Source organism: Sus scrofa, chromosome 11 (assembly GCF_054392235.1).
Source record: "Sus scrofa isolate SSC_HxYL_T2T_F1_AM1 chromosome 11, Sscrofa_HxYL_maternal_Yorkshire_Landrace_v2.0, whole genome shotgun sequence".
Classification (NCBI taxonomy): Eukaryota; Metazoa; Chordata; class Mammalia; order Artiodactyla; family Suidae; genus Sus; species Sus scrofa.
This window is the reverse complement of record NC_139393.1, coordinates 58,352,647-58,496,825: the sequence shown is the minus strand read 5'-3', so window position 1 is coordinate 58,496,825 and position 144,179 is coordinate 58,352,647. Positions and strand designations below refer to the sequence as shown.

Sequence of the window (144,179 nt, the reverse complement as noted above, 5' to 3'; positions counted from 1 at the left end):
TTTATCCTGGAGGCAAGTGGAAGTCAGTTAAGGACTCCAACTAGGAATGTGACAAGATAAAATGTGAGTCTACAACAATTCATCTGAGGATGGGTGGAAGGAAGCATGTTCAGGAGATTAGACGCATGTAGGGCAACTGACAGAGAGGAGGCGTAATCCTATCAGGAGTTATACTTGCCTGGACCTAGGCAGGGACAGTGGGCTCTCAGAGGCAGAGATAGACTCCAGAGATATTGAGGAGCTAGAATCGGCTAAACATGGTGAGGATTCCACCCTCATACACTGCTTAGTCTGGAAAGGGAGCTTGAGGCAGATAATTTATGTATGTATGTATTTGCTTTTTAGGGGCACACCTGCAGCATATGGAAGTTCCCAGGCTAGGAGTCGAATCAGAGCTACAGCTACCGGCTTACACCACAGCCCCTGCAACACAGGATCCAAGTCGAGTCTGCGACCTAAACCACAGCTCACGGCAATGCCGGATCCTTAGCCCACTGAGCAAGGCCTGGGACTGAACCCACATCCTCATGGACACTAGTCCGGTTTGTTTCCGCTGAGCCACCACAGGAACTGCTTTGAGGCAGAGGATTTAATATGTCCCTGGTAATGCTCTTGCTCAGTCAGGTGTGAATCCCTCCAGCACAGATTGCTTCTCAAAGAGCTTGAGTGTCAAAGAAGAAAGGAGAGAGAGGATGGCAGTTAGAGGGCAAAAGGGAGCCTTTGGTTAAAGATCAAAGAGCTATGACTATTCACCTGTCAAAGAAAGAGAACCAGCTGGGAGGGAGGAGCTGGAGGAGCCAAGATCAGAGAATTCATCTTTCAGGGAAATGACTTTCAGTGGGAGCAGGATCTCGGTTCTGAGACAGGAACAAAAGAACAAAATATAGAAACAAAGACTTAGTTGTGGAGGGAGGGATGAGGACAAGTTTGAGAAGATTCTACCTCTCACCCTCCTGCCACCACTGCCACTTCCCACCCCTTCCACCCCAAGCAGATGCTGAGACATGGCTCCTGAGAGAAAGATAAAGAAAGATAAAGACCCCTATCTAGGAAGGAAACTGTGTGTTTGTACTGGCATCAATGGGCACACTGTGTTATTTTCTTCCTGTACGGCTGCCAGGCTTAGCAAATAAAGATGCCCAGCTAAAGTTGAATTTCAGATAAACAATGGATACCTTTCCGTATGTCTCATGCAATATTTGGGACATATTTTTTTTTTTTTTTTTTGTCTTTTGTCTTTTTTTTTTGTCTGTTGTTGTTGCTGTTGTTGCTATTTCTTGGGCCGCTCCCGCGGCATATGGAGGTTCCCAGGCTAGGGGTTGAATCAGAGCTGTAGCCACCGGCCTACGCCAGAGCCACAGCAACGCGGGATCCGAGCCGCGTCTGCGACCTACACCACAGCTCACGGCAATGCCGGATCGTCAACCCACTGAGAAAGGGCAGGGACCGAACCCGCGACCTCATGGTTCCTAGTCGGATTCGCTAACCACTGCGCCACGACGGGAACTCCAGGACATATTTTAAGTTTATGCTCAAAATTACAGACAAACAATGGATACCTTTTTGTATACCTCATGCAATATTTGTGACATGCTGAAGTTTATGCTCAACATTAAGTTTATACATACTTTTAATAAAATTATTCATTTTTTATGAAATTCAAATTCAATCGGGCATCCTATATATTACCTGGCAACCCTATATGAGAACTTGAAAAATCGGCTGTGGAGTTTATGACCTAATACTTAAAGCTAAGGTTGATGTTTACTGTGAAAATCCTCTTCATTTATTAATACTTATTTTATTTGCAAGCACGACTCACTGTCAGCAGCAGACAGGGCCACAAACACATGCTCATTACACGGCAGCAACCACAAGCAAGACTAATTAGCTTGTGACTGCTGAGCTGTTTCTTTCCTACCTGCTCTGGTCTGAATTCCAGAAACATCCCCTCTCACCCCTGACTCTGGGAATCAGTGTTTCCTAACCATGAATCATCTGTTAGGCTTTGGCAATCCAAATTTGAAAAAATGTACACTGCCCTAAACTACCTACTCTGATAACAGCTAAACATAAGGTAACCAACTATCTCAGTTTGCCCAGAACTGAAGGTTCCCAGGATTTTCAGTTTTAATTATGGGAATGTCCGTGCAAAGAAAGATGGTTGGTCATCTGCCTGGATCATGGTAGATTTTTTTATTTTATTTTATTTTTATTTTTTCACTTTTTATGGAGGTTCCCAGGTTAGGGGTCGAATCAGAGCTGCAGCCCCTGGCCTACACCACAGCCACAGCAACACAAGATCTGAGCCACATCTGCAACCTACACCACAGTTCACGGCAATGCCAGATCCTTAATTCACTGAGCACGGCCAGGGATTGAACCTGAGTCCTCATGGATGCTAGTCAGATTCACTAACCACTGAGCCATGACAGGAACTCCATGGTAGATTCTTTTTATACCGGTGATTCTTTGTGTTGATTATTAAGCTTTGATTCTCACAGAATTATAATTTTTTTCCTCAAAAAACCCCTTATCTTCATTACTTAAATTCTCTTCTCTGAATAAAAGATAAGAATTTATAAAGGAAAAGTACATTTTTCATGTATTATGCCATATTATGTCCTGTTACAAGTTACTTCTTAGGACATTTTTACTGGAGAAGTATGTTAATTATAAGATCACATTTTTTTCTAGGCTAATTAGTGATGCCATTTTTATGTATTTATTTATTTTACATTTTCCTTTTTTTTTTTTTTCTTTTGTCTTTTTAGGGCAGCACCAGTGGCATATGGAGGTTCCCAGGCTAGGGGTCTAATCAGAGCTACAGCTGCCGGCCTACGCCACAGCCATAGCAACTTGGGATCTGAGCTGCGTCTGTGACCTACACCTACACAGGATCCTTAACCCACTGAGCGAGGCCAGGGATTGAACCTGAAACCTCATGGTTCCTAGTTGGATTCGTTTCTGCTGCACCACAACGGGAACTTCTACATTTTCTTTTATTAAAGTATAGTTGATTTACAATGTTGTGCTAATTTCTGCTGTACACCAAAGTGACCCAGTAATATATATACACACACACACACAAACACAGACTCTCACATTCCCTTTTTTAATATTATCTTCCAAGTGATGCCATTTTTAAAGGATTTTTCAAGGAAAGAGTTGATCCTTATATACAGATTGACTTCATCCCTTATATACCAATTTGGAGCTAACCTATGATTCCTGAATAATATAGAATAACAAAATACATACATACATATATATATATTTGTACACTAAATGCAAAATATAAATGACTGGCAACCTTTAGGATTCAAAAATCTTAGTTTTGTACCTTGAAGTAAATTATCCTCATGAAAATTTCAAGACAATTTGCATTCTGCTGGCTCAAGCACATCTTTAATACAGGGCAAAACAAACACAACATAATGTTGGAGTCATGCTTAGATCAATTAAAACCTTCATTATGATGGGAATGTTAGGGTCCTGATTTACAGTTGTGGAAAAAGCTTGCGGCCAAACCAATACTGATTCTCTTCCTAATAACAAAACTTGGATATTATTCCAAGTAGCAATATGACCAGCTAAAGAAGTCCTTTCACAGCCCCCATTGTAGCTAGACATGGAATTCAGAAAGGCTCCTTGATAGAGGGATGGCCAACTTGCATGAACCCCCTCTTAATTTCTCTCTTTCTTTTGCTTCTTTCCTGGAACTCAAACATGGTTGCTGGAGCTTCAGCAGCCTTCTTGGACCGTGAGAAAACCTTGAAGACAGAAGCCATGGCAACAAAAGACACAATAGGAATGTAGGAATAGGCTGGGTGACTATGGCATTGCCCTATGAGATCTAGACTATCCATCCCTAAACTTCTTTTACCTGAGAGAAAAGCACTTAAAGAATCGGCTATGATTGTTGTTTGTTACTAGCTGCCAAATGTCAATCTTAATGACAATTGAGAATATGAATAAAGATGATGTATTGTTCAGATTAGTAATAACAGTAAAACATTGAGTGCTTACTCTGTGCCAATTTCTGAAATACTTTCTAGACATTATCTCATTTAACCCTCATAAAAACAGTATGAAGTAGGTATTGCATATACTACATTTCTCACATAAAGAAACTGAGCTCAGGTATGTTAAGTAACTTGCTCAAGGTCACAAACTAGGAGGTGGTGCTCTTGGGACTCAATCCTGGGCAGGCTGACATGAGACCTCAAGCACTAAACTTCTCAAAAGGGAAAGGAAGGCAAACCTAGTGATAGAAAGTGAAGAAGATTGTATAATTTTTAATAGATTGGTCATCTGTGAAATCATCATTGTTTAGTTTTAACTTTGCTCTTTAATAGAAGCTGGTAATGGGGAAATGAATAAGACACATATCCCATCTTTACAGCTCCTGATTTGGGGAAAGGGATCTATCAAATACTCTGACAAACCTGTTTAACAATCTTAACGAAACTACGAAATAAGGAAGGTTTTCCTTCAGAGCCCTCACAGTCCTCATCCATATTTTCCTTTCCTCTAGTAATAGGTAGGGTTGTCGGATTCTGCAATGCAGGATCCCAGAGTGCTCTGTTCACATCCATAGTCATCACTGATTTGTGTATGTATCACCATGATTTCCTGACATATGGCAATAAATGTCTCAAGAAAGTGTCCTTTTATAACTTGCACATGGTCACTAATTGATCTGGTGGCAAAGCTAGTTATGTGCCTCTGCTTCTCTATTCCAAGCACCCTGGCTTATGATCTCCTGCCCAAAGCACCCCCAATAGCACCACAACAGCCCTAGCTCCAGTCATAAACTGACTCTAAACCAACAAGCTATGTCCCCAAGAGCTTCTAGCTTCTTAGAATCAACCTCATCTCCATTCAAGGTCTTTCAGCTATCAAGGCAAAAAGTCCATAACCTAAGGTATGATAAAAGTGGAAGTTAGCATTTGTTCTTGGTTTTCTCTCTTGTAAAGATACTCGTGGACACTCAAAGTCTTAATTCATAGACATTTGTGTATGTATGTCTGTGTGAGAGAGAAAGAGGAAAGAAAAGGAAGGGAGGAAGAAGGGACAGGGAGAAGGAGAAGGAGAGAGAGAGAGAGAGAAATCTTGGTAAAGTAATAGCCAATTAAAAATACAGTCTCTGGAGTTCCCATTGTGGCTCAGCGGTAACAAACCCAACTAGTATCCATGAGGACTTGGGTTTGATCCTTGGCCATGCTCAGTGGGTTAAGGATCCAGTATTGCCATGAGCTTTGGTGTAGGTTGCAGATGTCGTCTGGATTCTGCGTTGCTTGTGGCTGTGGTGTAGGCCAGCAGCTGTAGCTCCAATTGGACCCCTAGCCTGGGAACCTCCATATGCCATGGATGCAGCCCTAAAAAGACAAACAAACAAATGAACAAACAAGACAACAACAAAAATGCAGTCTCTTACTATAATCCCCTATCCAATTCCATTTCATTCCCCAGATTAAATTCCTTTTAATGCTTATGTTTTCTTTTTTCTGTTATTTCCTCCATATTTCTTTTTTTTTTCTTTTTTTTTTCTTTTCCCACTGTACAGCAAGGGGATCAAGTTATCCTTATATGTATACATTACAATTACATTTTTTTCCCCACCCTTTGTTCTGCTGCAACATGAGTATCTAGACATAGTTCTCAATGCTACTCAGCAGGATCTCCTTGTAAATCTATTCTAAGTTGTGTCTGATATCCTCCATATTTCTAAATCATCTACTTATACTGATTATTTATCAATTGGTATGTCTTATTTATCAATTTCAGATTTATTTATTAATATTCTGTTACGGTAAATAACAATTTATATTTCTTATACCATCAATCCCACTTTCCTAACATTTGCCACTCGCCCTAGGGAGTTATACCACAAGTTAAATCCATATTTAGTGTTTATATTTTCAGGACCATGTAAATGTTGTCACTTTATTTTTTAAATTTTTATTTATTTATTTATTTATTTATTTATTTTTGCTTTTTAGGGCCACACCCATGGCATATGGAGGTTCCCAGGCTAGGGGTCCAATCGGAGCTACAGCTGCCAGCCTACACCACAGCCACAGCAACTCGGGATCTGAGCACGTCTGTGACATACACCACAGCTCACAGCAATGCCAGATCCTTAACCCACTGAGCGAGGCCAGGGATCAAATCCGCAACCTCATGGTTCCTTGTCGGGTTCATTTACGCTGTGCCACAAAGGGAACTGCTGCCACTTTTTTTTATTTCATCCTGTCTTTTTTACTTCTTAGGGATGCTATATTTTGGGGGAGGTTAAAGATGTACTGGGATGTTTGTATTTGGGCATCAGGTCAGGAAAAGATGGTTGGTAGGCTTCTTTGGAGAAATATGAGGAACTAATAAACTAACATACTTCCTCTTTTTTTTTTTTTCCATCTTTTTGCATTTTCTTGAGTTGCTCCTGAGGCAAATGGAGGTTCCCAGGCTAGAGATCTAACAGGAGCTGTAGCCACTGGCCTATGCCAGAGCCACAGTAACTCAGGATCCGAGCCGCATCTGTGACCCACACCACAGCTCACGGCAACGCCAGATCCTTAACCCACTGAGCAAGGGCAGGGACCGAACCCGCAACCTCATGGTTCCTAGTCGGATTCGTTAACCACTGTGCCACGACGGGAACTCCCTAACATACTTCTTAAGGTCACCAGGAATGTTGTAGGATCAGACTTTTTACTTCTTAAAGTGGCTTCAGGACTGTCTTTATTTAGTCTGTGGAACAACATTTTTTTGGAATTCAGATACAACTCACATGTGTGCAATAGGTTACAGTAAGCATTAGGTAATCTAATGGACAAAAAAATGATTTCTAACAAAATAAGACTATTTCCTTATTTTAAGCTTATTATACTGGGCTCGCACCAATACTGAAAGATCAATGTAAACTTTATTTTGTCTTCTAATTTTCTGGATACAGGATTGTTTAGGTTCAGAAGTAACTCAGCCTGCTTCAGAAATAATAGGCATTTGCTCAGCTTTCTATTTTGATATTATGCACAACAATAACTGAGGTCCACAAACTGCAACACACAGAATGGTTTCCCTCAGCTTCTGTCTGTTTATGACCCTTTCTCTTAACTGGGCTAAGCTTACATTTGGTAGTTCTCTCAGTTTTGTTTTGTTTTTTAATTTTTGAGCCTTTCCTAAAAAACAAATCCAGTAGCCAAAGTCTATGCTCCTTATCTAGCTCTCAAATCAGCTTTAGATTTCTCTCTTTCTCCTTGGTTCCCCCCTAAAGGATCCAGCTGTATTAACTTCCCTTTACAACAGTTTGGTCAGGGGTAAACGTCACAGACTTAGCCTTCCAGCTGGCTAGCCAACATTTTAATATGGAATTGCATTTAATATGAAAGCAGGGGCAACTGGTATGCTGTTTGATAAGAATAAGTGAGGAGAGTTCCCGTTGTGGCTCAGTGGATTAAGGACCTGACACTGTCTCTGTGAGGACGCAGCTTTGATCCCAGCTTCCTTCAGTGGGTTAAGGATCTGGCATTGCCATAAGCTGTGGTGTAGCCATAGCTTGCAGACATGGCTCAGATCTGGGTGTTGCCCTGGCTGTGGCCTAGGCTTGCAGGTACATCTCTGATTTGGCTGAGCCTGCAGGTGTGGCTGTAAAAAGGAAAAGAAGAAGGAGAAGGAGAATAAGAAGAACAAGAAGGAGGAGGAGAGGAAGAAGGAGGGAGAAACAGTTTGACCTTTTCTTTTGGAGGCAATGGAGGCTGACATGTATTGATTATTGAGATACGGATTTCAGGCCTGTCTCTAGCAGTGGCTGAGCCATTTCCTCTCTCTCAGAAAGTCACGGCTCTGAGTCATCGCCTTGCTGTTGCTAGGTGCTTGTTTGCTAAGCATTAACACACCCTGCCACCACCTCCCCACACACAGAGTTCTGGGGAATTGCCCCAATTTTCAGCTCTGCTGAGGTGGTTTGTGACGCATGCTCTTTTCTCTTTAACGACTTTTTAAAGCACTAGGAATAACCCCTATTTTAATTTAATTTTATTTGGCATTTTCCTTGTAGGCCTCATCTTTATTTGAACACAAGCTATGATGAAATCTCGAATCAATAACTATTTCGCATACCATTTATATAAAATTGGCTTTCTTTTCTGCTTCCCCGTTAAAATATTTTCTTTCCACGGGAGGAAAAAAGGGCAGGAGGATCCTATTTACTATGGGACAGTGGACTACATTTCCCATTAAATGCTATCAGATTGTCCAAAATAAGGTACAGAACTGCAATCCTAGGCGTTCTATTTAGGATCTGTTTATTCATAGCTTGACATGCAATATCTCTCCTAGGATGACACAGATTGCCAGTGCAAGCAAAATTGCAGCCTCTGATCTTTGTATTATATTGCAATGTCAAGTGATTTTTCAAAAAGTCTTAAATCTAGTGTATGTTTTACTTTATTGTTATCGTTTAAAGCTGTTATCATAACTTAATATCCACCTTTTAGAGTTGAAAAACTCTTACCAATATTTCATGTGAAAGTTCTTGACATGCTTATTAGCAATTTAACCTCCCATAAAGTGGAGAAAGCCTTGTGGATGGACTATGGAAGCTGTCTTTGTGTATGGACTTAACTCTCATCACTAGCCTGGGAGCCAACAGGATTAGAGAATTTTAGAGAAGCCTGATTTTGTTGGAACATAAGGTGTGAAGGTGGGAATGGCAGGAGATGATGTAGGAGAGACAGTGTTGAAGAGCTTAAATTTTGTTATTTTAGAGTTTGTTGTAGGTTCTGGAAAGAAAGGCTGGGCATAGTCTAATTTTAAGAAGTCAAAAATTTAATTTAGAATCTTCTCCTTAATTTAAGAAACTATATTTCAAAGAATTCAAAGAAATAACGCACAAGGCTCCTACATAGTTCAAGAGGTTTGTTAAACTCCAGAAATAAATTTCTCACTATATAGTTCTTTTTTTTTTTTTTTTTTCGCTTTTTAGGACATATGGAGATTCCCAGGCTAGGGGTTAAACCAGGGCTATAGCCACCAGCCACAGCCACAGCCACAGCCACAGCAATGCCAGATCTGAGCCGTGTCTTCGACCTACACTACCACAGCTCACAGCCACGCCGGATCCTTAACCCACTGAGCAAGGCCAGGGATCGAACCTGCATCCTCATGGATGCTAGTCAGATTTGTTTCCACTGAGCCACAATGGGAACTCCGTCACTATGTAATTCAAATGGCATAATCACACTAAACTGAGTAGGTGCTCTACACAGTAGTGTTATTGGTTTAGTATAGGCATGAGTAAGCGAATGGGCAGATATCAAAAGAAATAATGTGATTCATGCTGAATTTTTTGGTAATCTCACACTGAAATTTCTGTATATTATTTAATTTTTTTTTTAATTTTTTTTTGGTCTTTTTTTTTTTTTTTTTTTGCTATTTTTTGGGCCACTCCCGCGGCATATGGAGGTTCCCAGGCTAGGGGTCTAATTGGAGCCGTAGCCACCGGCCTACGCCAGAGCCACAGCAACGCGGGATCCGAGCCGCGTCTGCGACCTACACCACAGCTCACGGCAACGCCGGATCGTTAACCCACTGAGCAAGGGCAGGGACTCAACCCGCAACCTCATGGTTCCCAGTCGGATTCGTTAACCACTGCGCCATGACGGGAACTCCTATTTATTTATTTTTGTATATAAAAATTTGTGCATAAATTTATGTAAATATATGTGATATTATACACATACACAAACATGTATGTGTGTATGTTTATGTGGTGGAAATAAAAAGTATATAGCTACGGAGCAATGGTCAAAGAGTAAATTGAGATTACTTTTTAAATACCATGCAGAGCAAGCTATTTCTTTTTTTCATTTCTGCTTGCTTCCCTTCCTCCCTCTCTTTTCCCTTCTTTCCTTCCTTTTCTGTCACATTTGAGAATGAAGGAAAGAAGAAAGAAAGAGAAAAAGAGAAAGAGAGAAAGAAAGGAAGAAAGGAAGGAAGGAAGAAAGGAAAGAAAGAAAGAGAAAGAAAGAAAGAAAGAGAGAGAGAGAGAAAGAAAGAAAGAAAGAAAGAAAGAAAGAAAGAAAGAAAGAAAGAAAGAAAGAAAGAAAGAAAGAAAGAAAGATAGAAAGAAAGAAAGAGAGGGAGAAAGAAAAAGAAATAAGGAGGGAGGAAGGAGGGAAGAGAAAGAAGAGAGAAGACCAAGTTCCAGCTCCAGGAGCTGGCACCTGCCTGAGGTGGATCCTGGCCAGGCCTGCCAGGCCTCCTGCATATTTACAGACTGGTCACTGTTGCATCATGCCAATGAGACATGATCGCAGTGCCACTATACATGCAGAAGCCCTAGTCATTTTTATATAACCTGTGGACCAAATAGCCCTAGTCATTTTTATATAACCTGTGGACCTGTATCTCTGACATTGTAAAAACTGTACCTAGAACCTGAATAAGACGAACATAATGCAGTTTGCTTAAGACAGTTTTAGAAACAATATAATTTAATTACCTGGAGTTTCAGGTAAACATGATTTAAGTATGAAGAGCAGCAGCAAATATAGGTTTGTAAGGTCTAAAATGTATCCAGTTTGGGAGAAAAGCCCTATTTAAGACAAAATAAAAACCGACAAAGTCAAAATTTCTGTGGTATCTCCCAAGGCCTTGAGAAAGAGTTATGCAAGCAAGGGACCCTGGAGGTTAAAATTTAATCTGCCTTTACTCCAGTGGGGCCTTTGTCTGATGTGGCAGGACCTTATCCTGGACTATCACAAAACAATTTCCACCACCCAAACACATGTACCACATTCTCTACCCACCTGAGACAAAGAACATGGAAGAATGATTTGAGTGTCAATTTTCTCAGTACTCCCAAGATGGTTACGTAACTAATACCACTCTAGATGTCTAGGAGAGAAGTTAATTCATTGCATACAGTGGACTCCTTAGTGTAATATGGCCTAATCCTCTCACAGAACTAGTTGAGAAAGATGAAGCTAGCTTTACATCATTCTGTTATTCTTTGCTGAAAATGTATCACTGGAAGTTACACAATAGAATGTATAAGATACATGCCACTCTTTGAAACTGATTTTTACAAGATTGAGTCATCACTTTAGAATATGATCCCAGAAGCAGGAGTTCCCGTCGTGGCGCAGTGGTTAACGAATCTGACTAGGAACCATGAGGTTGCAGGTTCGATCCTTGCCCTTACTCAGTGGGTTAACGATCCGGCGTTGCCGTGAGCTGTGGTGTAGGTCGCAGACGCGGCTCGGATCCTGTGTTGCTGTGGTTCTGGCGTAGGCTGGCAGCTACAGCTCCGATTCGACCCCTAGCCTGGGAACCTCCATATGCCGCAGGAGCGGCCCAAGAAATGGCAAAAAGACAAAAAAAAAAAAAAAAAAAAAAAAAAAAAAGAAGCAGTGCTTACACAGAGTAGACACATATGGGCCGATACAATCCTCTGGTTATCTCAGAGGAGTAATAGAAAGCATTAGGCTCAAGAGGCAAAGATGAGGAGTTCCCGTCATGGCACAGCAGAAACAAATCTGACTAGGAACCATGAGGTTGTGGGTTCGATTCCTGGCCTCACTCAGTGGGTTAAGGATCTGGCATTGCTAGGAGCTGTGGTGTAGGTTTCAGACGTGGTTCTGATCCTGCATTGCTGTGGCTGTGGCATAGGCTGGCAGCTGTAGCTCCGACTGGACCCCTAGCCTGGGAAACTCCATATGCTGCAGGTGGGGCCCTAAAAAGCAAAAAAACCAACCAACCAAACAAACAAAAAACCCCAATACATTGCAAAGAATGGGCCAATAATCTACATGAGATGAAAGTTTCCTACCTTGGGTAAGTTCCATGTCAGTGACATGTTCGCTATGCCTATGGGGAGAATGCACATAGGAAGAACTCAGAAAAGGCAGTGTTTGAGATGAATCTCGGAGATGAATAGATATTGCAAGTGGCTAAGGCAGGGTAAGCAAGGCAAAGTAATGTGAACAGAACTTGCATGGGTATCAGTGATGCTTGAGTGGCTGTGAGGATGGATTCAGAGCAGGAGTAATATAAAGATTATATAACATTCAGAAGATATAAGAAGATTATGCTACACATTTCTAAAATGGTTGATCCCAAGGAGGTTTTTATTTATTTATTTATTTATTTATTTATTTATTTATTGTCGTTTGTCCTTCTAGGGCTGTACCTGTGGCATATGGAAGTTCCCAGGTCAGGAGTCTAATTGGAGCAGTTGCTGCCAGCCTACACCACAGCCACAGCAACACCAGATCTGAGCCGCATCTGCAATCTACACCACAGCTCATGGCAATGCCAGATCCTTAAACCACTGAGTGAGGCTAGGGGTCGAACCCACAACCTCATGGTTCCTAGTCGGATTCGTTTCTGCTGTGCCATGATGGGAACCCCCCAAGGAGGTTTTTTAATTGGATCATTAAAGAATGCTACATGTCCTTCTGGTTTCATGGAGTAACTTGAAAAGATCAACACACCCTAAATTCATCTCTCCAAATCCCCCACACACCATTTATTACTTGAGGTAGAGGAGTGTGTCTGTGTGTTTAAACAATGGGGAGGGGATACAGGAGAAAAGGACCTTGTCTGAGGGGCTGCAATGAAAGTTAGTATAGCATGACTCTGGGGATCAAAGCAGGTAATAGGAAGCTATGGCAATAGAAGTTAAGGCCAGATGACTAAAGAAAGAAAAAGAAAAGAAAATGTGCCAAGTTTCAAAAATGTTAGAAAGAGAGTTATAGGACTTAAAGGCAGAATATGGTACCAAAAATATGAATCTCAGGATAATAATAACAAGTGCGACCATTTGGGATTAAATAGGAGCAAAGGGAGAGAAACAGAAGACGAGGAAAGTAGGTCCCTAAGTGTGAAGCACCAGATGAGCATCACATGAAAATCTGTTAGAAATGCAGACTCCCCGGCCCTGCCTCAAGCTGGAAACTCTGATTGGGATCCAGCAATCTGTATTTTAACAAGCCCACCAGGTGATTCTGGCACAACTGAAGTTTCAGAACCACTTCCCTAGAATATCAGCTAGGGTTTGCAGCTTGCTTTAATGGGAGTAAGGAACCCATCTAACTCCTAGGGCCAGTTTCTGTCTTGATTGTTATGTGTTAAAAGGTTGGGGGTTTTTTTTTTGTTTTTTTAATTAAAAAAGCTACCTCAACTTTTTGTGCTGTGTTTAGAGTTTAGGGGTCAGTCAGAAATCATTTGGATAAAAAGATATGCTGCAGAGAAGAATGTCATTTTTTTTTCTAACATCTGAGCCTTACAATGAACTTTTATAGCTCTGAAAACAAAAGACCTAAAAAGAGAAAACTTAGTGAACTTGCTGCTGATTCATTTGTATCAACTGATTAAATTTATGAACCATCATCAGTTTGCACTCTAGCTATTATACCATGATTTAGGCAATTATTTACAGCAATGCTTCACAAAACTTTAACACTTACTCAAGCACAAAGGTTCCCATTGTGTATTTCATAATAGATAAAATTAGGTTCCATAGTACATCCTCTTCTTTTTGGGGACAAGAGCTTAGAGAACAGAAAGTACAACGTAAAACAAAATGTAATCTGTTTTAGGACATTTATTCCTATCCTAGTAGATCCAATGAGCAAAAGGCAATTTCCTTGATGAAAAAATAAATGGTTTTCTTCTGAAAGGGTTTATGAGTCAGGGTCCAGTCAGAAGACAGAGACTATATCAGCTCTGGGAACAGGAAAAGTTCAATATAAAGAATTGAGATACTAGAAGGTGGTCAACTACCAAAACTAGTAAAAGGAGTCCAGAAATGTCAGGGGTGAAAAAACAGCCACGATCTGTAGGCTGTGGAAACAGACAATAAAGGAACTCAGTGCCAAGAGAAGGTTTCCCCAGCCCCTGGCTAAGATCTGGACCTCTCAGAGAAGCAGCCACTACCATAGTAACACTGGGCCTGCTGGGAGCCCAAGAGATTGACGAGTATAGACTGGCACTGGTCTGTGGAAAAAGCCCATACTGCTGGAGGTTGTGAGTGGGCTGGAAGTGATACACCATTGCCAGAAGGTGTAGGCAGGCCAGAACTGCTCAGGCATCTGGGAGGGAGATCAAAGCCTCAGGGTATACGTGACTGGAGCTCCTCCGTACATAAGCTGCTAATCTCCTGCTCTTAATAATCACGTGTGTCTAAGGACTGGAATCTCGAAGGGAAGTGTCTTACTGGGGTTATTGCCTAGAGGGTCACACCAGTGCCCCCTACTGGCAAAGTCTAATATTCCCTTAATGTGTGAAGGAGAAATACTGAGAGGTCAGCTGCAGTATCACAAAGCAGGGCAAAGAATGATGGATTTGGAGTTGAGAGACAGTAAACTGAAAATTGTAAAGTCCATCATTTGGCTACTCAGCTACCATGTACGCTTTTCTATGCACATTTAGACTTCCAGTCAGCAACAAAACAACTCAAGTTTTCCACCGACCAAGATGCCGCTATCCTTCACGTACATTAAGAAATCTCAAGCTTTTTCCAAAATGCGGAGACACACAGTTCCAAGAGTTATCGTAATTCTTGTATTGCAATACAATCATATCCCATTGAATATTCAGTTATACAAAGGCTAAATTGTAATTTATTTATTTATTTAATTTTTTTTTTTTTTTTTTTTTTTTGCTTTTTAGGGCCATACCCGTGGCACATGGAGGCTCCCAGGCTAGGGGTTGAATTGGAGCTGTAGCTGCCAGCCTACACCACAGCCACAGCAACGTAGGATCTGAGCTGCGTCTGTGACTTATACCATAGCTCACTGCAACGCCAGATCTTTGACCCACTGAGCGAGGCCAAGGATCGAACTCATAGCCTTATGATTCCTAGTCAAATTCATTTCTGCTGCACCATGATAGGAACCCCTAAATTATAAATTTTAACCTTTAAAACATGTATATAAAATAATAACAGAGAGAAGACAATTACTATTACAAAGAAATAAATGCATTCACAGAGCAAGCAAATAGAAAATATGCAAAGCTACTAAAGCCCTTGCTTCCACAGTTGGCCATGAGGCTGTGGCTGGCATCTACAATTTCTTTCTTCTACTATCCTTTCCATATTTCACTTGCTCTCAGGAAAAATATCAGCATACTGGGATTCTTTACCTGGTGGAATGATCCAAAACTTAATTCCCAAAGAGTCTGTATTCTGAATATTTATTTATTTATTTAGTTTTGGTTGTTGAGTTTTCCATTAACCTTAGAACATGGAAGTCCTAAGAGGTAGCTCAGAGAATTTCCTGGGTTCCAGACATAGAACTTTTCACCTTTATGTTTGATAGCAACCCAATTTCCCCTTGGTACTTGGGATCAGTTATACCAGCCAGTAAAGTTACTTTCGTTTTCTTCCTATTGATTTAGTGGCACATGAGCTGCAAATGACAAGGTGACAATCTTATCTTCCATTTCAATAGAACTATTATTTTGTCTTCTGATAGAAGCGTTCCCTCCTGGGAACTAAGACCTCCAAACCAGTAGAGCTCAAAACTGCTGGGGCAGGAAGCAAAGATTCTGCAAGTGAGTCGTTATGCATAGTAGTAAAAAAGCTGCTCCTACTTCCACCTCCTTGACTCTGACTATCATGTGTTGGGGGGAAAGTACCACACAAACCTCTGATTCAAAGTATATAACGTGTTCTGTAAGACAGACCCCGTATCTTTAGGGTAGCTTTTCCCCCCAAACCTGGAAGTGTATTCAAGTTTTTTGTAAGGCATTTACTAGTCAATTAGGCCAACTGCTTCTAGGTCTCCGGCTTCATACATTGTCGCGAGCCATGTTTCTACAGCATTTTCTTAGCCTCTTTGCTGAAAACTCCATCTTGTCCTGTTTTACTTTACCCCATCTTCCTGCTTGAAAAACAGTCGCAGTGCTGGTAAATGACTTAAGCTTAAGAACAAAGACCTAAAGGCTTAAGTTATTCATATGATCAGCTGAATGAGGACATAATGCCTTGGTCTAGGCACGCAGGACCTGTGCAGATTGGCACGCCGTTTGCACAGCATGATACGTCCTCTAAAAAATAAGAGAAAGAGGAGACTTGTGGCCCCAAAGGGTTTATGAGGGGTCGTTGGCAGGATGTGCATTAGCAAGGAGAACTGAGGTGCAAACCTAGGCACACCGTCTGCAGAAGCACAATAGTGATTCTCTAGAATGCTATGCATAGATAGCTGATGCCAAGCTTCCTCAAATGCTGATGATTGTTAAATGCCTCAAGGTCAGAATAAAAGCTTAATCAGCAACCAGCTATGTGACTTTTAAAATAACTTAAAAAAACCTATATCCTGCACCTACAACCCCCTCCTCACTTGACATAATCCTCAAGAGCACAACAAAAGCAGTGTGGTTTCTTGAGGCCACACTCTTGGTCCCCGAGACCTTGAGTCCCCAGGTTCCCACCTTTACTTAGGATAAATGTCTCTGTGTCTTGTTTTATGTTAACTTTTTTCCTTAAGTTTCACAGCACCTGTTCTTCAGCCCCATCCTGCTGAGCTGGTCTCGGCAATATGTTTTTCTGAGAGGACTTACATGTTTGTTTTTAGAGCAGATAGTGAAAATGGCTTAGAGCAAGTGTGGCTTGAACCACAGTGGACACGAACCTGACAAAAGGATCATGATGTACTTATGAACCACTTGGGGAAATATGGGTTGAACGGATGGCTTGGACTAGAAAATAGTTGAACACCCATTCACTAAAGATTCACAGGTCAATGTCACCCAAAATAAACATGTCTAGTGTATTAATGCAGAAGAGAATCACTGGCCCACTAATGTGTCACAATCTGATAAATGTTGAGAGCATATGCCTCAGATCTTTGATGATGTAAAATTGGAAGGGATAGAGAATAAATTGAATGAGTTAGGATATCAAAATATTTAGACCGTAAATCTGGGACTTAATTTAACCAGATTAAATTTATTTTTATTTTTTTATCTGTCTGTCTGTTTATTTATTTTATTTTATTTTATTTTTACAGCCATACCTGCAGCACATGGAAGTACCTGCACTAGGGGTTGAATTGGAGCTGCAGCTGGGATCTACGCCACAGCCACAGCAACCCTAGATCTGAGCTGCATCTACTTCCTATGCCACAGCTTGCAGCAACGCTGGATCCTTAACCCACTGAGCTAGGTCAGGGATCCAACCTGCAACCTCACGGTCATTATGTTGGGTTCTTAATTGGCTGAGGCACAACAGGAACTCCTAACCAGATTAAATTTAACATAAAATCAATACAAATACTAATAAGGTCTGATGGAGTGATACAAGTTGATACTAAAGATCACTAGAAAAACAAACAGGCACGAATAGCCAGGAAAACACTGAAAAAGGAAACACTACCAGGGAATAGCCCTACCTGATATTAAACCATAGTATACACAAATCCTCCAAAATTAAAACTGTAGAGTGCTGACTGGTGCAAGAACAGACCAACAGGCCAGTAGAATCTAATAAAATAGCCATAGTTAGGTCCAAATATTTATGGAAAGTTAGTACATCAGAAAAGTGACTATACAAATAACTGGGTTAAAGGTGGACCTTTTTTTTTTTTGCTTTTTAGAGCCACACTCACAGCATATGGAGGTTCCCAGGCTAGAGGTCTAATCGGAGCTACAGCCATAAGCCTACACCACAGCCACAGCAACTTGGGATCTGAGCCATGTCTTCAACCTACACCACAGCTCACGGCAACGCCAGATCCTTAACCCGCTGATGGAGGCCAGGGATCAAACCTGCATCCTCATGGATACTAGTCAGATTCATTTCCACTAAGCCACAACAGGAACTCCAAAGATAGACTTTTCAGTACATGGTGCTGGAACAACTGGGTAGCCATTTGTAGAAAGATAAAATTGGATTATTAAATCACACCATACACAAAAATAAACTCCAAATTGATTAGGAAGGAATCTATATGTACATTTAAAAAATCATGTAAGTACTAAAAGAATAACAGATGAATTCCTTTTCAACCTCCATGCAATGAAAATCTTTCTAATCATGACTGAAGATCCAGAAGCAATAAGAAAATAATAAATTTTATTACATAAAAAACATAAAAATTTCACATGACAAGAAAACCATAGCCAAAATCAAAATATAATTGACAATTGGGAGAAATATTGATTATACATAAGACAGACAAAGGGCTAATAATCTTAATATACAACCAATCTTAAAATTGAGGGACAGTAGATAAAGCAGTGCTTACTAGGATAGTTACAGCATTAAACATTTGTATTAGAAAGGAAGCAAAATCTCAAATCCATAGCATATGTTTTGAATTTAGTAACAAAAGAAGGCAAAAAATAGAACCAAAGTAAGAATAATATAGGAAATAATAAATATTAGAGCAGAAACAATCAAATTGAAAACAGGAAAAAATACAGAAAGTCAATAAAACACAAAGCTAGTTCTGTTTTAAAAATAAGTAAAATTGATAAACATACAGCAAGACTGACAAAAAGACAGCAAGTGGCACAAAATACTAGCATCAGGACTAAAAGAATGGATATCACCACAGACCCCACAGACAATAAAGGAAAATAAAGGAATATGATAAACAACTCTCTCTAAATAAATTTAATCTCTTATGCATATAAGATGAAAAGACCCAATTCCTTGAAAATCATGAACTACTTAAACATATCTAAGCTTAAGTACATAACCTGAATAGTCCTATTAATATTCAAAAAATTGAATTCATAGCTTAAAGCCTTCTGAAGAATAAATATCCAGCTCAGATTGTTTCACTGAAGAATTCTGCTAAATATTTTCGGAAGAAATAAAAGTAATTTTATAAAATAAAAGTAATCTTCTCCACTAAATAAAAGAGAGAACACTTCCTAATTCATTTTGTGAAGCCCGCTTTATACTTATACAAAATCCAGATGGAGACTCTATTGAAAACAAAAACAAAAACACCCTTATGGATTCATACCTTCAAGAATATAGACAATAAAATCTCCAACAAAATATTAGCAATGATCCAATAGTATATAAACAGAACATTACATCACAACCAAGTGGGGTTTATCCCAGTACTGCAGGGCTGGTTGGTTCAATATCAGAAATTCAGTTGTTATAATTCACCATATTAGCAGTCGAAAGAAAATACCACATGACCATTATCCACTGGCGTAGAAAAAGCATTTGACAAAATTCAACATCTATTCATGATAAAAATTCTCTCTTTTTTTTTTTTAGCTGCACCCACAGCATATGGAAGTTCACCAGCCAGGGATCAAACCCACGCCAGAGCAGCAACACAAGCCACTGAAGTGACAACACTAGATCCTTAACCTGCTGTGCCACAAGAGAACTCCCATGATAAAAATTCTTGACAGACTAGAATAAATAGGAACTTCCTCAACTTGATAATGGGTATTTACAAAAAAACCTATAGCTAGTCTCCAAGTTAAACAGCCTCAGCTCAGTATCACATTTTATATATATCTTCTAGTGAGCCCAACCTAATTTGGTTAAAAAAAAAGCCAGAATTCCAAAGTGTGGTTTATTCTAACTTTTAATTTTTTACAAGGTAGAAATTTCTCATATAAATAAATTTGCTTTAATTACAATTAGAACAAAGAAAAGTAGTCCTGCTGAAAAACACACCCAGGTTTTTCCTCACTTAAGTTACACTCAAAGTAATATTATAATTTAGTTTGTATAGTGAAGGGCAATATAATTATCTTACTTGTTGATGAAACACAATACATGATAATGTATTGCAATTCTAAATTCCTGCCTCAAACATTGTTAAATGTTCTCTTTATAAAAAAGGTTATCAGTGGAGTTCCCGTCGTGGTGCAGAGGAAATGAATCTGACTAGGAACCATGAGGTTGCAGGTTTGATCCCTGGCTTCACTCCGTGGGTTAAGGATCCAGCATTGCCGTGAGCTGTGGTGTAGGTCGCAGACACAGCTTGGATCCTGCGTTGCTGTGGCTGTGGTGTAGGCTGGCAGCTGTGGCTCTGATTAGACCTGTAGCCTGGGAACCTCCATATGCTGTGGGTGTAGCCCTAAAAAGCAAAAAAATAAAATAAAATAAAGTAAAATAAAAAAGGGGATCAATGAAAAGGCCCATATTTTTTCTGATCAGCGAGTTCTCTATTCTATTTCTCTGGAGAATCTGGGAAACAGAAACTTAATTTATCTTAATTTCATTAATATTTGCTCCTACTCAGATGGAATGTTAACATAGCTTATGACAACTACAAAACTTTAATGAGTACACATACTTTTCCAAACAAATGGCTAGAAAAAGAGTGATTCTATAATCCCTGACTCCTATTTAAAAATAATTTACAAACTTAGTTCTGTTTTCTTTCAGTATATACACTAGTTATAAATTTATAAGACCAATATAAAGGCGTGTTATGGGCTGAATCGTATCCCCCATTCCCACTCAAATTCTTGTGTTAAAAGTCCTAACCTCCAGTACCTCAGAATATTTAGAGACAGTGTCTTTAAAGAGGTCATTGAGAAACAATGAGGTGGGCACTGATCCAATCCGACTAGTGGGTGTCCTTATAAGAAGAGATTAGGACCTAGACATAGGAACAGAGCTAAGACCATGAGAGGACACGACAGGAAAGTAGATAATCTGCCAGCCAAAGAGAGAGGCCTCAGAAGAAACCAAAATTGCTGACAATGTGGTCTTGGACTTCTAGCCTCCAGACTATGAGAAATAAATTTCTGTGGTTTAAACCACCCAGTCGGCTTAGCTTTGTATGACAGCCCTAGCAAATGAATACAAACATTTTCAATATGTTTTTTCAAGATGTTGAAAACTGCCTGCTGTATGTAAGGCTCTGTAAAGAGCACAGACTTTTGTTTTTGGCCATGGCCATGATGTGTGGAAGTTCCTGGGCCAGAGGTCAAACCCAAGCCACAGCACCAACAACCCCAGATCCTTAACTGTTAGGCCACCAGGGAACTCCCACTACAAACATTTTAAGAAATGGTTGTTTCACTCAAGAAGTTTAGAATAGTCAGACTTATACCAGGTTGAGGACCACTGTGGTAAATCTTATATTTTTTAATAGGCAGAAATACACACATGACACACATATTCTCTTATAGTCTTTAATAAACAAAAGAGAAAATTGATTTTTCTCTTATGATGACTGAAATAAATCCTGTGGGTTTTTTTTTTTTTTTGCACTATAATAGATCAAGCCCCACAATAACATGTAAATGTAGTTTAATCATGGACAAATCATTGATGAAAAATATTTTTTCTTCTCAACTACACTTTCACAAGAAGAACAAAAACAAAAGTAGTAAACCTTATACCACATTTAAGGGAGAATGTCTTTAAGATCTCCAAACAGGTGCTCATTAACAGCTGAATACAGAGTTCCCATCGTGGCACAGTGGTTAACGATTCTGACTAGGAACCATGAGGTTTTGGGTTCGATCCCTGGCATCGCTTAGTGGGTTAAGGATCCAGCGTTGCCATGAGTGTTTCCATGAGTATGTCACAGATGTGGCTTGGATCCCATGTTGCTGTGGCTGTGGTATAGGCTGGCAGCTACAGCTCCGATTAGACCCCTAGCCTGGGAACCTCCATATGCCGCGGGACTGGCCCTAGAAAAGACAAAAAACAAAAACAAAACAAAAAAACAAAAACAGCTGAATACCTATGGGAAGATAATAATTTGAGTCCAGGGAACTGACCACTAGAGCTGAGTAGACACATGGTCCATGCACCAATGACCTAGAATGCAATTTGGTGGCATCCAGAATTTTAATCTTTGTGCAAAACAGGAGTGGCTCTTTTATTTGTGATTGTTCTGAGGAGCAATTACAGGAAATTTCTCTCCAGTAAAAAGTTTCAAAACTTACACAATGCTTTTTTCACTTAAAAAAAGTGTTATTAGTTAAAAGAAGCTATGTTGATAAATGAGAGTGTTGTCTGTTCTCTGCGGTTTGGTACAAGATGTATAATCCATTCCCATCCCACATGTCTACATTACTCAACTCTATCACTGAATAATTGAAAGTTAGCCTCACATTTAGGCACTTACTGCATTGTCTTTCTCATACATTCTTAATACTGTGTTGCTGATAAGTTGATAATGTCTCCCCTTGGATTAGAAATAAATAATCAAAGGTGCTGAACTCTGGGAACATGAGCTGTCAGCTTTCCTTTCCTCCCTAATATTGAGTTCATTACTTTGTTCACTTGGGCCAATGCTTAGGGTTAAGGATTGTCCATTCTTTGCTGAATATTGAATAAGCATTTGGAGAAATTCCTTCCAGAAATGAATTAATTTTATCAGAAAGGGATAGGGGCAAATTTATAGACATGTTCATAGTACTTACTAGGAAAGATTCCCAACACGTACTTGCAAAAAAACCATATGAAGCATCCTTAGGCAAGGTCTATGACTTTTATGATTCATATTAAACAAATTAATTACATGCATTCAGTCAGTCCACAAAGATTTGCTGAATGTCCACTATAAGATGCTACCTTGTGTTAAGTTCCCTAGAAGCAAAACCTAAGATGGAGATTCTTGATGAAATGATTAGTTGAGAGAGTGATCTCAGGAGCAGGAGGCTGTGAGAAGCAGATTAGTACAGGAAAAAGCTTAGTAGGGATGGAGTCTAATTGAGACACTAGCTCCTGTCCAGTCCCACAGGAAATTCTGGCCTGATTCTAAGTTAAGTGGGCCAAATTTTGTGCATCATGTCAGTCAATAACTGGATGAAGGCTATGCCCCTCAGGGTGTTACTGCTCCAGCATCCTGTTCTACTGAAAGAAAGAGAGAATTTCTCTTGGATTGGGGGCAGCTGTGAATTGCCAACAAGAGATTCTCATAGGAGTTCCTGTTGTGGCTCAGCGGTAATGAGCCCAACTAGTATCCATAAGGATGTGGGTTCGATCCCTGGCCCTGCACAGTGGGTTAAGGATCCAGTGTTGCTGTGAGCTGTGGTGTAGGCTGCAGACACATTTTGGGTCCCACAATGCTGTGGCAGTGGCTAGGCCGGCAGCTGCAGCTCCAATTTGACCTCTAGCCTAGGAACTTTCATGTGCCACAAGTGCAGCCCTAAAAAGCAGGAAAAAAAATGGAGAGAGGCAGAGAGATACTCATAATAGGTAGGGGATGGACAAACCAGGCAGGCCAGGCAGGTGAGCACCAATATGGTCCAGGAGATGACTATGTCAGATACAGTCCTGACTTATTAAATTCTTAGAGGTAGGAAGGACCTTAGAGATTACATAGCAAATTACCACTCATTTTCCACAAAAGGAGACCTGAGTCTCAAAGCCAGTCTTAGAAACGCCCTACTTGGCATAATATGGATTAAAGCACAAAGCTAACTTCCAGCAGTATAATTTTGTTATATCCCAATTTCTAATTTCAGAAATTTTTCTTTTGATTTATATATGGGTGGCAGAACCCTTACCTCTAATGCTTTTTCTTTCAACGGAAGGAAAGAACCAGATAACACATTTGGGAACAAAATGAATTTTGTAATAGGAAAGAATTAACTGCTCAAGAACAACTAACTGGATTTCTCCTGCTTGCAATGAGTTTAAGAAGAAGAATTCAGCATCTAAATTTAGATGAGAATGGACAAGATAAAAAGGCAGCCCCAAACTGGAGATAAAGATAAGACACAAAAGATCAATTTCTTCCTATCATAAGTGATGAGGCAGAAAAAGCTCAGGCTGGAATAATGCCTAGAAACAAAAGCAGAAAGAGATGCCTCATCCTTGGATTTTTTTTTTTTAAACAGTATTTTGACCACATTTTTATAGGGAGAATCTTGAAAGAAACCGAGAGTTAGGATTCTATTTTTGAGACTTTAGACTTGACATAGACAAAAACAGGAATTTTTTCCTTTTCTCCTAAAACATCCTGGCTATATAGATATATTTATGCTGTCTTTAGGCGTTATGTAACTGTACTAAGCAGCCAAAATGTGAGGATTAGAAATTCTGTTTAATTTGTCTATTTGTTTATATCAGGAGTTCTTAACCTGGAGTCCTCAGATGCTCAAACTGTCCATGGATAGAATTAAGAGGGTAATTGAAATTAATGGGTAAAAAAAAAAGCTGCATCTTCATTTTCAGTAATATTTAACTTAAATTTAGAAAGTTCTCCAAGTTTGAATGATGGCAAAAATCCTAGGCCTTGTGAACTTATCACAAGTGGAAATCACAGAGACTTTCCACTCACAGTGAAGTTGCTGCAGATACATCAAAATACCATTTATGCCCATCACTCCCTGAGACACACTGCAGTATTTGCTTTCAGCCTCTGTGTCCACAGACGCCTTTGCAGTGGAGCTGCCAACAGCAGAGCAACTCTGGGCTTCCGTATGGTGAAGCTGTATAACCGCATAATACAAATTTAACTCAAACAACTTTAGAGATTTTTGGTATGGAGAGAACCTATGCATTTCTTGTTAAGAAAGATAAGGAAACTTTAACTTTATGAGGACAGATTTTTTTTTTTTTTTTTTTAGAATCTGGACTGTCAACAGTTGAAGCCAAAAACCTAAAACTGGAAGTCAACCAGATGTCATGCAACATGTACATTGCTTTGTCAAAGAAAGTTTATCATTTTTATTTATGTTAACAACAGCCTTCACACTAAGTATTGTAAAAAAAAAAAATTTTAGCTTTAAGTTGCCTGTATTTTAAATATGTTGTTATGCAGCATATTTTTAAAGCTCATATACTGTTACATTACAAAAATATTAAAAATTTTTTTCAATATAGTTGATGTTCTTTGTAATCCTATATATTCAAAACTTTTTTTTCGTTTAATAAAAAAATATATTTATTGGGAGTTCCCGTCGTGGCGCAGTGGTTAACGAATCCGACTAGGAACCATGAGGTTGCGGGTTCGGTCCCTGCCCTTGATCAGTGGGTTCACGATCCGGCGTTGCCATGAGCTGTGGTGTAGACTGCAGACGCGGCTCAGATCCCGCGTTGCTGTGGCTCTGGCGTAGGCCGGTGGCTACAGCTCCGATTCAACCCCTAGCCTGGGAACCTCCATATGCTGCAGGAGCGGCCCAAGAAATAGCAACAACAACAAAAGACAAAAAGACAAAAAGACAAAAAAAAATATATATATATATATTTATTGAAATTTACCATGAGTCAGCCATTGCTAGGGACAAAATGATGAGCATCTCTATTTCATAGACAGCAACAAATATTTAACATGCATGAGTTATTTGGCATTAATACAAATGCCACATAACCATGAAGATGAGAAACCACTGATGAACATTTTTTTTTTTTTACAAACCCTGTTGTCCCTTGAATTGCTGTTAAACTCACCTAGGGTCAGAGCAGTGTCAATGGTGTCACTTATCCATGCCCAGTTACACACAAAGTAACATTTCAGATTAAAGAGAAATGGATTCTACAACTTTAAAATGCAAACTGTATAAGAAGTGCTGACTACAGTTGAATATCAAAGCATTTTCTTAATAGGGATCTATAGACTTTATCAGACTGCCAATGGAGCCATGCTATAAAAGAAAGTTAGAAACCTTGATTTAAATGTAAGTTGTTATTTAGGTAAATCATGACATTGAATAGTTGCACTCACTAGCCTTTGCTTCTGTGTTCTGATTTAAAACATTTTTTAGGAGTTCCCATAGTGGCTCAGCGGAAACAAATCTGACTAGCATCCATGAGGATGCAGGTTTGATCCCTGGCCTCGCTCAGTGGGTGAAGGATCTGGTGTTGCCATGACCGGTAGTGTAGGTTACAGATTTGGCTTGGATCCTGCGTTGCTGTGGCTGTGGCATAGGCCAGAAGTTACAGCTCCAATTCGACCCCTAGCCTGGGAACTTCCATATGCCTTGGGTGCGGCTCTAAAAAGACACAAAATAGAACAAAAAAACCAATTTTTAAATTATTTCCTTAACTCATATTTTTCCTATTTTTCCATCTTTCATGATATATATTTTACATACCATAATATTGCTCATTTCAGGTATACAATTCAATTATGCAATTAGTAGCTTTATTGAGTCAGTTTTAGAGCGTCTTCATCCCCCTAATAAGTCTTCATACTATTGACGGTCCTTAGATCATTATTAGGCATATTGAAATTGTATCTTGGAGTTCCCATTGTGGCTCAGTGGTTAACAAATCTGACTAGGAACCATGAGGACGCAGATTCTATCCCTGGCCTCGCTCAGGATGCGGTGTTGCCGTGAGCTGTAGTGTATGTAAGTCGCAGACGCGGCTCCGATCTGGCTTGCTGTGTCTCTGGTGTAGGCTGGTGGCTACAGCTCCGATTCAACCCCTAGCCTGGGAACCTCCATATGCCGTAGCTGCTGCCCTAGAAAAGACAAAAAAAAAAAAAAAAAAAAAAAAAGAAAGAGAGAAATTGTATCTCACCTCCTCCTCATTGATTATAATGTGTTTTTTTGTTTGTTTTTGCTTTTTAGGACTGCACCTGTGGCATATGGAGGGTCCCAGGCTAGGGGTCCAATTGGAGCTACAGCTGCCGGCCTACACCACAGCCACAGCAACTCGGGATCCGAACTGTGTCTTCGACCTACACCAAAGCTCAAGGCAATGACGGATCCTTCACCCACCGAGCGAGGCCAGGCACTGAACCCGCAACCTCATGGTTCCTAGTCGGATTCGTTTCTGCTGCACCACGACCAGAGCTCCAATTATAATATTTTTTAAGTTTTAAGAATTCACCCATAATGAAAGTACTATCACTATGCTAACACTTAGCATGGCATGACTGGTGTATATTTTAGAAACAGGATTAATTGAAAGAAATTCCTCCTAATTAATTCAGGCAGCAGTCATCAATAGTTGCTAAAACTAGTGCGTAAATTTTTGAGGTATAACAAGATAGTTACATAATCTCAAAGTATGTTTCCACAAAGTATTTATTAATTATGAGATAATACCATAAAGCTAAGTGGAGAAACAATACAGATACCACCTTAGTCAAATGATCAAGGATAACTTCCAAATAAGGGGACAAATCAGCAGCATCTACCTCCTAATGTGGTGCACTGAGAAGAACAGAGCATTGTTTGTTTCTATGTTATTCCTTTCACAAGTACATGACTTGAATCTAATGAGAAAACATTAGACAAACCCTAACTGAGGAACACTCTACAAAATCCTTGTCCTGTACTTTACAAAAATATCAGCTTCATAAAACACAAAGATTGTCTTAGGACTTCGATATTGAAGGAAAGTAGAGATATGGCAATTGACTATTATACATAGTCTTCGGCTATAATTGACATTACCGGACAATTAGTGAAATCTAACAAGGGCCGTAGAGTAAATAATAATGTTGTATCAGTGTTAATTTCCCAATTTTGAAAATTGTACTATGGTTATATACAAGGTGTTCTTGCTTTTAGGAAATTCATACTTAAGTATATAGCAGGAAAGAAGTATTTTCTGTCTGAAACTTACTCTTTTTTTTTTTTTTTTTGGCCACATCCATATCATGTGGAAACTTCCAGGCCAGGGACTAAATTTAAACCACAGCTGTGACCTAAACCACAGCTGTGGCAACGCCAGAGCCCTAACCCACTGTGCCACAGCGAAAACTCTGAAACTTACTCTTAAGTGATTCCTGGAGCTCCCACTGCAGCATAATGGGATCAGAGGTGTCTTGGGAGCTCTGGGACTCAGGTTTGATCCCAGCCCAGCACAGTGGGTTAAGGATCCAGCGTTGTGGCAGCTATGGCTTAGGTCTCAACTGCAGCTTGGATCTGACCCCTTGCCTGGGAACTCCATATGCTCCGGGGCAGCCAAAAATGAAAAAAAAAAAAAAAATTTTTTTTTTCCTAAGTGTGTATGTTGAGGGGCTGGACATGGGGTGGGTCCAAGCATGCGTGTGCACACATGTGAAAGAGAGGGGGAGGAAGAATGAAGGAGGTTTTGAGTACAATAAAACGTAACATTTGAGGAATCTGGGTGGAGATTATTCTAGAATTCTATCTACTGTTTTTGAAACTTTTCTATAAGTATTATGTTAAAAGAAAACAAAATCAAAGACCTAAGTTTACTCACTGTCATACTAAATACTGAAAATTCTGATATCTCAATTTATACTCCACTCTTGGTTATTTTTAGCTACGGGCAAATTTTATCCTTTTTTTGTGCTATGCCCCATTTGCTTCTTTCCTTTGAGTATTTGTGCTCTCCTCTCTTGTCTAGTATTTCCCTAGGGCAGGTGATGCTGAGTTTCAAGCATATGGTCATTTTCTTTCTCTGCCAATCACTTACCAAAAATGCCCCCAAAGACCAATAGTTGTGATAAACTAAAATAAGTTATGGAAATATGGAGCAGAATGAGTCATATATTTTTGGAGTCAGCAGCTTTGGTTGTCTGCTGATTCAATTCGTGACCTTGGCGGGGGAGGGGGGGGAACACGTCATTGCTTTGTGCCCTATCTCCTCATAATCTTCTTCATTACAGAGTGTTGAAAGGATTAATTTATGATTGTATGGCACTCTGAATCTCCATGACTTGGGTATTAAGGGAGTTACCACAATTAAATGTTCCTATAAATAGCATACTTATGAAAATTCTCTTCATGGTATTTTGGTGGTTGTTTTAGAATTCTAAAAGCTTTTCACAATGCTCAAAATATTACCAGTCTTGGCTAGTAGTAAACTTTCTTCCTGTAGACATTGTATTACGGAATATTATTGAAGACAATAGGAATCACATGAGGGATTTCTAGATTAACAGTTTTCTGCCTATCATGTTTTTTCATTTCTAGACTGGAAATACCTAAATTAATTTTTTCCTCCAGTTTTTGTCCTCCACACAAGGTCTACTGGATTTGCCCATATGGCATCCAGTCACCATTTTTCTGGAATTGAGTTTAATTTAGGAAAACATGCCTCTCCCAATTCAGTTCATATGGTTTAGTTGGGACTAAACCAGGAGGATGTGGTCCATGATGCAGATCTGGTCAATTGGAGCAGCACATGCCCTGTCTACAAATGTTACAGGAATAGGAACATGATATCAAGGACCATGAATCCCTCTCATGACTCATTCTAAAATTAAGAAATAGGTGATCTCTTTCGACTGGGATTGCTAAAGTGAGAAAATGTAAGCCCAGCCTTTGTAGTAGCTATCTCGTCACTATGAGAGGAAGAGTACATCTAAGCCTATCTCCAATCCAGATAAATTAAAGGTGAGAGATAAAAGGAAGTAAAATCCTAATGACAACTGAGGGATTGGATATCCCTGTACAGAGATAACAGTTTGCTAATCTGAGTCAATGTATTTCTTTCTTTCTTTCTTTTTTTTTGCCTTAAGTTGGTTGAGAAAGCATCAACCAAATCATTTGGTACTTGTGGCAGAGACAACTGGTTGTTACTCAGTAAACATTACTAGCTTTAGCAATATAATCTCAATTTTATTCAAGGTGCCAAATGTCCTAGCTTAAAAAAAATACTTCCCAGGCTCTTTTGTAGGTAAAAAATGTAGCTAAGTACTGGTCAAAGAAATGTAGGCAGAAGTTTTAGGTTGGGATCTATTAGAAGACTTATTAACAGAAAGTGTGGGAGTTCTCTGGTGGCACAGGGGGTTAAGGACCTGGTGTTGTCACTGCCGTGATGCAGATAGGATCCCTGGTCCTGGAACTTCCACATGGGGCAGGTGCAGCCAAAATAATAATAATAATAATAATAATAATAATAATAATAATAATAATAATAATAACAACAAACCAAACAAAAAAATAAACAAAAAACTAGGAAGTGTGAATGAATTCTTTGCTCCTCATCCTTCTACTTACTCCTTCCTGAAATAGACGTATGATAGTTGCAATTGCCGTAGCCACCTTGTGACCTTGAGAATGGAAACCACATATCAAGAAAGGATTTCTGTTGTCTTTGCAGAACTTTGTACCAGTATGGATAGCCCACTTGTGAGGGGTTTTGTTTTTTGTCTGGGGCATGCAGCAGCTTGAGATGGGATCTCAGTTCCCTGACCAGGGATCGAACCTGGGCTGTAGTGGTGAAAATGTAGAGTCCTAACCACTAGACCACCAGGGGACTCCCTTGAGTTTCTTATTATGTAAAAGAATAAACACTTAGATATTTAAGCTATTGTAGTCAGGTTTTTATTGTTAGCTGACAAAATTCCTACTTGATATAATACATCTCTGCAATTGAAATTCAATGGTATATACTTCAGGAGATGCTTGAATTTATTTTTGTGAAATAAGGAGAAATAAGACAAGAGTATTTTGCTTAAAGTTACAGGTACGTCTCTTTATTTTTGCCTCATGTATGGATTTTAGGTGACAAGCATTAATAATTCTTGCTGTTGGCTCTAAAAAAAAAAAATTCTCCAGAGCAGAAATGAATCCGACTAGGAACCATGAGGTTGTGGGTTCGATCCCTGGCCTCGCTCAGTAGATTAAAGATCAGGCATTGCCGGGAGCTGTGGTGTAGGTTGCAGACTTGGCTCAAATCCCGCATTGCTGGGGCTGTGGTGTAGGCTTCCAGCTGTAGCGCTGATTAGACCCCTAGCCTGGGAACCTCCATATGCTGTGGGTGAGGCCCTAAAAAGCAATAGAATAGAATAGAATAGAATAGAATGGAATGGAATGGAGTGGAATGGAATGGAATGGAATGGAATGGAATGGAATAGAATAGAATAGAATAGAATAGAATAAAATATTCTCTGCTCAAATGTTTAATTGAAGACTGAACTCTACTTGCACAGGACAGATTAAAGGAGCCCAGATAAGGTTAAAAGATTTGAACAGAAATTTCAGCTGCTGCCCTCTATAGAAAGACAGATTTTGGAGTGTCAGTCCAGCTATGTTAACTACATATAAAAAACAAACAAGCAAGCAAACACCACTCTTAGCAAACTAGGAATAGAGAGAAAATTCTTCAATTTGATAAATAACTTGAGAAAGAACCAACAGATAATATCATGCTAAATGGTGAGAAACACATCTTTCATGCTAACATCAAACACAAGGCAAGGATATTCCCCCTCAGCACTACTTTTCAACATCATACTAGATATACTAGCTAATGTAGTAAGATAAGAAAAGGAAATAAAAGTTAAAAAGATTGAGAAGGAAGAAATAAAACTTTGTTCACAGATAACATGATTGTCTATGTACAAAACACAAAAGAATCAACCAAAAAAATTCCTGGAATTAATAAGTTTTATAGCAAGGTTGCAGGATAGAAGGTTAATACACAGAAGTCAATTGCCTAGGAGCTCTCTAGTGGCATAGTGGGTTAAGTATCTGGCATTGTCGTTACCGCAAGCTGTGGCATAATTTGCAGATATTGCTTGGATCTTGTGTTACTATGGCTGTGGTGTAGGCTTGCAGCTGCAGCTCCAATCAACCCCTAGCCTGGGAACTTTCATATGCCGCAGGTGTGGCCTTAAAAAGAAAAAAAAAAGGAAAAAAAAAAGAAAGGATCTGATATTGTTATTGTCATTGCAGTGGCTCAGCTTGCTGCTATGGTGTGGGTGAAATCTCTGGTTACAGATGGCTTAGGGTAGTATGGACATTTTAATAATCTTAATGCTTACAATCCATAAACATGGGATATTGTTCCATTTACTTGTAGCTTCTGCAATTCCTTTCATCAATGTCATAGTTTTTGGTGTATAGATGTTTCCCTTCCTTGGTTATATTTATTCCTAAGTATTTTATTGTTTTTTTTTTGGGGGGGGCAGCACCCATGGCATGCTGAAGTTCCCCAGCCAGGGATTGAACCTGTGCCAGAACAGAAACCAGAGCCATAGCCGTGACAATGCTGGATCCTTAACCCACTGAGCCACCAGATAATTCCTACATTATTGTTTTTGATACTATTGTAAATGGGTTGTTTTCTTTCTTTCTTTTTTTTTTTTGCTTTTTGCTTTTTAGGGCTGCACATGCGGCATATGGAGGTTCTCAGGCTAGGGGTCTAATTGGAGCTACAGCTACTGAACTATACCACAGCCATCTGAACTATACCACAGCCACAGCAACACCAGATCCTTAACCCACTGAGCAAGGCCAGGGATTGAACCCGCAACCTCATGGTTCCTTGTCAGATTCATTTCTGCAGCGCCACGACGGGAACTCTGGGATTGTTTTCTTTATTTCCTTTTCAGATGGTTCATTGTTAGCACGTAGAAACTCAGCTGAGGAGTTCCTGCTGTGGCACAATGGGATCGGCAGCATCTTGGGAGTGCTGGGACACAGGTTTGATCCCTACCTGGGCACAATGCATCATTCCCACAGCTGCGGCCTAGGTGGCAACTGTGGCTTGGATTCGATCCCTGGCCTGGAAACTCCATAAACCATGGGGCGGCCAAAAAAGAAAAAAAAGAAAGAAAGGAAGAAAGAAAGAAAGAAAGAAAGAAAGAAAGAAAGAAAGAAAGAAAGAAAGAAAGAAAGAAAGAAAGAAAGAAAACTGATTTTTTTTTTGGTCTTTTTTAGGGCCACACCCAAGGCAAATGGAGGTTTCCAGGCTAGGGGTCCAATCGGAGCTGTAGCCACTGGCCTATGCCACAGCCACAGCAACACTGGATCTGAGCCTCATCTTCGACCTACACTGCAGCTCACAGCAATTCCAGATCCTTAACCCACAGATTGAGGCCAGGGACGAACCTGCAACCTCATGGTTCCTAGTCAGGTTCGTTAACCACTGAACCACAATGGGAACTCCCGAAACTGATTTTTTGTATGTTGATTTCGTACTCTGCAACTTTACGGAATTCATCTATTAATTATAACTTTTTTTTTGGTGGGATCATCAGAATGTTACACTATATTGGTGGTATTGGGTCGTTTTGGTACCCATATGGAAAAATAAAGTTGGATGCATAATGCACACTGTACTTCAGAATAAAGCTCCAAACCAAAATTCAATGAAAAATAGCATCAACAACATAAAAGTGCCAGAGAAAACATGGAAGAATTCTTTATAACCAGGGAGTGGGAATGGCTTTTCTAACAATGACACAAAATCTAAAGGGCATTAAACAAGACTGATAAATTTGACCAGCTACGTATGAAGATTTCTGCATGCCAAATAAATATTGCAAGTCCAAAGACAAAACAAAGTAGTTATTTCCCTAATAAAGAGAGATGGCCGACAAATTAATAAGAAAAGAACTAACAACCCAAAGGAAAAAGGAGCAAAAGGTTATAAAGAGTAAGTTCATAGAACCTATCCACAAAACAGAAACAGGCTCATAGATATAGAGAGCAGACGTGTGGTTGCCAAGTGGGAGGGAGAAGGGAGTAGGATGAACTGGATGAATGGAAACTGGGAGTTTGGCATTAGTAGGTGGAAACTATTAAATTTAGAATGCATAGAAAGTAAGGTCCCACTGTATAGCACAGGGAACCATATCCAATCTCCTGGCATAGACCATAGTGGAAAATAATATTTAAAGAGAATGTGTGTGTGTGTGTGTGTGTGTGTGTGTGTGTGTGTGTGTGACTAACTTTTGTATATATATATATGACTAACTTTTGCTGTACAGCAGAAATTGGCACAACACTGTAAATCGACTATATTTTTTTTAAAAAAAGAGTAAGTTTATGGAAAGGAAATACAAATAGTCTGATAATGATGTTCAACTCAGTCATAATAAGAGAAATGTACAATACACCTATAACTAGATACATTTTCATCTATCCAATTGGTAAAATTTTATAAAGTTTGGTAACACTCAGTTGGCAATATTGTAACAAAATGGCTACATCGCTCCTGAGGGAATATAAATTGGTATAACCTTCATAAATGGTAATTTGGCAATATCCATCGATAATTCAAACTCACAAGTCCTTTTAGCTAGCAGTCCTGCTTTTGGAACTTTATCCTTTTGAGATAATTTTTCACATATTTCAACATGATACATGTATAAAAGGTTACTAAAGAATTATTTGCAATTGAAAAAGACTGAAAACACTCAGAAGTTTATCAACTGGGGACAGGTAAATAAAGTGATATATTCTTTTTTTTTTTTTTTTTGTCTTTTGTCTTTTTGTTGTCGTTGTTGCTATTTCTTGGGCCGCTCCCGCGGCATATGGAGGTTCCCAGGCTAGGGGTCGAATCGGAGCTGTAGCCACCGGCCTACGCCAGAGCCACAACAACGCGGGATCCGAGCCGCGTCTGCAACCTACACCACAGCTCACGGCAACGTCGGATCGTGAACCCACTGAGCAAGGGCAGGGACCGAACCCGCAACCTCATGGTTCCTAGTCGGATTCGTTAACCACTGCGCCACAACGGGAACTCCTGATATATTCTTAAAATGCACTTGCTAGCCACTAGCAAGAAAAAAGAGTGAGGTCTCTACAACAGATTTATGGAAAGATTTCCAAGATACAACAGTGATAACAGAAAGATAGAGAACGGTATGCTGCTTTTTGCATTAGAAAAAAAATGGATTACAATGAGATACGTGTATCTATTTTATCAATAAAGAAATTCTGGAAGCATACCTAAGAAACTAATAATAACGTTTATCCATGTATGTGGAGGGGCTGAGATGGAACATGTTTATGTTTTATTATATATGTAAAATTACATTTAAAATGTGTCATATTTTACTTATCATGTTCTGTATCTGTAGCTGGAAGATTTTCATTTTAGTTCAGTACACCTTACCAGAACGAGAAATCTTGGATAAAAAAAATTTTTTTTAGGAGTTCCCGTCGTGGCTCAGTGGTTAACAAATCTGACTAGGAATCATGACGTTGCGGGTTCAATCCCTAGCCTTGCTCAGTGGGTTAAGGATCCAGCGCTGCCATGAGCTGTGGTGTAGGTCGCAGACGCGGCTCAGATCCCGCGTTGCTGTGGCTCTGGGGTAGGCAGGTGGCTACAGCTCCGATTAGACCCCTAGTCTGGGAACCTCCATATGCCAGGGGAGCGGCCCTAGAAAAGACAAAAAAAAAATTTTAAAGTTTGTTGGAAAAATGAATGGCAAGAATATAGTTTTAATTGCCTGCCATTTCTAAGTGAAATAAGTGATACTGATATCTTTTTTGTTTGGGCATATGTTTATTTATTTTACCAAAAATATGATTTTTTTTTACTAATACATTTTATTTAAATCATAACTATATTATTTTTCAAAATCCAGTAGCTTTTAAAAAAGAAAATAGGAGTTCCCTAGTGAGTGGCTCAGCTGGTTAAGGATCCAGTGTCACTGCTGTAGCTTGGGTTGCTAATATGCTGTGGGTTTGATCCCTGGGGCCCAGGAACTTCCACCTGCTGCAGGTGTGGCCAAATAAATTTTTAAAACTGAAATAGAAGAGAAAATAATTTTCTTTAGTTAACACACAAAAAAAGTTTGAGCTCCCTCTGCTGGTTCTGTAGTAGCACATCAGAGTGAATTTTGGTTTTATTTAGAAACAAACTGGCACATGGTTAATGGCATTAATTCATTTGCCAATATTCAAGAGAATAATTTTCCAAAATTTTATAAGTGTTAAGTTCTGCTAATATATTATTAATATTGGCAAGATGAGCATTTCAATATAAATGTTAAAATTTTATTCAGTATGTGCCTTTAATACAACTCTAAATATGATAACCACATAAGTGGGTTGTATAGGAAAAATTTCTACATGTACCACAATATGTACAGGAAAAATTTACTTTTTAAATTTCTATGGTTTTTCAAGTTTCAGTAACCATAAAACCTACATGTTGTGTTAGTATATTAATATTTAATTGATTTAGAATATCACATATACATTTTGAAGTTAGAAGGAATATAAAATATTTGCATAGTGAAGCAATGATTTACATGACAATTCTGAGTAACTCTAAATACCATTTTGTTTTCGTTTTTGTTTTTTTGCTTTTTAGGGCTGCTCCCTTGGCATATGAAAGTTCCCAGGCTAGGGAACTACAGCTGCCAGCCTATGCCATAGCCACAGCCAAAGCAGGATCCAAGCTGCGTCTACAACCTACACCACAGCTCACAGCAACACCAGATCCTTAACCCACTGAGTGAGGACAGGAATCCAACTCGGATCCTCATGGATCCGAGTTGGATTCCTTTCCGCTGTGCCACGATAGGAATTCCCCGTTTTGTTCTTGGTCATGACAGCGTAATCTATGAAGTACTGATTTATGAAGTGGCATCCAAAATTACAAGTTACTTCTCTTTTTTATGATTTCTATCATACAGAGTATTGATTAGTACCTCACTGGTGACCACCTTATCCTTCTATTTACCTACAAAATGATTAAATTTCTTTCTGTTTTATTTAAATTTTTTCAAGTATGCCTTTTAAAAAAAATTCACATTTTTATCTCTCACTTTTGTCAGTTGTATTTTCTACTAGTTTGTTCTACTGATATTCCTCCTAAAACGACTGATGCGTCTTACATAAGATGTTGTTTTTCCTGGTTGGTTTATGTGTTCGATTTTGATTGTTGAAATATTGGGGATTCTCCACATGGTGGAAGCCGTTTCTTGCCAATGGTGTGCTGGTGCCAGCCGTTAGCAGACTATGAGACTTAATTGTTAATTTTTCAAGAGTTTTGCAAGCTAGTTGTTAAACACAGCTTTTATTAAAGATGAATTATCTAAACTTAAAATTATATTAATTTTATTAAAAAGGCAATATATACCCCAAAATAGTTTCCTAATCATTCTACTATAACATTATTTATGATACTCAGGTTATTTACATCTATTGTTTCTGCATGGTGAAAATATTATATAATAGTGTCTTATGATGAATTTCTTTCCAGTTCTACGTTCCGTGATATCATGTCAGTAACTTGAAACTGGCGATGATGGGAGCATTTACACCATGGAAATTGGAAAGTGCTACAGAGTTGGGCTTGATTTATTGTTTTGCTGATTGTCTAAATGTAAGAAAGTGATGGAGAAAGTGTTGCAGGTGTTTGGCAAAAATCAACTAAAACATTTTGTGAGAACAAATTTGTTTCATGTAATTTATATCAAGAGTACTGTATATTTTATTATTTGTAAATGCTGTGCTATACATCTTTTATTATTTGTAAATTCTGTGCTATACATCTTTTTGCTATACAACTTATACACATACATGTGTACCTATACATTTTGTTGCCTAGACAGGCAGTTGCTAACCATCAGCCAACACATCACCAAAGGTTCTATCCTCAGAGGTAGCATAGGCAGTTGATTCTCTGCTGAGGCTCCTGGAGGGATCACTGAGTTAGTATTTACCCAGCCTCAAGGGTAGTGCCATGGCTTTAAAATACATCCACAAATTCTTCCATACACCTCATTTCCAAAGGTGAGTATTAATTCTTTCCCCTCTGAATGTAGGCTGTACTTGACTGTAATGAGTAAAACGTGGTAGAAGGGAAGGTGTTAGACTTCTGAGTCATTGTGGTTTCCTACTTGCTCTCTTAGATTCCCTGCTTTGGGGGATGCCAGCTGCCATGTCATGAGGACAGAAACATCCACATGAAGAGCCCCACATGGTGTGGAACTGAGGACTCCGGCCAACAGCTATTTGGCAGGAAGATTCTCTAATCCCAGCAAGGCCTCAAAGACTGTGGCCCCAGCAGACATCTTAACTGCAACTTCAGGAGAGACCCTGATCCAGAACCTCTCAGCTAAGCAGCTCTCATAGATCATAATTGCTTGTTCAACTCCCGGTAAGACTTACACAATAAGTTCCACAGGTTTTGTTTAGGTTACACGGGTGCTTGTATGTTTTGTGATTTGAATTTGCCTTTTGGGCGTACAGTTCCCAAATTAAATTAATATCCACTTTCTGGAAAATTACATGCAAACCAGGTAATTACTGAATAAAAAAATCAGAATTTGATTTCTGTTAAAGTTTTCTCTGTGATAACATGCCCTGTCCTCCAATTTACATTGGTAGTAAATCCCTCTTCTTTGGTGAGGAGATGGTCACAGAGTCAAGCTAAATCAATTGGCTTCTTTTTTTTTCCCCCCGCTTTTTAGGGCGGCACCCATGGCATATGGAGGTTCCTGTGCTAGGGGTCTAATCGGAGCTACAGCTGCCGGCCTACGCCACAGCCACAGCAACACCAGATGTGAGCCACGTCTGTGACTTACACCACAGCTCACAGCAACGCTGGATCCTTAACCCACTGAGTGAGGCCAGGATCAAACCTGTGTCCTCATGGATCCTAGTCGGTTTCCTTTCCGCTGCACCATGATGGGAACTCCCTGGCTTCTCTACCTTGATCAGTTGTATCTTGAACAGAGATGCCCTGGGTAGTTGGCTGCCATTGTAATTGAAATGCAGAAGCATTCTACAGTAAAGCTTCGAGAAGGAACAAATATTGGCTCCTATGATCCTAGAGGTATGCTGGTTCCTGTAGCCTAGGGTTATTGTTCAACATTCTTCAATGCAATGAGTTACCTTAATTTCATTCAAAACATGAATCTCCTTTTATAAAAGTAAATCACTACGAATATTTGTTGACTTGATGATGGAATGAAAGTTTAAACTGTGTCCTAAGAAAACATGTTGACAGAGACTACAAGCCCTAGTGTGTGTGTTTGTAGTGTGTGTGTTTGTTGGGCTTTGTATCAGCTAGTGTTCACTACATAACTGTCTCAAATTGGTGGCTTTAAAATGTTTATTTTTCTTGTCATCCTGTGAGTTGCTGGGATGTTCTAGTTTGGGCTGGTTGCACAGATGCCGAGTAGTTTAGGATGGTCACGCATCTGGTGGCAGGCAGGCTGGATCTAGCTGGGACTGCTTCATATGGTGGTCTCAGGGTTCTCAGAATTCAAAAAGACCCAGAGAGGGCAGGCCCTGATGTGGCACTCTTCCAGTTGTTGGCTTGTATCATATTTATCTTAGCATATTTACCTTTTTTTTTTTTTTTTTTTTTTTTTGTCTTTTTGTCTTTTCTAGGGCTGCTTCCAGCGGCATATGGAGGTTCCCAGGCTAGGAGTCGAATTGGAGCTGTAGTCACCGGCCTATGCCAGAGCCACAGCAACGCGGGATCCAAGCCACGTCTGCAACCTACACCACAGCTCATAGCAACGCTGGATCCTTAACCCACTGAGCGAGGCCAGGGAGCAAACCCGCAACCTCATGGTTCCTAGTCGGCTTCGTTAACCACTGAACCACAACGGGAACTCCTCAGCATATTTATTTTAATCTCATTAGTCAAAGCAAATCACATGGCCAAGTTCAAAATTGTGAGAGAAAACCGTGAAAGTGGATATGGAAAGTGTGAACAAACTAGAGAGCCCTTACTGGAGTAATTTACCATGGGTCTGGAAATATGAGTAGAGCTAGGATTGATTGATTGATTGATTGATTGCCATTCTGGCTTGCAAAAGTTCCTGGGCTAGAGATCAAACCTGCACCATAGCAGTGACAATGTGAAATCCTTAACCCCCGCTGAGCCAGCGGGGAACTCTTCCATAGCCTTTAAATCCCCTTGGAGTTCTAGGAATTCTCTGGTGGCCCACCAGTTAAGGATTCAGCATTGTCACTGCTGTGGCTTGAGTTTGATCCTGACTCAGGAACTTTCCACATGCCATGGGTGCGTGTCCCCCCCCCATCCTTTGGCTTTCTAGCTCCTTAAAATACTAAACAAAGCTCCCAAATCTTTGTTATTCTTTTTTTAAACCAGCTCATTTTATTTTTCCCTCTTTCTCTGGGAGAATGGCAAATATCAAAAAACAATCTCTCTTATGACTAATGTTTTACTTCCTGGTACTTTGAGAGCTGGACAAGTGTCAATTTACCATTGTGAGCACAATTTAATCATGATAAATGACAATTTGAAAAACGTATTATCTTATTATTTCTATTTTAGAAGTGAAAAAATTAAGGTCCAAAAGGTGAAGTAACTTGCCCATGGTAAGTCAAAGCATCAGGATTCACACCCCACAGGCTCTCACTGGCCACATGACCTCGACCTACCACTACCCCTATGGTAGGGACAACCATACCACTGAAGATACAGGTGAATCTTAGGTTAGGTTAACCAGTTAATACAATTAATCCACATGCATACTCTACAGAAAAAAAAAATTTCCTTCATCTTCGGAATGTGCAGTCAGGGCTCACTGGCTGCTGCTACCACTTTTTCCCTGATGCTGTGAGGAACAGGACTGCCATACTCAAAGTTACCAGAGACTGTCACTTGTTCAGAGTCAACAAAGATCTTCCTGTGCCCACAGCTCATAACGAAGCTACTTGTCATTAGTTAAATAAGCAAATCACTAGGTTGACAACAGAAAGGTCAACACAAATACATCTGCTAACTGTCTAATGAGCCTATGTCCTGGCAAACCAAAGGGGAGCTCCACTGCTTAAGAGAGATCAGAATTTTATGCTTTAGTTTTTTGGACCATTTCTTGTTGGCAAAGGAATAACACTGGGTTACTATTTTACTGGATACTATTGTACACCAGTTAAGTCTTAATGTTGTACACAATGACCATGAGCCTAATATAGAATGGGGATGAAGCCCCAACAAGTCCCTCCTCTTGGTCCCACCACTGCCCTTGCCTGTGCTGACTACCATCTCTCCATGGCATTTGATTGCCTGCTGTGTTTGGAACATTTTGCATTGTCACATGCTAAAAGGATATGCTTTTTTTTTTTTTTTTTTTTTTTTTTTTTTGCTTTTTAGGGCCACACCTGCAGCATATGGAGGTTCCCAGGCTAGGAGTCTAATCAGAGCTGTAGTTGCTGGCCTACACCACAGCCACAGCAACGCAGGATCCGAGACGCATCTGTGACCTACACCACAGCTCACCGCAATGCCAGATCCTTGACCCACTGTGCAAGGCCAGGGATCAAACCTGTGTCCTCATGGATGATAGTCAGATTCGTTAACCAATGAGCCATGACAGGAACTCCAGGATACAGACTTCTTGAGGTTATTTGGCAGAATAGACTTTGGAATCAGAAAAACTGGGTTGAAATCTTGACTGTACCATCTCCCATAGTGTGACTTGCCCAAATCCCTTGAGTCCTCTGAATCTCAGTTCTCTCATCTATACAGTTGGGACATGAACAGTATATACCCTATGGGGCTGATGTGAGGAGTCAACACATGTTACCTCCCAGAACACCATAAATAGAAGCTGCTACTCAGACATCTGGATTGACTGAGAGTTCCTGTTGTGGCTCAGTGGAAACGAATCCAACTAGTAACCGTGAGAATTTGGGTTCAACCCCTGGACTCACTCAGTGGGTCAAGGATCTGGTGTTGATGTGAGTTGTGTTGTAGGTTGCAGATGCGGCTTGGATCCTGCATTGCTGTGGCTGTGGTGTAGGCTGGCAGCTATAGCTCCAATTAGACACTGAGCCTGGTAACTTTCATATACCACAGGTACGCCCCCCCCCAAAAAAAATATGGACTGATTGAAAGTTGTGACATAAGAATACCTCCAAGCAGCACTTTTCCCCTAAAGGTATTTTTGGTATTCACATTTTTGCCTTTTTTTTTTTTTTAGGGCTGCATGTTCAGCATATGGCTAGGGGTTGAATCAGAGCTGCAGCTGCCCGCCTATGCCACAGTCACTGCGAGCAGGATCTGAGCCATGTCTGTGACCTACACCACAGCTCATGGCAAAGCTGGATCCTTAACTCACTGAGCAAGGTCAGGGATTGAACTCGTGTTCTCATGGATACTAGTCGGCTTCGTTTCTGCTAAGCCACAACAGGAACTCCCTAAATACATTTTTGGAATTTCTCTTTTTCAGAATTGCCTTGAGCATGAGTGCTTCTGGTGATAACAAATCTCTTTCCTTTGGGATGCATCATGACCAGAATGGCTACTCAGAGCCAACAGCGGTATGGAGAAGAGGAGCATCCTTTCAGTCAAATGTGAAGTCCAAAACTGGTCCCAATACACAAGTCTCTACCAGTGGCCACCATGCTCCATCCTATGCATTAAGAGTGCCTTTAACCTCACCAGTCCCCAAATGAGCATAGCCTTTTCTGCTCCCAGGGCTTTTCACGGGCTCCTCCTTCTGAAGAGAATAGCACAGCCTCGTCTCCCTGACCCATCCAGAAATATCCCACTTATTGGCTGTATCAGCCCACATTCAATCCTTCTGCAAAGCTTCTCCTCTGCCAATGAGGCACAATGGCACAATAGTTAAGAACAAAGCCATAACAAAGCCCCAATGACAGGGCTCAAGAGAAGCAGCAGACAAGATGGTCATATGCATGGACCATGAAGCCAGGCTGCTTGGGTCTGCATCCTGCCTCTATGATGTGGTCATGAGCTTCGTCATCTTAGATAAGCTCCCCATGTCTCAGTTTCCTCAATAATTAAAGAAGATAAAGATTGGTGGTTTCCTCAAAGGTCTATTTTTGGGATTACAAAAAGCACCCAGAACAGTGCCCAGCAAATGCTTGTCTAATAAAGTCCTCAATCTGTCACTTCTTAGCTAGGTGACCTTGATAGGGTTATTTAACCACTTTGCATCTCAACTTCTTAATTTTAAAATAAGGATAAAAATATTTATCAGCCATTAAAAGGAAAAAAAGGCATTTGCACAAACATGGATGGACCTAGAAATTATCATGCTAAGTGAAGTCAGTCAGACAATGAGACACCAACATCAAATGCTATCATTTACATGTAGAATCTAAAAAAAGGACACAGTGAACTCCTATGCAGAACAGATACTGACTCACAGACTTTGAAAAACTTATGGTTTCCAAATGAGACAGGTTGGGGGTGGGAGGATGCACTGAGGGTTTGGGATGGAAATGCTGTAAAATTTGGTTGTGATGATTGTGGTACACCTATAAATGTAATAAAATTTGTTAAGAAAAAATAAATAAAAAATAAGGATAAGAAAAATAGAATCAACTTCATAGGATTGTTGAGGATTAAATAAAATAATTGCCTAGTACATACTTGTATATAGAGCTTTGCATATGGAAGGATTTCAACAAAATAGTAGCTTAAAAAGTTAGTTGTTTCTTCTGAACTCTGTAACCCCTTATTATATATCTATTAATGGCACATATCAGATTATATAGTCTAGACCAAGAACTCTTTTGAGGACAGGAACTTTGTCATTATTCTTCTGATGAAGGGAAAATCAGTTCAGCTATCAACTAAGATGTGTGTGTGGCGGGGGAGGGGGGCGCATGCTGGGGGACTGAAAATTGAAAGAGAAACCACAACTTGCAAAACAAAAATTGAGTCACAAAATAGAAAAACTGTACAAAACCATGACATGCAAGACAAACTAAGTTCAGATTCTTAACACTGCCTCCTCCAGATCCATATGTTTTAAATAAGACAAGAGACAAACTAACCTAACAATAACTCCACATAAAGTCATGTGTTCTAAAAACAAGACCACTTATTGTTACAGCAACTTTCTAGTTCACAAATTGTGACCAATCTCTGTCAAGGCCATCCTGTGACTAACCCCAGTCCTACAAACTCTATAGATACTCTTCCCTAACTTCCACCTGTTGAAATGTTGAACTCTCCACTTTGCAAGGTAATAAGACTACAATATTTTTTTAAAAAGTACTATCTGGGGTACATTGGATACTGTGAATAAAACCATGAATGGAGAAAGGCTGTTGCCTCTAAGGAACCTAATCGTTTAACGTGGTAGATAGAAAATATTAGCAATATAGTGTGACATAATGATCATTAAAATTGTAATTGAGATAAATAATGTGAACACTTGACCCAATCAGGGAAGTCTTTCTGGAGGACATGATTTTTAAGATAAATCCTGAAGGGTGATAAGTAGTTAGGTAAAGACTAGGGTTGGTCATGGTATATGTTCTAAACAGCAGGTGCTCCTTGTGCAAAAAACAGAATAAAGGATTGTATGGCTAGGAATAGGATAAAGGAAGCTAGGAATAAACTAAGAATTTTATAGGCCTGGTGCATCAAAAATACTACAACATTCTCCCATTTGAAATTCAAAACAAAAATTAATGCTAGGAATAAAACACATGTAGGGAAGTCCTTCTGGTTTTTCTCATCATGTTTAGTTTAATACTTTAAAAAAAATCTCAAATTCTCTAAAATAGACATTCATGTTTCAGTTTCAGTGGTTTCTTCAGTATATACCAGTTTGTCTATTGCATACTGCACTGTTTCTTTCAGAACAACAAACATTTTAGTGTGGCAGCACTGCAGAGAGTGAAAGATGAAGAAGTGAGAGATCAAGCTGGAGAGCTAAGCAGGCAACAGTTAATGAAAGATCCAGTAAAGCTGTTGTTAAGATGTGATCTTTGTTTGAGTTCAATCTCTGCCATGCTTGGGCACTCAGTGTATATGAATAGATAACTCAAAGCCTTAATTTCCTCAGCTGTGAAATGGAAATGCTAAACACTGATGATTAACATAATAAATATAAAGCTCTTAGCACTATGCTTAATATCATAAAACACACTTAATTTCAATAAAGTATTATTATTAATAAATTTGTTCTTCAGCCTGAGAAATGGGGAGTCAATAAAGGGCTTTCAATATCCAGAGATAAACCCAGACACCTATGGTCAATTAATATTCGACAAAGGAGGCAAGAATATAAAATGGGAAAAAGAATATAAAGTATGGAAAAAAAGAATATAAAATGTACAGCTGCATGTACATCAATGAAACTGGAACACACTCTCACACCATGCACAAAAATAAGCTCAAGATGGCTTAAAGATTTAAATGTAAGACAAGACACCATCAAACTCCTAGAAGAGAACGTAGGCAAAACATTCTCTGACATCAGCCTTACAAATGTTTTCTCAGGTCAGTTTTCCAAAGCAACAAAAGTAAAAGCAAAAATAAACCAATGGGACTTAATCAAACTGACAAGCTTTTGCACAGCAAAGGAAACCATAAACAAAAAACAAAAAACAAAAAGACAACTTACAGAATGAGAGAAAATAATTTCAAATGATGCAACTGACAAGGGCTTAATCTCTAAGATATACAGACAACTTATACAACTCAACAGCAAAAAAGCCAACAACCCAATGAAAAAATGGGCAAAAGACCTGAATAGACATTTCTCCAAAGAAGATACAGAGATGGCCAACAAGCACATGAAAAAAATGCTCAGTATCCCTGACTGTTAGAGAAATGCAAATCAAAACTACTGTGAGGTACTGCTTCACACCTGTCAGAATGGCCATCATTAATAAGTCCACAAATAACAAATGCTGGAGAGGATGTGGAGAAAAGGGAATCCTCCTGCACTTTGGTGGGAATGTAAATTGGTACAACCACTATGGAAAACAGTATGGAGGTACCTTAGAAAACTATACATAGAACTACCCTATGACCCAGCAATCCCACTTTGGGGCATATATCTGGACAAAGCTTTACTTGAAAAAGACACATGCACCTGCATGTTCATTGCAGCACTATTTACAATAGCCAAGACATGGAAACAACCTAAATGTCCATCAAGAGATGATTGGATTTAAGAAGATGTGATGTACATACACAATGAAATACTATTCAGCCATAAAATAGAACAAAACAATGCCATGTGTAGCAACATGGATGGAACTAGAGACTCTCATACTAACTGAAGTAAGTCGGAAAGAGAAAGACAAATACCATATCACATATCTGGAATCTAATATATGGCACAAATGAACCTCTCCACAGAAAAGAAAATCATGGACTTGGAACAGACTTGTAGTTGACAAGAGGGAGGGGGAGGGAGGGGGATGGATTGGGACTTTGGGATTAATAGATGCAAACTATTGCCTTTGTAATGTATAAGCAATGAGATCCTGCTGTATAGCACTGGGAACTATATCTAGTCACATGATGGAGCATGATAATGTGAGAAAAAAGAATGTATACATGTATGTGTAACTGGGTCACCTTGATGTATAGTAGAAAATTGACAGAACACTAAACCAGCTATAATGGAAAAAATAAAAATTTAAAAAATTAAAAAAAAATAAAGGGTTTTAAATAGTGATATGAGGAGTTCTCCTATGGCACAGCAGGTTAAGGATCTGGCATTGTCACTGTAGAGGCCTGCTGTGCATGGGTTCAATCACTGGCCTGGGAATTTCCACATGCTATGGACGAGGTCAAAAAAAAAAGAGTGATGTGATTAGAATGGGCTTTTATGGATTTCTCTGGTTGCAGTATAGAGTCTAGGTTGAATGACAATGAGTAGATTTTAGGTATACTTACGAGGAAGACTCAATAGGTATTAATGATTGGATGGAGGTTGAAAAAATATATGCATATATCCATGTGTTGCATATATATGTACATTACATATTCATACAATCATACACACACTTATACAGTCCCTGTCAAATTGCCACAGGTATAAATCTCAGTTACCAGAGGAATCGAACATGTAACATTATTAAATCATCTGTCAGTGAAATGAAGTCCATCTGTGAACATAATTTGAAATGGGTAAAGAAGATGGTGTGTCAATGGGATAAGACTGACTATGAATCGATTATTGTTGAAACTGGATGATGCGAAAAATTACACTTTCATCTTCTTTTGTGCACATTAAAATTTTTCCATAATAAAAGACATTTAAAGAATATATTAAGGCAGGGAGACTCTGAAAACAAAATGATCCCTGGGAGGGCCTAATAGATTGGCTAGGATACAAGCCATAAAAGACAGAGACCTTGCCTTTCTTGTTCACATCTGCACCTCCAGGGCCTACAGCAGTTCAGAGCCACACAGTAGCCTCCTCAGTTCAACACGATTTGTTGAACGAGTGAACACTGGAAAACAAAACCCATAACCTGAGTTAGAGTCTCAGCTTAGACTAAGAGCCAAAATTCTTGGGGTTCCCTTTATCTCCCATGCTGAATACGACATTCCATTAGCTGTTGCAAGGCAAAAGACTTCAAGAAAACTACCCCGAGAGAGAGCAAAGCAGACTCACAAACTTCCCTTTGGTATTCCATGAGAAGTAGGTATTTACATGCTTATGATTCCTAGAAAGCTTCTGCGGGGACTCTGTCGCATCATTTCATTCCATGGCTTTTTAAAAAACAAATTTATTGTGGCCAAGAATCAGAAGGAAACTGTGTATACCCTATCTTCCCCCTCCCTCTTTTACACTCAGCTAATTGAAGAGTGGACAGGAATAAACAGTCTTTGAAGAAGGTTCATCTTTACATTTTGTTCTTATTTCCTCAGTAGCCTGAGGACACAGCTGTCTATTACAAAAGTAATGATGGGGAACCTTAATTAGGGCTTTTGAAATTCAAGCCCACTCTTACTGAGGGCCAGAACTTGAGCAGAGGAAAATGACCAATAACAGTGAAACAACGGACATTAGGCACAATAAAATACCCACATGAGGCACCCTCTAAAGTTTTTAAGCTGCGCTGTCCAGTACAATAGCCACTAGCAACATATGGCTAGTTAGCATTTGTGATGCAGCTTGTTGGAATTGAGATGTGCTGTAAGTAAAACAAACAAACCAACCAAAAAAAAAAAAAAACACAAAAAAAACCCCACACTGGATTTCAAAGACTTCCAATAACAATAAAAGTAAAATATCTCAATAATTTCTCTACCAACTATGCAATGAAATAACATTTTGGATAAACTGGGCAAAACATATTATTAAAATTAATTTCACTTTTTTTTTTACTTCAAAATTGTGGCCACTAGAAATAATTTTATTGGGCAGTGTTTTGTTTTTTCAAAGTAAAGACTTTTCCTCTCCTTATGTGGAATAAAATAAAGAGCTCAGTGATTAATAGCACGACTTCTAGTCCCTTTGCTCTGTACTGTTTCAGCTCCTTTCTATAAAAGTACTGCTACGTGGAGTCATTATACTCAATTACAGGTATAACTGGAGTTCCCACTGAAGAATTGCTGATTGTCCCACAAACTCGTTTTTTCACTAGAAGTGCTCTGATTTTACTCAGGGGGAAATGATAGAATGTCCTCTGATCCCAGTTGACACTAGGGTGTCAATTGCTAAAGTGTTTCCTCTTGAAGCACATAGGCATATATCTTGCCACAGCAAGTATTATTTTTCTTTCCAAGTTATCAGTGCCTAGTCTCAGATGGCAAAACTATATTCCCTTTGTTAATATGCTCTTGATTTACTTCTAGGGAAATAAAAATCCTATTTATTATGTTAAAAGTTATTTGCCTCCCTTTGGCTTCTATTTAAAAATCCCCCAATTTAATTCAGCTTTCTCTTTCAAAAGCATGTGTGTATATGTTCATGTTTTCTATTCATCCTGCCACACGAAAAACTTTTATTGGTTGTGCATATTTTAAATAAAAAAATCTAATTCCAAAATCTTAACATGGCCCTTGTTTACCTAATTTGACCTACAGCTCTGTTTCCCCCTGATACCCTCCCACCTCTCTGGTTTTAAGATCTTGGCTCTTCCTTGCCTCAGGAACATCCCACAAGCTATTATGTCTGCCTTGAATGTTCCTGTCTCTATTTTGCTTCACAAGGCTAACTTCTACTCATTATTCCTTTTTCTTAACTATTTAAATATTAAATCTTTTTTTTTTTTTTTTTTTTTTTTTTTTTTTTGCCTTTTTAGGGCTGCACCTGCAGCAAATGGAAGGTCCCATCCTAGGGGTCAAATTGGAGCTGTAGCTGCCAGCCTACACTAAAGTCACAGCAACATGGGACCTGAGCTGCATCTGTGACCTATACCCCAGCTCACGGTAACACCGAATCCTTAACCCACTGAACGAGGCCAGGGATCGAACCCACATCCTCCTGGATATGTCAGGTTTGTTACCACTGTGCCACAAAGGGAACTCCTAATATTATATCTTAAGAGAAGCTATGCTTGAGCCTTTCCAGTATTAGCTGTTATAATGGTTCCTATTTCCCTCTATTTTCTGTCATAAGTCCTAATATAATTTGCAACGATAAATTTTTTTCCTATATGGTTTCAATTAGGCTATATGCTCCAAAGGGCAAATATCATGACTTCTTTGTCCACCACTCTATTCTCAGCAAGTAGTAATACGTCTGAAACAGAGCAGATCTTCAGTAAACATAAGTTGAATGATGCACTGGAAGGACCCAATAGTTGAAAACAAGAGATAAGGAAGTAACTGAGGAAACAAGGTACCTAAGAAGGTCACAGGGGATAAAGTATAAGTACATTTAAAAAAAAAAAAAGATTATGCTCAATTAATGATGGCCATAAAAAGCCAAAAGTTTGTTAGAATGTAAGTCTTAGGAGAGATCATATTAAATCGAGGTGGGGCATTCCCCTTGTGGCTCAGTGGGTTAAGGACCCAATGTTGTCTCTGTGAGGATGCAGGTTTGATCCCTGGCCTGGTTCAGTGGGTTAAGGATCTGAAGTTGCTGTAAGCTATGGCTTGAATTGCAGATGTAGCTCAGGTCTGGTACTGCCATGGCTATGGTGTAGGCCGCAGCTGCACTTCAATTCAACCCCCAGCCGGGGAACTTCCATAAGCCACAGGTGTGGTCCTAAAAAAGAAAAAAATAATAAATTGAGATGGCTAGGGATGGTTTTAAAGAATCAAATGGGCCAGAAGGGATGGTTAGATTTTATTGTTAACTATGATGTTTTAATACACATATATATTAGAATATATATATTAGGAATAGAATGAATCAGATGATTTGTGTCATAGGTTGGGTTCTCTGGGAAGGGAATATTGAGATGGAGTTAGAAGTTCAAAAGGTTTATTGGAGAAGAGTATTTGTGAAAGGGAAAGGAAGGAAGGAGGACTGGGCAGGGGGAACCACTGACTGCCATACAGGTCCGACAAAGCCTGTCATTCTAATGTTCAGGAGGTCCTTATCCTACACCTCAATCTTCTTTAGCTGAGGATGGGCATGGGAGAGAGGGGTTGCTCTGAGAAGAGTGTAACTTTAGCCTGAAAGTCAAGGTGAACTCAGAGTTAACAACTGGAGGCTACCAGCTAACCACTCGCCTTGCAGTTGGGCAGTGAGTCCTTTCTTGAAGGTAGAGCTGACTGCAACTCTGTGTCTGCCTCCTCTGTGACTGCCACTCATTATAAGATGCCGATTCAACCCAAATTAATCTACAAACTCGAAGAATTTTTCTGCTAAGCTCACCAATCTTATTCTAAAAAGTATTTGAAAACCAGATTCACATTTAGCTAAGTTTGAAAGAGAAGAGCAAATGGGAGGGATTTGCTATATTACATATTAAGATTGCCTATAAGATGATGGTAAATAAAAACAACATGGTATTACTGTAGTCACAGAGAAAGAGATCAGTTGAAGAAGAGATCGAAACCAGAGCCAGACACAAATGGAAATATGAGTATATGATAAAGGTCGCATCAAAAATTAATGGGGGAAGGAATAGACTATTGAGTAGAACTATAGAGAAAAACTGGCTTGCTGTTTGGAGAAAAAATAGGCTAGATTCCCACCTCATACCAGATAAAGGACTGTATTCCAGAGAGAACAAAGACCTAAATGTGATTCCTCTACAGAAAGTAATGACTATAAAAAAAACAGGAAAAAAAAAAAAAGAATATCTTTGTGATGCTGAAATACAGGCTGAGTTTTTAATCAAGACCCTCCAAAAGCACCACTTAGAGTAATAAGACTGTCGCCTTCAACTAGGAGAGAGAACTGGAAGGATCTAAGCGGGAGTTAAGTGCCTTCTAGAGAATATTCCTAGGATCAGGGTAGCTGGGTAAACCATAAAGAAATGTAGGTCTATTGGGAGACATATCATTGTGACTTGCCCATCGAAAATATTTTCCCTGCCTCTACTTCTTTGGTTTTAAAATGATGTACATATCCTTCAACAAACATTTTTGAGTTCCAGGAAATACAAAGAGGAATAAGCTTGAGTCTCAGTCCTTAAAAACCTCATAATATAGTTAGGGAGAGAGATGAAAATACTAAGTAAGATGTTTTAACTCCTATTCTACAGGTAAGAACCAAGAGGCAACTGCCTTTGCCCAGGGCAGCTGGTATTTGAGCAATCAGAAAGTCATTCTGGGCAAAAGGAACAGCACTAACAAAGTCATAGGGCTCTGAAAGAGCATGGTTTGTTGCAAAATGTTAAGCAGGTAACCTAATACTGGCCATTCTGAAATGTTACTGAACAGAGAAAGTAGTCTCTAGTTTTTTTTTTTTTTTTTTTTTTTTTTTTTTTTTTTTTTGTTGTTTTTGTCTTTTTTCAGCCGCACTGCTTATCACACTAAGCATCACCTTTGAAGACAAAGTCAAAGAATATGAAGCACTGAAGCGATGAGGGATAAACATTAACAACTAAGAAAGAAAAGGATGCTAGGAAGCACTGATGACTAGTCGTGGAGTGATAACAAGCACAGTAACTTAGGATTTAGAGGAGGAAGAGATTGCTATCAGCTGCATAGTTCAGGAAAGATTTTAAGAAAGTGGTAGGGCTTCATTTGATCTTACAAAAACTTGAGAATTGAAAACTGACTGTATAATCCAGGACTGTGCATGGAGCTGGAGATTTAAAACCAGGTCTATCAACTAATGAACAGATAAGCAGATAATTGGAAAAATAAAGCAACAAGTGTTATAATAGATGCATGCACAGACTGATGTGATAAAACCTCAGGAGGACTCTTGCTTTAGAGCAGGGAGGTTAAGGATGGACTTCTAAAGGTGATGCTACCTGCACTGAATTTTTTTTTTTTTTTTTTGTCTTTGGTCTTTTTGTTGTTGTTGTTGTTGTTGCTATTTCTTGGGCGCTCCCGCGGCATATGGAGCTTCCCAGGCTAGGGGTCGAATCGGAGCTGTAGCCACCGGCCTACGCCAGAGCCACAGCAACGCGGGATCCGAGCCGCGTCTGCAACCTACACCACAGCTCACGGCAACGCCGGATCGTTAACCCACTGAGCAAGGCCAGGGATCGAACCCGCAACCTCATGGTTCCTAGTCGGATTCGTTAACCACTGCGCCACGACGGGAACTCCCCTGCACTGAATTTTGATGGATGAGTAGGGTTTCATCAAGTGCAAGGGAGGGAAACATTTTGCAATGGCTCACTTTAGTGAGAGAACACATCTTTTTCAAAGGACATGAAATAGTTCAGGATGGCTGAAGCAAAGGCTGAAAGGCAGTGAAAGAAGGTTCTAAGGCAAATAGGAAGGGTTTGATTATAAACAGGCATTTTATAGGTGTTAAAGAATTTAGATGTTTATTCTGAAGCCAATGTGGAAGTTAAAGATTTTAAACACGGAGGTGACATGATCATGAGATCCAAGTTTTACAATGATTGTTATTAAAGGCAATGATGATAAAGGCAATTGAAGATGAGCTGATATGGGGGCAGCTAAAAGGTAGAGAAACTGAAAGGCTGTTACTATCTTTGGGGTGGGGAAGGTGGCTTCAAAAGTAGCAGTGGTACTGAGAGAAAAGGATAGGCAAGGCTTGAGTAGTTAAAGAAGTGGAAGTATTCCCTATGGAAATGATGTGAATAAATGGGGTGTTGAGAGCCAATCAGTTTATAGGGAGTATATAGCATTTGATACAAGAGCAATGACTAGCTTGAGTGGAGAGCCAGACCTAACCAATAGTTGGTGATGAGGCTGAAAACACTGATGGAGTCAGCCTGTGGCGAGGCTATTAAACAGGGTAAACAATTAGGATTTTACATTTTCCCCAGCAATATTAAATTTATAAATCATTTTTTATTGTGGCAAAATACAAAAAAAAGAACCACTTTATCCATTTAAAGTGTACAGTACACAACACTCACATTGTTGCACAACCATTAACACTGCCTACCTCTAGAACTTTTTCATCTTCCTAAAGTGGGATTCTTGGAGCTCCATCGTGGCTCAGTGATTAGTGAATCCGACTAGGAACCATGAGGTTGCCGGTTCGATCTCTGGCCTTGCTCAGTGGGTTAAGGATCTGGCGTTGCTGTGAGCTGTGGTGTAGGCTGCAGACGCGGCCCAGAACCCGCGTTGCTGTGGCTCAGGGGTAGGCAGGTGGCTACAGCTCTGATTCGACCCCTAGCCTGGGAACCTCCATATGCCACAGGAGCGGCCCAAGAAATGGCAAAAAGACAAAACAAACAAACTAAACTGGGATTCTTTACTCATTAAAAAATACCTCCTCATTCTGCCCTACGCTCTTGACCATGGCAACTAACATTCTATTTTTCTTTCTCTAGTGGTAGGGCAACTCTAGGTAACTCACGTAAGTAGAAACACAGACTAGTTGCCTTTCTGTGTCCAGCTTATTTCATTTAGCTAAATCACTTTAATAAACACCCTGGTTATTCAGTAGCTGTTTTCTAATTTGCATACTACTTTATATGCTATATTTTATAACAAATGTCCAGCTTTTCTTATTTGACCAAATCTTTTCCACTTAAGGACACGTCACTCTAGCAAATTGTAAACTCAGAGATCTTAATGACAATTTAGTCTACCACTATGCTTGCCATAAGGAGCTTTTTATTGGTCTGCTTACTTTTAAGTGTCTTTATAATGTGAATTATTTTCATTTCATTATAGTTTATGGGCGCTAGACCTTTTGCAAAATTCTACCTAGTACCTTAATGGTACTAGGCAGTTAATAACAGCAAACAGAACAACTGAGGCAGGAATTAAACTTATTTGGCCAGCCAGGAGAAAGGAAGTTAATGGATTTAGGATGCTGATATGAAGGCTCTCTCTTGATACTACGTACTTTCCCTATCGATAGAGCTGAATTGGCTTTAAATTGGAGAGAACTGAAAACATAGACACTTCTCTTATTTCTAGCTGGGGAAAAGTCTGAAAGTTTCAGATGGTTGGAAACTACTTGAGAAACTGTCAAGGGCTAGGGGAATCCCTGGATCATTAGTGCTCTGCCCATAAGTAGAGCAATTCTGGACAAGACACTAATCCTCTGAAGATCTCAGTGCGTTAGATTAGACCAGCTCGTTCTTCCCAATCTTGTCCACATCACAGCGCAGCACACCTGTAACCCCCCGGTGGTCGCCGTCCCGGCATATCCTTGTGGACGCTCTCAAGGGAGCCCTCCCATCCACACGTTCCTTCCAGCTGACGAGCCAGGCAGTCTGTTACTGAGGACAAGCTGGGGTTCCCGCTGCTTCTGACGTCAGCAGCCTTTCCTTCCTTGTAAAAACAAAACAAAACAAAACAAAACTCCAAAGTCTTTTTTCCTTAAGAGGAGCAAGGAATGAAAACCCTCAAGCCACGCAATTACGCAAAACTCGAACTACCGCACTTGCCCAGCACGCTCTCTGCGAATCTTACGTCTCTTCCCAGCAGGCTCCGGGAACCACCGCGAGACTTCATTAGTTCTCGCGAGACTTATCGGCAGCCATCTTCTTGGGGGTGCTGGGAGCCGGGAAGACCCCCCGAATCGTTCCCATTCAGCTGCCCTTCGTCTTCGTTTTCTTCACTTTTACCTCTTCTGCATTGCCAGCAACACCCGGCCCCAAGGCTTGAGAGAACGCCCGGGTCTAGGCGCGTGTCGCGCTCTGGTCCAGGAAGATTCGCAGGGGTGGAGGGAAGGGGGAGGGCCCGGGCAAACCGTTGCTGCCTCAGCCGGGGCCAGGGTCCGGGGAGGGGGAGTTCCTGACACCCCGTGGACTCGCGGCCTGCGGCGGTCCCCGCGGAACTGTTCGCTGATCAGGACTCGCGGGAACCTGCCACGGCGCCTCCCACCGCGGCCCACGCGGGCGGCGCGCGGAGGAGGGGGCGGGGGCAGCGGCGGCTGTAGCGGCCGCGACCTGGGCGGGCGGAGGAGTGTGACGGGCCTCGGGGCCGCTGTGGATGGTTTCTAAAATGATCATTGAAAACTTCGAGGCACTCAAGTCCTGGCTCAGCAAGACTCTCGAGCCCATGTGAGTACCCGAGGGCTGTTTCCTTGCAGGGATAGAAGTGGGAGATAGCTGAGCACACAGATCTGTGCAGTTTTCCAAGTGCCTACCGTGGAGGCCGAAGCGGTGAACGAAGGTCCCAGGGCTCTGTGTTTTCTCCTCCCCTTAACCCTCGTGCCCAGGTTCCTGGAGCTTGAGTTGACCTTTACCTTATCACTGAGTTGGTCCTTGAACCGACCGACTTCTCTTCCTCTTGTTTTCCCGTTATTTTTAAACCGACCCCAGTCTAACACACAATTCGTATTTGCCAGGGACCCCCAAATCGGTTTCCTTTAGTGAATCCTAGCATAATCTCTTGTCCACAGGCTGTTTTACTTTGTTTCTTTAAATGAAGTGAGTAGCCCTTATTAGGGATTAGGACAGTTCTCGTCTAAGCTACTCAGGTTTTACCTAAATAAAACCCCTGAAAGAAAGGCCGTGTCTCCCATGTGCTGTCTGGCTCATAAGCGCCTCTTAACTGATTGAAGATGTAACAGGTGCTACGGTGCTCACTAAAATTCCCTTTTCCACGTTTGTTGAATGAGTTGAACACGTTTGTTCGCCTGGAGGAAGAAAATACAGTTTATCCATATGGAAGATGTAACAGTTTTCAGTACGGTCTTATAGGTGGGCTGTGTTTGTGTGTGTGTGTGTTATGGGGGGGGGGGGTGTTAATGCCTGAAATGTGTTAGATTGGAAAAATTAAGGGGGGTTTTAAGGATTTATCTTTTAATACACCCAAAATATAGGCCTAGTGCTTTGTCAAAATTGGTCAATTTTCAATAAACAGCTTAAAATGCAATGGGGAAAATCCACTCATTTAATGAATTTATTAAGTGCCTTCTATGTACTGTGGGAAGCGTCGGGGCTAGAGCTTTTAAATACCGAAGTCGACAAGACATAATAAACAAGTAAATAAGATAACTTCAGGTAATAATAAGAGTTGTAATGATAGAGGAACATATAAATAGAGGAGTGCTTAGAAGACCTCTCAGAGGAGGTGACATTTGAACAACACCTAAGGAGGAAAAGAAACTATCTGTATAAACGTCTGGAGAAAAAAGATGCTCCTTGAAGAAAGAATAGCACGTGCAAAAGTCCTATAGTGGAAATGATCATAGTGTGTTCCTACAAGAGAAAAGAAGGCAGTTGTGGCTTTAGGGACTCTTGTGATGGGGAGCGAATAGAAGGATGGGAAGGTGGAAAAGGCCGGGGCCAAATCGTGTAGGCTCTTCTAGGCCATGGTCAAGAGCTAGGATTTTATTTAAAATGCAGTGAGAAGACAGATGATTTAAAGCAAGTGGAGGTGAATTTGACTTTAACTTTGCCTGCTTCGTGGAGATTAAGGAGTCAAGAATAAAAGTAAGGAGACCATTCTGAAGGGCATTGTAGGCAAAGGTAGAGTTTGCGTTAAAGTGATAGTGGAGACAATTTATAAGTAGATCTGATAGAATTTGTTGAAGAGTTGGATGTGGGAGGCTAGGGAAAGGAGTAAGGGGTTAGCCTAAGCAACTGAATCCTGGATGGTAGAGAAGGCTTGGAGAGAACAGGTTGGGGGTGAAGGGTGGGGTGTTTGGTTTTGATCATTAAGTATAAGGTGTTAGACATCTAAGTGAGATGTCAAAATAGGTAGTTGGGTATGAGTTTAGAACTCAGATGGGGACTAGAGATATTTGGAGTCATGCAGATAGTATTTAAAGCTGTGGTACAGTGGGAAATTTCTGAGGAAGAATGTGTAGATAAGGAAGAGGAGCGAGTCCACGTCTGAGGTAGGAAGAAAATGGGGTATATGTCACTAAAGAAGCAAATGTATGGCAAAAGAGGTGGGTTGTCAGTTGAATGAGATGCTTCATAATGGATGAAAAAGGCGGAGGCAGATAGTGGCTCTTAGGTTTGGCAAAGTAGAAGTCATTGGTGAACTTAGTGAAAAGTTTCCCTGGAGTGGCATGGTGCGGATAGAAACCCTGTTTCAGTGGATTGGAGAGAGTGGGCTGCAGTGTAGTGCAGTGGTAAGAGGGAGAACTCTGGAGCTAGAGTGGCGGGCTTTGGATTCTGTCTCTGGCACTTATCAGCTGTATGATGTTGGGTAAGTTACTTAGCTCAGTGCTTCCACTTCCTCATGTCTAAAATGGAGTAAATAATATGTATTAAAATCTTTAAACACTGTCTCATTTGTAATTAGCACTCAATAAGTGTTAGGTGAACAGAAAACTTAGAATGTTTCAAGTAAAAAAAGCATTCCCCTTTTTAAGTCTAGTTTTCAAATTACTTATCAGCTTTATTACCATTTCCTTTTTTTCCGCTAACCGAAGAGATTATTTATCGCTACTTAGTGTGTTTGCTTATAATTTGTTTTTACATTTAATAAACTTATTCAAGGATCATATAGCCTACTCAGATGACTGTAGCACTGCAGTCATTACTCCTGGAATAAAGTACTGCTTGTAGAGCCTAGACAGTGGTAGGAACTGGGATTGGTCCTTTTGTAATGTACACTGCTGTGGTTAAAATTGAGCCCTTATCCAAGTTCGTGTCCTTTTAATTGCATTTCAGGTGCATTCCTTTAGATGAATTTTAAAGCTGATTCCAATTATTTAAGACCTGTGGTTTCTAACCTTGGTTTCTTGAAACTTTAAAACATGCTCGTTATCTAAAGAGATTTTTTTGCTTTACTTTATAATTGCCAAATAGTACTTGTTTGAGGCAGGACCACTTGAAGGTCCGAGGGTAAGATGGAACTTGAAACTTGTGTAGAACTTTTTACCTGTCCTGCTTGTAAAGTATTTTACGGTTTTGGACTTGCCCGGTAGTTTGAATGTATTAATTCAGCAAAAGTTTATTGAGCACTTGATCTACTCTGTGCTAAGCAGTGTGTTAGATATTGGAATAGGAAACATGATGTGAAATGACCAGGTTCATATTGTTTACCATTTAGCAAGGAAGACAGATGTCGAGCAAGTAATTATATGATGAGTGAGTGTTATGGATCCAGAGTGCAGTCAAAATATGTCAGGAGTTCAGGCAAGGTTTCCTGGCATAATATTTTATCTCAGCCGGGAAGGATGAAGAGCAGTTTGCTGGGATGAATGGATGGGAATGGAGAACTGTGAAAGTGTTCTAGGTGTTGGACAGCAGATGGTATGAAGGCCCCATGATGAAAGAAGACAGGTGTCTTGGAGAATTTGAAGGAAGTTGAAAAAAAGAGCAAGGGGACGAATAGCTGAGACTGTTGAGTCATGTTAAGGATGTGGGCTATCGTTGAAGGATAATGGGAACTCGGGTCTTAGGGGAGGAAAGTTTTCAGATGGATGGAGATATATATATATTTGATTGCAGTTTCTGGATGAAATAAAAATTGGTAAATATTTTATTATAAGGTCTCTGTATATCAGGATTCTGAGTTTTCTTTTTCATAATTTATTGAAAATAAGGTATAAAAATGGTCATCTTGAAATACTTAAGTTTGATGTTTTGTTCTCCCAAACATTTCCTTTGTCATCCTTGCTAATAGTAAGAGAAAATTAGATGTTGGTCTTTCCTCTAACATTCATTTCTTTTTCATAATATGAACTCCTGGGGGCGGGGGGATGCTGTTTTTTTTTATGTCCAAATTTTGTTTTTGTTTTTTAAAACAAAAAGGGTCTTCTGCTATGGTTTAAAACTTTTTATGAAAAAAGTAAAAATAAAAATAAAGGTGTTCCTGTCATGGCTCAGCGGTTAATGAACCCGACTAGCATCCATGAAGACTTGGTTCAATCCCTGGTCTCCCTTAGTGGGTTAAGGATCCCGTGTTGCTGTGAGCTGTGGTGTAGGTCACAGACGCAGCTTGGATCTGGCGTGGCTGTGGTGTAGGCTGGCAGTTGCAGCTCTGATTAGACCCCTAGCCTGGGAACCTCCATATGCTTTGGGTGCGGCCCTCAAAGAGACAAAAAGAATAAATAAATAAAAATAAAAAAAAAAACTTTTTATGAGTTTACACTCAACTAAATCTGATTTATAAAATTATGGATTTAGTTGAAGGAAAACCTTAAAATCTAATCACACCCCTGAATTTTTTATAAAATGCAATTGAGAGGCTGATAGACTTAATGATGTGCCCAGATTTTATTTAGTAGTAAAGAACAGAATGCCTGGTTTTGTGCTCCTGCTACTGTGTAGTGCTATAGAAATAATGTTGTCTAGCAGAAAGAAAACATTTTGTGTCCACAAACCAGTGTTCAAATCTCAGCTCTGCCACTTAGTAACTGAATAATCTAGGCAAATGAACTTCCTTTTTCCTTATTGGTATGATAGGGAAAATTATACTTGTTTCCATCTGTAGTTGAAAGGACTGAGAGTCATTTTGACAGCCTAGTCCTTCCCTCCTTTCTTAAATACTGATTGATTAAACACAAATAGGTTACATCACTGTTATTGCTACTGTTAACATTTGTATGCATTGTGAAAGTTTTGTATCACTTTCAAGTTCTTTGAGGTAAATGCTATTACCTCCATTTTGCAAGTGATGACATTGAGGCAATGAAGTGTGAAGTTAAGATACATGCCCAGAGTCCTAGCTCTTGCATGTGACTAAACAGTGATTTAAACTCAAGTCTTTGACTCTGGAGCCATGTTCTTAGTTTATTACAACACAGTACAGTGTATTCTTTCCTGTTTGTGTGTATATACACATATGTATGTATATATATACTTTTTTTTAACTATTTTTGTAGTAGTAACTGCTATTGTAAACGTACGAAGTCCTGAAGCATTGTGGTTATCAGTGCTTTAGCGTTTAAGAAAGAAACCTCAAAATTTGTGTAGTCTTTTCCCCTTCACCCACACTTGTTACTTTACCTTTCTCACCATGTTAACATTTACTTTTGTTCCTGTATTACAGGAAGAACTGAAAAAAAAAATGATCTTTTTATTCCTGAACTTTACTCCTGTTTTCCTCCTTTGATCTTTCTTTCCTTTTCTACAGACTCCTTTGGGCATAGAGTTAGTCTCCCATTCCTTAAGGAGGAGAAGCTCAGTGACAATAGCAAAAAAACAAAACAAAAATAAAATTTTACTTCTAGTCATTTTCTTGCTAGCCTTCTTTTCCTGTCACTGTTAAAAAACTTCAGCCTCTAATTTTCCACTCACTTGCCCCCAATCATTTACTTCTTAATGCTTTATAATATAGTTTCTTCCTACTTAGACAGAATTGCTTAACTCAGTGTTACCAATGAATTTATTAGATGTAAAGACTTTATAACTTTTAATTCTTTGACCTCTGTGTGTAGCAGTACACTGTGCTAATAGCTCTCTTTTTTTAAAAAAATTTTTTTCATGTTTAGGATCCCTAATGTTTTGGTTCTCTTTTTCTCAAATCAGTCTTAAGGAGGACTTATCCCCTTAAGCTCTTTTCCTTGCTTGCTTTTGAATTGCATTTTCCTTAGTTCAGTTCCCATGAGTTGTTTTTTTTTTTTTTTTTTTTTTAAACCGTTTCTACTCCAGACTCCTCATTCATATTCATTCCCATGGATGGTTTCTATTGTAATACATGCCCGTGGTTTTTAAAAAACTGTGTGTGTGTTGTAGATTCTTTAAAAGTTTGATTAAAGACTTTCTTCCCCAGGATATTATTGTATGTACATATTTGCATTTGAATTTTAGAGGTTTTCTAAGAGCACCTCGATATGTTTATTTTTCACACAAGTTTGTTTAGGCTTAACCACTCTTCAAAGCCTTAAGCTTTTAACTCCCACTTGTTAGCTCTAGATCCACCTGGTTCTCTCATCTGAACTTCAAACTCTGTTTGCGAAAATAAAATGTCCTCTGAATTCATTTATTTGCATTTTATTCTCCAAATTATCTGGGTTTGAAATTTTATTTTTTTGACTTCTCTCTTCATTCCTTTTCCTCCATTCAGTTGATCTTTGGGTTCTATCTCTTTTAATAATTCTTACTGTTGACAGTGCTTAGTAGGAGACGCTGCACTCCTTATCTAAACCATTTCAGAGTTCCCATTGTGGCTCAGTGGAAACAAACCCAACTGGTATCCATGAGTATGCGGGTATGATCCCTGGCCTCACTCAGTGGGTTAAGGATCCAGCGTTGCCATGAGCTGCTGCGTAGGTCACAGATGAAGCTGGGATCCTGAATTGCTGTGGTGAAGGCCAGCAGCTGCAGCTCCCATTTGACCCCTAGCTCCCTGCGAACCATAAGCCACACCTGTGGACCTAAAAAGCAAAACAAATGAAAACCGTTGCAATTTATCTCCTACCAAATCTTCCTATCTCCAGTCCTTTTCTCCCTTCCAGTTCTTCTGACCTGGGTGTCCAGCTTGTTTATATCTTATTGTTTGATCAAAATCTTCAGCACTATGAAATAATTAGTTGCATACTTTTTAACTTGGCTTTCATAACTCTAATGTCTGTTTCACATTATCTTTCCAGTTTATATCTTCCTACTTATAAGTCTTAATTTCAGCAAAGCTGAACTTTACCTTCTGGTTCTCTATCTCATTATTTATTCTGTCCTTTCTCCTTCAGCTTTCCTCTTCCCTTTAAATAGAAGTTAACAGTCACTGAGGGCTTACTATTTGCTAATTATTGTGCGTTCATTGTATGTGAACTAGGTTCTCTTATTCCAGTTTTAAAGATGAAGAAATCGAGTCTTAGGAAGATTAAGTAATACACTTCTTTTATAGCTAATAAATGATGGAGAGAGGATTCAAAAGACATTTCTTTTCCAGAATTTTGTTATGTATTGTGACGTACTGCCTTTCTCCATTTCCTTTATGTATGTTGAAATCAAAGGTTGAATGTGATTCCAATTCTTCCAGAAAGCCGCTTTCCACTGCTTCACAGTTGGAAGCAGTGACTCTCTCATGGCTCTTCTCTCCTAGCACTTGTTAGCATTGTTTATGACACTTATCACTTGCAAATTTGGTTAGTTCATACTTGTTTTAGTGTTATTATTAGAGTCTTAAGGTCCTTGAAAATAAACTCCAAATCTTAAGTGTTTTCCTATTCTGTATAGCACCTAGCACAATGCCTTGTATGTGGTATAACACCTGAGTTTCACTTTGTATACCCATGACCTAAGGAGAGAGAAGAGGCATTTGTGTAAAACTTTTATTTTAGAGAAGCAGATGTGTGAGTAGTTTGAAGATTTACTAATCTCTGGGTCTGTTTCTCTTTATTTTTACTTTATAGCACTTTCAGATTAGCTAAAGTTTGAGAGACTTTTTAAGGGGGAAAGGACATTGAGGAGTATTAACATTTCCTCATTAAAGTATTGGTGAAGGTTGCTGTGTGCAAGATTGCTCAGCTCCATGGAGTTGTCCAAAAAATTATGTATGGTAATTGTAGTCTAGTGAATTTTCCAGCTGGTGGAAGAGGTTTCCTATAATTAAGGGCTAAAGTATTTTTCCTGACCTTCATTATCGCGTTTTACTGCTGCAACTTCTGTTGGCTTTTCTATCTGAGTGATGAATAGTTAAAATGTGTTTAGCATTTTTCTATCTGTTTTTAGCAATTTCTTTGGCCTTTGGTACTTCTCAAATAAAATTATTTTATATGTATAAACCAAGATATAGGGATAGTGTTATGACCAATGGAAAATAAGATATTCCGTGTACGTATTGAGAATGACTAACTCAAACTTGAGCTAAACGTAGGCTTCTAGGAATTTTTTTCCTTCCTCCTGCTTTCTTAGTCCCAGAGAATAGAGAATAAGTGAAAGAAATGAGTGGATGGTAAACATTTCCTACCAAATTCCTCACTACTCTCCTTCTGTCTTGCTTCTGTGGAAAATTTCCTTTTCAGTTTACAGACTAACTTTTGAAATAAAAGTTTATTTTAAACAGGGTTATATTTAATGTTTTATGTATGTATGAAACAGTGAAGTACATATATGTCATTGGTTCTTCCTGAGATATTTTGCCTAAGAACAATTTTTCTTTCTCCTTTTTTTTTTTTTTTTTTTTGTCTTTTGTCCTTTTAGGGCCACACCAGTGGCATATGGAGGTTCCCAGGTTAGGGGTCTAATCCAAGCTATAGCTGCAGACCTACACCACAGCCACAACAACGTCAGATCCTTAACCCACTGAGCGAGGCCAGGCATCGAACCCGAAACCTCATGGTTCCTAGTTGGATTCGTTAACCACTGTGCCATGACAGGAACTCCTCTCTCCTTTTTTTACATAATTGGTATGTAATGACTTGGAGGTTATTCTATATAATGCTTTTGAATTTGCACCCCTTTTTAAGACTGTATCATGTTTTAACGTAATAGATGATAATTTAACCATCCTTTATTGATTAACTGAACAAATAGTACTATGGTGTGTATATTTACCATGTGTCTATTTATAATTAACATAAACAGATCACTGCATAAGTTTGAAAGTTATATACACCTATGTAATCACCATATAAAATAAGGTCTTGGAGTTCCCATTGTAGCTCAGTGGGTTAAGAACCTGATGTAGTCTCCGTGAGGATGCATATTTGATCCCTGGCCTCACTCAGTAGGCTAGGTCACAGATTGAGCTTGGAACCTGTGTTGCAATGGTTGTCATGTAGGCCAGCAGCTGCAGCTTCATCTCCTAGTTCGGGAACTTCCATATGCTACAGGTACTGTGGCCTTAAAAAGGAAAAGGAAAAAAAAAAGGTGACTTGGCGTATTGGTTGATAATCAGTTAACTGTATAAGTCTGTTTCTGGACTCTGTCCTAGTCCAATGATACTTATTTATTCTGATGCTTATACCACATTCTCTTGACTATTTGACTTTATAATAAATAGTCTTGAAATTAGGTTATGTAAGCCCTCTCAGTTAGTCCTTTTATTTTATTTATTTTTCAGCTGACCTCGAGGCATAGGGAAGTTCCCAGGCCAGGGGTTGAACTCCAGCCAGAGCTGTGACCTATGCCACAGCTGCAGCAGATTCTTAACCCATTGTTTATATCTTATATCATGGCTGGGGATTGAATCCATACCTCCACAGAGACAAGCTAGATCATTAACCCTCTGCCACAGTGGGAACTCCTCAGCTAGTTTTTTTTTTTTTTTTTAAAGATTGTTTAGGTTTTGCTGGATTCTTCTCCTTACCCTATAAAGGTGAGAATCAGCCTGTCAGTATCTGCAAGAAAGCTTGTGGGATTGTTGATAGGGATTGTGTTGAATGTAGAGAGCAATTTTTGAGGAATATCTTCATATTTAGTCTTTCAGTTCATGAATGTAGTATATCTCTCCATTTATTCAAATTAATTTCTCCCAGCAACATTTTGTAGTTTTTCATGTGGTGTTCTTATACATCTTTTGCTAGTTTTTTCCCCCCCTGGGTGTGTGATCTTGTATAAAAGCCTTTCAAAATTTAATTTTCCAGTTTTAACTGTTAAATTTTTAGAAATATGATTGATGTTTGCATATTGACCTTGTATTCTGCAACTTTCTAAGTATACTTATTAGTTGTAGTTTTTGGAATTTCTTGTACCCATCATGTCATCTATGATTAATGACAGTTTAACTCTTTGATTTTTTTAATGGCTTCACTTATTATTATAGTGGCATATTGGCCTGTATTCTGCAACTTTCTAAGTATACTTATTAGTTATATCAATATTAGTACCAATGATGACATCTGTGATTAATGACAGTTTTACTTATGATTTTTTATGCTTTCATTTCTTACTATAGTGGCTAGGAACAACAGTACAAGTGAAATTGAAGTGGTAGGAGTGGACATCCTTGTCTTGTCTTGGAAGAGACTTAATGTTTCAGTATCAAGTGCTATTAGTGCTGGGTTTTTTATAATTGCCTTTTATCAGATTGAGGCAATTCTTTTGTATTCTTAATTTGCAGAGCATTTTGTTGGGACAGGGTGTTGAATTTGTCAAATTCTTTCTCTCTTTATTGAGAAGGTCATTTGGGTTTCCTCTCTTTTTATGATAATACTGTATATTACATGGATTGATTTTTAAATGTTAAGCCAGCTCTGCATTCCCGAGGTAAACTCTGCTTGGTCATGATGTATTATCCTTTTTATACATATTGCTGAACTTGATTCGCTAATACTTTAAGACTTTTTGCTTCTGGTTATGAGGGCTATGTGAATTTTGTTTTTTCTTAAAATGTTTGGTAGACTTCACTGATAAAGCCATCTGGGACCAATGATACTGCTTTTTAAATTACAAAATCAGTTTAATAGGTATAGGTCTATTTAGGTATTCTGTTTTTTCTTTCGTCACTTTTGGTAGTTTGTTTTTCAAGACTTTTTCTCTTAAGTTGCCAGATTTGTTGACCAGGAGTTGTTTGCATTGTTGCATTACTATTCATATGATGACTATAAACTGTTGTGATGCTCCTCACCCCTTTTAAAAAATTATACTTGATGTTGGTTATTTTACTCTTATTTTCTTGGCCAGTTTTGTTAGTAGTATCTTTTCCAAGAACAGTAATAATTTTGTTCATTGTTTTCTGTTCCAGGATTTTTTATTTCCCTTTTTCTGCTTACTTTGAGTTTAATTTGCTGGCCTTTCTCTCTCTTTTTTTTTTAAAGGTAGAACCTTAGGTCATTGATTTTACATCTTTCTTTTAGTTTCAAAAGCTGGGGCCCCAGAGGTAAAGCACAGGCAGATATCCAAAATCTTGTCACTGCTGAGATTCCAGCCCCTATGAAAGGGGAACTCCTGATAGTACCCTCAACACATTGGAAGCCAGTGGTGAACGGAATCAAACTGGGCTGCTTACAAAGCCCAGAGCCATGTCAGTTACAGAACAGTTAACTCCACTCTGGTGGCATAACAAAAGAAAGGGCATGTCCTTTATTGAAGATAAATTTTTGTTTACCTCAGTCTCCACCTTAGTGGTTTTTTTTTTTTTTTTTTGACTGAGATGTTTCAGTATAAAATCAAATAACAAGGAACTCAAAATAGTAAGAAAATAATATCCATATGAGAAGAGATAGTCAACACAAGTACATCCAGAGATGGCCCAAATAGTAGAAGTATTAGGCAAGTACTTTAAAATAACTATGATAAAAATGCTAAAGAATTAATTAGAACTTGTGGACAATGTGCATAAAGATATGGGGAACTTTATGGAAGCTATTAAAAAGAACTAGATTGAAAAACCTAGAAATGAAGATTATGGTAACAGAAATAAAGAATTTGCTTTATAACATTCTGGACATGATAGGGAAAAACAGCAGTGAACTTTGATACAGGAAAATAGAAAATATTCAAACCAAAAGCAAAGGGACAAAAATAACTTTAAAAGATATATCTGAGTTCCGTAGGACAGTATCAGACAGTCTAAAGTACAAGAAACTGAAGTCTTGAAAAAAGTAAAGTGAGGCAGAAAAAAGTGTTTGAAGTCATAATGACCAAGGACTTTCCAAAACCAATGAAAGGGAGTTCCGGTCGTGGCGCAGTGGTTAACGAACCCGACTAGGAACCATGAGGTTGCGGGTTCGGTCCCTGCCCTTGCTCAGTGGGTTAACGATCCGGCGTTGCCGTGAGCTGTGGTGTAGGTTGCAGACGCGGCTCGGATCCCGCGTTGCTGTGGCTCTGGCGTAGGCTGGTGGCTGCAGCTCCGATTCAACCCCTAGCCTGGGAACCTCCATATGCCACAGGAGCGGCCCAAGAAAATGGCAAAAAGACAAAAAAAAAACAAAAAACAAAAACAAAACCAATGAAAGATATCAAAACACAGATCCAAGTCGGCAAAACTAAGTAGGATAAAACACACACATACACAGCCTCAAACATATCATAAACTGTTGACCAAATAAAAAGAATCTTAAAAGTGGTCAAAGAGAGAAAAAAGACTCAAATGGAGGCTGATTTCTCATCAAAATCAATGGAGGACAGTGGCATCAGGACAGTATCATAAAAGAGCTAACATGTACAACCACACAATACTTAAAAACACAAGAATTGGAGTTCCTTTCTGGACTCAGTGGTTAAAGAACCCAGCTAGGATCCATGAGGATTCAGGTTTGATCCCTGGCCTCACTTAGTGGGTTAAGGCTCCAGCATTGCCGTGAGTTGTGTAGGTAGCAGACGGCTCAGATCTGGTGTGGCTGTGGCTGGCAGCCGTCGCTCCGATTAGACCCTTAGCCTGGGAATCTCCATATGCTGTGGGTGTGGCCCTAAAAAGCAAACAAAACAAAACGAAACATTTATAAAAATCTAAATGAGGTCAGTTATTACAAATGAAAAACATTTGAATATTTCAGATCCTACAGTAGCACTAATAGCAGTTCAGCAGATCATTGGTTGCTCTTTTAATGTAGATTTGAATGTAACAAAAGTGCTTTGAGACCTATAACTGAGAACCTTTATAGGGCATATTTAAAAGAGGCTGTCAGTGTGACCTTTGTTATTTACATATTTATTTTTCCCTCCTCTTTCTTTTTAGGGCTGAACCTGCAGCATATGGAAGTTCCCAGGCTTGGGGTGGAATCTGAGCTGCAGCCGCTGGCCTACACCACAGCAATGCCAGATCAGTGCCACGTCTGTGACCTATACCACAGCCAATAGCAACATTGGATCCTTAACCCACTGAGCAAGGCCAGGGATCGAACCTGCATCCTCATAGATGTTAGTCAGATTCGTTTCCGCTGAGCCACAGTTGGAACTCCTATATTATTGTCTTGAATGATAGCTCAAGTACTTTACTTTTTTAAAAAAGTTTTCTGGGAGTTCCCGTCGTGGCGCAGTGGTTAATGAATTCGACTAGGAACCATGAGGTTGCGGGTTCGGTCCCTGCCCTTGCTCAGTGGGTTAACGATCCGGCGTTGCCGTGAGCTGTGGTGTAGGTTGCAGACGCGGCTCGGATCCCGCGTTGCTGTGGCTCTGGCGTAGGCTGGTGGCTACAGCTCCGATTCAACCCCTAGCCTGGGAACCTCCATATGCCGCGGGAGCAGCCCAAGAAATAGCAACAACAAAAGACAAAAAAAAAAAAAAAAAAGTTTTCTTTCTAACAGGCACCCTATGAAAGAGATGGATTCTATTTTGAAAACTACTTTATAAACTCGTACTTATAAACATTCTCCGAAGTTTTTCAAGCGCTTTCTCAAATTGGATTGTGTTAAAGTTTGAAGCTTCTTATGACATTGAGTGCCCAAGTTGGAAGAACAGTTATGTTTTATGAGGAATTATGACTATTCATTATGGTTAGGAAAAGTTTTTTGACTCCAACTCACCTTTGTTTTCAATTTAAGAGGTTTTATTGCCATCCCTAAATGGTTGGACATTTTAGAGACTAGGTTATAAGATACTGGGGAAGGTCAAAGTAGTGGAGTAACTTAGATCTCTTTTTAAGAATGAAACTGTGGTGTTTAGAGATTTGATTAGGTTGTAACATTTTGGAGACAAGACTAAATAGCAATTTTTTATTCTAATTTTAAGAATGAGTTGTTACAATGCCCGAATTTGAGCTTTGGCTGGCTTTGGTAAGAGGTAGGAAGAAAGAGGTAACATTCTTAGAACATTATGTACTGAATATGCTGAGGGCCATCTCAGCAGTCAGGATATGGAAGAAATGGCAGCTAAGAAGGACTCGTCAAAATGCTTGTGACTTTTTTTTAAACAGCTTGTGACTTTTTTTTAAACAGCTGCACCCAGGGCATGTGGAAGCTCATAGGCTAGGGATTGCAGGTCAGAGTTGCAGATGCAGTCCATGCTGCAACTGCAGCAACGCTGGATCCTTTAACCCACTGGCCAGACTGGGACTCGAACCCGTGCTTTCTGCAGCAACCCAAGCTGCTCCAGTTGGATAACTTACTGCACCACAGTGGGAACTCTGCTTGGGGACTTTTTTTTTAATTTAATTTTCCCACTGTACAGCAAGGGGATCAAGTTATCCTTACATGTATACATTACAATTACATTTTTCCCCCACCCTTTGTTCTGTTGCAACATGTGTATCTAGACAAAGTTCTCAATGCTACTCAGCAGGATCTCCTTTTAAATCTATTCTAAGTTGTGTCTGATAAGCCCAAGCTCCCGGATCCCTCCCACTCCCTCCCCCTCCCATCAGGCAGCCACAAGTCTTTTCTCCAAGTCCATGATTTTCTTTTCTGAGGAGATGTTCATTTGTGCTGGATATTAGATTCCAGTTATAAGTGATATCGTATGGTATTTGTCTTTGTTTTTCTGGCTCATTTCACTCAGGATGAGAGTCTCTAGCTCCATCCATGTTGCTGCAAGTGGCATTATGTCATTCTTTTTTATGGCTGAGTAGTATTCCATTATGTATAGATACCACTTCTTCCGAATCCAGTCATCTGTCGATGGACATTTGGGTTGTTTCCATGTCCTGGCTATTGTGAATAGTGCTGCAATGAACATGCGGGTGCACGTGCCTCTTTTAAGGAGAGTTTTGTCCGGATAGATGTCCAAGAGTGGGATTGCGGGGTCATATGGAAGTTCTATGTATAGATTTCTAAGGTATCTCCAAACTGTTCTCCATAGTGGCTGTACCAGTTTACATTCCCACCAGCAGTGCAGGAGGGTTCCCTTTTCTCCACAGCCCCTCCAGCACTTGATATTTGTGGATTTATTAATGATGGCCATTCTGAGGTGGTATCTCATGGTAATTTTGATTTGTATTTCTCTTATAATCAGCGATGTTGAGCATTTTTTCATGTGTTTGCTGGCCATCTGTATATCTTCCTTGGAGAAATGTCTATTCAGGTCTTTTGCCCATTTTTCCATTGATTGATTGGCTTTTTTGCTGTTGGGTTGTATAAGTTGTTTATATATTCTAGAGATTAAGCCCTTGTCAGTTGCATCATTTGAAACTATTTTTCTCCCATTCTGAAAGTTGTCTTTTTGTTTTCTTTTTGGTTTCCTGCTTGGGAACCTTCTTATTCACCTTTTGTGGTATCTGTGACAGCTCTTTGAACTTGTAGCACACCTTAATACTTAAACTTAGGTTTGACCTAAACTGAGAATTGTTTTTTTTTTTTATGAGTTTTCCTTGATATGCCTCTGATTTGGTATATTGTTACATAGTGTGATAATTAGTAGATACTTTTTTTTTTTTTTTTTTTTTTTTTGTCCTTTTGCCTTTTCTAGGGACGCTCCTGCAGCATATGGAGGTTCCCAGGCTAGGGGTCTAATCGGAGCTGTACTGTAGCTGCCGGCCTATGCCAGAGCCACAGCAACGCGGGACCTGAGCCGCATCTGCAGCCTACACCACAGCTTACGGCAACACCAGATCCTTAACCCACTGAGCAAGGCCAGGGATCGAACCCTTAACCTCATGGTTCCTAGTTGGATTCGTTAACCACTGCACCACAACAGGAACTCCATTAGTAGGTACTTCTAACCAGTGTGATTGGTTCTAAGAAAAAGGTAGACATATGTTACCTAGTCTGAAACAGACAAGCACACCAGTAGTAACATTTTAACAGTGGTAGAAATATGTACAGATCTTAAGGTTTGGCAGTTCAGGAAAAATATGTAAAATGTTTCTACTTATAAGAATATAGTTATTCTTTATCCTTCCTAAAGGCTCAAACTTTGTTCATGAGTGTTCAGAAAAGGGAATTCTATGGCTCTTGAAAAAGACCTAGAGGAAAAAAAATTGTTTCAGATTACATACTGAATTAGTTTTTAATTCAGTTAACTGAAATTCCTGGGAATGAGAGTAGGGGAGGGAGTGCAGTGATGGTGAAAGCTTAGCATCTTACTCCTAAAAAATGACCCACTTTGTCAGATTATATGATTCAGTGCATTTGTTTTAAAAATGAGGAAACTGAAGCTTGGGGATAAAATACTAACCTAGTATTACATAACTAATGAATAGGAATTAGAAATATGAAGACCCCTGGTTTGTGGAGTTCATTTTAGTGCTTTTTTTTTTTTTTTCTTTTTTTTTTTTTTTTCCTTAATACCAGACTGCATCAAGGAAAAGTTGACACTGGCTTAGAAGACAACATATATTTGAAAGGGAATAGTGCTTCGAATATAGTAAGTAGGATTTCCTATTGTGGCTCAGCAGTAATGAACATGAGAATGTGAGTTTGATGCCTAGCCCCGCTCCGTGGGTTAAGGATCTGGTGTTGCCTTGAGCTGCATTGTAGGTCACAGATGTGGCTGGGATCTGGTGAGCCTGGCCGTTAGTGTAGGCTGGTAGCTGCAGCTCCAATTCAGCCCCTAACCTGGGAACTTCCATATGCTACAGGTGCGGCCCTAATATATATATATATATATATATATATATATATATATATATGTTTTATATATAACCCCCATGTAAGGGGTTAGAATAGGCATCTTAGAACTTCAAGTTTTTATTATATTCCATCCTTTAGTAATCCATTTGTTTCTGTGTTTGGCAGGTAAATGAAGTGTTTCTTACTTATAAGCATATTTGTAATTATTTCTAATTTGGCAGAGCAGCTTTTTTGTCAGATGAGAAAACTGAAGCTTATTTTCCTTAGTTTGAGGTTTGTGAGCTGGAATATGTTATAACAATTTCCCTTTTTAATTAAAAATTCAGTGTGATTTGGTAACAGTATTGGAAAACTGTTGTGTCAGTATTAGAAAGGGACCTAGAAGTGAATATATACTATACAAACAGCATTAGCCAGACTTTTTTTTTTTTTTTAAAGAGTTTGTGGGGAAACACTGTTAGAGTTTAATTGGAAACAGTGACAGGACTAGGTTTTTCAGATTTCTAGTCTTAGTGATGTTCTTTTGGATAATTCTGCCCCTTCTTGGTCAAGAAAGAAAATAGAAAATGGTCCCTAGCATCTTTTCTCTCTTAGTAATTGAAGGGATGAAGTGCTTCACTGATCTGTTTTGTAACTAGGTAGATATGAATCCACGTGTAAGTAACTGAAAGTATGGCTTTTGGAAGCCAGAGCCTTTTCCGAGAGAATTCAGTTCTTACTCAACTGAATTAGAATGTAAGACATATAAGAAATAATTGAGTTTTGTTGTGGGCTCCCATATCAGCATTTCACCTGCAGTTCCTTTTTTTTTTTTTTTCTTTTTAAAGAGAGAGTTCATTGACATGATTCTTTAACCACAGCTGTCTGTGCTTAGTTTGCTGTTTGGGCCACTGCTTTTTGCTTTGAAGAATATACAGTCTGATTAGTGGGTTTTATCTTTGGGAAGACTGATTTTGTCTTTGACTTAGATGCTTACTAGATACTTCCTGAATAACTTCTAAAGCAGCATTCTCAAATGTGTGAGGACTGGTGGGGTTTCTTCACCCTTTTCTGGAGTGTATGAGGTTCTCACTTTTTGCAAAAAAAGTGTCTGTGTGAGCCCAGATTTTCTTCATATATTTAAACCAAAACAGCGTATCACAACAGTGAATGTAAAAGTAGATGTAAGAATTGGTTTTCTATTTAAGCCAGACATGAATGGTATCTCCATCAAAACAAAAGCGAAACATTGGCAGTCTTCTCACTAAATTTTTATTTTGTTGTGGAAATAGGACTCTTTTTTTTTTTTTTTTAAATAAAAATAGGGTACAAGTTTCCTCCGATATCTGAAAGTAGAGTGTTCTTTGAAAACTTCCGTTAAGCCGAAATGGTGTAAAGTGAAGAAGCAATTTGTTGCCTTAGGACTTATCTTGTTAATGGATGCACAAAATAAATGGAGATAAAACACATGCTCACAAATCAGTTCAAAGCTATGGTGGCTTGATGCTGAAATGCCTAGTGTAGTTCCTGGGGAAGGAGCTTGGTGGTGCCACTCTTGCTGCTTAGGATGCCAGCTACCTCTATGTGACTCGCTATAGAAGAAATGCTGGATGCTATTTTTGCTTTTCATCTTTTCTCATAAAAGGAAAATCCTTTTGGGATTTCTTGTGGTTAGTGAAAACAGTTTCCAAAAACAGTGAAAACAGTTATTTTGTAAAAAGCTTCTCAAAGTGGCATAAAACAGGCTTTTGAAAAGCAGGTAATACCTATGTTTATTAGTTTCAGGTGAAGCTGTTAGTTTTTGAGCTCTGTCATCCCTGCCCTGCAGTGGGGATATTGCTCAAACTGGGAAAAATCAGTCATTTTCAAGGATCAATGCTCTGGGAGACAGAGGAGGTTCTTTTCTCTGGCTTCACTAGCTGTCAGAATAATGTAAGCCTAGAACTCCGCAGAGCTGTCTTTGTTGCCATGTGCAGAGCACCTGCCCCAAATGAAGCAAATTCAAAAGAAAGCAGAATGGAAAGGGAGTGTCCTGGTAAAATCATTTGAACTCCTGAATCCAGCTATTCCTAAAGTCAGTCCTACTATTGAACTTCCCATTTATATCAATAATTTCCTCCTTTTAATTACTCCTTCTACCCCTGCCCCCCTATTTATATTAAGTTGTAATGGATTTCTTGTTATTTCAAACTGTATTAGTAATTTAGAATTTTCTCATTTTTAAAAATTTAATTAATATGGTAAATAATGGTGATATAGCCCTTTTAAATAAAATTTCTTTGGGGTTCTCTGTAATTTTTAAAGTGTAAAAGGATTCTGAGACCAAAACTTTTGAGAACCACTGCTCCCAGGGTAAGACAGAATTGCTGTCATTTCTTGTGGGTAATATAAGGGGATGAAAGGACTATCTGAATATTTTCAGTATTACAATGACATGTTTTGTGATAAGTTTTTGCAGTGTTAAGAGGTGGTTTGTATGATGCTCATGCATGGATCATGTTTAAATATGCTTATTTTGTGATTTTGTGATATGAAGTGGTTATGTAATAATTCTTAATGAATAACTTGTGCTGTTAACTAAATGCTGCATACAAATAATCTATTTTTGTCTCTTTATTTGAATTGACTGAAGCTTATGATGGCAGTTGAATTTTTCAATGTACATAGTATGTTTGTTGCAATGGAATTTGGTTTTTTTAAAAGAGTAGTTTTAAGTGCAGGATAATAATTGTATGACTGATGCAAATTAGATATTTTTCTTGAATATGAGGTAAAAATTTGGTAGGAACAGATGTGGGTGTATATCCGTGTTCTAAAGTTACTGAGTTAACATATTTAAATTTAATTTTTAATTCCCACTGCCACCTCCAGCTCCTCCTCCTCCTCAAGATTACTGGAAATGGAAGCTTGGGTTAAATTTCATCAGTTATCTTCCCTGAATTTCTAAAGCCTCCAAGAAACTTGAGCAAAACAAAACAAACTTCTTTTTGAAATATTCTACTGGAGTGTTAGCTTCTTTTTACTGTACTGTCTCATTACTAATTTGAAAGTACTAAATTATAAAGTAAAATCTAGTGTGATGAGTGTGTTAGGATTAATTAGAACCTTTATATCTAGGGGTGATTTTTGATTCATGTTTTTTTGAAGTCTTTCTTAAAATTAAGTTCTTTGGGGAGTTTTCTTTTTTTAATAATGTTTGATTTTCTCATTGCTTTGGCTTCTCTTATTTAGTGTATGTGCTCCCTTCCCCAGATACAGCTGGAAGAGAATGACCCTCTTAGATGTTCACCTCATGCTTTTCAAGAACATCATTATTAGGTTTATCCTTAGCACTGTTTATTCAGAGATAAAATTTTATCTTTATAAAGCCTTTAAAATCATTGGTTTGAAAGACTTCGTAGTGATCTGGATATTTAACTTGTTAGAGTTCATTAAAGTAGATAATTTTATTAAAAAATTTTTTTTTGGCTGCACCCGCGGCATATGGAAGTTTCCCAGCCAGGGATTGAATCTGAGCTACAGCTCTGATCTATACCACAGCTGCGGCAATGGCAGATCATTAACATGCTGTGCCACAGTGGGAACTCCCAAAGCAGTTAATTTTAAATCCCTGCAGAGGTGCTAGATTAGAAATCCAAATGTTCATGAATGCTTACTTTACTCCATCCCACTGGATCCCTGTCTCTCATGCTCCAAGTAGATACCACCTCAGGCCTTTTCTGTTAGGCTCCCTCTGCCTAGGCTGGCCCTTTTCCAGAAAGCCAGAAAGCTTGCTTGAACTCCATTCTGTTCTCTGTTTAAATTCTGATCTTTGTTTAAATATTAGATCCCTGTTTAAATATCAGTTCATCAGAGTGCTTCCCTGTGATCTAATCTAATATCTACTCATTCATTCCTTCTCACTCCCTTTTCTTCCCATCGTTCCTCCTCTTCTGTATTTTATCCCCTTACTTTGCATTATTTCTCTTCAGAGCACTGTCTACATGAGAATACCTTATGTATTGTCTGTCTCCTCCCTATACGCCAGTGTAAATTCTGTGAATGCAAAGGGACTTTATTTTTTTCAAAGTTGTATCTTTAGGATCTACAATGGTGCCTGACATTGTAGGTGCTTATTAAATATTTTTGCAAGATAAAGGTTATATTGGAAGATAATCAATAAACTGTTGTAAAGTTTTATTCCCAGAACTTTATGAAGATGGGAAAGAAAGGGTTCCTGACAACTGAGCTAATGGTCTAGTGAGATTGGTACATATATTCTCTTTGTCTCCCTTTCAGTATTGTCTTAAGGTACTGTGTGAGGCTCAAAGGCTACACATATGCGTAAGAAGTTCTGTTTTTGGATTTTGATAATATTTTTGATAAAACTCTTTCATAGTGTGTATTTTATCTATAGTATAGTGTAGTTTTAAAAAATTATGGAATTCTCTTATGACGGGGGCTAAGGGATCTGGCATTGTTACTGCGGCCGCTCAGGTCGCTGCTGTGGCACAGGTTTGATCCCTGGCTTGGGAACTTCCACATGCTGCAGGCACCCCTCCCCCCAAAAATTGTTACTAATATTTATAGATCAGTAATTGAAAAGAATGCTGTATTAGCTGGTATATTATACATCTACACAATATCCCACGAACAAATTAAACCTAGGAATTATACTCTTTGGGGTTTGTGAGGGATTCACTGTCTATCTAGTGCTTATCTGCCAGGGGCTGTTAAGTTTATGTTTGAGGCCATTCTAAAGATGGAGAATTCACTTTCTTTCAGGCACTTTATTCAGCCTTTGGGAGGCCTCTGATTATTAAAAAAATCCCATCTCTATTTTAAGCCAAAATCTGATGTTTCCCCTTACTGGTTCTAATTATATCCCATGGAGGATTTATTGAATAAATGTAATCCTTCTAACTTGTGATACCTCTTCAATTATTTGAATATCTACCAAGTTCACTCTGACATTTCAAATTTCCAAGCTGAGAATCCCTAGCTAGCTATGTGATAATGATAACCATTTACCATTCTGGTCATTTTCTAAGAGTGTTTGAGTTTGTTTATATATTTATAAAAAGTGGCACCTAGAAGTGAAAGCAGTGGCACCCCTGCTGCACAGAGAAGCTATACCATTTCCTCCCTAGTTCTCAATTTTATATTTTCTTGCATCTTTATGATTTGTTTTCCTCCAGTCATTCCCTACTTTATCTCATTTGAGTTTCATTACTTAAAATACTTAGTTACTCCCCTTTTACCCCACCTTGCACATGCTGTTGGTAAGTCGTGGTTTCCTTATTCTGTAGTTTCTGGTTTTCTTTGTATTTTCCTTCTCCCCCCCCGCCCCCGCCCCAAACACTCATATACAGAAGGGCAATTGGAGTTGGAACACTGTATGGTCAGAATCATACTTTATGGGCAGATAATGTTTTTTTCTGGGCTTAGAAGTACTTATGGAACAAAGAATTAGTGGGAACTTAGCCTATTTTCTAAGGTAGGAGTGAAGTTTGTCACTCTTTCAGCCTTTTTTCTTTGTCCTTAACATATTCAGAATCTGAGTCTTTTTTCTCTCCCTGATCTGAAAGATTTCGGCCCCACTTTTCTTTCATGTTTCCAGAATGCTAGTAGTATAGTAGAGGGTCAAGAATAGCTCTGATGAGATAATGTATCATTCAGATCACAAATGTCAACAGCAGTATCAACTGTTATAGTAAAGTATCTCATGAACAGTCTTGTTTAGAATAAGAATATAATTTCGTTTTGATTTGAATTTAAACATTTCATTAAATTTTGCATAGCAGGTTATTATTGCTAGATATTCAGATGAAGTAGCATTGGTCCTTTTAATTAAGATACATAGAAGAGAGAATGCACAGTTTGCTTTTTGTCCCTGATCTGTAACATTTTGGTATATTATTAAACTTCTGTAGTTCAGATTATCTTTTACTTAGCTATAATTTATAAGTACGTCCTTTTTTTGTTTAGTTTTCAAAAGCATTGAAACAAAGATGAAATGGCTTCCTATAAGACTTAAGAAAATTTATTACCTCCCAAATGCATATTCACCTGTTTTGCCATTAAATATGAAATTATAAACCTTGCTTCTACTGTGTACTTTGCAGTCCAACAAATTTCAAGAAGTAGTTTGCCTCTCAGGCTATTTCAGATATTTAGCATTTTTGTGTATAATATTGTGTTAATTTATTGTGGTTTGTTGTGGCTTTTTTTGCTTCTTGATTTGATATGAATTGAGTTTAATAGATGTTGAGCAAAGATTGTTCAGGAATTTTACCTTGCTTTTTATAGAAGATGAATTTATAGTCTAGATCATAATAATTTAAAAAATCACAAAGGTCTTTCTCCACATTTTTTATCTGCTAACATTTTAATTCTCTTTTAAAGTGTCTTTTAAATAATGGAGGGGAGTTCCCATCGTGGCGCAGTGGTTAACAAATCCGACTAGGAACCATGAGGTTGCGGGTTCGGTCCCTGCACTTGCTCAGTGGATTAACGATCCGGCATTGCCGTGAGCTGTGGTGTAGGTTGCAGACGCGGCTCGGATCCCGCGTTGCTGTGGCTCTGGCGTAGGCCGGTGGCTACAGCTCCGATTCAACCCCTAGCCTGGGAACCTCCATATGCCTCGGGAGCAGCCCAAGAAATAGCAAAAAGACTAAATAAATAAATAAATAAAGGAGGGAATGGAATAGATTGGTGTTTAGCCAAGAGAAATGTAAAGTGATGGTTATTCTAAAGTCTGTTATTAAATTGAAAATTCACTGCAACTATCAAACCAATATTCAGTCAAATTACAGCATTTGGGCTCAGTGTAGAGAATATGAATTTGTTCATTAAGAGTAGTTGTAATAAAACAGTATAACCTAGTGATAGTATTATATATCACAGTGATTCTCAGTAAACTGAAGTATGTTTAGCTTGTGTCTAATTAGGTTAATGTTTAGTTGGTTGTATTTATTTGGGTTACCTAACAGGAATAGTGTTTTGTGGTTTCTTATGCAGTGTTACCAGATAGCTAGATATAGGTATATCTGTAGATATATCACGAAGTTATTGTCCCATTTCTTTATGCTTATTTCATCACAGATCTAATACTTCCGTGCTCATGATAAACATGAAAAAAATTAACTTACCACAAATCATTTTGTCTGCATTTAAAAAGTTGTTGGTGTAAGGTAAATAAATTGAAATAAATTTCAAAGAGAAAGTGTTTAAAAACCTCACATATCATTGAAATGAATTTTTTCCTCCTTTTAAAATTATAACTAACTTCAAGTCTTTGTAAATAAATGGAACTAGATCTATGAGAAAAGTTGATTTATGATTGCTAACAAATTACCCTGAAACTTAGCAACACAGCAGACATTTATCATCCATGACATTCATCATTCCTGTGGGTCAGAAATTTGGAGCAGGTTAGCAAGGTATTTCTGTCTCAGTCTCTTATGAGATTGTAGTCAAGCTCTTGGTCAGTGCTGCAGTCTTTTCAAGGTTTCACTGAGGCTGTAGAATCAACTTCCATGCTCACTCGTATGTGGCTATTGTCAAGAGACCTTAGTCTTCCCTGGAACCCTCGTTTCGTAGCCACATGGTGCTCTCTGTAAGGCTGCTTAAGTGTCCTTGAAGTGTAGCAGCTGATTTTTCTAGAATAAATGATTCCAGAAAGAGAGCAAGGCGGGTGCCACAGTGCCTTTTATGACCCAAACGGTGTCTGACCTTAAAAGTCAAATACTATCACTTCCGATGTATTCTCTTTGTTTTAGAAGCAAGGTGCTAAATTGAGCCTACTTTCAAAGGGTGGGGAATTGGGGTCTCTACCTTTTCAAGGGAAGATGGAAGAGTTTGAAGACACAATCACCACAAAGGTGCACACTAGGCAGTCTTCCTTAATAGAGTAATTCTCAACTCTGACACTATCAGACTTATCTCCACAGCTTTTATAAGACAAAACAAAATGCAGGTGGTTGATTTAGACCTATCGATTCACCTGCAGTCAGATTTTCCTTAGGTGTATCTGCTGTGCAGCCAAAGTTGTTCACTGTCTTTAAGTTGTAGTTTTTGATTTAGTAACATGTCACTGCCAAACTTTTGTAGAATTGTTACATTCCGGCTATGTATGGGAATTAAGGCTTTTTGGAAATGTATTAAGTAATTTTTAGCTTTAATGTGTATGGTTTGCTTATTAATAGTCTAGCATTTGACTTTTGGTAGAACATATGGAATCTCTATTTTGTGTTTATTATTGTTAGAGTTAAAATTGCTGACAGTTGTTAGAATAAAGAGCAATAAAAATAAATTGAAGGATGTCATGTATCAAGTATGTTTTTCCTCAGATGAGCTATTAAGATATCCTATCCCCCCTCTACTTGTAGTCATCTCTCCCATATATAATTCCCTAATATATTTGTCTTTTTTAAAAGCCATGATTGGTAATTCTTTTTGTGTCATCTGTATCCTTCAAAAATCTGATTTTATGAGCATTATTTATGTTATTGGCAAGGAACTAAGCCAAGCTAGAAAATTAAATCTAAGCTGGTGTGGGAATGGATTCTAAGTTGAAATTTTGCCAAGTTGTTGACATAGAGGACTAGTAGAAAGTGAGGCAGATATAGTTGAGGAATTTAGAGGTTGTTTGAAATAATGGACTCTGAGGGGAGAGTAGCAGAGGAAGTGAGCAAAACTGCCTTGGACAGCAACTAAGGATATAAGGAGGCGTTGGTTAGAGAGTTGGTGGCTATAACTGGATGTTTATATCACCAACTATATTGAAGGCCTGATTTTGGGGTAGCTCATTGTAAGGGACTATCTGGTGTAGTAGTTAAGAGTGTGGATTTTGGAGTAAGAAATTTAATTTTAAATCTTAGTTCTGTTACTAACTTATATGGGGTTTTGGACAGTTTGCTTAGCTTTTTTTCTGAGACTTGGTTTCATTAATAAAATGATTGTTAAATACAGTGTATAAAGTATGGAGCACAGTTCATGGCACAAATGAGGTTTCAGTAAGTGTTAGTGGTTAGCTATTGCTATTACTTTATTGTTATTTATCCTAAGTTGTAAAGTGATCTTTAATTAAATAGACAATTTTAGATCAGTTGAAAAATAATTATCTACTTTTTAAAAATTGGTTGGGTTGTGGTTCAGGCATCAAAAACTTTGCTGATCCTGTTTCTTTTTCACTTTAACTTCTCCCTCTCTGCCCTCTTCAACAAGTAACCATAGTTATTTGTTTATACTTCTACATATTTTTTATTCATACATAAGCCAATCCAAATATATAATCTTATTTTCTCCCCACACAGATGATAACATTGCTTTCTATGAGCCAGATGCTTGTTACGTATAACTCAGACTATCATATTGAGTAAGTTAGTCTGTTACTGGAATTTGTAGAATGTGCAGTTGATTATGACTCAGTTTCCTTCAACATTACTTTTTTATTCAGCTGTGATGCAGATCCATCAGCCCTGGCAAAATATGTTCTTGCTTTGGTAAAGAAAGACAAAAGTGAAAAAGAGTTAAAGGCCTTATGTATTGATCAACTGGATGTATTTCTTCAAAAAGGTAAGATCTTTGGCTTAAAAATACTACTTTAATAAGTTATTTACAATAAGATTCACAGAGTATTAAAGGAGGTCATTCTTAAAGAATGATGATTTTTTTTCTTAAAAGATTAAGAAAATGACTGAAAGATTTTGCTGCTTAGGAACCTACTTTGAATGTTATATAACACAGTGCTTCTCAACTTTTTTCACTTTGCCAGCATCTTGATAATGATAATATTTCTGTTTGGCACATTGGGCAGAATATACAGAGACTAGTCATGGCTGGTAGTGACTTACCCAGAGTCTTTGTCATTTTAGCTCTTAGTACCCTGAGAACTGAATGGATCAGTATCCCTATGAGACTTGTGATATAGCACATTAGTTGGGAAGCTATTGGTCTTAGTATAGTTTTTTAGATTTATAAAAGTCAAAGTATATTTCATCATATTGAAATTTGATATGGAGATTAAATATCTTAGCAAATATCTTTTAATCTATGGCGTTTTTGGTTTTATTTTCAGAGACACAGATATTTGTAGAAAAGCTTTTTGATGCTGTGAATACAAAGAGTTATCTACCTCCTCCAGAGCAGCCATCATCAGGAAGCTTAAAGGTAGAATTTTTTCAGCACCAAGATAAAGATATAAAAAAAGAAGAGGTAAGAATTTGTGTTAAATTTTACATGTTCTTTAAAAATGTATTTGGAATAATTAAACTAAGTTTTATTTTTTGTATCCATTGGGAGTCCTCAGGACCATCACCAGGTCTGTTTCACAAGGACCACTCACAGGACTGAGCCTAAGGTCATATTCACAGCTATGATTCTTACGGTGAAAGGATACAGAGCAGAGTCAGCAAAGGGAAAAAAGTGTATACAAAGTTGGGGGGAAAGTAGGGACAGACTTCCAGAGGCCTTTTCCAGTTGAGTCAGACAGGATGCATTTAACAAATAGTGGCAGCATGTGTGAACCAGGAGGCGCATTAGAGATAGTGCCCAGGGTTTTTATTTAGGTCTGGTTGACTGGTCACATAGGTTCCTTCAGCCTTGTATATACCAAAATTTCAGAGTCTGAGGAGGAAAGCAAATGTTCAGCATAAATCATATTGTTTATCCAGACAGTTCAGGCATAGTGAGCTATTATTTCCAGGGAATGATGAGAACCTTCCAGAAATCAGAGTTTGCAGATTCTAGCCAAGGGCAACCTTGTCAGTAGCCCTTTCTAAAGATAACAGTCTCAGGCCTGATTTTTAACTCTTCTGCACAGTATCCTAAGGACTCTTATTATCTGTGTTCTATGAAAATAATTAGATTGACAGTAAATCTTTTTGCTTCTCCCTACATACATATTGTAGGGTACTATTTTTTTATTTTTTTATTTTTGCTTTTTAGGGCTGCGCCCATGGCATATGGAAGTTCCCAGGCTAGAGGTCAAATTGAAGCTACAGCTGCCTGTCTACACCACAGCCACAGCAACTCAGGATCTGAACAGTGTCTGCAGCTTACACCACAGCTCATGGCAATGCTGGATTCCCAACCCACTGAGCGAGGCCAGGGATTGAACTGGCACCCTCATGGATACTAGTTGGATTTGTTTCTGCTACTCCACAACAGAACTCCCAGTAGGGGATGGTTATTAAGATAGTCAAATAAAAGGACTTTCACAGAACAATGGAAATGATTTTATACTTCAGAGGTTTTGAAGGTTTTACTTTTTTTTTTTTTTTTTTTTTTGTCTTTTGTCTTTTGTTGTTGTTGCTATTTCTTGGGCCGCTCCCGCGGCATATGGAGGTTCCCAGGCTAGGGGTTGAATCGGAGCTGTAGCCACCGGCCTACGCCAGAGCCACAGCAACTCGGGATCCGAGCCGCGTCTGCAACCTACACCACAGCTCATGGCAACGCCGGATCGTGAACTGAGCAAGGGCAGGGACCGAACCCGCAACCTCATGGTTCCTAGTCGGATTCGTTAACCACTGCGCCACGACGGGAACTCCGGTTTTACCTTTTATACAAGATTACTATTCTTGTTTAACAACCATATAATAATTCAAATCTCATCTATATGATGTTTAAAGATTGTAAATTTAGCAAAAATGTTGACAATTAAGCTATTGTGTAATATTTCTGTGGTTAGCCTATTTTTAGGTCAAGTCCATTAAAATTTTGCCTTTCCTAGCCATTGCTTTGTGATCTTAAAAATATTACTTTTTCATCCCTTTTCCTCTGCCCTGAAATGGAAATATTACAGGGTTATTGTAAAGGAACAGTACAAATAGTATTTGTGAAGCACTTGGAAGAATGTGGCACAAAGTACATTCTCAATAAATGACAGTTGCTGTTAATTGTTGAGAGATTGTTGTGTGGTGGGTGATGTGGTTGTGACCTTTGATTTTTTTTTTTCTCACCGATCCTCTTTTTTTTTCCAGATTATGTAAGACAGATTTATTATGTAATAATATATTTATGAATTTATTATATAGTAATTCACAAATGTATTTTTATCTCTATACTGAACATATTTACACACATGTATGTGTATATAGCTACTTAAATATACACATAAAACACCCCAATCATGTCTGTCTGCAGGGGAAGACCAGAATTAATTTTAAAACTGCATGTTTGTACCTAACAGATTCTGTTAGTAAGGGAAAAATGAGGTAGTGGATATTATTTTCTTGGCAGCTGCTTATGCCACATAGAGATATGTAATAATCAATTAAAATTTTTCCCATTGATGGAAATCTTGGTTGGTTCCAGAATTTTTTTTTACAGATAATTGCAAATTATATTTTAATTCTTAAAAAAAACTTTAGTAAATCAGGGACTCTTGCTTTGAGAAGCAGTAAGAAGTCTTCCCTCCAAATGAATTAATGGTGAAGCCTGTCTTATAACTGTTGATAGAATAATATTTCACCACAGTTGTCTTAACCAGTTGTGAAGGATATTTATTCCTCATCTTTCAGACCTGAAATGTCAGGTGGTAGTCTGGATTTTAAATGCTGTGGGTGTTATAAAAGTTTCCAGTTGGGCATGTACTCTGGAGTATGATGATCTGTCTACATAAATTACTTGAAAGAGTGCATGGAAGCAAAGAGAAGGGGAAAAGCACATCAAGAGGGCTTTATTTGTTCCCAGTATTTTTCATTTGTTTGTTTTAAATGGGTAGGAGGAGTAGAAAAAAATACTTAAAGAAAAAAAAAGGCACACTGTTAAAAGAAGGCTTTTAGTAAATATTGTTTCTCTTGGAGTTCTCTTGTGGTACAGTGGGTTAAGGATCCAGCCTTGTCACTGCAGTGGCTTGGGTTGCTGCTGTGGTGTGGTTCGATCCCTGGCCCAGAAACTTCTGCATGCCATGGGTGTGGCCAAAAAAATAAAAGCACTGTTCCTCAGAGTTTGATCTGTTGATAGGATTTCCATTTAATTTTATCATCCAGTGTTGGATATGTGACAGTGAGAGGCTTTTACCCAGAGGGATGCTGAAACACCTGGCATAAAATGGGACATGTTTATGCCATCTGTAGACTATCTGCATCAGACTATCTTAGGGTTTTTAGTAAAAATCAAAATCTTGAGCTCTGTCCTATTTATAGACATGTATATTCAGTATTTCCTCAATTTATCCTCTAAATCCTTCCCCCGCCCCCCATAATACCAATCAGTGTCCTGTAGAACCAGTTTTTGGGGCAGCATGGAAAACTCCAGCCCAGAGAAAGTAGCATTGATCAAGGGAATGTTTTCCAGGGCTGGTTTCTATAAATTATATGATATGAACTGTAGGAAAGGAATATATATGTCATACTGCTAAGAGAAGCTAGAGAACTGGTTTCACTTTATATATTGTTTTCCCAAATGTTTTCTTTTTCTATGACTTGGTTAGTTCTATTGCTTTCTCCCTTATCCTCTAATGTGTTTGCTGCCAGACCAAATCCGTAAGACCAAAACATGAATGGACTTTTGAAAGAAGGAATAAAATTTGCTTTCCACCAATTATGTAAATATGAGGACACTTGCTTAAAATGTTTTCTCACTACTGTTATCTAAGATAAACATGTATGAATTTGTTTACTATATACTTGAACTTTTTAGCAAGTCTGTCTTTTATTGTTAAACGATTGTATTTAGAAAGTTATTTTGAATGCTCTCTCAAGAAGAATGTACTGCTCCTTTATTTTAATATCGGTCAAGTCATTGAAACAGTAATATGTCAAGGAATATCTGCTGTTAAACTTACACACCTTTTTCTTTGTATATCAGATCACAAAAGAGGAAGAGCGAGAGAAGAAGTTTTCTAGAAGGCTAAATCATAGTCCTCCTCAGTCAAGCTCCCGATACAGAGAAAATAGGTGATTGATTATTTAAACCATGTTCAATATTTGGACATTGCTTATCTTTTATATGAATATTTAGAATTGATTTTCTTTTATATAAAGGCAGCTAATACCTACTCTTTTTTATTGGTCAAGGAGAGTATAACTCAGTTCTTTTCTACCAAGAATATCTAGGTGAGATGTGTAAGTCCTCAGAGTGGGATTGAGGACATTGCTTGGCATGCATTAGTCATTGCTATTATTTTTATACCTAATTTCAAATTCCATTGAAGTCTTTTTTTTGTGTGTGAGGGGGTGGAGGCCACATCTTCAGCATGTGAAAGTTGCAAGGCCAGGGATTGAACCTATGCCACAGTGGTGACCCAGGCTGCTGTAGTAACGATGCCAGATCCTTAACCCACTGCACCACAAGGGAACCCCCTAGCAAAGTCTTAACATACAACCTTTTTCTGCCCAAAGTTTCCCTTTAGTATGAATAAATTATTTTCCCCATTAAGGCTTCAAAAGCATTGAATGGCATGTGTGTGATATTAACCTATAAATATGAGATAATGTATAAGACACTATACTATAGGACATATGTATAGATTCCTAAATATATAAATATATGGCTTTGTTTATGAAACTAGGGATTAAGACTTCAAAAGAGTTATTATATATTTTTATTCTTTAAAGGGGTTTTAAAGCACGTAAGCAGATAATGTTCAGGTTTTTGGTTTGATTTCCTATGTTTGTATTCTGATGTTGGGATAAAGAATCACGTTACATGAATAAAATAGAATTTTTGCATTTAGTTGGAGTTTTTCCTGTATCCACTTAAAAATTGTTTTTATAGAAGTGATCATATATTTCTTTAGAAGTCGTGATGAGAGGAAAAAAGATGATCGTTCTCGCAAAAGAGATTATGATCGAAACCCTCCCCGAAGAGATTCATACAGAGACCGGTACAATAGAAGACGAGGACGAAGTCGCAGTTACAGCAGGAGTCGGAGTCGAAGTTGGAGTAAAGAGAGGCTTCGTGACAGGGATAGGGATAGAAGCAGGACTAGAAGCAGAAGCAGGACACGAAGCAGGGGTAAATAATTCGTATATATGTATATTTTGGTTGATGCATTTATTGTGAAAAAATTTTGTATTTGAGGTTTTTAAAAATTATTTAAATTTTGTCAGTGTTATCTTCATTTTCTTCTATTTTGATATATTCTGTAGTCCAAGCAAATACTTTTTAAAAATATAAAATTTTTATTTATTTATTTCTACCTTTTTAACCACACCTGCAGCATATGGAAGTCCCAGGCCAGGGATTGAACCTACTCCATAGCAGTGACAGTGTAAAGATTCTTAACTGCCAGGCCACCAGGGAACTCCCTAAAAAGTTTATTTGATGCAAATTAAAACCATAATGAATTACCACTGCACAACCATCAGAGTGATCAAAATTCAAATGATTGACTCTACCCAGTCTTGGTGAAGATGGTGATAAATAAGCTGGAACTCTTTGGAAAACACTTTGACAGCATCTTAAAAATGTTAAGCCTAGAGTTCCCATTGTGCCTCAGCAGAAATAAACCTGACCAGTGTCCATGAGGATGCTTTTTGATCCCTGGCCTTATTCAGTGGGTTAAGGATTTAGCGTTGCTGTGGTGTAGGTCACAGACACGGCTGCAATTCGACCTCTAAGTCTTCTAAGTTGAGACTTCTATATGCCTCAGGTGTGGCCCTAGAAGAGACAAAGAAAAAAATGTTAAGCCTGTACCTACCAGATGACCCAGCCAACCATTCCACTCCTGGGTATTTACCTAAGAGAAACGAAACTTACTGCCATACAAAGACATATCAGATGATCATGACAGCTTCATTTGTAGTAGCCAAAAACCAGAAACAGTCCAGATGTTCATCAACAGGTGAATGGATGAACAGATTGTGGTATATCCATTGAGTGGTGATAAAAAAGAAAGAACTATTGATACATCCAACAAAATGAATAAATCTCAGAATAATTACACTGAGTGAAAGAAGCCACACACAAAAAAAGAGTGTGTATGGCGGGGGGAGATTTCAGAAAATGCAAACCAATCTCTGATGACAAAACAAATCAGTGGTTGCCTGGGATGAAATATAGGAGGGGTGGATCATAAAGGGGCACAAGGATGTGATGAGTATGTACATTTTTTTGTTGGTAATGTTCAATTTCACCAGTGTATATACATAGATAAAAATTCATTAAATTGTTTATGTTGTTTATTATATATACATATCAGACCTCAAATTATGAAAACAGTTAAAATTTTCATGTGTACATAGATAAAAATTCATTAAACTGTATATTTTAAATTTGTTTATTGTATATATCAGACCTCAAATTATGAAAATGGTTAAAAATTTTCATTTCATGTAACTGATTTACAGTGTTGTGTCAGTTTCAGGGGTATAGCCAGTGATTCAGTTATTTATATCTGTTCTTTTTCAGATTCTTTTCCCTTATAGGTTGTTATAACATATTGAGTATAGTTCCCTGTGCTATACGTTAGGTCATTGTTGACTGTATATTTTATATTTAGTAGTGTGTATACTTTAATCCCAAACTCCTAATTTATCCCTCCCTTCTCCTTTTCCCTTTGATAAGCATACTTTGTTTTCAAAGCCTGTGGGTCTGTTTCTATTTTGTAAATAAGTTCATTTGGATTATATTTTAATTCCGTGTATAATGTTATACGATGTTTGTCTTTCTCTCTCTGGCTTATTACTTCACATGTTGCTGCAAATGGCAATATTTTATTCTTTTAAATGGCTGAGTAATATTCCATTGTGTATATGCTCCACAACCAAGATGTATGCTTGAATACAAGTACTTTCTTAGCCAAAAAATTCATATGTAGACTGGCTTCTCCTGTACCTCTTCAGAGAAGTTTACTCAGAGTTACTGAGTGGTTGTCTCCTGGGGGCTAATCTTCAGTAAGACCCTGAGTAAAACTTACACTCATGAAAAGAAAAAAAAAATTTCATTTCAGATATATGTGTTTGCAAGAGCATGTCATTTTCAACATGTATAATTTTTCTTCTTGTGTGTATTATGAAAAGAATAACTGATCTTATTATCTTTTTTCTTGGCCCAGTTAGTTTCTTTGTTCATGTTTATTATGAACTCCTTTTTCTTCTTCTTTACTCTTCCATTCTCATCGTCAATAAATAGTGTTAATTGTAAAAAGCCATGCTAAGACCTTTAGATGGGTGACAACTAAATGTTCATCATGGAAAAAATAACCATACTTTTTTGCATAATCTGCTTTGTCGCCTGAAGTTATGCATACTAAGATTGTAATGAAGAAAATTTAAAGATCTCTTTTCTAGAAATAAAACTCCAAAAAAATATCATTAAGTATAGCAACTTTGTGTGTGTTTTTTTAGTTTAGGTCATATTGAAAAGAAATAGCTTATCTTGAAGCATTGTGTGTTGAGTGTGTTTTTTTTTTTTTAATTAAAGTACAGTTGATTTATAATGTTGTACCAATTTCGTATTGAGTGGTTTTTAAAAGGAGGATTGTGTAAAATTAGATTTGGGACTTTTTTTTTTTTTTTTTTTAGAGAGTATGGTTTTATAAGTCATTTATATTTTGTTGCAGAAAGGGATCTGGTAAAACCTAAATACGACCTGGATAGAGCAGATCCGTTAGAAAACAATTATACTCCAGTCTCTTCGGTACCTAATATTTCATCCGGCCACTACCCAGTACCTACTTTGAGCAGCACTATTACAGTAATTGCTCCTACTCATCATGGTAATAACACTACCGAAAGTTGGTCTGAATTTCATGAAGACCAAGTGGACCATAACTCATATGTAAGACCACCAATGCCAAAGAAGCGGTGTAGAGACTATGATGGTAAGACTGTCAACTTTTTCCTGAAGTACGGAATTAATACTCCCATCTGATTAAATTCTGTAAATTTAGGTTCCACATAGTTACTCGAAGACTTCACCTGTTAGAAATAGTGGGAAATTAGTTTCAAGCACTTCATAATTCCTCAGTATATTACTAAAGTCTTACTATATTACTAATAGTAATATATTAGTATTACTAATAGTCACTGCTGACTGTTGAATATCAGCTTCATGGTAGTGTTTATTTTCACGTAAGTCTAGCATATTTTTGGAATTTACCAAACTGGTAGTATCTACTGAATTATTTATGAGGGTATTGGCTACTGAAGCATTCTTGACAAAACTTACTTCTTTAGAAATCAGTGGTTATTGACATGTAAGTAGAATATAGAAATGTGATTATCACCTATGTAAGAATTTTATAAATGAATTGAAGACTCTATTTTACTGTAAAAATTTTGTAAATTGTGTTAAAGATGTAGTATTAAAATTGTGAAAGTTTTATACTGTCTTGTTAGCTAGGTATACTCATTTTAATATGGTGATTTGTTTTTTTTTTTTTAGTATGTATGTTAACTATAGTATCACTTGATAAGTATTTCGTATTACTAGAAATCGGTAGGTAGCTCCTATGATATGGTTATTTATACTTGCCCCAAAATAAAAATATTCCATCGTTACTTTTTTTAACTTAGAGAAAATGTATATGTCCAACACCTTTTATATTTCTTTCTAACCATTCTTCCTCACAGAAAAGGGTTTCTGTATGCGAGGAGACATGTGCCCTTTTGATCATGGAAGTGACCCAGTAGTTGTAGAAGATGTCAATCTTCCTGGTATGCTGCCTTTCCCAGCACAGCCTCCTGTTGTTGAAGGACCACCTCCTCCTGGACTCCCTCCACCTCCACCTATTCTTACACCCCCACCTGTGAATCTGAGACCCCCAGTGCCACCACCAGGCCCATTACCACCCAGTCTACCACCTGTCACAGGTAAGTAAATGTATGTTTGCCTGTTCCTCGTATCTATCCATTCATAGTGTTTTATAAAAGTTAAGAGTTTGATGTTTGCTTTTGTTAAAAGTAGCTAGAATAATCCTGTAGATGCCTTCTAGAAACTAAGAGCAAGATGCTCCCATTTGGAGTATACCCCTGTTTTGCATGCTCTGCTAATCCTATGGTTTATAATGGTCTGGGATGTTCTTGAATTATGCATAGCACTGATGCACCCTAGCTGCCTGTTGTCATGTATTGCTTAAGACAAACCCGTTTTGATATACATGAAACAAATGTTTTACCCTAGAAAACTAATACAGTTGTAAGAGCTTGGTGTTTGTAGATATTATACTTTGACTGATAAATGAGAATATCATGTTTGGATATACAGTAACTTATTTTATTTGTTTGCTTTCAGATGATATTTCTTATTCTTTGGTTTTGACAGGACCACCACCTCCACTTCCTCCTTTGCAGCCATCTGGCATGGATGCTCCTCCAAACTCTGCAACCAGTTCTGTTCCTACTGTAGTAACAACTGGCATTCATCACCAGCCTCCTCCTGCTCCACCCTCTCTTTTTACTGCAGGTGCAGTTTTGGCCCTCTTTATGTTAATAATGTAATGTAATTTAGGAAAGAGTTTTAGTTGAGGAACTTTTAAATGTTTAGAGAGTGAGTTACTTTATCAGGTCTGTTTTGCTCACTAAAATGTAGACATGGTGAATATACATTAAATTTAATCCTCAGAATTTTTAAAAAGCTACATTTTTAGTAACATTTTATTTTTATAAAACTTATTTTTAAAATACATATAAAACATGTTAGTTATGAATTAGTAATATGCTATATAGTTTATATTTTACCTCCTTATATAGTTTACCTTTTCTGTTATCAATGTAAAAAATTACCAAGTGGATATAATTGTTTTTTAATTACAGTTTTTGTATTACCAGATACATATGACACAGATGGCTACAATCCTGAAGCCCCAAGCATAACAAACACTTCCAGACCTATGTATAGACACAGAGTACATGCACAAAGACCTAACTTGATAGGACTAACATCAGGGGATATGGATTTGCCACCCAGAGGTACTATTTTGAATCTTTTCTTCTTATCATTTTTGTAGTTTCAAGAGTGACAAAACATTTATAAAGAACAGTTGGGCCTGTGTATGTTGGGGTTGAGTAAGGGCTGATGATTATGTTTGTTCCTTTGGTCTCATATGAGAGAAAAGGTATTAACGTCTGTGCCTTATTTGTGGTATTGGTGACATTTTATTCTGTCATCCAGGGGGAAAGGAATTTCCCAAACGTTCTTATTTTCTAGCTTTCTTGGAGGTATATTCTATCATTTGTGGTCTTAATTGCTTCATTTAAACTTTTTTTTTCTTTCTTTTTTTGCTTTTTTACGACTGCACCTACGGCATATGGAAGTTCCCAGTGTAGGGGTCAAATCGAGCTACAGCTGCCAGCCTACACCACAGCCATAGCAGCACCAGATCTGAGCTGTGTCTATGACCTACACCACAGCTCACGGCAACGCCAGATCCTTAACCCACTGAGTGAGGCCAGGGATCGAACCCACAACCTCATGGTTACTAGTTGGATTCTACTGTGCCACAACGGGAACTCCTGGTTCATTTAAACTTTTAAGAGTAATGTTTTAATTCCTAATGATAGATTCTTTTGTAGTTTGGATAATGAAATTAACTGTACAGACTTAGTGCTTGATACGTATTTAATTTTTGTTTACTTTTGACATGTGAGAATTTGATATTGGTTTGCTTATAATATTTTAAGCAGAAGGAATTATATTTTAGAAAGTGACTCATTAGCTTTGAAAATTATCTTAAAGGAGAGAGGCTTTTTGATATAATTTCTAAGTGAGAGAAGATAGACTTTAGACTGATCCACAAGTCAGGGCAGGAAAAGTGCTATGCAGGAGGTGCAAATTGGTATGAAGGTTCAGAAGATGGAAAGTTCACATAAATTTGAAAGATGGAGTATTTGCCGCAGGTAATATTTTATTTTGGGGAATGAGGGATTGCCAGACATTACAGAAAATATTATGTAGGCCAATAAAAATATATCTTTTTTTCCCTAACTACTTCAGCTGATTTTTAAATGCCATTTTCTTTCCAGTCATTCCTTGCTGTATTTTTTTTTTCTAGTTAAAAAAAGAGTCACGTGGAGTTCCCATCGTGGCTCAGTGGTTAGCAAACCCAACTAGCATCCGTGAGGATGTGGGTTTGATCCCTGGCCTTTCACAGTGGGATATGGATCTGGCGTTGCCATGAGATGTGGTGTAGGTCACAGATGTGACTTGGATCCCACGTTGCTGTGGCTGTGGTGTAGGCCGGCAGCTATCGCTCCGACTTGACCCCTAGCCTGGGAACCTCCGTAAGCCACAAGTGCAACCCTAAAAGACAAAAAGACCAAAAAAAAAAAAAAAGTTGGAGTCCTGCATTATTGTGAATAAAAGTCCATCTTATTTAAATAAGTAATAGTTCGTAACTAACTAATGCAGTTTAGTAAAATTATGTGTACTTACACTTCTCACTTTTTTATTTGTTTATTAGAAACTATCAGATTCTGAGCATCTACCATGAGTGTTCAGAGAACTTTTTGTGGTGGAGGTGTTCAGGAACATTTAAATTTATACCAAGTTTAATTTATATCCTCTGAGATCACAGAACCGAAAAATAAATAAAATTAAAAAAGGATACTGGAGGAAAACACAGTATATAGGACTAATAGACACATTTACTGATTGTATACCAAGAGGAACTTGCTTCTGTGTTTAACACTCCTTCTTTTAAATGAATAAAAATAAGAATTTGAGAGAATATAGTTGAGTTGAAACTAACACATCACTGCCTTTCATAGTGAACCTTCAGATAAAGACATGTTAAAGTAGAAAAAGTTATCGGATATCTCAAAGACTCTCTAAAAGGGTCAGTGAAATAGACTTGGGAAGGAGGAATTAAAGCAAAAATCCTGTTGCAGAACTGGTCCTGTGAAGATACCTCTGGGCAAAGAAACTGCAATTTACCTTAAGAATGCCTGCAATAACAGATACTGAATGTTTCCACCTGATCTGCTGTGGAGATGTAGGATTAGTCAGAGTTAGCCAGAAAAGGGGGGTAGATAAAGCACATGTACTTTGTGATGCTTCTGTGAAACTGAAAGAATTTTTTGATCGGAACAGAGGGAATGAGGGATGTCGGAAGGGGGGGTGCTAGTAAGAGGCCAATTAAAGGTATTTGAAAAATTCTGGAAAAGAGATGATAGTAGCTAGACTAGGGTAGTGACAGTGGTAAGTAAAGGATTTAAGTTTATTGGGAAGAATTGACAGCACTCGTTACTTAATGGATTTGGGGACTTAGAATGTGGGAGTAGGGGTAATGGAGAGGGTGTAATGAAAGACACAAGGTTTCTGATGAGGATAATTGGACAGGTTATCATTCACTGAGAGGAAGAACGGATTTGGTAGGAAGATCTGCATGGAGATTATAGTGGCAGCCATGAGAGAAATTGTGCTGAAACAGATCTTTTTTTTTTTTTTTTTTTGTCTTTTTGCTATTTCTTTGGGCCGCTCCCGCGGCATATGGAGGTTCCCAGGCTAGGGGTCCAATCGGAGCTGTAGCCACCGGCCTACGCCAGAGCCACAGCAACGCGGGATCTGAGCCGCATCTGCAACCTACACCACAGCTCACGGCAACGCCGAATCGTCAACCCACCCAGCAAGCGCAGGGACCCAACCCGCAACCTCATGGTTCCTAGTCGGATTCGTTAACCACTGCGCCACGACGGGAACTCCCTGAAACAGATCTTAAGTCCTTTTGGTTTTATGTGTTTAGAAATACTCAGAATAGGATTTATATGATTTATTCATTTTTTTAAAAAGGAATTTTAAAATGTATTTTTCTGTGTGAACTAGGGTTGTCATGTTTTTAAGCTTTGGTGTCATTTGGAAATAAAGGTTAAATGTAGTTCTGTGTTTGTCAAACTATATGGATGTTAAAGGTTGAAAGCAGATTTTTTACAGTTTTTTTTTCTTTTTTTCTTTTTTTTAGGGCAGTACTTCAGGCGTGTGGAAGTTCCCAGGCTAGGGATTGAATTGGAGCTACAGCTGCAGGGCTATGCCACAGCCATTGCAACACCAGATCTGAGCCGAGTCTGTGACCTACACTACAGTTCACAGGAACAATAAATAAATAAATTAATTAATTAAAAATCCAGGCAACGCTAGATCCCTGACCCACTGAGCAAGGCCAGGGATCAAACGTGCATCCTCATGGATACTAGTCAGATTCGTTTCTGCTTTGCCACAGCAGGAACTTCCTTTTTTGCACATCGTTAGCACAGTGTTAAAGTGTTAAATCTTTACCTTTTTTTAGTTTAGCATGATGTTATTACGTTAAATAAGCAACCCACTTCATTCACAACTGTAAGTTATCAATTCCTTTTTTTTTTTTTTTTGGCCTCATCCATGGCATATGGAAGTTGCTGGGCTAGAAACTGAACCCAAGCCACAGTTGTGACCTTGCCATAGCCACGGCAACACCAGACCCTTAACTCTGCCAGGCTGGGGATCAAACTTGTGCCACTGCAGAGACAACACCAGATCGTTAACTCCATGCACCACAGAGGGAACTCCTCTAAGTTACCAGTTCTTAAAGGTCTTTGGACTATTGTTAAATTTTGAATCTTGTAGATTGTGCATTTGATTTCAAAACTATAAACTCAAAGCACCAATGTGATTTATTTGTTATTAATTTGACATATGAGAATTACTGATTCTTCTTCATTTAGGTGTGGAAGGAATTCAAAATAAGTTAAAATCCTTAAGTTACTGTATTTAGATATGCATTTATTTCTATATTTTCTGAAATGTATATTTAGACAAAAAGCCAGGACTTTGTTTTTCATGCACATTTAAGGAAGTGGCTGTGTTTAATAGAAAATGTTAATCTATGCTTTCTTTTCTTTCTTTCTTTCTTTCTCTTTTTTTTTTCCAAACAGAGAAGCCTCCTAATAAAAGCAGTATGAGGATAGTCGTGGATTCAGAGTCAAGGAAAAGAACCATTGGTTCTGGGGAGCCTGGAGTTCCTACAAAGAAGACTTGGTTTGATAAGTAAGCTGTTAGGGAAAGTTGAGGAATTTTATTTTGCAGTGATTTTTAGGTTAGTTGCGTTATTACTGTGACAGTATAATGTTCTCTTTAAAAATACAATTTTTCTGTAGGTAGTCCCCAACTAAAATATATAATATTCGTTTTCCGAAAATGTGTAAGTTAGTCGTCTGGTACTTTCTTATAGAAAGGGTGTGGTGGTTGAGTGCACAATTTTCCTATTTGTACCTCTTCCTACCTCCCAAAAAACCCCACCGCTTAGCTTAGCGATATTTTTGAATACTAGCTTTTTAAAGGATAGTCATGAGCCCACTATTAGGGAAGGAAGTCTGCGTCAGGTCTGGGAGAAGGCTATCACATGTGGGCAATTCCTGTTAAGAGTTAGAAAGCAATCTTTTACTGAAGTGGGGGAGGCTGGATAGGCACTGAAGTTGTCAAGGAAGAGAAACAAGAATCAGAATGTTAGTGTGTTTGATGATTCATTTATAAATTTGCATGTTTGAAGAAAGACCAGGATAACTCTTTCAGAGCTTTAACGTGTGTTTAATAATGGATAATTTCTAGAAAGATTCTGCCTTTAATTCTGAGATTTAAGGCAAGCAGTATAACTTCCCTGGGCCACAGTTTTGCCCCTTTCTTCATGTGTGTCAAATGTGTGGTCTCTAGTTCTGACTTTTTTTTTTAAGTTCGAAAGAGGTTTTGATGGTCATTGCTTGCTTTTAATAAATGTTTTAAAATAGGAAACATTTCAGTAAGCTGGCTTTTACAAAAATGGAGCAAAGGTTATATATGCATATTGACTGAAGGAGGGTACAAAGACCTTTCCTGCTGAAAATTTTAAGTAGAAATGCAATAGAAGTGGAAAGGAACAAATGATATGGAAGAGCCCTTCTCACTTGGCTCCATGAAAGATGAAAACTACTAATTTGGTAACATCATTTTTTGAGAAAAAAAAATTAAATTTCCTTTCTCAACTAGCAATTTCAATTTGGAAAAAAAGTTGGACTTAAGTTGTAAGATTAAATTGTAATCCTTTGTACTTAATAGGGATCAGGATTTATAAATGAATATATTAACTTGATTTTTGTTACAGACCAAATTTTAATAGAACAAACAGCCCAGGCTTCCAGAAAAAGGTTCAGTTTGGAAATGAGAATACCAAACTTGAACTTAGAAAAGTTCCTCCAGAATTAAATAATATCAGCAAACTTAATGAGCATTTTAGTCGATTTGGAACCTTGGTTAACTTACAGGTAAGAGCTATGAAGTGATTCTGTTGTCTTTGTGTAATTATTTAGGCGGGGGGGAACCTTAATATAGTAAGAAAAATACCTTTATAAAGAAATATTATAGAAAATTTGCTAATATTCTAAATTTAGAAAATTAGGTATGAAATGAAACTTTATAAAAAAAAGTGTGATAACATATTTACTTTGAAAATGCAGGAGTTTTAATTGATCATATTATGTAGTTTTTACCTAATAGTTTTTGCCTAATAGAGTTTTATGTAGTTTTTACCTAATAGAGGTTATCATAAAATTACAGCAAAGTTGAATAAATAACCACTCTGGTAAAATCTAATCTTATAGTAGTTTTCATTTCCTCAGTTTCATTTTAGCACTATGCTTAAGTCAGATTTATTTTTGCCATCTCTGTGATAGGACACATTTTTTTGGTCGTTTTTGTTTTTTGGGTTTTTTTGGCCACACCTGTGGCATGTGCCAGGGATTGAACCTGTACCACAGCAGAACCCAAGCGACTGCAATGACAATGCCAGATCTTTAACCTGATGAGCCACACAGGAACTCCAATGGTGGGACAAATATAATGGATACTTCTGGAGTCCAAATGTAGTCTATAATTAAATATTTGCTTTTCCCTTTACCATTTTTGAACATCTTTTACAATAAATTCAGTGTAATTTGTATTTGATTTCACCTAAAATTAAACTTTGGCTTAGGTGTATGTTACTTGTGAAGTTATTAATATTGAGTTTATACTATGTGATACGTTGAAAGTGTTGAGATGATGTTTGGCTTCTTTTCCTGTTTGTATGGCATTCTTTTCAACTAAAACAATTATTTCCTATAATCTGATAAAAATAAGAATAAATGTTAGAGAGTACAGCTTAAGTTGATATTTTGGAAAAATATTTTAAAAATAATAAAAATAGATGAAACAGTGCATGCATGCTTGGGGTAGGGCACCAGAGATTTACATAGAATTTACAGAAAGTATTTTTCAGCACTGTGTTTTTCCTATTCTTTCTCCCAAATATCCCTATAATATTATTATGTTTTGGTAACAGTTTACCATGTGTTGTTTTTGGATTTTTTTGTTTTATATTTCTGTGAGTATATATTTACCTATAAATCAGTATGCAAACTTAAAAATATGTATTTAAAAGTATATGAGCCCATATTATACATATTACCCTGTAGTTTTTTTTGTACTTTATCTTGAATATTTATAAATATCTTTTTATGGCAGTTCACCTTGATCTACTACATTTAGATCTAGACATAAAAAAGTTCATAGAATATTCTTTTCCTTACACAATTAACTACATTAGTAATTATTAAAAACAATTTAAAGCTGAGGGTTAAAACATGGTATCTCATTGTTTCAATTTGCATTTCCTCAGTTACTAGTGAGGTTGATAGCTCTATACTGGTCCTTTTGATGTATCTGTATACTGCCTACATTATTATTTATAGACTATATGTTTTTAAAAAATTAGTCTAAAAAACCATTTAGTTTTATCCTAATAGGACATATCAATGAAATTGATGTTTTAAATTAAATAAATGTGTAATTATTAAAATGCTGCCTAAATTCCCTATAGCTATTATTTATTGAATACTTAATACTCTTTACATATACACATACACACATATACACTCTCTGGTTTACACAAATTATTATTTAATTCTTTTTAAATTTTTTATTTTTTTGCTTTTTAGGGCCACACATGCGGCATATAGAGGTTCCCAGGCTAGGGGTCCATTCGGAGCTACAGCTGCCGGCCTATACTATAGCTACAGCAATGCAGGATCTGGACCATATCTGCAATCTGCACCACAGCTAATGGCAATGCCAGGCTAGGGCTCGAACCCACAACCTCATAGTTCCTAGTTGGATTCGTTTCCACTGTGCCATGATGGGAATTCCCCCCTTATTTAATTCTTAACAACTCCAGAGTGGATATTGTTATCCCTTTTATGGAAGAGGAAATGGAGGCATAGAAAGATTAAATAACTTGCTCATGCTCCTGTGAGAGTAACAATCAAGGTTTGAGCCAGGTAGTTTGAATCAAGGTCTATATGTTTAGTTTCTATTTTGTATTGCTTTGCACCAGTAGTTTATGTGACACACCTTAGAAATTACTGGTATTATTGAAAGAACAGAAAATTAAATACTAAAAAAGCCTTAGATCTACTTATTCACTGTATGGGTCTACAGAATCACATATTCTTTCTTTTTTCTTTTTCTTTTTGGGCCATCATGTGGCATAAGGAGTTCCTGGGCCAGTGCTTGAATCTGAGCCACAGCTGTGACCTACCCACTGAGCCAGGTTGGGCATTCCAGAGATGCCACCGATCCCATTGCACCACAGCAGGAACTCCAGATTACATACTCTTTGAATCTCAGTTGACTTATGTATAAAATGTGATTATTGCTGTTGTTATGTTGTTCTTTATTTTTTTTTCCCTTAAATTTTCTTGTACTCTTGGAAATACTCTTGTGAGAATTACCAATTTAGAAAATTTTACAGATGGATTTTTCTATAATTTTTGGTTAGAGATCACCTCTTTTAAAGTAGTTTATTGCCTTCTCCTGACTCTGTGGATCTTAACATCACTCATTGACATAGGGATTGTTTCTCATAGTATTAATATTGGGGGTAAAAAGTGGAATTTTTTTTTTTTTTTTTTTTTTTTAGGGTTGTACCTGAGGCATATGGAAGTTCCCAGGTTAGTGGTCAAATTGGAGCTACAGCTGCGGGCCTATGACACAGCCACAGCAACTCGGGATCCAAGCCAAATCTGCAACCTACATCACAGCTCATGGCAACACGGGATCCTTGACCCACTGAACAAGGCCAGGAATCAAACCTACATCCTCATTGATCCTTAGTTACCATTTTTTTTCTGGCGTAAAAGTAATCTATGATAATCTGGATTCCTACTTGGAAGGACCAGTATTTTATTTCTTGGGGAATTTTACTGTATGAAGCAACAGATTCATTTGCAAATTCACAGTTCTTAATATTTTAAATCTTAGGTTGCCTATAATGGTGATCCTGAAGGTGCCCTTATCCAATTTGCAACATATGAAGAAGCAAAGAAAGCAATATCAAGTACAGAAGCAGTGCTAAATAATCGCTTTATTAAGGTTTATTGGCACAGAGAAGGAAGTACCCAGCAGTTACAAACTACTTCTCCAAAAGTAAGAGAGAAGTGTATGTGGAATTAAATGCTTTTCTTAGAAACTTCTTAGCATAGATGTTTTTTTTTTTTTTTAAAGCAGGTGCATTATAATCAGACATGAGTTCAAATTCTGGCTCTACCATCATTAACTAGATATAGACTTTAGGAAGTTACTTAACTTCTCTAACCTGTTCTCTCATTTTATTATGATGTTAATCCCTAGTACAGATAATTATAAGGTGATTCGTGTAAGTCATATAGAATAGTCCCTGGTAGGTGGGATTCTCTCCAGTACATGGTAACTATATATGTATTTTAGAAACTCAGACTGTGGGTTCATCTTGGAAGTCTTTCTCTCCCTCTATCCATCTCTCATTCAGCCAGTCAGTCAATATGTAAAGTTTTTTTTTTTTTTTTTTTTTTGTCTTTTTGCCATTTCTTGGGCCGCTCCTGCGGCATATGGAGGTTCCCGGGCTAGGGGTCGAATCGGAGCTGTAGCTGCCAGCCTACACCAGAGCCACAGCAACGCAGGATCCGAGCCACGTTTGCGACCGACACCACAGCTCACGGCAACGCCGGAACCTTGACCCACTGAGCAAGGGCAGGGACCGAACCCGCAACCTCATGGTTCCTAGTCGGATTTGTTAACCACTGCGCCACGACGGGAACTCCCAATATGTAAAGATTAATTTGTTGTTTCTAGAGCTGAAAGAGGAGAGAGAGACAGAAGATAGTGAAGGGTGAATTTTAATTTTTTCCTCTACTTTATAAATATTTTGTACACCTGTATACATGGCATGAAGGAATTTGGGAGGTTAAGTTTTGATTATAAGCTGTACTTTTAAAACTTTCTCTGTATGGGCAGTTTAGTAACAAAATAACAGAGATTACTTTGCGTGCTCATGAACTGTTCAGCCTGTTTAACATTTTTTTCTTGTTCTGAGGTAATGCAGCCTTTAGTTCAGCAGCCCATTTTGCCTGTTGTGAAGCAGTCAGTCAAAGAGCGGTTGGGTCCAGTACCTTCAAGTACTATTGAACCAGCAGAAGCCCAGAGTGCCAGTTCAGACCTTCCTCAGGTAAATGAAAAATCTTATAGTGCCCATCACATCATAAGTTTTCAGTAAATTAATTTCCCATGGTGATTTGAATTATAGTTAATTGTGTGTGTGTATATTTTTATACATAAATATTATCTATATATATTTGAACCCCACCTTTAAAATTTTTTTATCCTAACTTTTTCACAGTCTGCTTTTCCTATAGTATTTGAATCTTAAATTCTTTTCAATAGTTAATATTTATTTATGGGAAAGAATTCTTTTTCACTTTTTAGAGGAGATAATTTTCCAGTAAAACAGCCTGAAAAGTAAAGTTTCAGTAGATCTTTTTTTCCCCCTATCATCTTTTACTTAACTGGAATGCTTCTCCAGAGATAATTATGTCGTAGACTGAACTGAAAGCTTTTGGGAAGGGAAAGCTTACACTTTCAAGTTACTTAGACAGCTCTCTGAGAACTTGCATCACTTGTTTCTGACTCTCAAATTCTCTTCTCTATATGTTATTCCCTTCCCACTCCCTTCCACACTTGAGTGGCAGTTTCTTGTTTCTGCACCCTCAGTCTCTGAAACTGAACTTCCCTTTGTCTACAGATGTTTCAGTATTTGTTGTGTAAAATAGTTAGGATGTAGTATACTACTTAGCTAATGGATGCCACCTTATTAAAATAGTCTTTGTAGATAATTCCTGAAAATTTTTTTTAAATATGCACAATGTAAATTAGTAGATGCTTAAAAAAACAAAACAAAAAAAAACCTGTTTCTATCCTGTTGGCCTATGTCATTACCAAATACAGTATATTTGGCTATAAAACAAACACGCTTTAGGAAAGAATGGTGTTTGTTTTAAGCTCAAGAAACAGGCACGGGTTTTAATTGCTCAGATTTAATATTTAGAATGTACAGACTTTCTACTTGTCAACATAAGAGTCTAAGCACTAATGATTCCGTGTCAGTGGAGGGGGCTTAAGTAATCACCTGGTTCAGACCTCTTATTTTACATTATAATTTTTTATGTTTGAGTAATATTGTATACTGTTTGTTTTTCCACACACATTTTCTTTCTCTGTTTTTGCAAAAGGCCCAAGTTTTTTAAATTAACATCAGTATACTTACAGAGTCAGTGTATGGTAGAATCAGAATGTTCAAAATCCCTACAGACTTACTTATGTTTGGGGAAACACTGAATATGTCCATTTTAATTTTTTTAGAATGTAACTAAGTTATCTGTGAAGGACAGGTTGGGTTTTGTATCAAAGCCATCTGTTTCAGCAACTGAAAAGGTAAGAAGAATAGCATGATGTGTGTGTCTTGGCTTCATAAATGTTTTCAGGTGGCATCTTAATTTTTTCATTTTTTTCATAGTTACAAACTCTTGCTTCTTAATAGTATCTGTATCTTTTATTCCTACGTTTTTGCCTTCCATTTGCTGAAAAAGAAAAATATTTGCCTACCTCTTTTTACTTTTTGCATCAGCATTTTAATACTTGCTGCTCACTGTATTTCCTTATGCTCCATTCTTTTTGTTTTCTCTTTTAATTTACTATATTTTCTTTAGAGATATTACGCATTTTAATTTGAAAACTCTGGCAGCCTGATAGAAAGGGCCATGAATTAGGAGTTTTACCTGAGTTTGAGCTCTGGCTCTTCACTTACTAACTGCATGACTTTGGGCATTGCTCTTAACCTTTCTGAACCCTTTTATTCATTGATAAAATGGTGATGGTAATATTTGTCTTATTTACTGGGTTATGTTAGGATTAAATAACGTCATTTAAGAGTATTTGGTAAACCAGAAAGAATGATATAAATACATTTTTCAATTTATTACTAACAGCTATTGTATATAGCCTAACAAAACAGTCATTTCCTTTTTCAGTGAAGGGAGCAAATGCTGCTTAAATTAAGAGCATTTATGGACCTTCCATGTAGATGTGTTATTTTCTCTGTTAGGTATCAGTGAATGCCCTAATCTTTAGTCTTATTTTGAGTTATGAGGAATCACAGAATATTAGAATTAGATAAAATCTTTCTCATTTCTATATCCTCACCTTGAAGGAGGTAAGGCTCAAGTAGTTTTTTTGGTTGACCTAGACACTATGAGTTACTGTTCTAGGACTGGAATCTGGGTCTCCTATTTCTAGTCAATCGCTCTTTCTATTCTAAAGATTACATAGGAAATTGATGTTATAGAGCATTCCATGAAAGAGAGGACCTGCTCTCTTCACTGATTCTTCAATAAATTATTTTCCTTATTTACTATGTAAGCTTTGGCAGTTCTAGAAGTATGAATCCAATTCTGCAAACCAGATTTTCCTCTTGGGCACCTAGCATTACTTCAGACATAACATGCCTAAAATGATTCATTATTTTCCATATAGATTAATTTCTCCTCCTACCCCCACATCTAAAAGTGATGTCCCCATTTTCCACAACATGGAAGCCTAGGAGGCAGTCACTTGAGTTTGTAGTCCAGTGCTCTTTTTCTGCCACTTACAGTTCCCTGGCCTCTGGGATGGCATCCTCCTCCTCTACTTTACACTGCCACCATCCTACTCTTGGACTTATTTTAATGTTAACTCCTTCCAGAAACTTTCATTTCTTCAGCTAAATGGCTTTGCTTGATTCATAGTTCATGATACCTCAATTATTGTGGGTCTGTTACCTCTGCTTTTCTTCTTTTCTACCCTAATGAGCTCTTTTTTCGCTCTTTGTCTTTTGCTGTTTACTGCCTCTTTTTTTAATGGTGGTTTTTCTGGTGTGCATTTCCATCTGTCTAACTGAATTCTAGTCATTCTTTTAAAGATTGAAAATCTCTCTAACCTTTACTGTGAAATCTCCAGATTCTTCCATGTATGTTCCCCCTTTTCTCTGAATTTGTGTGACTTAGTTTATGCTACTAAATTTAGCAGTATTTGAATATTTACAATTGATTAGGTTTATCCTCCTTGATAATAAGTAACTGAGGAATAAAATGATACAAGGACTATTATACTTAGTATACCACTGAGCAATTCTAGAGAGTTCTAAAACCCTGATTATGTTTGGGGTCTTTTTATGTCAAGATTTAGATGCTATTTTACTTTATTTTATTTTATTTATTTATTTTTGCTTTTTAGGGCTGTACCTGCGACATATGAAAGTTCCCAGGCTAGGGGTTGAATTGGAGCTGTAGCTACCAGCCTACACCGCAACCACAGCAACTCAGGATCCCAGCCGCATTCCGTGACCTACATCACAGTGCATGGCAATGCCAGATCCTTAACCCACTGAGGGAGGCCAGGGATTGAACCTGCAGCCTTATGGATCCTAGGTGGGTTCATTAACCGCTGAGCCATAAGGGGAACTCCCAAGGTTTAGACTCTAAAATAGAAATGTACTAATTATAGCTTTTATGAAATTTTTCTCATGTGTTTTGCTATTTGTTTTCATTATTGTTTTTTAATGTGTTTTGTATAGCTTTAGATAAAAGGTGTACAAATTTGGATTGATAGTATAAATTTGCTAATATAGTTAGCACTGAGTTTCTGAAAACTCACTAATGGTAGTTGGCTGTTTATGAAAAAAAATTACTCAATAAATATTGCAAAGACTCTTAAGGAAAGCAGTCACTTTCAGTGAACTCATTTATAGAATAGCATTTTGTTTTTGCTTATTCTTGGTTATTTCTGTTCCCCTAGTCCATAGGGTTTTTTGCTGCGTAATCCCTAGAGCTCAGTGATTTCAGAGAAGTCTTAGGAAGAATCGAAAAATGTGATCTATTCTCAAATGTTATTTACACTTTTTAAATTGAAAGGAGGGGAAAACTCAAACTTTGAATCTAAATAGTATATTCCATTATTGTTAAATAAGTAAACAAATGTAAAATTTTATCCCCTACCTCTAAACAATATCCAGTCATTAGTGATTCTTTTTTATTCCAAGATTGAATTTTTGTGAGAGGGCTAAGAAAGAGGAAACTTAAAACCTGATTGATACTGTAAATATTAAGATATTGTAATAGCTATTAAATAGGTATTACTTAAGTAGAGTGATCAGTGAAATAAAGTTTGAGTGCCTCAGCTTACTGTAGAGGGATTTGTGGAGAATTAAACGTGGCATCTGCATATACCATCCTGGTTATTAGTTTTTTTGTTTAGTTGTTTTTGTAATCTGAAAAGATATTTTGGTCCCCTTGCATGATGATAAGTTAGCATCTGTACCATGAAACTTTTAAAAGGGAAATTGTGTGGCATAATTGAAGGAACATTACATGTCATATAGAGCATTCAGCTGTAGCATTTAGCAGCTGACATTCCAGATGATCCTGAACAAGTCTTACTCTCTCTGTTTCCTTAACTATGAAATACAGTCATTTAAGTAACCCGCTGGTTTTTAAAATTTATATTTGTTGTATATTTTCGCTGCTTTATTATAAAGATTAAGGAAATTTATGGTAGTTTCTTTTTATAACTGTTATTGATTAATTTTTTTAAGTGGATTGGCCTCTGTCAGGATTATTCCATGGATTACTCAGTCAGGATTATTAGCAGGATTATTTTTCTTACAGAAAAATATGATTTATATGAAATTATTTGCTGTGCTGAATTTTCTGGGAACCAAGCTATTTTAGCAAAAATTGATTACTGTCTTAACACATTTTTCCTTTGATGCTAAAATATTTCTCTGCAAGATTTTCAATATCTTTTCTTTTAAACTACTTAGTATTTTTGAAAGAAATAAAATTGTTAATCCTGAAAATATTTGGTAATTTAATTTTAAAGTAAATTCCTGTCCTCGCTAGAATTCCCAGTTAATTCAACTTCGTTATAGAAAACCCATCTATGTGCTGCTTTAAGAGAATTTTATAAGCTGAACATTGAGAGTTATTGAAAGTCTGATTATTTACTCAATATAAAAATTGACCATATGGTAATTATATTTTAAGTTTGCTATACATAAATACTAAGATACTGTATTTTTATTGCATTTAAGCAAAGGCACTTGCTTTGAAATCCTGTGGAAACTAGCTTTTTGTGAGTGTGGCTTTGAGGCATCCTAATTATGTTTCTTTCTGTATTTGATTTTAACTTGGGCACTGGTTATTAAAAAATAATATTGGGGAATTTAATTTGTAATAACCTTTTTCGGCAGTAGTAATTTTTACAAAATCCTTTTTTCCTCTGATTTTTATCCATGAGATAAATCTGGTGTTTTTTGTTGTTTGTTTTACAAGTACTAATAACATGGCTGGTGATATTTTACATAGGAAATAAGATAAGGAGGTGGTAATGGACTATAACCTTTATTTTACTGGGGAATTGATTTTTATCTTGGGAAGTAAGAGGTATTAGTGATACATATTTTAACAACAAAGCATGTGACACTTTCAGCTCATCTTAGGAATTCACCAAAACTTTGATTACCAGACTTGACATGTGTATTACAAGAAAAGAAAATTACAAGCCAGTATCTTATGAGCATAAACACAAAAATCCTAAATAAAATGTTAGCAAATATACATTGTTGAGAAAGATAAAACATCCTGACCAGGTAGAGTTTATTCCAGAAATGTAAGGTTGATGAAATGTTTGAAAATCGGTTTAATTCACCATGTTAGCAAAATAAAGGGGTAAGAGGAGGAAGGATGAGGGTAGATGTTGGAAGGAGGGGAAAGGACTCCATATGATTATCTCAGGAGAAAAAAAAGTCCAATAAAACTATTTAGTCACATTAAACATTTTGCAAGCTAGAAATAGAAACTTCCTTATTTTTGACAAAATATATCTGCAAAAAAAGACAACAAAAAAAAACCCTCTACAGCTAACATATTCAGTGGTGAAATATTGAATACTTTCCCTCTGAGATCAGGAACAACAAAGGAGGTCCACTCTTGTCACCTTTTTTTAAAATAGTATAGGGCCTACCCACTATAATAAGGCAACAAAATAAAATAGAATAAACATTGTAAAGGGAGAAACAAAATGATGTTTTCTCTTAGGCAACATTATGTATATGTGGAAAACCTGAAAGAATTCACAGACAGCTGGAACTAATAAGTACATGCACGTAAGGTCACTGGAAATGGGTCAATATGTAAAAATATGGCATGTGCAGAAAACCTAATAGAAAATAGAGAAGCTGAGGTTGTTTAGAAAGGCCACCATGTTTTCAATTGTGTTATTAGAATCGTAGCATCATCTTTTCCATTGGTTTTGTTACTTCCCTCCACTGCTTTCATTTTTAACAGATTTTCCTCCCCCCCTCCCTTTTTTTTTTTCAGATTTTTCTTCTCTTTTATCACAACTCTGTCCACATCTTTTGAAAATACAAATATTCCTTTCTGTTCACACTCCTAGTGTCTAAACTCTGAAAGCAAACAGATTCAGAAAGTGAGCAATATTTGTAGTCAGATAGTTCACTGCTTCTAAGTCATTTCATTTTCACATTTCTACACCTCTGAAATTGGGCTGTATCTTATAGTTGTTGGTGTTTGTGGTTATAATTGGAGGCCTTTTTCTTTAATTGGGTTATGGTAAATGATAGTGTGTATCCTAGTCAGTGATATCTTGTGTGCAGTGTTTTTTACAAAAGGAAGTTCCTGAAAAAAGCAAGGAAGTGAGATGCTTCTAGGAATAAAGGAGTCTTCTCATTGTCAGATATTTTGTTATTCACCTTGAAACAGCACTCCTTAGTCTGATATCTGGTATTAATAACAATACTTCAAAGGGAGTGTTCCCTACTCACTGAAATTTGAGAAATACTGAAATAAAAAATTATGTGTTTCTTTACTTCTGGAGTTCTCACAGCTATTATGATAATATTCATTTTGAAGCTAGAAAATAGGGTTATATTGTTTCCAACTTTGAGTATAGAAATCTTTTTTGGTTACAACTTTTCAACTTATTAAGGAATCATCATGACCAAACAGTTTATGAAACACTCAGACTCTTTCTTCAGCAGATTATCTTGTGTTTGTCCCTTTATAAAGTTATTATCTCCCCCTTGATTATATAATCATACAGCTTGACATTGTGTGGTATGGTAAGGTAGCATGGAAGAAATTTTTCTCTGGAATTACAGAGAATAGTGACAAGTTAGTGTGAACTACATCTATATCTACTCTATTTTACTGAGTGCAGCCATTTCATATTTATTAGTGATATCTTGCATATCTTCATTATTGAAGAAAATTATCAAATTTTGATACATATCAAATATTGTAAAGAACCTTTTATTTTTAAACATCAATTATGCTGTATGGAACTAGTATAATTACAGTATTTTAGGCTTTTTTAAATTTCATTTAGAGGCTAAGATATTCTTGAATACTTATTTAGAGGCTACAATATTCTTTTTTTTTTTTTGTCTTTTTGCTATTTCTTTGGGCTGCTCCCGCAGCATATGGAGGTTCCCAGGCTAGGGGTCGAATTGGAGCTGTAGCCACTGGCCTACGCCAGAGCCACAGCAACGTGGGATCCCAGCCGCATGTGCAACCTACACCACAGCTCACGGCAACGCCGGATCGTTAACCCACTGAGCAAGGGCAGGGACCGAACCCGCAACCTCATGGTTCCTAGTCGGATTCGTTAACCACTGCGCCACGACGGGAACTCCCACAATATTCTTGAATAAGTTGCCTGAGCTTTGTGATGTTCCTTATTCTGATTTCATGATAAAAAATTAGAAAGTAGTGTCCAGATTGCTACGTTTCTGATATACCCAATTATTTATACATTTTAGTAGCTAGAAAGCAGGGCCCTTTTTTCTCATTGATATTCTTCTGTTTATGTAGTTCTTTTAACCTCTTTTAGGTCATAAACTGTTCACCCACATGGAGGATAAAAAGGCAGTCAATACACTTTTTTTTTTAAATTGATCATTTTGTAGAAAAGATTGTCCACTCAGATCTATTACCATTTCATTTTAATTCAGTGTAAAAGTGCTTATTGAATATTTACTATGTACCCCAGCACTGTTTTAGGCACTTCAGACATAACAGTTGAATCAAGCCAAAAATTCCCTATCCTTACAGAATGAATTTTTGGGTTTGTAAGGACATTAGACACCATCAAGTTAGATTTTATTATAATGAGCAAACTGAGGCACAAAAAGGTACCTGAACTTATCCAGGGGCTCATAATTAGTAGCAAGATTTAGGTACTGGGAGATGAACAAAGAGGAGAAAGGCACAATTTTTGTTTCAGGGCTCTTACAGTGAAGACAAGGAGAGAGAGACAGGGAGAGAGATATAAATTAATATAATATCAGATCATTTTTACTATATATTTTAATAGGAATAATACTTCATCAAAGGACCTAGGTATAAGAAATAAGTGATTAGGGCTTCGTGGAGATCCTGAATGGTTGTTCAGAACCTGAGCTGGGTTTAAAGGAATAAGGTCACTTAAAGAACAATGCTAGCAAAGGGGTGGAGAGAGGAAACAATAAGTTTAATTTCAGAACTGTAAATTACAAATCATTTTAAATTGTAGAAAAGCATCTGATTTCCTCTTGTGCTGTGTTTTTGTGTAGATTTTGCTGTAGTCCTTAGGAATACTGGTAATATATTCAACAATTTCAGTGATATAGTAATGATAGTGTTTTTTAATTGATTTGAAGCTTTTGTATGTTTTTTACTTTTTCTCTAAGTATATGGTGGTGTTAATTTAAAACTTTTTCACTTTATGGTTTATCCCTCATTCATATCTTCCTTTCAGATCACTAATTGTGACTTAGTGATTCGATGCTAATTATAATAGTTAATTATAAATACATAATGCTTTTAGTTCAGTGTGCTAAATTTTGACAGGAGTGCTGAAGGAAACAGAACTTAGGACATCATGAATGCTTGATACCTTTTTTGAGAAATTGAATTTGTGTTGGTAGGTGTTGTCTACATCTACTGGCCTAACAAAAACGGTATATAATCCAGCTGCTTTGAAGGCTGCACAAAAAACCTTACTTGTTTCCACCTCTGCAGTTGATAATAATGAAGCACAGAAAAAAAAACAGGTAAGTACACCTAGTAGTATACAGAATTTGCATGTTGCAGAGCTTTTCTGCAGTGTGTGTTTTTTCAATGCTTAATCATAAAATAGAGCTGAAAGAAAGGTGTATGTTGGTTGCCACTGGACTTTTATTTTCTGTAGTATACAATAAATATTAATTTTCTTGAAATGGAAGGTTCTCCTGATTAATCTTTGAAAGTTGCATACATATTTAAGATTTATGTAGGAAAACTTTGCATGTAATTTTTGTTGCTAAGCTTCTTCAGTTACAACCTGTTCTGTTTTCCTAAGTAATTTTGTTATCAAAAAAGTAAGTGGTAAATGTTCTAATGATACTTTTGATCCTTTTCTCTAGGAGGCACTGAAACTTCAGCAGGATGTAAGGAAAAGGAAACAAGAAATTTTAGAAAAGCACATTGAAACACAGAAGGTAAAATATTAAAGTTAGATTTGGCAAAATACATTTATGTCATAGTTTTTAGTAATTTAATCTTAAACTATAGATAGTCCTGAGAAGCTTATTTACTATTATCAACAATGGTAAAACTGAAATATTTATCAATAATAGTGTGTATATTAATTGATAATATATTATGGATGAAATACACACATTACACAGTGGACTGGGGAGTTGGATTAGTTTAAATGGAGCAGTGATTAACTTGAAATGAAAATAAGGAGTGTTTACCTAGGTATGTTGCCGCCCAGTAGTTTGTTCAATGTAAAATGGAAACTTTTTCTCATTGTTGATAGATATATGTACTTTTCTTTAATTGGCTTGGGATTCCCCAGTCCTATGCTGTCTGGTACAGTAGCTAAGAGCCACATCTGACTATGAAGTACTTGAAATGTGTCTAGTCCAAATTGAGATATTCTGTAAGTGTAAGATACATACCAACTTTCAACCACATATTATGAAGAAAAAAGGTAAAACATCTCAATAATTTTTGTCGAAAGTTACATTTGATAAATTGAGTTAAATCTAACATAATTTAACTAATTTTAATGTATCTCTCTTTAAGGTGGCTACTAGAAAATTAAAAATTATTAATGTAGCAAAAAAAAAAAAAAAAAGGAGTTCCCACTGTGATGCAGTGGACCTAATGATTTATTAATGTGGGAAAACTTATTTACATTGCTGTGTTTGCTTTTTTCATAATAGTAGGGATAAGTTTCCTATATTTTTCTGTTTTTAAAAATTTGGCAGATGTTAATTTCAAAACTGGAGAAAAACAAAGCAATGAAGTCTGAAGATAAAGCAGAAATAATGAAAACTTTAGAGGTTTTAACAAAAAATATTACCAAGTTGAAAGATGAGGTCAAAGCTGCTTCTCCTGGACGCTGTCTTCCAAAAAGTATAAAAACCAAGACTCAGGTATTTTGATTTGTGGTGTTATTCATATTACTAAAAAAAAAAAAAAAATACTATTACTTACTAAAAAAACTTAAAACACTGTGTTGTTTAAGATTCAGTTTTCCTTTTTTAGCTAATATTGTTCGTTCAAAATTTGATCATTATATAATACCATTCTCCCCCTCCTCTATTAATGAATAAGTAAATAAATACAAATAAGCAAACTCTACTCATCTTTTGAACCCTATATATTGTAGTTAAAAAGTCACTAATTAGAATAATTACAGATAATCTTGAAAAGGTAGCTTGAGGACAAAACAGTATAAGTACTTGAATGCTTGACTGAGAAGTTTGAACTTTATAAGTAGTTGGGGTGTAAAATATTAATGAACAGAGAAGTAACATTCTGATATCACTGTACAGAATGAATTGATTGAACAGGAGAAAGTTCAGGTAGATGAACCCTTTAGAAACAAATAAGTGAGCAAGTTATTGTCAGATGACAATAAGTGATTTTAAAAAAAGAAACACAGTGCTACAGATGTGTGTGTGTGTGTATATATATATAAAATCATGAATCCGTATTGATATTTCTGATTCTAATCCAACACTACAGTGTTCTCTTTTTCTTTCTCTTATGCCTTATTTTATCTCCCTGTTCCTGTAGTGATAACTTGATTCCCACTAACATCAATATAGTACTCATTTGCACAGTCCTGTAATACATTGAAATAGTTTCAGAATTTCTATAACAACACCACTTCCAATAACTAACTATAAAATTCTGAATTTGTTTTCATTCTTTACAACCCTACAGTATATACTCCACTAAAACTGTGGAGTCAAAACTGGTGTAGAATTATCTTTCTTTTTCCTTTTGTGTGGTTATGTTCTTAATTTGATAAAATTAGGTCTATTTCTATATGTATACAGTTTTGAATCCCCCTTTCCCTTCATTCTTGCTAATTTAATTTTATTTTTTTGAATAAGTAACACATTAACATGATATAAAAGTTACACGATATGAAAAGGTATATATAGACAACCATTCCATTTTCCCACTGTCTCCCCCTCTTGGTGTGTGTGTGTGTATGTATTCTTTCCTACATAAAGCATATTATATATTGACATTGACACTTCGTTTTTTTGTTTGTTTTTCTTTTCACAGTTCTTTGCTAAAAAATTACTCCATAGAAATCTCACTTTGGCTTCTGCATGGAAAATGAATTATAGGGAAGTTGGTGGATGTAGGAACAAGTTAGGAAGTTATTGCAGTAGTGTAGACCAGAGGTGATGATGGCTTGAACTAAGATGGTAGGACTGGATATAGAGAAGAAATGTATGGGTTAAATGGAAATGTGTAAAAAATTCTTTGTAAAGAGTTTTGTATAAATGCAGGATATTAATTATTGTCACCAAAAATATTAATTACTACTTTCTAGATGCAGAAAGAATTGCTTGACACAGAACTGGATTTGTATAAGAAGATGCAAGCTGGAGAAGAAGTCACTGAACTGAGGCGAAAGTATACGGAATTACAGCTGGAGGTATGCTTCATCACAGCTACACAGTACACTAAAGATGAGTAGTTGTAGTCTTAATGATTAATTTGAAAATATAGTCCTCTCTTTCTGATTAACAGTTGTTAGCAGTCTCTGGCATTGAGCGTTGATGCAGGAAAGAGGGAAGATGCGGCCCAAGAAATGGCAAAAAGACAAAAAAAAAAAGAAAAAAGAAAGGCGTTCCTGTCGTGGCGCAGTGGTTAATGAATCCGACTAGGAACCATGAGGTTGCGGGTTCGGTCCCTGCCCTTGCTCAGTGGGTTAACGATCCGGAGTTGCCGTGAGCTGTGGTGTAGGTTGCAGACGCGGCTCGGATCCCGCATTGCTGTGGCTCTGGCGTAAGCCAGCAGCTACAGCTCCGATTCGACCCCTAGCCTGGGAACCTCCATATGCCAAGGGACTGGCCCAAGAAATGGCAAAAAGACAAAAGAAAGAGGGAAGAGGTTAGCAAAGTTTTCACGATTAATACAAGTTTTTTAACATTTAATGAGGGGTGGCAACCGTTTTAACTTAATAAACAGGTCCCTCTACTGCCAGTGAATTTTTTTCCTTTTTTGTTTTTTTTCCCTTTGGGACCATGTTAAAGGCTTTTCAGATATTCTTATGGAGATACTCTGTGCATAAATAAGCATGTTACATTGAGTTACCCTAAGTATCATACTTTTAGTAGTAGAATTATGTTGAAGAACATGCTTACTTAACTTTTGCCTATAGATGGTGCTGTGGATATTTATAAAAGAGACAAATAAACTAGTTTTTTATAGTTTAGTTAAATGATTATATAAGAAAAGTCTAGTGAAATTTGATCTCTATACATGAGAATTTTTAACCTTTAGCAAAAAGATATTTAAAAATCATGATTACATTTTGAAGTACAGAGACATTTATGTCATTAATGTAGTTGGTTTGTTTATATTTATTGTTGTTGCCACAATAAAATTTTTTGTCTCTTTGTTACTTTTGCTTAATCTGAAAATAATGCTTTTTTCCAAATTTGTCAGTAACTTGATTTTCTGATTTCAAACATAGTACAAATCTGTAATAGATGCTAGCACCCAGGTGTTAAAGACTTAGCACTTAGTTACCACTGTGCTTGTCTCAAGGCTCTATCTTCTCTACCTGTCATAGGAGGCCGTAGGACAGTGTCCTAAACTTAGAGAGGTAGCATATTGCATTCTCTGGAAAATTGATATGCTTGTCTGTGTATCCTGCCCAAGTTAACAGATTTTGAAAAAGATAGATTTCTTTTATGTTAATGTAGAAATTGTGTTTTCATAGTTCTGGAGATTTTATGCCTGTGTTGGTGGGACTTTAAAAAATGTTATCATTTAAAAATTTTTGGCCCATTATTTTAATAAATAGATAATAGTATTACCAATATTCTTTGTATTATTAGTCTGTATTTCCAATCTTTATCATGATATAACTAAATGGCACTGAAAGACATCTTCTGTTTTCCTTTTATGATGGCCAAAGTTTAGTTTGCAATTAATATTAGTATATGGAGAAATGCAGTGTATCCCAGAGTGTGTTCATTCACCACACCAATTCCATATGTTAATAGGTGTTAGCGATAAAAGCTTTTGAGGCCAAATAAATTTGATGAAGGTTATAGTAAACATGCTCTTGTATATGATTTCCTAGAGGTTTGTGATTAGTCAATCTCCAAAAACATGTATTAAATACTTGTTACTGCTCAAACTTACTTGTCCATGGACCCCTTTTTTAAAGGAGCATTTTGAGACATTAAAGTTCCTTAGAGCGTACTTTCATATATGCCGTGCTATTATTAACATCAATACTTGACCTTTGAATTTTATTATTTGGATTTTAAGTGATTACTTTAGCTAAAGTTAAGATTAACTGTCTTGAGATGAAGAAATTAAAATATTTATATTTGCAGAGATTTTGGCAGTGGTGTCTGCCTGACATTTTCACTTGGATCTCTTACATCCTCAGACTCAGCATGTTCAGAATTGTGCTTGTTTTGTCCCTCAACTCGTTACACAGTTACCCAAACCAGAAATCTGGGAGTCTTCATTGATTTCTCCCTTTTCTTCAGTGTTCACACCCATTTAATTACCAAGTTTTAAACATGTTACTCCCCAATGTATCTTAAGTGTTTTATTTCTCTTTATCTCCTTTGCTGCCACTGTGGTCCAAGCTTCTCTCTTCAGGTGTCGGGGCTACCGTAGTAGCTTGACTGGTTTCCCAGCTTGTTTTTCCTTCTCCCAGAATAACATTTTAAACACTGATTTGATTATATCACCCTGCTTCTCAGCTTCACATTTTTAAATTTAATTTCATGGCTCATGGGATAAAAATCAAAATCTTTAACATCATCCTTAAAGTTGTTCATGATCTGGCTCTGCCTGTCTCTCCAGCCTCATCCTCTCCATCCCATATGGTCCAGCTGTACTGGATTTTATTCCTTCTTGAAAGTACCATGTTCCTTTCAGCCTTGGTTCCTTTGTTCATGCTTTTACCCCCACCCTTCACACTTGCCTTGCTTGTTTTTTGTTCCTTCTTTGATTCATTGAATGAATATTAATTTTCTAGAGTCTACAGCTGCTATTATAGCTGCTGGGGGAAAAGTAGAAAATAAAACAGGGGAAATTTTTGCATGGAACTTTTATTCTAGTAATTTATTCCTTGCAAATCTTTAATATTCTAGTCAAATCTTTAAGTAAAAACATTTCTTCATTTTTTAGTCACTTATTAATATAATTAAATAACTTGACTGCTTAATGTCTCTACCTTTCTAGGATTTGAGTTTCACAAGGGTAAAGACTAGCACACAGGAAGTGCTCATCAAATATTTGTGGAATGAAGGAATAGTGTGCTATTCATTTAGTGTGATACAGTGGAATATAAGTTACTATGCTGTATTGATTGTATAATGGTGTTAGAGTAAGTGATCAAAATGATGAATTTGAAAAAACTGTACCTGCTCAAGCCAACAGGCAAACAAATAGAAACACTGTGTTTGTAAGTCATAACTGGGAAAAATACACACACATATATATAGGTATTTGGTGTCTATGTATTAAACTGATTTCTGAAGTAACATTTAACACTATAACAAAATTGTGACATCCTTTTGCAGGGTATTAATTTGACTTTGATATCAAATTGTATAACTCATGTCAAATTGTAATGTGACCAAGGATAATACTTGACTTGTGTTAGTAATTGCGATCTTTAACCTATCAATTTGTCTGATCTTTTCTAGGCTGCAAAACGAGGGATTCTTTCATCTGGCCGTGGTAGAGGAATTCATTCAAGAGGTCGAGGTGCTGCTCATGGCCGAGGCAGGGGTCGAGGTCGAGGTCGAGGTGTGCCTGGTCATGCTGTAGTGGATCACCGTCCCAGGGCTTTGGAGATTTCTGCATTTACAGAGAGTGATAGAGAAGACCTTCTTCCTCATTTTGCGGTACTTTCTTACTGTCCAATGAAACAAATACTAATAATGATGTTGGGGATAATTAGTATTAAAGGGGAGAGTATGAAAATGAAATGAATAATTTTTTTTTGGTCTTTTTGAGGCCACACCCACAGCATATGGAAGTTCCCAGGCTAGGGGTCAAATTGGAACTATACCTGATGGCCAGCCTGCATCACAGCCACAGCAACATAGGATCCGAGCTGCGTCTTTGACCTACACCACAGCTCACGGCAACGCTGGATCCTTAACCCACTGAGTGAGGCCAGGGATTGAACCTGCCTCCTCATGGATACTAAACAGATTCGTTTCCACAGAGCCATGACAGGAACTCCTGAATAATGTTAAACCTGGTCATTTCACCAAAGGGTTTGCTTAATCTAGTATAATCTTTTATTAGGCATGTAAAAAACAAACTAAGAATTTTTTTGTTTAATCATTGCCTGGAAGAAATGTTGCTATTTTTACACTTACCAGGCCTTCAGATATTGTGAAATGAATGATTAACTTTATTATTTCAGAGAAGGGAGTCCTTCAGTTTAATTTTGTTTGATATTTACTTTTACAAAAAATTTAACATTGCATGGGTTATCCGTTTAAAAAAAATTAAGATGGTTTTTCATTTGTTAATACTGTATTCTTGCTCTAGCTGATACAGAAATTAAACGACAAAATTTTGTAATGTAATCCTGATGTTGCCTTGGTCATTACCAGGGTATAATTAAAGGAAGTCAGTCTAATGCTAATAGACTGGAATATGAGGAAGGAGAGTAAGATTCTAGTCCCTGCTAATCCATTTTTTAACTTGGGTTTCCTGGGTTCCATTGAGCTCATGTGCAGAATGGAGATGATAGCTGCCTAAAGGCCTTTTCCATTCACATGTTATGGTTCTTAGTGGTATCCCAAAGGTTAGTTAAACTAAGCTTTAGTCTTGCCCTCAGCATTAGAGCAGTTGCTCTGGAGATACGAAGTAAATAACTAGTTCTTCACCATCAAGGATTTTATATATATTGGTTTAACATAAACCAGTTAAAGTAAACTACAATTTATAATTAAGTTAAATTTATTAAAACTTGTAAATACTTGAACAACTTAGAGAATATCTTTTTTCCACGTAGGAGAAAGTTTCATGAGGTAGTAAAACTGAATCTTGAAGTATAGATACGCTTGTAGATAGGTACACAAATAATTTAACCTTTTCAATGTTCAGATTTAGGTGTTTGACAGGTGTATTCTAGACTGTTAACAGCAGTTACAAATGTGAAATTATACTTTGTTAGGACATAGAGAGGTATTAAAAGAAATGGTATATGTTTAAGAAATGATAACAGCGATTAATAGTTAAGGATGGTACATCTGGAAAGTACTATTCTTGGTGGGTTCAAAGGGAGAAAGAAAGGAATCAGAAGACTCGAAAGGCGCTTGGAGATAATCCAGCCCAATTCTTCCCTGCTTTGTACCCCACTACCACACCTTCCCAAGGGGAAAAAGATCCAGATAACTTATGTGGATTACCTCTAGTTATTCAGCTAATCAGGAAATTATCAAAGAATATGCTAAAATAATCCAAACAAATATGGTGAGTTTATGGATGTGTGTTTTGGTGAGACTAAGATGGTTTGGTTTTAGAAACATTCAGAGCCTCTAAACGGATATTCTTGCATTCATTTGGAGATTGGAACTCAAAGTTAGTAGTGGTAATGCACATGTAAAAATTGTCAGTCTTTAAATAAGATACCTTCTTTATCTCAACCTATGATTTGAACATATGACAGGTATCAGAAAAAAACCCTCCATTATTAAAGGACCATTAACTGTTACAAAATGTGATTAACAAAATGTTTTCTTTAATTTATCCACTGGAACCAGTAGTAGTAATAATAGAGCTAAAACTTACAGAGCCCTTATTTTGTTTCTGAATGCTTTATATAACTCACCTTATTAGTTATTTTGACAGCTCTATGAGGTAGGTACCTTTATTATACCTATTTTAGAGATGAGGAAAATGAAGCATGAAATGTTTAAGTAAGTTGTTCAGGTTTACACGGCTAGTACTAACAGAGGTGGGACCTGAATGAGTCTGCGATCCATTTTTGTTACTGTGCCCTGCAGAATTTTTCTGTGTGGAATATGTATATTTAACAAGATTGTGGTTATAATTTTGAACTAAGAAAGAAGGAAGGTATTAGTAATGATATGTAAAGGATAGAGCTTCATGTGGTAAGGTTGCTGTTTGCAGAAAGATCTTCCTACACATGGAAAAAGTAAAATCCAACACACCCAAAACAAGCAAATTTAATATGTCTAGCTTTTAAATGTCCTCAAAGAGTATGGTCTAGAGAAGCATAAAGTAAAAGTAAAAGCAGAGTCAGTTAAACTTTTGGATTGAAAGACCTGGACTCTCATCCATAGTATGAGAGTTACTTTTGAGAGTATGTGAGTTACTTTTTTGAGTATACGAGTAACTAAGTTACTTTGGAAAAATTACTTACATTCTCTGACTCTCCCCCAGCTTCCCCCCCCACCGCCCCCGATTTCTTTAAATTGCAAAGATTCCAAAACCCCATATTCTAAGGATTAAATATTCAGCTTTAGAAAGAATTTTGCATATTCTGGAATTGGAATAATGAGTATAAAGGAATGGCAATAAGGAAGGTCAAGTTAAGAATCCTACTGCAGCAGCTCAGGTTGCTGTGGAGGTGTGGGTTTAATGCCCAGCCTACTGCAGTGGGTTGGAGGATCTGGCGTTGCTGCAGCTGTAGCAAAACATTTGCAGCTGTGGCTTGGATTCAGTCCCTGGCCTGGAAATTACCATATGCTGCAGGTGTGACCATTAAAAAAAAAAAGAGAGTAGTTCAAAGTTCAATCAAGTATAAGTTTCCCTAATTCTGGGAAGAGTAGAATTGTAAATAATATTAGAAGATAGGATCACCCTTTATCTTACAGTATCAAATACTACAGGGAATTATAATTTCTGTCTCCTAATCACCCTGAGTTGTTATGTATTCTAGGTTATTTTTATTGGTATTTTAATATTTTAAAAACCATTAGCATTTTGGATGTTTCAAAATATTTATTTGGAGGAAATACTCTTTTTTAATTTAAAGCAATATGGTGAAATTGAAGATTGTCAGATTGATGACTCTTCACTTCATGCAGTAATTACGTTCAAGACACGAGCAGAAGCTGAAGCAGTAAGTATTACAAATCATCTAATTTATTGAAATACAGATTTAAATGTTTTGTAAATATTATCTTTAAGTTGTAATATGAATGAAATAACTACGTTACTAAATACATTTTGACAGTAGATAAAAAGAACACATGAAGTGGAATTCATGGTCACAATGAACGTCCTAAAGCAGTGAGGCAATTTTATATATAACCCAAATGTTTAGAGTATGGTTACCAAGTTGAATGTCAAGTTGTACTGTCTTGAGACATCAGGAATTCTCTTTCTGTTCTCTCTAACAGGAGATAGGGCCACTCCCCTTTTCCATTATCCCTTTACTCAGCTGGCTCAGAACAAGTCTGCTTCGGCAGAATGAGTGATGAGGCTTAAGGTAGAAGCTGAGTTATAGTTCTGATGGCTGCTCTTCTTTACTACCTCTTATCTGCTGATTCCTAGTCCCAGTTGGCTGAACCCTAAAGAAGTGTCCTTTGCTTAGCATACCCCCAACTTTTGCTGAAGATACGATATATAGCTTTTAGGGTCCTTTTGGTATATTTGTCTTAAAATGTGTATCTTGAATTCTTTCTAAAGAAAAGGGAAATGGGTGTGAGGTGTAGGGGAGTCATAGGAACCTTTTTAGCCCTGTGTGTTTTTTCTTTGGGATTGTAGAGAAATAGATGTACAGTTTTGAGCTTGGAAAGATGCATTGAGCATTGTAGTTAACGTCACGTGAACAGAGGAGTTGTGTGGTTTTCAGAAGTTTTAAGATGATTGTGGTCTAAATAAGTTTTGAAAATCTTCTAAATTGCTTTATCCTCTTTGTAGTGCATACTCCCCACCAGCACATGGTACATTGCTGGGGGCCTGTCTGGAGTAGTTGCTCTTGGGGCAGTGTAACCTGTAAAAGACTGTAAATGTGATAAGTCTCACAAAAGTGTTTAACTGGGCCCGGGAATAACATAGTTTCAAGGTTAGGTGGGTAGATAATAGTTTTATGGAATAGAAGTTCCTCATCTTAGAGTTTTATTAAATCTAGTTTTGAGAAATCTTGTATTGAAAGGTCTTTTGTGAAAATAAGAGGTAATTTTAATTGATGACAGTTTAAAATTTTCTTATTAGCTTGTATATCTATCAAGAAAACAGATCTTTGATCAACTTTTCCTCAGGTATTGTTGAGTTCACAAGTTAAGAATAACCTTCCTTTACATGGTAGCTTCAATGACAGTTTTCAGTGTAATGTTGGGTAGGTAGCTTGAGAACTGTTTTTTTATGTTCTGTTTATTTTCTGGGACTTAGTCATATTATAAAACAATGATAGTTGTTATGTTTAAATTGTTACAGTATTGCCAAGTTGTGAATTTAGTAACAACTTTAAAAATATATGTACTATTTCTCCCTGCCTTTTTTTTCTTTTCTTTCTTTTTTTGTCTTTTCGCCTTTCCTAGGGCCACTCCCATGGCATATGGAGGTTCCCAGGCTAGAGGTCTAATTGGAACTGTAGCCGCCGGCCTATGCCACAGCTGCAGGAATGGGGGATGCGACCTACACCACAGCTCATGGCAACGCCAGATCCTTAACCCACTGAGCAGGGCCAGGGATCGAACCCGCCACCTCATGGTTCCTGGTCAGATTCGTTAACCACTGCACGCCACGATGGGAACTCCTCTCCCTGCTTTGTTTACATGGCTGAAAGGAAAAAAATACCTCTTGCCTCTTAAATAATTTTTGGGTATTTTTGCTTTGGTAAGTAAGACCTATTCATATATACCTTCTTTCTTTGGCTTAGTTTTTCTACATAAAAGATGTTAATTTTTTAATATACATTTTTATATTATGTATATATTTTCCAAATGGATATCAGTCAATTCGAAAGACCAGGGATTAATGTATAATGAAAGATTTTATTCAGTGAAGGTTGAATAAGTGGCAAAATAACTTAGCTTTAGTTAGATTTGATGAGATTTAGCTTTTCAGGGTAGATAACCATTTTAGTTGTACTTACTTAACAGACTCAAACAACTACCATCTCTATGATGAAAATTTGGAATTAAGTTATAGAAGTTGTTAAAACATGAACATTTCCTTAAGCCAAAAGAAATTTCTTGAAACTTTGTAACATTCTATTTTACAGGAGAATAGAAAATTAAGTTGAAGCTTATTTTATACAAGCAGAGTATAGACTAAAGCAGTGGTTTACAAACCTCTGGATTTCATGGAACAATATGGTTTAGGAATCTTATTTTTTTGTTTTTATTTTTTGCTTTTTAGGGCCACACTCAAACGGCATATGGAGGTTCCCAGGCTAGGGGTCGAATCGGAGCTATAGCTCCGGCCTCCGCCACAGCCACAGCAACATCAGATCTAAGCCATGCCTGCAATCTGCAGCACAGCTCATGGCAACGCCAGGTCCTTAACCCACTAAGCGAGGCCAACCTCATGGTTCCAGTCGGATTCGTTTCCCCTGAGCCACGATGGGAACCCCAGGTTTAGGAATTTTAAAATTAGTGTGTTTGACTTTGAGGTGCCAATTTTTAATTTTCTCAAAGAAGAATACTTATAAAGTACAAAAAAGATTGCTTGTACCATCACCATCCCATAAAATAAAGAAGAATTTAATACCAAAATATAGATGGATAAAAACTCAAGGTAAAAGATAGGCCTTCCCAAGAGAAGTAAATTATCAACCTTTGCTAATATTTATTTCCAAATATTTCATTGTTCATAATTTCTGAACCATTGTGTTAGATGATTGAATATATGTCTCTTCATTTTCTGAAGTCAATAGATGCATATTTCAAGGTGAAAGTATAGGAATAAAATAATTGAGACATTCAAACATGACTGAAAAGTGAGAAATTTTCCCCAAAAGAGGTTGAAATATTTTAAGGAATAAGCAGAACCATTTTAGCTTTAGGTTAAGATGGTTAAGGACTGACTCTGGTTAGTTAAAAGATGGGTCCCCCTGCTTATTTTCTATTTTCCAGTTTGCCTAAGTACCACACCAGTGTACTAAAGGTGGCTAAGTACTCAACAGGACAGAAAAAAATAATCTCTTTCCATAACTGTCAGAGGTTGTTTTTCCTACTCTAAATTGTTCTATACTTTTGTAGGAAACCGGGATCCAGTTTTAGGACAGGAGTAGTTAAGTTCCTGTTTTATAAGAATCCGTCCCAAAGGTGAAATTGTACAGTCACAAACTCAAAAGGAGTATGTAGCTTTATTTTTTCCTTTTTTAATTTCTTTTTTGGCTTCCCACATCATATGGAGTTCCCAGGCCAGGGATCAAATCCAAGCAGGAGCTGCGACCTATGCCACAGCTACGGCAATACCAGATACTTAACCCACTGTGCCCTGGGGATGTGTGTCCCTACTGCTACAGAGACACTGTCGATCCTGTTGCACAACAGCGAGAACTCCTATGTAGCTTTTTTATTAAAAGGAAAGAGAATCTTGTTTGACTAGTGTCTTTTTGACACCCACACCTCAACTCCCAGTAGCTGTGAGGAGTCACTGATTTGGAACTTGTAAGGTGTACTTAAAACAGTGCCTGGAACATAGTAAACCCATTTAACTTCAGCTATTACTGATATTATTGGGGGGGGTATGTTTTAAGAATGAGAATTGATTGGCAAATCAATGAGATGGAATAGAAACAAGATAAGAGTGATTTCACAACTCTCAGTCTTTAGCCCTGAAGTTAGCACAAAATTGGATTCATAGAGGATAGTGCAACCATCAAGTGTCAGAAGTTCATGGGGCTGAGTAAGTAGTAAGTTTATAGCAAGAACAAATTGTGTAAGTGGATTCAGTCAAGAGAAATCCAATCGTATATATTATAGAGTTTTTTGGTGTGTTCTTACTGATTTACTTATTAAGTACTGCCATGTGATGGGCACTGTGCTATGAGAATTAGTACATCTTAAGTGTCAAGCTTGTGAGAAAGGGACCACACAGTTTGAATTCAAGAGCTAGAGGAGTAGAAGTCTTTTCCTGTAAGTTATAAACATTAGATTTTACATGTTTTAGTTTTTTTTTTTTTTTTTTTCAGTTGTCCTTTAACTCCTGCCTAAACATTATCTACTATGGTTATTACAAACATTAATAAACTTGGTTTTAACCTTCTTTTATCAATTAGTTTTATCATTACAGTTACTAAAAAATGTAAGGTATATTAGGATTGCAGCCTTAGCTTTTCAGGCCTTAGATCAGTTTTTCCCACAGTGTTTTTACAGTACTCTGGTTCTATAAGGGCTCCCCTAACAAAGGATTTTCCTGTCAAATAAGTTTGTGAAGAGCTGCGTTTTGTATATTCGATTTAGATTTATAATCTAGATGACTTTAAAAGGCAAACACTCCTGTTTAATTTTGCTCAATTCAGCTTTTTCCAAATGTTCATTGTTTTCAGAATCATTTTCCATGTCAGATATGGAACCTACCTCATAAGTACTTTTCATACTCTTGTTTTCTTCATTTGTCAGATCTTCAGCCTTCTTTTGCCCTTTTGTCATGTATATGCCTGTTTTCCTTACTTCCTAATTTAGTGCAAACTTTGAATAACTATGCAGTTAAATAGGCAAAGATCTAGAGCAAGCCTATGAATAAAATGCTTCAGCTTTTAAATAGACTTTTAGTTGATACTTCATAGCACAGAAATTACAGAAAATTGTAAAATGAACCACCACATGATCATCATTGAGCTTCAGCAATTATCCACTATGGCCAATCTTATTTTGTCTGTATCTTACCCACTACAACTCTCTAGCTCCTTATTTGAAGCCATTCCCAGTCATTATCATTTTAGCTATAAAAATTTCAGTTATGTCTGTCATTTTAGAGCCTTAAGAAAATGAAGCACAATACTGTTAATCACACCTAAAAATGATTAATATTTTAAAGTATTATCAAATACCCAGAGTTTACATTGTCCTAATTTTCTTATCAGTATTTTACTTACTTTATTTAAGGATTCAGACTAAGATTTATATTTTGATTTAGCTTGATTGGTATTATGTAATTATAAATTCATAGATTTAATCATTATATAGGTATTGATCCATTGTTCTCAGTAATTGATGTATTGTCCCATGTTTGGCTAGTGGCTACTCTACAGATTTCTTCCTGAGTTCTTTTGACAGGACTGTAGTGGGTTATGATACTTTCTTTGCTTTCTGGTATGAAAAGGTATTCTAGGTTCATCTTATACATTTTCTCTTTCAGACCAGGAACTGGCCATTTCTCTAAGGAGCTCTGATACTTTTTACTGGGAAAGGTATTTAGAGATCACGATCCGAGTATGAGGGGTGCTCATTACTCCTGAGTGTGTTACTATAATCTTTTTCAGTGGTCAGAGCTGGGAGTGGAGAAAACAATAACATTCATACACACTTGTACACATATATGTACATATGTATATTCACATATATACACACACATATAAAGAGAAGAAATTGAAAACTGATACTTCCCATTTAATTCTGTATTGTATGGTTTTCATACACACATAAAAGGCGTGTCTTATTGTACTGTGCTTTGCTTTATTGTAGTTTGCAGATACTGATTTTTTTTTTTTAAACAAATTGAAGCTTTGTGGAAGCCCTGAATTGAGCAAGTCTGTCATTGCCATTTTTCCAATAGCATTTGATCACTATATGTCTCTGTATCACATTTTGGTAATTTTTGCAATATTCCAAACTTTTTCTTTATTTGTTATGGTAACCTGTGGTGATTTGGTGGTATCACAGACCATGCCCACATAAGATGGCAAGCCTAATGAATAAATGTGTGTCTTCTCACTGCTCCATTGACCAGCCATTCCCCATCTCTCTCCCTCTCCTCAGGCCTCCCTATTCCCTGAGGGAAACAGCATTGAAATGAGGCCATTTGATAACCTACAGTGGCCTTCAAATGTTCAAGTGAAAGGAAGAGTCACACATCTCTCACTTTAAGTCAGAAGCTAGAAATAAGGTGAGGAAGGCATGTCAAAAGCCAAGACAGAAAGAAAGCCAGGCCTTTCAATGTCAGTTAGCCAAGTTGTGAATGCAAGGGAAAAGTTCTTGAAGGAAATTGAAAGTGCTACTCCAGTGAACACATGAATGATAAGAAAGCGAACTCGCTCTATTGCTGACCTGGAGAAGGTTTTAGTGATCTGGATAGATCAGACCAGCCACAGCATCCCCTTGAGCCAAAGCCTATTCCAGAGCAAGGCCTCAACTCTGGTCAATTCTGTGAAAGCTGAGGGAGGTGAGGAAGCTGCAAAGGAAAAGTTTGTAGCTAGCAGAGGTTGGTTCGTGAGGTTTTAAGGAAGGAAGCTGAAACCATGATATAAAAATGCAAGGTGAAGCAGCAAATGCCAAGGTAGAAGCTGCAGTGAGTTATTCAGAAGATCTTGCGAAGATAATGAAGGTAGCTACTGTAAACAACAGATTTTCAATGTAGATGAAACAGCTTTATATTGGACATTCTTAGCTAGACAGAAGTAAATGTCTGACTTCAAACTTCAAAGGTCAGCCTGACTCTCTTGTTAGGTTAATGCAGATGGTGATTTTTAATTTGAAGCCAGGGCTTATTTACCATTCTGAAAATCCTAGGGCCCTTTGAGTAATACTAAATCTGCTCTGCCTGTGTTTTCTAAATAGGATAACAGAGACTGAATGGCAGCATTCAGTAAATACTTTTAAAATTAAACCTTTAGAGAGTTATACATTCACTTTGTAAAGTTGAAGTGTGTGCTGAATATAGAAATTTACAAAATTAGGTCATAAAAATTTTGGAAGAACTTACTATAGAAAATGTCACTAATTTTTTTGCTTTTTTTAGCTGGATGAAAACAAGAGTTTTAATGAGTGGACATTTTGCATGAGACAATTGGAATTCCTTACAGGAATGTATTTTTATATAACATTTATAGCTTTGAAAAGTTACAGTTTGTTTCTGGACTTAAATATTAATATATAAGTACTTGAAAGAGTTTTAGTTGTATGGCATGATGGGGCCATGGACTAAAAATTTCTGAGCCGCATTTTATTAGGCATGAGATCCTTTTAAAATTATAAATTTGTATGTGCAGGTTTAAAATTTATACTTGGGACTTTTATATCACACAACACATATTATTTCAGATGTCAGTTGAACATGTAATTGTTTCTACATTTCACGTTATGGTGTACTTTGAGGTTGTATTATAAATCTTTTCTGAGTTATTTTGGTATGATGCTAACATTGATTTTTGTTAGTTCACATGACTTTAATTTGAAAGCACTGCTTCTAAACCAGCTATTTAATGTAGTAAGTACTTAGACTTGAGTATTTACTCAGTTGTTATCACATGCAATTCTGAAAACTTTGAAGGGAAGTACTTTAGTTTTCAATAGAGAAGTTTGGGGTTTTTGGTTTTTTTCTTCATTGAGATATTTATATTTTGTAATAATGATACATCAGATATTTTATGATATTTGTTATTATTTGATGTAATTTAAAAATACTTTACATGTACAAAATTATTCTTATATTCGTTAAAGGTTTCTAGTTACTGCATGGGCCATTTGTAAATTAACAAGAATTAATATCTACAGCCAGGATCTTGAAGTGCTTGAGATGGTTGCCTTGAGTAGCAATTATCATTGTACTATGGACATGTAGACAGGGTTCTTCTAGTCAGATACTGGCCAGTAGTGAAATAGCTCTACTCAATTATGAGAAATTATTCTTGTTTTCTTTTTAAAGGAATTTAGAATCACTAGGCTGACTTTAGAAGTAAATAACAATAAAAAATAAATTATAAATTACAATAATGAATAGTAAAAGTAAATAGGGAAGTAAATAACCACAAAGCAAAAATAGGCCACTGTCTTAAATTGTGTTTAGCTAATTTAATTTAAATATTAAGTACTATACCATTTCAGTTTTTTTCTTCAGAAATTATAAATGTTCTATACTCCAGTGTTCTTAATTGTTTTAGGCTGCAGTTCATGGAGCTCGTTTCAAAGGGCAGGATCTAAAACTGGCATGGAATAAACCAATAACTAATATTTCAGCTGTTGAAACAGAAGAAGTTGAACCTGATGAAGAGGAAGTATGTTTTTTTTTTCCACTTGTTTTTCCCTTAAATGTTTACATTTTTATATAAATTGTGGTATTATGACTGTGATTTTAACATAAAACTTTTATTCCTGAGCCATCTTCCAGGCAGGAGATATCAGATAAATGCAGACAACTTTAAATTTTCTGTATTATTTCTGAGAACTGTGGATTGCTAATCCAAAAAGAACATATGAGGAGTCATATATATATGAAAGTCATATATATATACATATATATATATCTCAGTTTTCATTTACTCTTAGAAGATAATAATTACTCATTAGATTTTTATCCACAGGAAATCTTGTGATATTTTAAGTTTTAGAGTATATATTCTACTCAATTGCTTTATTAACATTTTGGGTTTCATTTTAATTCATATCATTTTAGTTTATTAGAATGAATGGCTGTTATGTGGTAGATACTTTGATAGGCATAAAAATGAATAAGACACGGTCCCTATCATCAAGGAGCTTATAATCTGGAAAAGGGGGTAGTGACAAACACATAAGAACCTAATTAAAACAAAAGGCAGACTGATATGCTGAATAAAGATTTGAACAATATGTTTCCGGAACCCAGAGGAAGGAGCAATTGTTTCTTTTCAGAAGAATCTTGAAGGAGGTGGTGACAGTGGAGCTGAACCCTGAGTGATAAAAGAGCTTTTCATAACCAAGAGCTGGGACTGGGAATGTAGCTGAGAGATGTATTTTAAATGGCAGAGGTATATAGATTCGGAAGAGTACATTTTTCTTGGGTAACAGCAGTTAGGTCTCGTGGTTGAGAGGTGGGATCATAAAGAACAGTGAAGTGGGAAAAGCCCTTTGAAACGAAAAACCTAAAAGTAAGCAACTCTGTTTTGTTTAAACATGAAATAAGCTGTAGGAAAAAGTTGAGAAAGTTAAGAAATGAAGGTAAGGTGGGAAAACTAAATGGTTCCATGTTTTATCTTGGTTAGATTTTTATAATGGCACTTCATTTTGTTTGAAGAGCATTCAAGGCTGTTATACATATCCGTAGTCAAATGCAAGAATAAAATGTGTATTTTGAAACTCATATACATGATTTGTCATTTTATATTTTAGATTATACCTTTGTCCTTCCATGAGTTTGAATTGAATGGGGAGAAAAGCAGGAGAGCTCCTGGTATTAGGTATTTTAAAAAGTTTGAAAAAGTAGTCTGAGAAGCTTTTATGAAGGGAATGGGGAGAAGAAAAGAATGCTATAAAAGAAAATGTTTGTTACATATAGCAGAAACAGCAGAAAAGAAGTATAAATATTAATAGACTTTATTCAGATTAATTGGTTGGTTTAGTGTCCATACAGTAAGCCAGATAACTTATTGATGTTTTCTTTAAAAAAAAAAAGATACTAAGTAATGTTTTGTAGGTATAGAAGATAGCATGATTTGATAAAATGAGGCAGGAGAAACAGCATGTAAATGATACTTCATTAGTGTCTCTTTGATGCAAATTATAGAATAGATAGTAATGAGAAGCTGTTGAGTGGATGAAGGTTGCTTTTCTTTATTTCTTGAATGTTCTAACTATAGAAATACCTTTTGTATTCGACTCTGTTGAGAGTAATCAGTATTTAAAAGTGTCACCTTTTTTCTTTTCTTTTTTTTTGGGTAAATTCCTAAATGCATTTTAACCTAAAGTTTCAGGAAGAGTCTTTGGTGGATGACTCATTACTTCAAGATGATGATGAAGAAGAAGAGGACAATGAATCTCGCTCTTGGAGAAGATGATTTGACTGATCATTGATCTGCATATGCTAGAACTCTACCTGTGTTTCATTAGTATTACCTAATGTACTTTTACATATTTGTAAAAACAATTTTTGGTAAAAATGTGATGAAGATGGATTTCACAAATAGACAAAAGAGAAGAAAACTACCTTCTGAATCCTGTATTTTGAAAGATTGATGTTTGCGTTTTATTTCAGTAAACAATTGCTAAAGACATCACACTAGAAACATATGCAATGTTTTTATTACATACTTCTACTGAACATTACAAAATTCTTTGGGTTCTTTGTAATTTAATGAATAGATATGAAGACTTAATGACCAATACTTGTTATAACTTAGAGGATTTTGTTTTACTCCAAATAAGGAATGAATTTGCATTTAAAATCTTAATGAATGTTTTCAAAAATGAATAGATAACATAGTACTCTAACTAAAGTCTCCAAGTTATGTATTCATAATTATTACATAGTAGTATGCTTAGGCTTTACTATGTATTAGCCTTTTGTTGGACTTGTGTATGTATTTTACATATGGGTTTTAATGATAACGGTGTATGACTGCTTTGCGTTTGAGTCCTTATGCATTCAGATGTTAAAAATAAAGTGGAATGGTCTCTTGAAAAGAAAAGAAAAGAAAAAAAATGACAAAAAAAAAAAAAGACAATGTTCCTTGATTTAAAAAAAGAAAAAAAAAAAAAAGAAAGAAAAAAAAAGTTAAATAGACCATTCCAGATGGTGATCTACCCTTCCCCCCAGTGATCACAAAAAAAAGGAGCTATAATCACTAACTTATTCTCAAAAACAATAATGGTTACTGGTACCTTTACAATAATGTACAAGCCAATGTTTAAAATTTATACCACTTCAGTTTGGTTTGATCCTATAAACTTTCAACAGATGTCTTAAAATTTAAAAGCAGGCTGATTAGTTTGGAACCAGACTTCAAGTAGAGCTAACATTTGGTGAATAAGAAAACATCACATTACATTTTGGATGTATGAAAGAAAACTTGACCATTTGAAGATGTATGAATAAAGAAATGTACTATAGATACTACTTTAGGAAAACACTGTTTGGTAAGTGTTCCAGTCTGATATTTTAAGTGTGCATATCCTATACTTGTATAAAAAAAATCTTTGACATTTGCAACAGTATTGTGATTTTTAAGTGGATTTCTCTGGCAAGTGAACATGATCATTGAAAGTTGATACAGCAATTTCCAGGAAATAAATGCATTCTTTGTAGAGTGGAGGGTGGGAGATAACATATTTATCTTTTACAGTTCATCGTTTTGGTAGCAAGTGTTTCTATCATTCTTGAGAGTATAGTAGTTATATTAAAAGTCACATTAAAAAAAAAAATCACTTTCTTCCCATACTGGGTTCCTCACAATCACAACTAATTCTACCACCATAGTCTTCTGCCAGTGGAGCAACTGGTGACACTGTTCCTCTTTCTTTTCTTCCCACACTTAGTGTTACAGTTGTATATATATGTTCCTGATGGTAATACTATTTCATAGAAATATTTTGGTTTGCAATTGGTACACATATTAATATTTAAAATTTCAGAATCAGATTTCTCTTATCAAAATAGTGACTTACTCAAAACTTTACTATAGTTAGATCTATGATATATTTTTATGTAGTCTCTTGTATGTTGACTGTGTGCTATTCTGATTCATTAGGTAAGTTTGTTTTCTTTTCTTTTTAGTAGTCGTGAAAGATGCCAAATTGGCAGAGGCTCACGTTTCTTCTCTTTACACCAAACAGGTATTATAAAGAAAGAAAATCTTTCAAAGGCCAGTTAAATCTTCATGCTGATTTTTGGCTTTATAATTTGATTAGTAAATTTTAGTGTGCTATTTTAGCAATTATTGTAAAAACTTTATTATAATGTAACTGAAATCACATACTATTTACTTAAATGCATATAAAGCTAATTATTTTCCCTAGGCTTAAATTCTATAGTAACCTAAAATTAAAATGTTTTATACCATATTGTTTTGAATGAATCAGAAGACAAGCATGTTTTAATCAGGTCCTGAAGTATGGGAATTAAATATATTAGCAACATTTAGTAGGTCCATGATTATATTTTATTATCATTAATATGATTTAATTATTACTTATTTAGTATTAAATTGCTTCAGATTTTTAAAACGAATGCATATGTTTATAAATACTAGTACTTTACATGTCCTTTCATGTGTTTCATTTAAAACTTAAGATATCCCTTCAAATTTCTTGTTAATTCCCATTTTACAGATAAGGAAACTTAGGCTAATAGAGATGGAATGACTTGCCCAGAGTGACAGCTACTAAGTAGCAGGACTAGATTTAAATGCAAGCATTCTGATTTCAGTGCCAACTTAAAAAAAAAAAAAAAAAATCTACATTGCTACCTCCTTATTTGATTGGGCATGAGATTGTGTTTGTAGTAATTGTGGTAGTCGTTTTGCAAAATTAGTAAACTCCTTGGTCATTAGCCAGTTTTTACCTTTACCCTCCCTTTAATGCAGCACTTTGTTCATATCTCTGTTACAGTACTTATGTTGTAATACAATTTATCTGGTTTATATGTCTGTCTTCCCCACTAGATTACAAGCTCCTCTAGGAAGGGGACCATGTCTTATTCATCTTTTTATCTCTAGTGATTGTCACAAGCCTAGCTCTCATAGTGGGCATTCAGATGTTTGTTGGATGAATTAATGAATGAATGCATATTTAAATCTCCAATAATGGAGTGACAATTACCTCCCTTGTTAATTCTTATCAATTTTCCAAAAATCTCTCTTGAAGGTCTTCTCAGTCATTGGGACCATTTTGCTAAACAATTGATACAGTTAAATATTGCACCAGTGAGTGGGATTACAAATACTATACATGTAGCCTTAGTGGGATAACCATAACAATTAACAAGCTATTAAATGTTTTGGAGTATTAAATATAGTCTATTTGAGAAGTAAAACAGCCTTTTGGTTTCTATCAGTGTGTAAGAATAGAAATGTCAAGAGCTACTAATCTAGTCCATCCCATTAATTTTGTATATCCAAAGGTGAGCTAGTGTAGAGTACTGGACAAGGGTTAAGAGATTTAGCTTTTGGTCCCCAGCTCTGTAACTGGCTTTCTGGCCTTAGACAAGTCTCTTAACTTATCCAGGGTTGTTTCCTTGTCTGTAAAATGAAAGGGGTTGGACTAGATGATCTCTAAGGTCCCTTTCACATCTTTAATTTCCCTCAATCTATATTTATCAATCTATATTAGTGTTTTAACGTAAAACGGTGTAATATCTATATCAGTTCTCCCTACCTGTTTTTGCTGTTGCTGTTTCTAACATCCTATCAGAGGAAACAACAGATTTGGTTATGATAGTTCATATTATGTGTCTTGGCACATTTTGTATGTAGTGTACCCAAATGTTTGCCTTTGCTACACAAATTCCATTAATGTATAAAAAGTATAGATTAACTTCTGTACTCACCACTTTCCCTTCCTACTTAGAACTTTTCCTTCCACTTCTAAACTCAAAGTTTAAAGTTCTTCCTTATTACAATATGCTGCCTAAAGTGTGAGACACATTTTTAAATTCTGCAGTCCTCCTAACAAGTTCTTTGCTATAGTACAGATCTGGGCTGAGGTGGGAATGAAAAAGGAATTGAGATGTAGGCAGCTACGTTTTAAAGGCAAAAGAATGAAGGAAATTATATATTACTGATTAAAAGATTGATTAGGATTACTTCAAGGGATGGTTGAGTTGTCATTTTACATATTTCACTTAACATTTTATGTCTTAAGTGTTTTAAATTTTATTGGATAATTGTAACATTAAAAAATTAATTTTAGTATTTAACCAGTACCCAGGCATTTAATGAAATCATGTTGCATGAATGGGAGAGTATTCCATAGCTCTTGTTTTATTTTGTAATATGATCAAATGTATCAAACAGCAGTTTAAAGATAAGACTTCACTGTTTAGCAGATTACTTGTAGAAAGCATGGCTAAGCCTAATTGAAGGAAATTTCTTGTTACTAGAACTGTTTTAAGGGGACTGTTATTTTCAGTCTTACTTGGAACACTAATCACTGGCTCTGAGGGTTACAAAAAGAAAGCAAAAAGTTGCTTGTTTGGTATATTGAAATATCAATGGCTATTTTAGATTTTTATGTAGACTTTATCAATCTATATTTTCTATCTTTTTTTTCCCCTTACCTATAGTCTCATCTAACTATAGAGAATTAGTTTTAGTTCTTCAAGAATTTATACAAATATTTGTAAACTTTTTTTTTTCTTCCCTTATGAAAAGTCTTTTAGCCTTTTAAAACAAAAATGTCCTATATAAAGTTCTGGCTAATTAGGTTATCTCAGGAATTAACCTTGTTCTTATTAACTTCTTGAACTGGCTAGTTGCTCTAAGGTATGTATACAGTATACACGCTTAGAGAAGAGTGGATTTTTTTTCTCTCTCATCATTGTAAACCTATCAGATGACAGCATGTAATCCTCCAAAATAGCTACCTAAAAGTACTAAGAAAACAAGAAACCTTGGTGAACATAACTGCCATGCTCAGTAGTTTCTAATGAAAAACATCATACTTGTTCAGTAGAAAATTCCTGATTTGGTTAATGTCCTTGCAGTTTATCAGTATTATGTGCTCATTATTTAGTATAATTGGAAGCCTTTTTTATTTTACTTTTTTGTATCAATTTATTATACTCGCTTCTTCCTGATCCCTCCCTTCCTGTTACTTAATTTCTTCTCTCCTCTCCCCATCATCCAAGTTGGTCTTCCTTTGTATGCAGACACTCTCATTTTTATATGTTCCTTTTTATTTATTAATTATTGTGCTTCAAATATAGTATTTTTATGTCATATAGTGTGATTGAGTGAAATGGTTATCACATGGAGTTTAAGGAAATTCTATATACCTTACAGTTACTTTGAAATCCTTGGGAAACTTGAGACAGTTGTTCTTGCTTTTATTTTTATACGCAATATTTTGGAATTTGTTCATGATTTCCTAGTTACTATTTTGGCACCTCACACCTATAAAAATTTACTCTGTGGTCAGTTATCATATTGACTAACCCCAGACTTTGATCAAACAATGTTGTAGAGCTGTGGACTCTTTGCAGCTTAATGTTTAAGTGTAGCATGATGCAGAGAGGTTTTATTGAAATCATTTTAACTCAGAGCTGATCCTTTGTGAAATTCATCCACAATTTAATTTTGATTCCTTTCTCAGATTTTATTTAATGTTTAAAAAAAGTTGGAGATCAGTGTATGGTATGATTCAGTTTTTAGATTATTTACTGTTTTCAGAGTTTTTTTTAATAATCTTCTCTTTTTCCAGCAGAGAGAGATCATCATTGCCTGAATTTAGCTTTGTGACTACAACAGCAAGATCCTGTTCCTGTCTGGAGACGACTGTTATAATAATATCATCCTATTATTTAATGTTTGCCCCTTATCAATTTGAATAGATGTTTACATGTACTATAATTAGCATTTTATCTTTACAGTTCTTATAGGGTACATCTGAGTCCAGAAGTAAATCTGAGTGTGCTTTGTCTGACCTTATTCTTAAATATTTTCTCCCCTTTATAGCCATTTATTTTTAAACTCCCTAAGAAGGGGAAAAACAAACAAACAGCATTCTTGGTTTCCTAACATAAGTTTTTAGTCTCAGTCAAGTTGAAAATGTGTCTAGGAAATCTATAAAGCCATGATGCTTTGTTCATTAGCATGAACAATTTAGAATGAAGAAAATGATTAAAAAGTTAAACCTCAGTTTGGCTTTAATTTTTCTGGATTTTAAGATACACATCTGGAATTAGGGTAGTCACTTAATTTTGAACAGTGGTAAAATACTTTTTTTCACGTGGTAATAACTTGCCTATTTCTTCTAAATAATTAAAGTCATTGCCAAGGTCATTTATCCAAATAATTTTTTTAAACTTCTTAACTCTTCAAAATCAACAAAGAGAATAATTTGCTTTTCAAGTAGTACAGGATGATCTATGGATTATAAATACTGAGAAATATGTGTAAAATGTCTAATTTATGTAGGTTTTCCTTATTTTCCTCACTTGCAACCAAGACATCAAAGACAATCTTAAAAGCAAGGGGAAATGGTGTTGTGTGTCTAACATTGTTAAAGACGTAGTTTTCCTGTCTTAAAATGTATATGTCCATATTATTTATTTATAAGCAATATGGCTTGGAATTATTTATAAAGTGTGATTAAATTTAATTCTAAATATTCATCCAAAATATCCTCTTTATAAAGGGCACCGTAAAGTTTTCAGAAAATTAATTTCTTAGTATTCCTTCATAGATTCTCATTAGCATTTGAGAAGTCTGTAGACTTGATAGCAACTCTTTTGAAAGTCCAAATTATACTTGATCCTATTCACCCTTGTTCCTATGTTGGTTTTTTTAAGTTCCATTCAGCCATGCTCATATTTTCACCCCTTTGTGCAAAGTTGACTATTCTGCAAGCACTTTTTCTTGAGTATGCATCACATTTGTCTTCATGAAAAAAAGAACGAACACATCAGACACAATGTAAATTATCTATTTTGATTCACATTAGTTGTAAACAGCATGGTTCATGAAGGCTTGATTTAAAGGAAGAGTATGTATTTGGGAAGGTCTTCTTAACATAATTATGACCTTGTAGCCTACAGGCATATTTTTTTTTTTCCACTTGTTTTTTACTCTGGAATTCAGGGGACAGTACAAGGCATTTTTAAAATTAGACTTTTGTTTTAGTTCACATTTGCAAACTAACAAATAGCCACAGAGAGTTCACAAATGTTTTTCCAGATTAGTTCAGTATTTTTTTCTTTTTAAGGAAAGAGTCTCTGCCTGTGTTAATAGAATAGTTCTAATCTACTAGGTTTAAAAACCCAAAGAACATTCTCTGAAGAGACCATACTCTGTTAACGGTTTTGGCTGGTTAGTGGATGTGGATCACGTACCACCACTCTCAGTTTTATTTTGTCTTCCCTTTTTTTTTTTTTTCCCTTGCTTTTAAATTAAAAACAAAGCAAAGCAAAATTGAACATGCCATTGGGAATCAGAAGTCGAGATTTGATTCTCATTAAGATAGATCATTGCACTTTTTGAAAATCGCTGTGAGATCTGGTAAGTTAGTTACATATCTAAATTCCCATATGTTGATTAATTAAAAATAAGGATTTTCATTATTTCATTTTCCTGAAAGGGATTCTCATAGAGCTGTGTGTAGATAACTGTACAGAATCACTTTATGTAATTGAATGAAGCAGTTTACCTCTGCATGATTGCATTATGGAAGCCTTTTATATATTTTTATATTTTTCAATATACTTAGATTTTACAGTATTAGCTGCCCTAGTCATGCTATATTTGTTTTTTTTTAAAATAGAGTTTATAAATATTTGTGCTCAAAATACAGATCAATTGAATATTTTTGGTCTTGTTTACAAGATAAATAATACTTTAAAGTGATGCAGCCCCTCAAGTGTCTTAGGAAAAAGTCATTGGTGCTACAAAACCTTTCAATATCATTTTTGAACCTGATGCCAAACTTTGCTAGGCTTAAATCTATGATTGCTCGTGACTTAATCTAGCAGCGTACTTATAAAAGTGATCTGTGGTGAGTCAGATAAAGAGCCCAGCCTATTAGAAACACCCCATAATTTAGCGATATGCAGAGTGACCGTACACTAATTTGTGCCCAGCTTCCCAAAAAGGAAATAGTTTCTTCAGTTTGTCATTAGTGCTTTTGATAAGAGGAACGGTGTTAATCTGGCCAGAATTTAAAAGTGATACGTTCAGCATGGCTTAGTTTTCCCACATGTCAAATGGAAGGCTTTTCTAGTCCTAAAATGTGGTATAATCCTGCTCTCTTTAAATTCCTATCTGTCTTTTACTCAACAGGAGGCAGGGTAATTCTTAAATATTTATAGAACATTTGATGAGTTGTAAAGAGGTATGTTATTTACGTTCTACAACTTTTGTGTTGATGTGCAGATTGTTTTCTACATCTGCAAGACTTCATTCCAGCACCTTAGTGAATGTTCTTAGGATACAATTTTTAAGTATCAGCAAAGCATTCATAGATGTTTACTTTTGATTCTCAGAATCCTGAACCTGTTTGGGGTGTGATATTACTTCAGAACATGTCCGGCACAAGATTTCCTTTAATAGTGGTTTAGTTGAACTCAGTTTCTGTGGATTGTTGAAACTTAAAACACCAAAGGAGTCCTTGTCTGGAGACTGGATTGTTCCAGTTTTTAATACCTGTGCCCATAAGTATCCCATTTCACGAATGTGTGTTGGCATGGGGGAAAAATTCCCTGCTCTTTGAGTGGAGCGAAAGTAATTGGTTAAGCTGTAGCAGCTTTTTTTGTTTATTTTTTTAAAGTGATAATAAACTTGAACTGAAAATGGTAAAACTTGAACTAGAAAACTACTCTTGTATGCTTAGAATGTTTATAGTATTACGTGTTTGTGTGAGGTTGTCAACATTTTTATTATTTATAGTTGAATTATGTTTTGTTTGTTAAATATCCATAATGTTTATTATTTTTATATTTTGAAAATTTTTTAAATAAAATAGTCTTACTAAAAGCATTTGTTAACTTTTTAAAATTGTCCTGCATTTTGCATCAGTTATATTAATATAGAAGAGAAAGGAAAATTTGCAGCCCTTGGGCATTGCATAGTTGAGAATTCTGAAAATGTTTATATGAAGAAATGGCTCTGTGTTGCCTCTTCCTCTCTCTCTGGTACCAAAGTATTCTTGGCCTAAAGACTGCTTTTCTCACACATATACAAAAATCTTCCTTACTTTTTTTACCCCTAATTCTTGACTTTTTACGACTGGGAACTTTCTCTATTTCATCTAGGGACCAAAAAGTTTCTCTCTATCTTGAGTGATAAGTGTAAAAATACTGTGATGTCAAAGGACTGCCATAGATTCTGAAGTGAGATATAAAGTACTTATACTGTCAACCTCCAAAGCCAATGAAAGCTTTCAGAACCTCCCTCCGTTATTTTCCGTTTTCATTTGAACATTTTCATTCTTCACCTGATCTAATTTAATATGCTTTTCCAGCATTCAGCGTGTTGATTTTATATTTATTTTTATTGAATGATAAATATTGGCAATACTGTTTTTTTTGTTTTTCATTGCAGATATTCCTTCTATCATCTGTAACGTGGGTTAAATAAATTTGGTAATAACTTGTTTTTCCACTGCTTCAACCAGAAAATACATTATCTCAGAGTGTATAAGTATCGATAAAAGTCTAGTTAAAGGGATCTGGTTATGAAATAGAAATTTCTGGCTTGAAATAGAGGGCTCTGATTAAAATTACTAAAATTACTAAAAAGAATTTACATACGTATATATGTATGTCTATATATATATTTATTTATTTATTTATTTATTTTGCCAGTCCCTGGGGAGTATTTGCAGAATGAGCGTGTTGTCAGCCTTCACTCAACCTAGAAAGTATTTCTGTGTAAAGTATGAAGGGATTTGGTCTTTTTTAATCCTTTAAAAAATCACGTGACATATGTTATTGTCAAAAAACTAAAAATTCAAAATAAAAGGCAAAGAGGTAGGATCATTTCTAGGCTGTTATCTAGAAATGATCACTAGACATTCAAAAACAGGGTTATATACTGTATACTGTTTTGTAGTCTTCATTTGTGATAACAGGTTTATACCATTTTTAAAGCCCCTTCATTTGTAGGTGAATCATGTACTGTCTCCTAATTTGGGGTACTTGGGACTTTTCCATCTTTTAATATAAATGACGACATATCCTTAAACATCTTTGATTATTCAAGATACAGTGTCAACTGCTACATCAAAGAACACTTATTTTTAAAATGATAACGTTTTGAATTTGATCTTTTACGAAGCAGATAGTATAAACACCTAAGTACTTCATGATTTAGCTTTGGAGAACACCAAAATGTTAAGTTTCCTTTGCAAATGTGTTAGAACTTACTGAATTTGTTCTATATTTGTTTTACAGCAGAAATCAAATTGTGTGTGATACAGTAGTTAACCTCTGATGCAATAGTGACACTATTATTATTTTCCACAGAATATCGTTTCCAAGATTTTGTATACCATAGCAGATTTTTCCCCTTGAAACTACAGATTTTTATGCTTTTGTTATGACATTTTTTTGTGTTCAAGAACTTTTATAGTCTCATAACTAGTCTTACTGAACAATAGGGCAGATAACCTTTATTTTTTTTAAATAAGATAAATGATAGTATAGGGCTGGAATCTCTGTTTCTTAGTACCATATGCACTGTAAGGATACATAAAGAGGTACCAAATAATTTATGGCAATATCAGCAAGCTCCCTGTATTTTTTAATCTAATTTCTTCATTAACTGCTTTTTTCCAGAAAAAAATTGTTTTCCCCATTAAAGTTCATGAACATTTGTTACTATGTAAAGCATGAAATAAGCTATGAAAGAAAAAATTACATAGAAATGGGAATTGATGGGTTCCATATATTTCCCTTACATGTCGTAAACAGAAAAGGCCATTTTTTAAAAGATGATTCACTTTATTAGGAAGAATAAGATGGCTTGCAAATCATGAACATTTTCCTGAGCTAACCATGGTCGTGTTTTATCTAATATTTATCTAGTATACAATATTATATATGACAGTTTCAAAATGCAAGGGTTTAGTGTTTTGCCAGCGTTTTGTTAAGCTGTCAGTCTTTGATTCACTTTTTATAAATCTCAAGTGTGTATTGAGGTATTATGCAAAAATACATTTTATATTTAGTGGTGTGATAATCATTACCTAAAATACAGTATGCAGTGTATTTGTGATGAAGGCTTTGAATTTAGGACATGGAGTTAATGAAAAGACCAGTTTCATACTTCTGATTTCAAGGAGGGTAAAGTACAAATTACACACAAAAAAATAAGCCCTTAAAGACTTACACATTTTGAAACTTTTCTTAATGTTAAAATGTCTTTTGTCCCAAAGATCTCATTTAAATTAGAATTTTCAGGGATATTACCAACCATTTTTTTTTTTTAAGTAACATCTATGATTTAAGACTTAATGGATATCCTGTATTTTTTATTTAGAAGTCATTGTTGGGAAGAAATACTTAGAGATTATAGACATCTTCAAGATTAGAGTTAGAAATGGATAGCTTTCATATTTGTACTAAATTTAATGCAGTATTACTTCTATAGGGATTTTTGTGATAAGTAGTAGATAATATACCAATTTTACATTTTATTTTTTCTTATCAAGTTAGTATTCAAAGTTAACAAAGTGATGAAAAGGGAGATCTCTGGCATTTAATAATTATGTCTGAATGAGTTAAGGATTTGAAAACTACACAGGTAACTCATCAAAATTAAGTACTGAGCCAGTTATTAGTCGTGACAGCCTAATGCATAATATTTATAATATTAAATGGATGAAAGCTACATATACTAAAAATGTAATATAATCCTAACCAACCATTTGGGGTCAACCTAAAGGAGTAGGTATTTTCAATTTTGTTTTGTCAGTATCTTCAGTGAAAAGGAGAATCCCCAGGTTGGGAGCGCTCACAAAAGAGTAGGGCCATCTAAGGTGCCAGGGATGGAAAGATGAGGATGAATTATAGATTTGGTCCTGCATTTGTGAAAGTTCTAATTGAAAGCAACCTGGAAGCAAGTATTACATTTTTATTTTTATTTTTATTTTTGTTCTTTTCCTCAACTGATAGGCTTTATGGAGCATCAAAAGACATGAAAAATTCATAGAAAAACGTGCATCTAAGGTCACATGTATTCAAGGATCCTCTTGTGTTATTCATGGGGAAGCACTTAAGGTAGGGGTGATGATAGCAGCCTGAGCAAGTTCCACTCTCCCTCCCCCAAGGGAACCCTCCCCTCCGTTTCCACCACAAGAGCACCTTAGCACAACTTGTCACATAAAACCATAGGCCACACCATTCAGACTTAATGTCCAGATTCAATGTTCCAAGATTTTTGCTGCACTAAGTATGTAAACTGGACCTGGGAACATTTCAGATGTGAACACTAAAGGCCTTCCTGTGTGCAGTTCTAACTATGGTGTACTGTAAACTAAATATACAAAAATCGATTGCTTATTCTCTAGGTCTGAACACTTGGAAGCTGAAGTTAATACAGTGCCAATTACAAGAAGTGACTAAGTGATTTACTAGGTGTAAATCTTAAAACTGTATACAGGACTTTGGTGGGAACTATAAAATGCTGATTTAAAAAAAAAAATAAGTAAATGAAGAGAAAACCCATTCATGGGTCAGAAAACCCAATATAGTAAATGTGTCAGTTCTCCCCAAATTGATAGTTTTAGCAGGAGAATGTTTTTTTTTGGTAGATGGAAGATCATCCAGAAATTTATTGAAAAGGCAAAAGAACTAGAACAATTTTTTTTAAGAGTGAGATGGGAGAAATCCAAATTCAGATTTATTTTATAGCTACAGTAATCAAGACTGTGATCTTGATGGGAGAGGTAGACAGATGAATGGAACAGCATAGCGGGCACAGAAGTAGACTCATGAGTATATCCAATTGATTTTTAACAAGGTGCAAAAGCAATTGAATGGTACATCTAACTGGACACCCGTTGGCAAAAACAAACAAAATGAACCCTGACTTAAATCTCACACCCCACTCAACTCAGAATGAATCGTGGACTTGAATGTAAGATGTTAAAACGTAGGAAGGAAGAAAAAAAATCTTTGAAACCTAGGGCTAGGCAAAAAACTTCTTAACACTTGATACCAAAAGCTTAATCCATAACAAGCATGACTGCTTCAAAAATTTTGCTCTAATAAGACTATGTTAAAAGGACAAAAAGATGAGCTACACAGTGGAAGAAAATGCTTGCAAACCACATTTCTAGTATGTGTTAGGACTGGTATCTAGATTATATAGCTCAAAGCTCAACAATAAAAGCTAACAATCCTATTAGAAAAAGACATTTCCTTAAAGATGACATTCAGATGGCAAATAAGTTCATGAAAAGGTACGCAACATTCTTTGCCATTAAGGAAATGGAAATTAAAACCTTAATGTGATACCACTACATACCTATCAGAATGGTCAAAGGAAAAAAGTTGACAACACTAAATGCAGGGACACAGAGAAACTATTATAAATACATTGCTGGTGGGAATTGGACAGCTACTCTAGAAAACTGGCAGTTTATTAAATAGCTAAACATGTAACTATCCTATGAACCAGCAATTTAACTTATTTTCACATAAATACTGTACACAAAAGTTCATAGAAATTTTATTCATGACAGTAAAAAACTAGGAATAATCCACATCATTCAATGGGTGAATGATTACTGATACACCCATTCCATGAAAATACTACTCAGCAAAATAAAGAGAAACTGATAGATACCACCTAGGTGAATCTGCAGGGAATACACTGAGTGAAATAAGCCTACTGTGTAATTCCATTTATATAACGTTCTTACAATGAAAAATTATAGATATGGGGAACATAGTAGTGGTTGCTAGGGCTTATAAAGTTGATGGAGGTTGGGAAGGAGGTGGGTGTGATTGTGAAAGGGCAACAGGAGGGATCCTTACTGTGATGGAAATGTTCTGTATCATGACTGTCAGTAGAAGTGTGCTAGTTGTGATCATTGTACTATAGTTTTGCAAGATATTACTATTGGATTGGGGAAGTTTGGTAAAAGGTAATGGGATCTTTTTCTGCTATTTCTTACAACTGCATGTGATAGTTATTTAGTCTCTTTAGGGACGCACCTGTGGCATATGGAGGTTCCCAGGCTAGGGGTCGAATCAGAGCTGTTAGCTGCCGGCCTACACCACAGCTCACAGCAATGCCGGATCCTTAACCCAACAAGCGAGTCCAGGGATCAAACCCATGTCCTCATGGATACTAGTGGGGTTTGTTACCGCTGAGCCACAAAGGGGATTACTGCATGTGAATTTTAATTATCTCAAAATTTTTTTAAAGAGTAACAATCTAACTAGTCCCATTTTAGGGCATAATCTGGGGAAATGTCTTCAATGTGTGCTCTCTATAAAGAATGAGGTCGTGGAGTTCCCACTGTGGTGTAGTGGGTTAAGAACCTAACTGCAGCAGCTCTGGAGGTGCGGGTTCAATTCCCAGCCCCATGCAGTAGTTTAAAGGCATTGTGGCTCAGAGTCAGTCCCTGGCTCAGAAACCTCCATATGCTCAGGTGCAGCCATTAAAAAAAAAAAAATCTTGAGACAAGTATTTGAGGCATATATAAGGAATAAATTGAGCTGGCACAGTTGAGAATGTTAGAAATTATAGCAGACTTATTTTTCCCACTAGTTTTACACCACAACCAGTGCCAAAGTAATCCTATATATATATTGACTTTTTTTTTTTTTTTTTTTTTTTTTTTTTTTTTTTGTATTTTCTATGACCACACCTGTAGCACATGGCGATTCCCAGGCTAGGCGTCTGGTCAGAGCTACAGCTGCCGGCCTGCACCAGAGCCACAGCAACGTAGAATCTGAACCTCGACTGCAACCTATGCCACAGCTCACGGCAATGCCAGATCCTTAACCCACTCAGCAAGGCCAGGGATCGAACCCAAAACCTCATGGTTCCTAGTTGGATTCATTAACACTGAGCCACAGCAGGAACTCCACATGTTGACTCTTAATTCTTCCCATCAGCATTGCTGCCTGAAAGGGACTTCAGACTAAGAAATGGCAGCACTCACCTACCTGTGAAAAAGTGAGTGAGGAGTAAAGCAATTGATGCTTACCTTGCTCTTCCTGCCCTTTACCATAATTCAAGAGGTTTGAAATCATCCAAAAGGGGAAGGGAACTTAGAACAAAAGCAAAATGATAAATGCTCTGAAGGAAAGGATCAGAGCTTTATGAAAGTATCAAGCAAATAGACTTGATTTATGTCAGGGAAGTCTTCCTATGTATAGTGATTTTTCCTTTGAAATCTGAGAGCTGAGCAAGAATTTACTATGGGGGAGTATATTCTTGAGGGAGTCAACAGTTCTGTGAAAAAATACTATAGAGGGACCAAATGTACATTTTAAGAGTGAGAGAAGCCCAGCATGGCTGCAATGCAGAGATACACATTTTGAAAATTATTTAGTACAGAAATCTTAATCTATAGGTAAGCATGAAATTCCTAGAGATCAAGTATAGAGTGAGGAACTCTGCATTTAATCCAGATAATACAGATAGATTCTGCTAAGGAAAATTAGAAGGGGCAGCTTCAGAGGTAGAAAGAAAGCCAGGAATGGGAGTTAAAGAGTCTAAACTAAAAAAACAAATGAAAATCCTTCGTTTTAGGAGTAAGGATTGATCAACAGTTTCAAATGTTGCAAGGTAAAGTAAGATGAAATGTGAAATATCCTTTGGATTTTAGAAGAAGGAAGTCATTGATAACCCTAGAATGTATTTTTGTCTACTTTTTTACTTTGATTTTGCCTATTTGCT

The 144,179-nt window shown here is 36.9% G+C and overlaps 1 protein-coding gene and 1 long non-coding RNA gene across 51 annotated transcripts; one reads left to right on the top strand and one right to left on the bottom strand.

Moving 5' to 3' along the window:
- Window positions 1-46,634: 46,634 nt before the first annotated feature.
- Window positions 46,635-54,605, bottom strand: LOC146398646 (uncharacterized). Its single transcript, XR_014819682.1, has 3 exons — window positions 54,209-54,605; window positions 53,910-54,067; window positions 46,635-46,734 (listed from the first exon to the last, which is right to left on the bottom strand). It is a non-coding gene; the product is annotated as an uncharacterized LOC146398646 (long non-coding RNA).
- Window positions 54,252-137,297, top strand: RBM26 (RNA binding motif protein 26). Of its 50 annotated transcripts, none has more exons than XM_084982061.1 (25): window positions 54,252-54,801; window positions 80,395-80,513; window positions 81,016-81,152; window positions 84,750-84,838; window positions 85,681-85,898; window positions 88,447-88,707; window positions 89,459-89,698; window positions 90,150-90,290; window positions 90,656-90,796; window positions 94,733-94,844; window positions 95,935-96,094; window positions 99,126-99,290; window positions 100,225-100,347; window positions 101,538-101,609; window positions 109,195-109,320; window positions 109,672-109,746; window positions 110,524-110,691; window positions 112,113-112,217; window positions 115,465-115,665; window positions 118,782-118,868; window positions 124,684-124,810; window positions 126,804-126,917; window positions 128,586-129,753; window positions 130,391-130,449; window positions 134,035-137,297. In XM_084982061.1, the coding sequence occupies exons 1-21, from the start codon at window positions 54,731-54,733 to the stop codon at window positions 124,789-124,791; spliced, it is 2,919 nt and encodes a 972-aa protein (XP_084838187.1). In that variant the 5' UTR covers window positions 54,252-54,730; the 3' UTR covers window positions 124,792-124,810; window positions 126,804-126,917; window positions 128,586-129,753; window positions 130,391-130,449; window positions 134,035-137,297. The 50 variants fall into 50 exon arrangements, with proteins under 50 accessions (XP_084838187.1, XP_084838186.1, XP_084838182.1 ...); XM_084982060.1 differs by having other exon boundaries at window positions 100,216-100,347; XM_084982056.1 differs by having other exon boundaries at window positions 90,120-90,290; window positions 100,216-100,347.
- Window positions 137,298-144,179: the final 6,882 nt, after the last annotated feature.

What these genes read in the sequence shown, in the direction of transcription:
- RBM26 (XM_084982038.1), top strand. Translation starts at nt 54,731, where the DNA reads ATGGTTTCTAAAATGATCATTGAAAACTTCGAGGCACTCAAGTCCTGG. An exon ending in AAGAAGACTTGGTTTGATAA is followed by an intron (nt 94,845 to 95,934) that starts GTAAGCTGTTAG and finishes TTTTTGTTACAG; the next exon opens with ACCAAATTTTAATAGAACAA. An exon ending in ACCTTCTTCCTCATTTTGCG is followed by an intron (nt 115,666 to 118,781) that starts GTACTTTCTTAC and finishes TTTAATTTAAAG; the next exon opens with CAATATGGTGAAATTGAAGA.